At 41.9% G+C, this 144,179-nt stretch overlaps 1 protein-coding gene and 1 long non-coding RNA gene across 10 annotated transcripts; one reads left to right on the top strand and one right to left on the bottom strand.

The window, feature by feature from the left end:
• Positions 1 to 831: 831 nt before the first annotated feature.
• On the bottom strand, positions 832 to 114,121 carry LOC135546552 (galactosylgalactosylxylosylprotein 3-beta-glucuronosyltransferase 1). Of its 9 annotated transcripts, XM_064975080.1 has the most exons (9): positions 113,640 to 114,121; positions 42,388 to 42,626; positions 14,587 to 14,747; positions 10,122 to 10,264; positions 8,043 to 8,554; positions 4,680 to 4,976; positions 1,866 to 1,972; positions 1,770 to 1,792; positions 832 to 1,597 (listed from the first exon to the last, which is right to left on the bottom strand). In XM_064975080.1, the coding sequence occupies exons 4-7, from the start codon at positions 10,231 to 10,233 to the stop codon at positions 1,886 to 1,888; spliced, it is 1,008 nt and encodes a 335-aa protein (XP_064831152.1). In that variant the 5' UTR covers positions 10,234 to 10,264; positions 14,587 to 14,747; positions 42,388 to 42,626; positions 113,640 to 114,121; the 3' UTR covers positions 832 to 1,597; positions 1,770 to 1,792; positions 1,866 to 1,885. The 9 variants fall into 9 exon arrangements, with proteins under 9 accessions (XP_064831152.1, XP_064831153.1, XP_064831145.1 ...); XM_064975081.1 differs by lacking the exon at positions 1,770 to 1,792 and having other exon boundaries at positions 832 to 1,152; XM_064975073.1 differs by lacking the exon at positions 1,770 to 1,792.
• On the top strand, positions 10,109 to 12,865 carry LOC135546553 (uncharacterized). The gene is made up of 3 exons (XR_010456594.1): positions 10,109 to 10,946; positions 11,788 to 12,484; positions 12,780 to 12,865. It is a non-coding gene; the product is annotated as an uncharacterized LOC135546553 (long non-coding RNA).
• Positions 114,122 to 144,179: the final 30,058 nt, after the last annotated feature.

The following is a 144,179-nucleotide window of genomic DNA, read 5'->3' on the forward strand; positions in this document are numbered from 1 at the left end:
ACTGAGGTTAAGTATTCAGCAACATTTCTACACTGCACTGGGCTTATAGATGTAGCACAAATATCTAACTTACGTAGGCAATACGCACTGTGAACCTGGATACTTATGCAGATTTTACTGTATATCTCGACTTGTACTGTCAGTGCCTTTAGCTTGGATAATGTCAATTGCTTTATTTTGTCCTACTCTATTAGTTAGCTACTGTGGTTTTATAAACCAGCATACTATATGGCCATCTTTCAAAGTGCTCATCTTTCAAAGTGCTCAGAAGGTGAATTCACCAATTTGTAAGTCGCTCTGGATAAGAGCGTCTGCTAAATGACTTAAATGTAAAATGTAATGATGTAATCATTGGGTAATGTGAATACTGTAACATGGTTTAACCCTACTTGGTGATGTGCCGTTATACTGTCCATGTCATGTGATGGAAAAACAGGAGAGAACATGTGCTATGCCAGTTGTCATACAGTGAGATGTTATTGGCAATGCCTAAGTCAATTCTTAGTTTTGATTTTTACATTTATATAAATACAGTTGTTACATTTGATCTAAGAGGACCTTACTATGAGTCCTCTAATTGTTCCTGTGTTAAATTAGTATGTACACATGTTGCCACTTAGGAACACAGTCACTGGTGCTTTTAAGTGTTAAATTAAGTTTTGGGACGTTCACCTGTAATATTGTGTGCCTCCCAGGTATTAGGAGCCCATCGTGATGTCAGTTATTTCAAGTGAATAGCTTCAGTACACACTGAATTACATGTCTGAGAATGACACTGAAAATGGATGGTGCCACATCTTTAGCTTTCAAAATGGAGGCAAGAGTCAAGTCAATAGTATTGAACTAGCAAGAAAATGTATTTAAACACCAAAAACAAACGAATTAAATAAAAGCAGACAGTTTTAGTTATACAAAAAGGACATTCCTTCCCTTTTGAACTTTCAGTGTTTGCTGAAAGTAGAATTGATCTTCTGAGAGATGACTTGTTCGGATTCTCCAATATTGTTCGTTCTGAAGACGTGGAGGACATTTCAGTACATGTCTATTAAAGGTGTCCAGGGGCTCAGTGTTCAATCAGATCCTCCAGTCTCTTACAGACCCTACTAAGATCTCAGGATCTCATCCCCTGCCCTGTAGACTGTAGATCCACGTCTATAGAGGGAAAGACAATGGATATCTCATTAGCCTGTTCAGGCCAGTAATGTTCCATCTCATTGGCTGCCTAACTCCCTCTCTCCCTGCAATGTTTGTGTTGTGCTGTCTCGTGTTAGGACACTACAGACGCAGTATGGTACCATGCAGGTTCCGAGAGCATCGATCTCCCGTTGATCCTTAATGACTCAGCTCTCACCGTCTGCTTGATGTTGGTGCTGCTAGCAACAATTAACCTGATAAATATTGCCATCTTGAACTAATCTGTGCTTTAATATGATACATTTGTACTGTTTTAATCTCAATATTAAAAGTGTTTAGTTTCAGTCAAGGGGATTAGGATTGTGCTCCCGAGGCAGTCTTTTCTGAGATGATTAAGACATGAACACTGTTTGCACTGGGAGATCTTCTCTTTTTATTCTCAGGGTCCATATTAGACAACCACCTGGAACAGATAGTAGGGACTCACTGAGAAATTACACGCATTCATAATTAAGTCAATTTGCAGTACAGATCAATTGGATGTAATAACGCTTACAGTTATTGGTGACCTTCTTAGCCCAAAAATGTGGGTGTAAAACAATATCCCGAAATGTGCTTATCATTGGGACGCTTACCATTTTCCTGTTCGCCAGAGGTCCTAAAAAAATATTTTTTAAAATGAGTAAAATAAGTCTGAGATGTGACCTCATTTGAATAATTTCTCTCTTTACCATTTCCCGAGGAGACAACGTCAAATCTCCACGTTGGGGTCTGTAAATCCTTTTTTCCCCTCATTTACAAGGACAGGTTTTTCCGTCCTAGTGTGCCAAACGAGAATCTGTAGAGAAATATCAGAGACAAGAATCAGCATCAGGCAACACTCTCTCGATGGAACACACACCCATTCACTCATCCTCTCTCCTGATCCCATTCACTCCTTCTCTCTCCTGATCCCATTCACTCCTTCTCTCTCCTGATCCCATTCACTCCTCCTCTCTCCTCTGTCATGACGTTGGCCTGGGGGATAGGTTTATGACAGTCATAAATACCTCTTCCCCCCCTTTTTCCTCTCTCTAACCTACTGAGGTTACATTTCAAAAACCCTTGGTTAACATAGAGATTCTGGGAACATCAGTAGGTGGGGGGAAATTAACTATATTCTGGTAATCTGAACAATTGAACATATGCAGTGGTACTTAATGAATATGATGTCAGTTCGGTTGTCATCTGAGAAATTCTCATCAATGATAAGATGACAAAAAACTCTACAGTGGAAAGTCTACACATCAGAGTTATCGGATTCACATGGGATTGTTGTTCAATTTAAATGTTTGAATATGAAATGATTTGTGATGGGATGAAATGTGATTTTAGCTTCTAAAATGTGAGATGTGGGTTTTCATAAGTTAGGGCTGCTCACTCAGTGGCCCGCCCACGTTAAGAGACAGAGGTTGTAAACTATGAAACACACCCCTTTTCTCCCTTCCTATATAAGCCCTTGACGACAATAGTACTTCCTGTTCCGAAGATGCGGGGACGACGGGCCTATGTCAGAATGGTTCAGACAATAACTACAGAACAAAGCCAACATCATCATGAGCTTTGTTTGCGAATGGCATGAACTTTGAACTCTTATTCACTACAGAAGTGATACCTCCTAGCCGTTGAGTTAGCAACAGCAGATGCAACAAGGGTTAGGAAGGAACAGACGAGTATTCCGTCTATCACCCAACGATGTTACTACAACGTATCCAATTGACAACCAGAGACATTCTTCAAAGGACTCGGTTTGGCAACACGGCCTTCCATCAACCACCAACCTACTGAAGCGCAGCTCAGAGTAAATATTTATTGAATTTTCCTTTTCCAAATGGGCGGTAATTTAGAATGCATAAGATAATGTATTTACGATAGCACAGCTTTTTCCCTTTGTTCCTCAGTCTCCCACTCTTTCACTCAACCCAGCCCCCTTTCCTTTGTGGAACAAGCTATCATATCTGTTCCACCCGCCAGGGACGTTTTCCTTTATGACGTAATTTGTAATCAAGTTATGATTAATTGTGTGTATGTGAATTCTGTGTGATTAGTTAGGCATTTAGTAAATAAATCATTAAACCCAATTTTGTATTGCTGATTCAACTTATTAGCCAGGGTTCTTGCAGATAACCAAGAATTTACAACTTTCAGATTATGAGACTGAAGTAAAATGACGATTGATATTGACTGCTATTGATGTAAAATATTACTAGGTCTTTAAGAGTTTATTCGGAAGATAACAGCTCTATAAATATTATTTTGTGGTGCCCGACTCTCTAGTTAATTACATTTACATGATTAGCTCAATCAGGTTATATTAATTACGGAGAAATTATTTTATAGAATAACATGTCTTATCAATTAATCTGGCATAGCCAAAGACATGACACCTCTCTCCTCTTTGCATGGGCTGCGGTGATGTTCTTCTACTCCCATATATAGCAACAAGAGCAGTACAGATGGTACAATAGGAAACCTATCTGTAAGAATGTACTCTGGCGTGTCGGCTCAACATTATATGACAGTGAATAGAGAGTGCCCCCATTTTGTCTGTTTGTAAGTGATGCAGCTCAGTTATTTTGGGTACGTCACGTACCGGTAACTATAGCCCCAATCAAGCCTTTGGAGTGGGATGAATTGGCCCTGAAAAATGGACACACATCCAGGAGATTGATGGTGGAAAAGAATCGACGTATAGAGCTAATTTTCTTCCCCTCAGTCTCAGAGTAGCCCTGCCTTTCATCTCCTCCACTTCAGTAACAAATTATGCATGAGGTGTGTTTGAGCTGCCTCCACCAGAAGCCAACTAACTCTCCCTTTACCCAGGTGTAGATGAGGTTAATAGTCACACTGGCATCTGAAGAGGTAGATTATAAGGAGGAGAGGTGCCGGAGCACGGCTCATCCCCCATCCCTCCCTGTGCTCATCTGGGCTGAATGCATGCTAGGACGCCCCCCGCTCCACCCCCCCCCCCCCTCCCTTTTCATCTACTCCCCTCCAGGAGTCCTGAATATAATCAGGCTGAATATCCCATCCTGCGAGTGGTGGTGAGCTAAGACTCCTGTCCGACTCCTCTCTGCCCAGGGAGAGGCTTAGTGGCTGGGTCTGGGGCCAGGGCCAGACGGGGAACAGCCAGTCCGGAGATGAAGTGGGTATGAAACACCACACTGTGCCCTGAAGCCTTTTCCAATCACACCCACTATGTGAGGGGAGCCTGCCAGTGACCTAATGGATCCGCTGACGTTACAATCACACCCACTATGCGAGGGGAGCCTGCCAGTGACCTAATGGATCCGCTGACGTTTTTAGCACCTGGTTATATATAAAGTTGTTTTGGAGAGAGTGAACTTGCCACTGCAAGATCCACCAGAGGATCACCAGAGTATGGATTTCTCATTTGCCTGACATATAAAATACCAATAGATAAAATGAGGATATTCTGGTGTAAAATTACAGAGTATAACATGTAAAAAGAAAGCATCTATTTTGCTCCATCTGCTGTGCATTACCTTAGTGCAATTAGCAGCTTTGGGCTCCAGGTCATTGAGTGTGACCAGCTCTCGGAGCAGGCTGCTCTCCTGGTAGCCTCCCTTCACTCCCCGCAGCTTGAAGTAGGCCTGGTGCTTGAAGAGGATGAGCCGCAGGTTGATGGCGAAGCCTGCCATGTCGATGGCAAAGGGCCGGTGAGGGTCGAATACAGTCTTCCAGCCGTACACCTTGCCCGCTGCGTTGACCTTGGGCGACTCGTAGCGCAGACCACCAACGAAGGCCACGGGCCATACAGATACCTTCCTTGTTGACCTCATCTGGATGGAGAATAAGAGAGGACAGAGAAAGTTAAGCATCCTTGCGCTGTTTGTATTTTTAATTAACAGGATCAGTGTATCAGTGTCTATACGAGATGTGCCAACAAAGCAAAATACATTCATTATAGTTTTCATTGCAAACAATGATACAAATAGAGTCAGAGAAGCTAAAATGTACAATGTGTATGTTGCATGTATCACAGGAGCCTTGCAGGGCCACCGTGATGGACCCACCCTAAGAAGAGTAAACATGGACAGAGCTAAGTGGGTTTGAGGACCAGGGCCATTATACAGAGTGGATGGGAGTAGAAGAGCAGGTTGGTTGAGGAGATGCTTGAAAGGAGCCGAGACTCTTCCATTCCTCAGAGGCTCAGGTTTGTCCTTTAATCTTCTAGCATCAAACGATCTCCCGGCAGCCCACTCTTTGTCAACTGTGTTTCTGCACCACTGGCAGCGAGAGAGTCATGAAAGGAAGTTTTCTAATGAGGGGTGAACTGTAGAGTAATGTATCCACACTCAATGCAGTAGAAATAATAGTGGTGCTGGTGTTCTGTTGTAGAAGTGCTTTTTAAATGAGGTGTGTAGTGGAGAGAGGAGGTATGTGGTGGGTGGGACAACACTGTGGAAACAGGTCTCTCCCTGTGTGTGTCCCAGTATTCTAGCCTTATCTGTTGATAACCCATCAGTCCAGTGGATCAGAGAGGAGACGTGTCTGTGTGAAGTTTGGAAACACATCTGGGCCACCAAGAACAGGACTCGGCCAGGCTAGCCACCCAGATAATATTTAACTTAATTGTGTGTTAGGGATGACATCACCTTCTCTCAAGGGTCATGTGTGATTTCTGATAATTAGAAAACTGACCTTGATGACTAGTTTAGATCATGCATCTTTCCTATGAGTGAAATATTTGTTTTCGTCAAGGGTTTGGTTCTTGAATGAAACTGTCTCAGGCATCATCAGGGGCGTTGCCTCTCTCCCTCCATGCTACAATGTGAAAATGAATGTTTCCAAGGCTGCCACTAATGGGAATCAGTGCTAAAATGGCACCCAGTCTCTCCTCAGTTTAGAGCTGAGCTGATGGAAATGCCACAAAGTGCTTCCCATTTTTGTGGATTTGAAGTGTTTCTGCTAAGTTTCCTCTTGTCTCTCTCTCTCTGTCTTTGTGTGTGTAAACTCTTTCCTTTACTGGGGCGATGCGAGTGATGGGGAGGCCCACAGAGACAGCTTGCCTATGTTCTTGAAGTCTGAGCACAACAAAGGAAACTAATCCAAAACTTTAAAGGGAGACGGTAGACATCGAGGTGTATTAATCAATCTAGAGCACAGGAGAGGGTGACGAGATGAGGATCTGTACTGGTTCACAGAAGCTCTAAAGTGAGTTGTCATCAGAAATAGGCTGATACTGCTTGCGGGTAATTATACTGCTATAGGTTGATTATCTGTCTTTAATACATGGAATTGATGGCTTAATTCAACTCCTAAACGGTGCCCCATTATCATCAGTACACCCAATGATGCCTAAACCAGAAGCAATATCATATTTACCTTTTAGATCAAATACTTATTTTATGATCTAAAAAAACTATTCAATTTAGGTGATATATTCTATTCTAAGTGATCTGGTTCACAATGTTGAATGTGGATGCTGAAAGAGAAGGCTAGATATGATAAAAGGCAGGCGCTGCCGGTAAGTATTCCTTGTGGCTTTGGAAAGGCAACATAAGCATTTTTTATGAAAGCTTAATAATTAATGCACCCCTTTACAGTGATTTAGTTTAACTATGGCAGATGCATATTTCATGAGCTATTTTAATTTTCACAATTTACAGCAGAGTCTCTGCCCATGTCTCTCAACATGGAATGTTTCCCCATGGTCTGGTTTGCTCTGGGTAAGAGCATCTGCTTAATGTTTTGTTGGGGCGGCAGGGTAGCCTAGTGGTTAGAGCATTGGACTAGTAACCGAAAGGTTGCAAGTTCAAATCCCCAAGCTGACAAGGTACAAAATCTGTCGTTCTGCCCCTGAACAGGCAGTTAACCCACTGTTCCTAGGCCGTCATTGAAAATAAGAATTTGTTCTTAACTGACTTGCCTAGTAAAATAAATCAAATGTAATGGTGCAATACCAGAAGGTTAGGTTGGCCATTACAGTTCCTTGCTGTATGTATTTTATTCAGCTATTGTATTTGTAACCCCTGTTTCCATATTGAATTACTGGCAAGAGTTCATGACAATGAATGATTTAATTTGTAAAATGTTTCATATTTCAAATGTCAGGTCAAGCTGAACAAGCTGGCATCTTTCCAGTCAGGTTAATTCATGTCCAGATCAAAACAACATGCAATCGCTTCAATGGATGTCTACTTTAAACCCCTTCACATGTAGCTGTTTTCTGCCTTGTCTCCAAAGCCATCCCCTTCATGACTTACACCTGTTAGCAGGTCTATGAGAATGGTTCGATATTTACTGCTCTGTCAGTTGGGTCTGAGTGGTTTCTCACTGACTCTCTCTATCGGTCAGCCCAAAGGCAGCTAGCTCAAGCTCAGCCCTATAGGTCGTTACTCTCCCCTATAAAGAGTGCTGGTGCTGGGTGTAAGTGATGGAGGGCTACTAGGGAGAAGGAGAGCACTCTACCTTTCCCTGGAAATCAGGCAATGACAGGCCCATCGATACAGAGCGCATCATTTACAACCTGACCCGTTCGCACTAACAAGACCTGAGGCTAATACCCCAGGGCCCAACAGCATCCATTCAAGCCAAACCAATGTGTCCTGAGTCAAAATGGATAGCCTGAGGCACTAATTACCAAGTTCAAACTTATCCTTGGACCACTGTTGTTGGCAATGGGAATCAAAATACTTCAGGCAATAACCACAATCTATTACTACTAGGAGTAGAAGTAGCCAACATTCAATGTGCAAAAATGGTTCCAAATTAAAATAAATGTGATTAATTATTAAATTATTTGCTGTAAACTCCCCACTACCATTGTGTTCAGTGTTACTAAAGGGAATATAGTGGACCAGACGTGGCAATGAGATGCCACTGAGCCACAGGCCTGGACTGACCTCCTCAAATAGCTCCAGGCTATAGGTGTTGTCGTCATCAGCGAAGTAGACGATGCCCGCCTGGCTGCTGTTGGAATTGAAGGTCTCTCTGAGCCAGCGCAGTGCCAGGTTCCTCTGCATGGTGCCCCGGGGTATCCTGGGGTCCCGCGTGTCCCCACGCAGCTTATAGTTCCTGGGAGTCTCCACGTTCAGGTGGGTGTAGTTGAGGCCCGTTTCCCTGAGCATGCGTGTGACCAGCGGGGTCCTTCTCTGAGAGTCCTCCACCAGGATCCAGTGCAGGTTGGCCACGTGGAGGAAGGTGTTGGCCAGCCGCGTCAGCTCTGCCTTCTGGACCGGGCGGCTGTAGGTTGGGGTGATGATGTGGATGGTGGGAAGCACGTCGGACCATGGTGGCGGCCGTGTGTACACGTACTCCGTCCTCACCACCTCAACTATATCCTTATCAGAGGAGCAGTACTCCTTAGAGTCGCTGGCCTGGCCCACGTCCCTCCTTCCTCCGTCGGCTCCGTCATCTGCAGGGGAACAGGAAGACATATAAGGCATTAGCACGCCCCGGGGGAGGGGTTTCCCACTGAATAATCTCAAGTGGCACAATCCAAGAGGCAAGTACCTGAGAGTCAGTGCTGATGTACTGCAAGCCTCTCTGGTATGATAAAGATCTCTTTTACTAGGTGGTGACAGGCAGCAAAGAGTGAAAGCAGGCAGCGTGAAGTGAGCGGACAACATGGCTACAGTTTGGTTAGGGCAGCGGCTCCCCTGGCTGCCCCTACTCATTCAGCTGGAACAGCCATGGCAGGGACAGGGTCTATTCCAGTGGTGGAGCTATGATTATGTGGCCCCCATAGCCCTCTATGATGGACCTAATATCATTATTGGATCATTAAGGTAGTTCATTTCTCATTTCTCCACATTGTTCCATAGTTCATGGCAGTCTTTATCAGTGCTCAGTTAGAGAGGAGGTTCTCACCTCAGACAGAAACATGATATTTCTACATCACACAGCAGATTCACACAATCTCCTGAGGGCCAGATGTTCTGCGGTGGCTGACAAAAAGCATTCTGGCAAACCCCTGCTTCTCTTAAGACAAAACAAAGGAAAGGCTCCAGTTGATTTGTGGAGACCTGCCTATTTTACATCTTACATTTCACCTTGATGCCAAATGGAAGGAGGCAAAGAACGCTATTGATTTACGGTCACCTTAAAGGCCCAGTGAAGTCAAAAAATGTATTTTTCTGTGTTTTATGTATATTTACACACTGAGGTTGGAATAATTAGGCCCCTCACTCAGACCACTCCCAGACAGTCCTAGCAAAATTCTTGATTGAGAAATTGCTGTTTGCTAAGAAGCTATTTTTGTTTATTTTTGACCATTTTATTTGAAAACAATCACAGTGATGTGATATTGAGATAAAAACAAACAGATGCATTGGGCCTATTAATATGGGTCTGTTCACTAGACAGAGTACTGTACTTGACATATCAGACTGTTAGTTTATTAAGGTCACTTGGAGTCACATTTATGGAGAGGGGGGTTCATAATGTGAGTGTGTGATAACGTCTCAGGCTTGTGAACAGTATGTGGGAGCCACATAAACACCAACTCAGGAGATTCTATAAAGCCTGCCTGGGAGCTTTTAGGGAGCAGTGATTATTATGATTATTACTATTTCAGATGCTGATTAAAGGGCATTTGAAATTAATCTAGTCTCCTTTTGATTTGAAAAGTCTTCTACAGTTTAACTGCTAAATATATTAGCTGCATGACTGCTGAAGACCATATGCTGCGTGTAAATTAGCTTTACTCCAAGCACAAGCTGCGGATGGGACTGTGCGAATCAAAGGACACTTACCATGAAGTTCACTTTGGATAGCCTTAACTGACAATTGACCTATATTACAATCTGATGATGCACACCACCACATAGGGATCTGTAACAGACCCTGTGGAAGGCATGTGTTGTACTGTATGTACTGTACCATTATGTTCTGTGAATGGGCATGTGATTGAATTGGATTGTATACATTGGCTATTGAATGCAACAGAGGACATATGAGAAAGTGTGGGTTTGAGTATGTACCCTTGCGGATGGCGAGCAGCGGAGCGATTGCACTTTGGTGCCAAACGGTGATGAGCAGAGTCCACGGTAACACTATCAACACGATGGCAAGAATGTCTCTTCTCTTCGGCATCTCCAGGATTGGTTTTATGTCTCGTCATTACCTGCCGGGAGAGAGGAGGAGCGACAAACATGTCAACATGGGCCGCTAGCTAAATGATCCACTCTACAAGATGTGGTGGCTTGGCTGAGAGAACCACTAACTTATTTTACCATGAGGAAGGTCTTTTAGCACAGCAACAAAATACCACATCAATTCTGTTTATCTTCCAGGCGTAGAAATACTCAATTTATACACATCTTGTCAGGCAAAATACATAAACCCCATAAAAGCCTTCCCCTGATAAAGAAATGGGTCAAGAAGACCCTTTCATGCGTGAGTTTCAAATATCTCTAACGGTCGCCCCAGCGTGAGTTTTTTTTATTCACGTGATGTTAGAATGTTCTCTCCATTCCAGAATGTGATTGAAACGTAAACAGTACATTTTTACCCACGCAGCCTGTTTATATTTATAGGCTGTTTCAACTTCAATTTCAAATGATTTTGTAACAAGTTTTTATTTTCTAAAAACAGTTTGAATTTAGGTGTGTTCCGCCTCCTCATTCATTCACATAAAAATAGTAATTTTTACTTTTGCGGACAATTACATTTTTGGGACATTTCTGACACGGACAAAATTCCCCTAGCACTTCCCAATTGTTTGTGCAGTTCACGTCTGCAAACATTTCCTCATCTCCCGTCAGAACAATATTTGTGTATATTCTTTATAACCGCAGACACGTGAGGTAACGTTACTCATTTCATAACCTTTATGGTGTTAAAGTCAATCGTGCTTATGTAGCTGCATTAGTCTATTAGCTCTGTAAAACAATGCAAATTGCGTCAGAGAAGTATTATCTTGTGTTGTATTTTGAAGGCAGCGTTTCTATCAAAGTAAGTGCCTTATTACGTTATAATAGTTTCCGTTTGCCGTTTCTGCTGTAGCTCACTGCATGTATGGATCATAATATATTTCTTATAACTGCGGGCACGTGAGGTAACGTTTCAAATTTTATAACCTTTATGGTGTTCTAGTCAATCGTGCTTACGTAGCTACATTATTCTATTAGCTCTGTAAAACAATGCTAGTTGCGTCAGAGAACTATTGTGTTGTATTTTGAAGCTACCCTGGACTTATGACTCCCATGTGGCGCATCGGTCTATGGCACTGCATCTCGTTGCTAGAGGCGTCACTACAGACATCCAGTTTCAAATCCAGGCTGTAACACAACTGGTTGTGATTGGGAGTCCCATATTGCAGCGCACAATTGGCCCAGCGTTGTCCGAGTGTGTCCCTTGTAAATAATATTTTGTTCTTAAATGACTTGCCTAGTTAAATAAATAAAAATATGACCATGGTTTGTTTATTTGGTCTATTCAGCATAGCTCTGTTCTGCCCTGCCTTGCCCCCATGTGGTGCTCAAAAGTTAGTTTCTTGCTGTTATAACTCAAATCTGTGATTTTGTCAATGCAATAAACTATTTTTTATAGCAGTGTTTATTATGTTACTTCTTTGTAGTATTGTTGTATTGCGATATCCTTATATTGTATTCTAAATAATAATTCCTCTTTATTCTGTACTTTCAGAAACCACAAACATTATTTGCCAATATCATAACTGGAGCTGGACATCTTTGGAGCTGAAGAATGACAGCTTTTGTATGCTAATGTACACTCCTTAACAGTTTTACTGGATGAAAACACAGCAAGAAAACACATATGCTAATATGTAATAGTCATCTATTTTATTGCAGTATTGGTCGTTAGTTCAACAACTTGTTTTACTAGAGGACAAAAAACTGAATATGCATGCAGTGACTGAACAACAACTGCATTTCCACCCCCACCTCTAAAGGCATAGTATCATGGCAGGTCACCTGTCAGGTCAGTCAGTCACTTATTGCTGCAGATGTGCTCAATAATGCTTGAGCATGTGATACTCCTCAAAGCATGGTGAAATACATAGAGGTGTATCACAAGCTAGACACATGTATTTTGTCATCTTCCTCTGCTTACTTCTCCTGGCGCCAGACAGGCAGACTTTGCAGTGCCTCCGTGTGCGACTACCTTGAGAAGCAGTTTGAGGGACTTTGCAGGGAAAATGCCGTGCAGTGAGGCGTAGGGGATTGTCTACAGCAGGACGACCCCCAGTGGATGGGCGCCGAGGGGTGTGGTGCTCCTCCAGCAGCTCTCATGAGGTTCTCTCTGTATTTTTGGTAGGTAATTACTTTACCTATGAGGGAGTGGGGAGGACGAGGAAAGTTAGAGGATGATGAGGCAGTGGGTAAGTGGGTGAGATATTGTCACTATAATTGCATAATGGATTTGTATGTGAACTGTACATCCAATTACAAAAATACCTTGTTCAGTAATCATCTCACCTGTTAGTTGGCGGTGAACTACGCTGCCGTTGAGGATAGCAGTGTCGACCAGATGGAAAAAAATATCTTCTTATACCACTTGGTGGTTTTCCGAGTGCATTCCACAAAGCTGTTTATGATGTCTGCCTTATCCACGGCCCCCATTTTGAGGTTATAGTCAAGCACACAATCTGGTTTGATGTTTCTCTCTCCCGTCAGGTGGTCTACCTTCCCTGTGGCCGACATGGTTGCTGTATGGACAGTGGAGAGGACACGGACGTCTCGTTTGTCATGTCACTTTACTGCCAGCTGTTGACCGTTCTCCTGGAACTCCACATCCCCTCTCTGCATCTTCCTGCATCCGAATGCCGGCATCCCCTTCCTGTTCGACACGACTGTGCCACAGACCCCTGTGCTGTTGGAGAGCAGATGCTGGAAGAGTGTGGGACTGCTGTACCAACTGTCTACATACAAAGTGTGTCCCTTGCCGAGATGAGGAGCCAGCATGGTCATCACCACGGACCCGGACACCCCAAGCCCCTCATAATGTTTGATGTCAGTGGTGGACCCTGTGTAAACTATAATATCCTGGACAAATCCTGTCTTCACGTCGCACATGACAAGGAACTTGACTCCAAACCTGTGCCTTTTGGAGGGAATATATTGGCGGAACGCCAGCCTACCTTTCCATAACATCAGGGACTCATCAATGCATAGGTCCTTGTATGACACAAAGACCTGACCAAATGCTGATGTCAGGCTGATGAGAATATTTCTTATTTTGTATAACAGGTCATTTAGGATGGCAGTAGCATTGTTGACGAAATGCAGGCATCGCAGCAGAACTAGGAAGCGTCTTGGGAAAAGAGGGTGGCAAAGAAGGGAGTTGCAAACATAGGATCTGTTCTCCAGTATTCTCTTAGAGTTCTTCTTTACTATCCCCATGAGGAGGACTGTCATCAGGAAGGTATACATTTCACTAATTGTGGTTGTCACCCATTTAGCGAGTTTCCCCCTCACTCCTGGCTCTCTCATCTCTTGTAACTCCCAAGGCATAGCGATTGGTCTGTGAGGAAAAATGCATGGCTGCGAGCTGAAACTCATCAGTCGGATGACTTTTGATTTCTATAAAGTGTTTTACCTAGTTATTTCATCAATGTTGAGCTCACCTGTGATGTGATTAATTATACATAGTAATTGCTATTAGCTAATTCATATTGTAGTTTATGTCAGCCGAGAGTTAGAAAATATGACTGCTTGTGTTGGGCCAATATTTCCTCAGCTAGCGCTAGGACAAATGTAGCCTACATTTTTCCGGTTAGGATGATTGTGTTATGCTATATATACACACGTCTGTGAATATCTGAACATTGCATTCAAAAATAAACTGCTCACATTCTGGACATAACTTTGTAAGGACTGTGTTTGTGTAAATAGTTTCTGAAAAAAAGTGTGGCCAGCTCAAATGCTGATTGTTGCGTGTTTCGAAACTGGCCGTTTTAAACGAGCGTTCTAATCACACGGGGTGTGATCGTACGCTTCAGGGACCACTGTAGAACGATCACACCCGTGTGAAAGGGCAGTTTTCTCCTGCCTCAATGGAGAGTAGACAGGAAAGTGCTCAGTGGAAATTGCCATTGAGCTGCCTGAGTATCTAAAACTGTATGGAAACCATGTGTTTGATGTATTTGATACGTTCCACTAATTCTGCTGCTCCAGCAATTACCAGGAGCCCATCCTCCCCAATGAAGGTGCCACCCGACTCCTGTGGTATACAGACAGGCACTATCTGGAACAAATCATTTCATCATTTTTGCATATGCACATTTCATTGCCTTGGAATATCAGTATTTGATTAGACTGATGGATCAATGTGTTTGTGCTGTGGAAGGAATCTGCGGTGAGACTGGTATTTTGCTTTCATTAAAGCCTGTCATGAACAGACCTATGGCCAGGTAACAACAATGGCTGTAATGTATTGTGTTGAACATGTTGATGATTATGGTAAATTACTATGATTCCTCACCCACAGTTAGAGCTGGATCATGGCACCATCAGTGATGCAGTGGTGCAGCTGGAGGAGCCAGGCCCGCACAGCAGCAGCACGTCGAGCAGAGTGGTGTGATCGTCCACGACATCTCAGCAAGCCATGCCTCCTCATACAGCCAGGAAACACCACCCTGAGACCTGGATGGAAGACAACTGGCCAGGGCTTAGTCACCGCATGATGTCATCCGTCAGTCACGTTATAGGAAGACATGACATCAGTCACATTAGGATGCCATTCAGACCAACTCTAGGCATCAATAACTGTACTGAAAAGGTTGCCAATCAATCCACCTCAGCTGCATGTGCATCCACAATGTAATATCCCTGTCTCAACCATCACAGAACTACTGTTCAAGAGCAGGCGCAGCAGAGGACTATAGTACAGAACTCCAATCAACGTCATTCTCCACTTGGCAAAAATTGGTTGAATGAACGTTGTTTCCATGTCATTTCAACCCAAAAAATCGATGTGATGACATTGAGTCAACATGGTAAACGTATTGGATTTGTAAAAAGTCATCAACAAAAGGGCATTTTAACCTAAATCCAATGACATGGTGACATTTTTTTATTGATTTCATGTTGAATTCAGGTTACTTGACAACTCAATCAAATGTAAATCAAAACTAAACATTGAACTGATGTCTGTGCCCAGTGGGTCCTGTTTACAGGAGGTATATGTGGCAGTGACAGGTTGTTTCCATTTCTCCCTAAGATGTGGAGACTGGGAGAAACACATACAGCCTTGTCACTTGATAAGAGTCTGGTGCTGTGGATGGAGATGGTGATGTTATGAAACAATTAGCATCCTATCTCATCCAAAATCATCGGAATGAATGAATGACAAATGAATGAATGAATGCCATGGAACGCTAAACTGAGCCAGGTTGTCTGTGTCGGCTGCAGCTCAAATATTGGTCGGCTGCAGATGCGACTGGGTGTATATTTTTAGACGTTTGTGATGGAAGATCAAATGAACTGCAAAGATGTTTATTTTATTTTTAGAGAGAACAGCAGGGGCCCAGTCTTATTAAGGCATCGTATGAATGCAAATTGCCTCTGACCTGGTAATTTGGTAGGGAGGGTATTTGCTTGGTCGGGAGTGTATATGCTTGATAGGGCGAGTATATGGTCGGGTGTGTATATGCTTGGTAGGGAGTGTATATGCTTGATAGGGAGTGTATATGGTAGGGAGTGTCCTTGGTAGGGAGTGTATATGGTAGGGAGTGTAAATGGTAGAGTGTGTGCTTGGTAGGGGGTGTAAATGCTTGGTAGGGGGTGTGTATATGGTAGGGAGTGTATATGCTTAATAGCGAGTGTATATGGTAGGAGGTATATATGTTTGGAAGGGTTTGTATATGCTTGGTAGGGGGTGTATATGCTTGGTAGGGGGTGTATATGCTTGGTAGAGAGTGCATATGGTAGGGAATGTATATGCTTGATAGGGAGTGTATATGCTTGATAGGGAGTGTATATGGTAGGGTGTGTATATGCTTGGTAGAGGGTGTATATACTTGGTAGAGGGTATATATGCTTTGTAGAGGGTGTATGTGCTTGGTAGAGGGTGTATATACTTGGTAGAGGGTATATATGCCTTGTAGAGGGTGTATGTGCTTGGTAGAGGGTGTATGTGCTTGGTAGAGGGTGTATATGCTTGGTAGAGGGTGCATGTGCCTTGTAGGGAGTCTATGTGATTGGTTGGGCGTGTATGTGCCTGGTGGGGCGTGTATGTGCTTGGTAGGGGGTGCATGTGCTTGGTAGGTGGTGTATGTGCTTGGTGGGGCGTGTATGTGCTTGGTGGGGGGTGTATGTGCTTGGTTGGGGGTGTATATGGTAGGGAGTGTATATGCTTGATATGGAGTGTATATGGTAGGGGGTGTGTATGCATGGTAGGGTGTGTATATAATAGGGAGTGTATTTTCTTGGTAGGGTGTGTGTATGGTAGGGTGTGTATATGCTTGGTAGGGGGTGTATATGCTTGATAGGGAGTGTATAAGGTAGGGATTGTATATGGTAGGGTGTGTATATGCTTGGTAGAAGGTGTATATGGTAGGGGGTGTGTATATGGTAGGGAGTGTATTTTCTTGGTAGGGTGTGTATATGGTAGGTTGTGTATATGCTTGATAGGGAGTGTACATGCTTGATAGGGAGTGTATTTTCTTGGTAGGGTGTGTATATGCTTGGTAGTGGGTCTATATGCTTGGTAGTGGGCCTATATGCTTGACAAGGTGAAAATCTGTCGTTCTGCCCCTGAACGAGGCAGTTAACCCACCGTTCCTAGGCCGTCATTGAAAATAAGAATGTGTTCTTAACTCACTTGCCTAGTTAAATAAAGGTATAATATTTTTTATTTTTTTTATTGGCAAATCGGCTTCCAAAAATACCGATTTCCGATTGTTATGAAATCTTGAAATCGGCCCTAATTAATCGGCCATTCCGATTAATCGGTCGATCTCTAGTGTGTATATGCTTGATAGGGAGTGTTTATGGTAGGGAGTGTATATGGTAGGGTGTGTATATGCTTGGTAGGGGGTGTATATGTTTGGTAGGGAGTGTATGTGCTTGGTAGGGGTGTGTATATGCTTGGTAGGGTGTGTGTGTATTCTTGGTTGGGGGTTTATATGGTAGGGGGTGTATATGCTTAGGGGTATATATGCTCGATGTGCATAAGATTTCTAAACAATCTCTCCTCAAATTGAAGAATGTCTTCTGAGAATTCAGACAAATCAGATGGAAGGATGACAATCATGAACACTATTTTGAATGGACTGACTAGAAGTGGAACTGATGGATAATACTTCAATGTATTGAAGAAGAAAAAAAAGATCCATGCTTGCTGCTATTGTCACTGAATCCATGCTCACAAAACACAGTGATGTAGGGTATATGTTTCTCAATGGGAGAGCTGCAAGAACACCTTCCCTTTCCACAGCTCAACACATTGTGATGGACCAGAATAAGATTAACAGAATCTGGACATTGTGCAACACAACAAGTTGTCAACATTTCACTCCATTTTTTCTTTTTCAAAGACAACTAGAAAACAGATGTGTCCTTGTCAGCCTTCATCTTCTCTCTACAGTCTTATGTTATAAATCTTAATTGAATATGATGAAGCTATGGTCTTAATCATCAAGAAATCTTTAGAAAAATCATGTCAGAACATTCCCAAATTCCCATCTGTTGATATGAGAAACGTGAAAACTCTGGAGTCTAATCTCGGCATGTCTCTCAATGCAAATTTCTGAGCTCAATACCATGAAGACTAAATGGTAGTCCCAGTTTAATACCAGGTAGACTAAATGGTAGTCCCAGCTCAATACCAGGTAGACTAAATAGTAGTCCCAGCTCAATACCAGGCAGACTAAATAGTAGTCCAAGCTCAATACCAGGCAGACTAAATAGTAGTCCAAGCTCAATACCAGGCAGACTAAATAGTAGTCCCAGCTCAATACCAGGCAGACTAAATAGTATTCCCAGATCAATATCAGGCAGACTAAATAGTAGTCTTACATATCGTTCTCATCTCTCACCCCTTTTACACTCTCATATAGACCGGAGACATGGATGTCACAATATACCACAAGACTGTTATCAATCAACAATCACCACTAGCCGGCCTCTGGTCAGTACCCTGCCCTGAACCTATGTGTTGTGAAAATTGCATTGTTTGCTCTATAACCTGTTAATTCATCTGCCTTTTGACCGTGATAGATAAGCCTAAAGGCCGAGACAATGAGAAGACACAGTGGCAGAATAAATTCAACCACACCTTTGTTTAATCACAAAACCGAATATCAACCTCTGTCCAGTGAAGTCCACAAAGCATATTGCATGTACAGTAACAGACAGTTACATGACCTACAGCATGATCTACAGCATGGTCAAGCAAGGTTATGTTTCCGACATTATGTTTCGGACAAATAAGCAACTATTGATTTAGAACCACAGAGAGTTACCACAAGTCTTAAAGAAAACAGGAGCCACCTCCACTATTCCAGCACATTTCAACATCATCAAATTACCTCTACTTAGTCGTATACAGTGATAACTAAAAGATACCAAAAACGATTTAGTCCTATCAACGTAAGCTAAATATGTTGTGGCTGTCCATGGATGGTTCTGATTTCTGTGCGTGTGTGTGTGCACGTTCATGCAAGTAGAAAAAGATCTTAACTCAATATACTTGAGAAACAGCAATGCCATCCTCCTCTCTTTCATGTTGACAAAACGGTCTATCACTCTGTCATACAGTACACGCTTTTATTTTTTTGTTGTCCTTGGATACCTGGCTAAAATGCTTGCTCGCTAGCCTAACTTCCATTCATGGGCAACATTAGCTAGTTAACATTAGCCTTCTGGCTCTACATCTAGCCACATATTGAACTTCCATCCTCTCAGGCCAGGGGCACAACAATGTATGAATTAATGGTTGGATCAGAATTGCCGTTATAATCATTGGCAGGTACGGAGATTTACATAAAACCACAAGTCCAAATACCTATCTCCATCCATGGCTAATTTAGGAAAGGGACAATTTTGGCTAGCTGGCTGGCTAGCCACCAGAGGACAACAACAACAACCAGATGCAACAATTCATGTTTTTCTGTCAATGAAGTACGCTTTCAATAGGATTTGATAGGAGTGACGTCAAATCAAAACTCACTTTTTTTTGGTGTGCCAGGACCATTCACAGTTGAGCTTGCTCAGTTTTGTATTTTTTTTTTGCACATTTTTTGGGGGAAGCCTGGCTTCCCTTTGCATCCATGAATACATGCCACTGGCATCAGACTGTTAAACAGTCATCACTAGCCGGCCTCCGCCCAGTACCCTGCCCTGGACCTCAGACCCTGTCACTAGCTGACTAAAACCCGGTACTCTACCCTATACCTTGGAGACCGCTGCCCTATGTACATAGTCATGTACACCACTGGTCAATCACATTTTTTACATGCTGTTTTACCCACTTTGAATGTACAGTATATACTGTATTCTCGTCATGACTCATCCTATGTAACTACTGCTATACACACCTTTTCTATTCACATACTGTCCATACTGTCTATACAAATCATTCTCAACATGTATATTATTTATATTTTGGATTTAGGCCCGGAAGCAAATTTCATACAATTCTATCCGTTTTGTACTGTGTTATTATGTAGTGTGCTCTCAACATAGCTCATTCTAATATTTCTACTACTGTTCATTGCATTTTAGTTACACTGTTTATACACACTACATATTTATTTATATACTGGATTCTTGACATAGCTTACTAATATATCTACTGTGTACATATCATTCCTAGTATATCTTGTGTAGATTAATCCTGCGTACGTACTTATAGATTGCATTTGTATTACTGTTACAGTATTATTTGGGTTGATAATTAGATATGTTTCGACATTTCTTGTTGATCTTTCTGTGTTTTTGTTGTTTTTATTGATTATTGCGGACCTGTTTGACATTTTACTGCATTGGTAGGAGCTAATAACAAACATTACATGACCAGTAAACTTTGATTTATATCCTAAATGGAACAGCACCCTTCCCTCCCCTCCCTCAATGACTAATTCTTACGTATCTGCAAGGACAGGGTAGATGAAGCCATTATGGCAGACACTCCTGTTGCCTTTTGGAGAGTTACTGTAGACTCCTGTTGCCTATTGGAGGGTTACTATAGACTCCTGTTGCCGATTGGAGGGTTACTAAAGTGGCAACGTTCCATGTTCGTAATCGAGCCTTCCTCAGACCTTTCCCGTTGGCCCCCATCTGCTCCCATCCCATTGGCTCCCATTTGGTATTTCTGGGATACGAATAATAATACCATATTTTCCAAGTCACTTCACCAGGGCATCATTTTGATGTAGTCTCTAGTCAGTTGGAGAGCCACAGAGGAGGTATTATTATGTCCTTGTCTGTCCAATCATTCACTCCTACTTATTAATGTATTGGTCTCCTACCAAATGGCCAGGATTCGGAACAGTTTTCAATGACGTCTTAGGGACTTTCTAATAGAGGGGCTGCAATAGGTCATTATCGATGTTCCTGTCACAGACCAAAAAGTACTTCGCCTGCAGGTGTCATTAAATGTTAATTCTGGATTTGTGAAGTATTGATTCACACAGCCTTAATTGCTTTAGAAATGACCAAGAATGGACAGCCTGGCTGAGTGGTTTCTACAGTCTCTACTTTTCATTGTGTTCTCTATTGTGCTTGTATTGGATTCAGAGAAGAAGACAGAATTAATACAGCTATAGAAAACCAAGATGGGCCAGATACTGTATGAAAAATAGATTCAACTCCTGTAAATAATAGGTTCCATAATTCAAGAACGAGCATCGTTTTCTGTGTGTGTGTGTGTGTGTGTGTGTGTGTGTGTGTCCATTAATGTGCTCATGTGGGTGCACATACAGTACTAGCATGAGGGTTTGTGTTATAACGTCATCTAGGCACTCCATACAAATAAATACTGTAATATAATGAGCTACAGTAAATAGAAGGAACAGAAGCACACCAAGTTCTATTTACCTTCTGTTTACTGTACATACAGTTGAAGTCGTAAGTTTACATACACCTTAGCCAAATACATTTATACTCAGTTTTTCACAATTCCTGAAATTAAATCCTAGTAAAAAATTCCCTGTTTTAGGTCAGTTAGAATCACCTCTTTATTTTAAGAATGTGAAATGTCAGAATAATTTTAGAGAGAATGATTTATTTCAGAGTTTATTTCTTTCATCACATTCCCAGTGGGTCAGAAGTTTACGTACACTCAATTAGTATTTGGTAGCATTGCCTTTACATTTTTTAAACCTGGGTCAAACGTTTCGGGTGTCCTTCCACAAGCTTTCCACAATAAGTTGGGTGAATTTTGTCCCATTCCTCTTGACAGAGCTGGTGTAACTAAGTCAGGTTTGTAGAACTCCTTGCTCGCACACGGTTTTTCAGTTCTGCCCACACATTTTCTATAGGATTGAGGTCAAGGCTTTGTAATGGCCACTCCAATACCTTGACTTTGTTGTCCTTATGCCATTTTGCCACAACTTTGGAAGTATGCTTGGGGTCACTGTGCATTTGGAAGACCCATTTGTGACCAAGCTTTAACTTCTTGACTGATGTCTTGAGATGTTGCTTCAATATATCCACATATTTTTCATGCCTCATGATGCCATCTATTTTGTGAAGTGCACCAGTCCCTCCTGCAGCAAAGCACCCCCACAACATGATTCTGCCACTCCCTTGCTTCACGGTTGGGATGGTGTTCTTTGGCTTGCAAGCGTCCCCCTTATTCCTCCAAACATAACGATGGTCATTATGGCCAAACAGTTCTTTTTTTGTTTCATCAGACCAGAGGACATTTCTTCAAAAAGTACAACCTTTCTCCCCATGTGCAGTTGCAAACCATAATCTGGCTATTTTATAGCGGTTTTGGAGCAGTGGCTTCTTCCTTGCTGAGCTGCCTTTCAGGTTATGTCGATATAGGACTCGTTTTACTGTGAATATAGATACTTTTGTACCTGTTTCCTCCAGCATCTTCACAAGGTCCTTTGCTGTTTATACTTGCGTACTATTGTTTGTACAGATGAACTTGGTACCTTCCGGCGTTTGGAAATTGCTCCCAAGGATGAACCAGACATGTGGAAGTCTACAATTTTCTTTCTGAGGTCTTGGCTGATTTCTTTTGATTTTCCCATGATGTCAAGCAAAGAGGCACTGAGTTGTTATGTTTTTATTTCACCTTTATTTAGCCAGGTAGGCAAGTTTACAACTGCAACCTGGCCAAGAATTAAGCAAAGCAGTTCGACACATACAACAACACAGAGTAATGGAATGGAATAAACAAAACATACAGTCAGTAATACAGTTGAAGAAAATCTATATACAGTGTGTGCAAATGAGGTAAGAAAAGGGAGGTAAGGCAATAAATAGGCCATGGTGGTGAAGTAATTACAATATACCAATTAGACAGTGATTTATGTGCAGAATATGAATGTGCAAGTAGAGATACAGGGGTGCAAAGGAGCAAGATAAATAAATAAAAACAGTATGGGGATGAGGTAGTTCGATGGGCTATTTACAGATGGGCTATGTATAAGTGCAGTGATCTGTGAGCTGCTCAGACAGCTGGTGCTTTAAGCCAGTGAGGGAGGTAAGAGTCTCCAGCTTCAGTGATTTTTGCCATTCATTCCAGTCATTGGCAGCAGAGAACTGTAAGGAAAGGCGGCCAAAGGAGGAATTGGCTTTGGGGGTGACTAGAGAGATATACCTGCTTTAGCGCGTGCTACGGGTGGGTGCTGCTATGATGACCAGTGAGCTGAGATAAGGCGGGGCCTTACCTATCAGAGACTTGTAGATGACCTGAAGCCAGTGGGTTTGGCGACGAGTGTGAAGCGTGGGCCAGCCAACGAGAGCGTACAGGTAGCAGTGGTGGGTAGTATATGGGGCTTTGGTGACAAAACGGATGGCACTGTGATAGACTGCATCCAATTAGTTGAGTAGAGTGTTGGTGGCTATTTTGTAAATGACATCGCCGAAGTCGAGGATCGGTAGGTTGGTCAGTTTTACGAGGGTATGTTTGGCAGCAGGAGTGAAGGATGCTTTGTTGCAAAATAGGAAGCCGATTCTAGATTTGATGTTGGATTGGAGATGCTTAATGTGAGTCTGGAAGGAGAGTTTACAGTCTAACCAGACACCTAGGTATTTGTAGTTGTCCACATATTCTAAGTCAGAACCGACCAGAGTAATGATGCTGGGCGGGCGGGCAGGTGTGGACAGCGATCGGTTGAAGAGCATGCATTTAGTTTTACTTGCCTTTAAGAGCAATTGGAGGCCAGGGAAGGAGAGTTGTATAGCATTGCAGCTCGTCTGGAGGTTAGTTAACACAGTGTCCAAGGAAGGGCCAGAAGCATACAGAATGGTGTCATCTGCGTAGAGGTGGATCAGAGAATCACCAGCAGCAAGAGCGACATCATTGATGTATACAGAGAAGAGAGTCGGCCCGAGAATTGAACCCTGTGGCACCCCCATAGAGACTGCCAGAGGTCCGGACAACAGGCCCCCCGATTTGACACACTGAACTCCGTCAGGGAAGTAGTTGGTGAACCAGGCAAGGCAGACATTTGAGAAACCAAGGCTGTTCAGTCTGCCGATTAGAATGTGGTGATTGACAAGAGTCGAAAGCCTTGGCCAGGTCGATGAATACGGCTGCACAGTAATGTGTGAAGGTAGGCCTTGAAATACATCCACAGGTACACCCTCCAATTGACTCAAATGATGTCAATTAGCCAATCAGAAGCTTCTAAAGCCATGACATAATTTCTGGAATTTTCCAAGCTGTATAATTAAAGGCACAGTCAACTTAGTGTATGTAAACTTCAGACCCACTGGAATTGTAATACAGTGAAATAATCTGTCTGTAATTAATTGTTGGAAAAATGACTTGTGTCATGCACAAAGTAGATGTCCTAACCGACTTGCCAAAACTATAGTTTATTAACAAGAAATTTGTGGAGCGGTTGAAAAACAAGTTTTAATGACTCCAACCTAAGTGTATGTAAACTTCCAACTGTACATCTCAGATGCCTCCATTGTGTTTATATCCTTCTCTATCTCCAGAAGCCATGAAGGTAAATGGAAGAAAACAACTTGGGCCTATAGAGTACCCTTGGAGCACAGTAAAATGCCACAGCATATTGGTCCAATGGCTATAATTCACAGAGAGTGACAGATTCAAACAGGACTTTGTTTTCCAACCAAGTCTGGGCAGATGTTGTGCTGATGCTCTGAATTTCATATTACCAGGACAAAGTGACAAAATACTTCTCCCCCCAATATAGGCATTTTACAGAGAGAATTTTCAATTTATTATAAGAATGATAATTTCCCTATAGTAGGCTTATGCTGCCTAGAATATGGGCAAGTTGACATGTAATCAAAGATAATCCATCTCTAAATGTGCCTAATGGATGGGGGGATGCAAGACCTCCTCATTTCCACCTATTGTTAAGTCAGCCCATGTAGATTTACACTCTTCGCTTTGCTTAACACGAGACCAGCGCACTGTCCACTTTAATGCTGCATAATGACTTAATCACTCCAAAGAGCAGCTGGGAGTATACTTTCCCATTTGATTTAGATGAGAATGGCTGTTTAATTTTCAGGAAAAGTTAAGTAAGCCATTTTCAGCGCGCTTTGCACTTGATTGATGGCCAGCTTCCTCAGCATTGATGAAAGATTTAGGTGCCCATTCCAAGGCAGGCCCTGGCTAGCCGGTCTACCACTTTCCTCTCAAATTTATTTGCAACAGCTCAGCCAGGGACTTCTTTTGGCTGAACCCGAGATTAGGCACTCACACCTGTGGTAGGAAGAACACAGACGTCCTATAGGACCATGGGGACTGAAACCGAAACCTCGGGCAAAGGGTAAAGATCAGGTCATCACATGTCTCATGTTATAAACTGGGAGGTTCAAGCCCTGAATGCAGATGGCTGACAACCGTGGTATATCAGACCGTATACCAGCGGTATGTCAAAACATTTATTTTTACTCCTCTAATTACATTGGTACAGTTTATAATAACAATAAGGCCCCTCAGGGATTTGTGGTACATTTATAGTTGGAAGTTTACATACACCTTAGCCAAATACATTTAAACTCAGTTTTTCACAATTCCTGTCATTTAACTTCTCTAGGGTAAGGGGGCAGAATTTGAAATTTTGGATGAAAAGCATGCCCAAATTAAACTGCCTTCTACTCAGGCTCGGAAGATATGATATGCATATAATTAGTAGATTTGGATAGAAAACACTCTAAAGTTTCCAAAACTGTTAAAAATAATGTCTGTGAGTATAACAGAACTGATTTGGCAGCCGAAAACCTGAAAAAAATCCATTCAGGAAGTAGGACATTTAATTTTTTTATTTTTCTATTCAATGCCATTACAGTATCCATTGACTTAGGACTCAAATTGCAGTTCCTATGCATTCCACTAGATATCAACAGTCTTTAGAAATTGTTTCAGGCTTGTATTCTAAAAAATGAGGGAGTAAGAGCAGTCTGAATGAGTGGACGCTGCCGTTTCACATAGCTTTTTCATGCACGCGACCAGAGAGAGTCCCTTTCTTGTTTACCTTTTATATTGATGATGTTATTGTCCGGTTGAAATACTATCGATTGTTTAGGCTAAAAACAACCTGAGGATTGAAAATAAACATCGTTTGACATGTTTCTATGAACTTTACGGACACAGTTTGGATTTTTTTGTCTGCCTGTTGTGACTGCATTTGAGCCTTTGGATTACTGAAGAAAACGCGCAAACAGAGGTTTTCGGATATAAAGAGAGACTTTATTGAACAAAAGGAACATTTATTGAATAAATGAATGTCTTCTGAGTGCAAACATATGAAGATCATTAAAGGTAAGTGATTAATTTTATCTCTATTTCTGACTTGTGTAACTCTTCTAATTGGCTGGTTACTGTTTGTAATGATTTGTCAGCTGGGCTATGTTCTCAAATAATTGTAAGGTATGCTTTCGCCGTAAGGCATTTTTGAAATCTGACACCATGGTTGGATTCACAAGTAGTTAATCTTTAAACCAATGTAAAATACTTGTATCTTTTCTGAATATTTATAATGAGTATTTCTGTATTTGAATTTGGCTCTCTGCAATCTCACTGGATGTTGGCCAGAGAGGTTAATCCTAGTAAAAATTCCCTGTTTTAGGTCAATTAGGATTACCACTTTATTTTAAGAATGTGAAATGTCAGAATAATAGTAGAGAGTGATTTATTTCAGCTTCTATTTCTTTCATCACATTCGCAGTGGGTCAGAAGTTTACATGCACTCAATTAGTATTTGGTAGCATGGCCTTTAAATTGTTTAACTTGGGTCAAACGTTTCGGGTAGCCTTCCACAAGCTTTCCACAATAAATTGGGTGAATTTTGGCCCATTCCTCCTGACAGAGCTGGTGTAACTGAGTCAGATTTGTAGGCCTTCTTGCTTGTACACACTTTTTCAGTTCTTCCCACACATTTTCTATAGGATTGAGGTCAAGGCTTTGTGATTGATATGCTTGGGGTCATTTTCATTTGGAAGACCCATTTGTGAGCAAGCTTTAACTTCCTGACTGATGTCTTGAGATGTTGCTTCAATATATCCACATACTTTTCATGCCTCATGATGCCATCTATTTTCTGAAGTGCACCAGTCCCTCCTGCAGCAAAGCACCCCCACAACATGATGCTGCCACCCCCGTGCTTCACGGTTGGGATGGTGTTCTTCGGCTTGCAAGCCTCCCCCTTTTTCCTCCAAACATAACGATGGTCATTATGGTCAAACAGTTCTATTTTTGTTTCATCAGACCAGGGGACTGATGAAACCAAAAAGTACGATCTTTGTCCCCATGTGCAGTTGCAAACCATAGTCAGGCTTTTTTATGGCGGTTTTGGAGCAGTGGCTTCTTCCTCGCTGAGCGGCCTTTCAGGTTATGCCGATTTAGGACACGTTTTACTGTGGATATAGATACTTCTGTACCTGTTTCCTCCAGCATCTTCACAAGGTAATTTGCTGTTGTTCTGGGGTTTATTTGCACTTTTCGTACCAAAGTACGTTCATCTCTAGGAGTCAGAATGCATCTCCTTCCTGAGCGGTATGACGGCTGCGTGGTCCCATGGTGTTTATACTTGTGTACTATTGTTTGTACAGATGAACGTGTTACCTTCAGGCGTTTGGAAATTGCTCCCAAGGATGAACCAGACATGTGGAGGTCTACATTTTTTTCTGAGGTCTTTTCTTTTGATTTTCCATGATGTCAAGCAAAGAGGCACTGAGTTTGTAGGTAGGCCTTGAAATACATCCACAGGTACACCTCCAATTGACTGAAATGATGTGACTTAGCCTGTCAGAAGCTTCTGAAGGCTTGACATAATTTTCTGGAATTTTCCAAGCTGTTTAATAGGGTATGTGGGACGCTAGCATCCAGTGAAATTGCAGAGCAATTGGAAACTTTAGAGTGTTTTCTATATGCATATCCTATCTTCTGGGCCTGAGTAGCAGGCAGTTTAATTTGGGTACGCTTTTCATCCAAAATTCCGAATGCTGCCCCCTACCCTAGAGAAGTTACAGGCACAGTCAACTTAGTGTATGTGAACTTCTGACCCACTGGAATTGTGATACAGTGAATTATAAGTGAAATAATCTCTCTGTTATCAATTGTTGGAAAAAATACTTGTGTCATGCACAAAGTAGATGTCCTAACCGACTTGCCAAAAACTATAGTTTGTTAACAAGAAATGTGTGGAGTGGTTTGAAAAACTAGTTTTAATGACTCTATGTAAATGTATGTAAACTTCCGACTTCAACTTTATATGGCCAATATAGCACATCCTCTCGGGCCTTATTGCTTAAGGGGCCCATGTGTGGCCATTCCTTATATGATTTGCAAAACAAGTAAAAGGTTAAGTCTTCTGTCTCTTGTTGGAGATCGTAGGATAGAAAGAACATGTACATTCTATGGGGGATACTGCTTGCCATCGTTGTCCTCACAGAGCACCATAATGCAGCATGAACAGTGACGTACAACCAAGCAGAATCTTTTCACAAAAATATCCATGGGCTTTATTCACATAACACTGTATTCATTTCATCCTTCTTTATTTTTTATTGTGCACTTATTTGAGTTGTCTGATACAGTAATACACCATAAGTTACATTGCATACCAGCTCATTTTTAAAATGCTGATTCTCAGTCCTAAAATAACAGTATTGTATTTTCAAGCTCTTATTTCGCCGTGTCTAGCTGTATGCTGCTGATCCATGGCTATTCTACACCACAGGCATTGGACACGCTGAATAGCTTGTTTGGCAATAATTTGTTCCATGACGTCTACAAAATGTGAGATGAATCTCAAATAAACGTTTCATGAGCTACCAGCATTATACTGAATTATATTATGTAATGGGTATCAGAACACTGAACATTGTACACTTGTTCAGTTCATTGCCATAATCATTAACCATTTTGAAGTAAATATAGTAAGGTCCCAGTGTTCAGTGTGGAACCCAGATTTATGATGAATCTATCCATAGACCAGGCTCACTCATAAATATGGACCAAGGGTTAGCACCAAGAGCCTCCTAGATAGATTCATGAGTTCATTAAAGTTAGTACGCTGAGTGGGAGTTTAGGCCAACATTCCCCACCGTCCTCTCCTCTCAGACACCACAACATGGCCTGGTGGTAGCTAGTGCTAGCTCTACTCTAGGTTTCCCTGATGAGGGAGAGACAATGGATTGTTCACATAAAGCGTTCTCAAGAGCCAAAGTCCCCAATTACTGTATATGCCTGTGTGGAGGGGGAAAATGCATAATTATGAATCTGATCATCACTAATTAAACCAGGGGGATTTCATCCAAGGCTGAGGCAGCCAGCACATGATTTTTGTTGGGCTTTGAAAATAATTGGTAGAGGAATGATAAGGAGAGAGAATAATACCAGAACAGACTAAAACTGATAGCTGCGGCTGTGTTAATAACAACCTTTGTTAAATAGTAACACTCACATTGATGGTGTTAATTTAATGACTGTAATACCTTAAGTGCAGGGTAATCTAACATGAACATCAAATAGCACTAAGCAGCTATTGTAGATGCCTGGACAACACTATGAATGTTGCTCAGAATCTGAATATCAACTATATCGATGGCGACCATTATAAGGGGGATAAGCTTTAAATGGACATTGATTTCAATGTAGACTTGCATTAGTGTGTCACCATACACATCATTTACCAGTCTACATGGGTACCATTTCTGTACGTCCCTGTTGTTTTCTTAGTTACATAATTCGTGAGACTGTTGTTATGACATGCTGTCATTAGCTTTTAACCTGTCACTCAAAGGCAGCCCCTGAAGTAAACAATTTTGTGGTGGAATTTTATTGAATGCCTTGGCTAATTAGAGAGAGAGCTCAGTTGGTTCCTGCACACTTTTTCTTACTATATGACAGTGATTCCATTTGGTAATGCAGCCTGCAGGAATACATGTTGACCTTCATAACACCCACTGGATTGGCTACTCTGGATCTAGAGTTGTGTGTTGTATTTACACGTCTAGCTACTGATTTTAGTCTAAATGAAAAGCTAGTATAAATGAATGTATCTCTTTCAACACAGAATCGTCAAAGCAGAATGATGGGGGGCATGGGCATGGCCTATCAAGCTACTCAATAGTAAACATTACAGTCAAAGCAGAATGATGGGGGGCATGGGCATGGCCTATCAAGCTACTCAGTAGTAAACATTACAGTCAAAGCAGAATGATGGGGGGCATGGGCATGACCTATCAAGCTACTCAGTAGTAAACATTACAGTCAAAGCAGAATGATGGGGGGCATGGGCATGGCCTATCAAGCTACTCAGTAGTAAACATTACAGTCAAAGCAGAATGATGGGGGGCATGGGCATGGCCTATCAAGCTACTCAGTAGTGAACATTACAGTCAAAGCAGAATGATGGGGGCATGGGCATGGCCTATCAAGCTACTCAGTAGTGAACATTACAGTCAAAGCAGAATGATGGGGGGCATGGGCATGGCCTATCAAGCTACTCAATAGTGAACATTACAGTCAAAGCAGAATGATGGGGGCATGGGCATGACCTATCAAGCTACTCAGTAGTGAACATTACAGTCAAAGCAGAATGATGGGGGGCATGGGCATGGCCTATCAAGCTACTCAATAGTGAACATTACAGTCAAAGCAGAATGATGGGGGGCATGGGCATGGCCTATCAAGCTACTCAGTAGTGAACATTACAGTCAAAGCAGAATGATGGGGGGCATGGGCATGGCCTATCAAGCTACTCAATAGTGAACATTACAGTCAAAGCAAGGCCACCACCTATTTTGTTCAGTAAAGAAACATGTCATGTCATTGCACACAACATAAACCATCTTATTTATTTATTTATCTATGTATTTATTTATTTAAGCAGGGAGTCCCATTGAGACAAAGGTCTCTTTTGCAAAATGTCATAAATGTCACTTGACCATACTGAGTGACCTTTATATAAACCATTTTTGTATAAAGAAATGCCTCTCCATATAGCACTGCAGGATAAAGAGAGATTTTTCTTTGTATATATATATTTAAAGTTTTTAATGGTTTCTTTCAGGTAAACCTACTGTAGCCAATTCATCCAGCGTAACTGACACAGTTTCAGCAATTAATAGACAGGTTGGTTGTTTAGCAACAAAACCGACGTGTGCCTAACTATGGGGCAAAACTGACAGGGTTTGTAAACTATATTTCATCTTCGATTTTAATTGACAACAGATATACATTTACACAATGAGCGCTTGTCTCTCAAATACATTGTTACAGTTGTTGGTTAGCTGGCAAGCAATTTGTTTGCCATATTAGCATCGATGTGACGTCAGTCAAAATACCTCAAAACAAGACATGTTATCAAGAACAAGATAAAACTAGCTGAAACAAGCCACCTGCGATTCCCCACATGGCAGCTTCTTTTCATTGTTTCTAGTTATCTGGCCATCCAGAATCACAACAACACACAGCCTTCTGGCCCATTGAAACGTGCACATCGTTTTAGTGACGTTGTCAGCTATCCATAGACCATTTAGAGAATGTAGAGTTGAAGCATTTGCTCAAAAACTTCAAAGTGTACTCTGCACAGACTGGCATTTTAACATTTTGAGAAGCAATGACATTTAAAACCACTTGGTGAAATGCCAAATAAGTGTCCCACTGGATGTAAGCGTTAATTAATAAGTCCTATTTGTTTAGTTAATCCAGAGGCCTCACTGAAAATGACTTGACTTCAATTTAAAGTCACTTCTTAACGAGGGGCCTCTGACATTTCAACGCTCATCTCTCTATACTCCACTGTTTTTGCCCTCTCAAATTTCCGACTGGTTGGCATATTTTTGTCAGCCCTTTTACCTCTGCTGTCCTTGTACATCAGGGGTGCAATCTAATACACAGAGTCACATTCCAAAGCGCAGGGGGGGGGGGGGGGGACAGAAAAATGACACATGCAGAACAGTGTTGACAGAATTTCGGCATCTGCTGATGCTACAGAACAGTATAGTGTCACTGACTCGGCTGGAAGATGACTTTGCAGAGAGCTCACCATTGACTTTGATCGCATGCCCTCCTCTGGCAATTCCAACAAACTCAGAGGCTATTTTCAAGTCAGGATAATCTAGTTTTGCCAGCCATCATCAAATCTCGATATAGCTATCTAATTTGAATGTCTGTAAGTGAGACAAGGATAATCCGATGCATACAGTACAAGGACTAGAGGTAAACCATGGGATTGTTCAATAGTTTGACTAACTGGTAGTCTATAGACAACAAAGAATTATGCACCAGTGTAACCATGGCAACATTCCCCTTCACGACCAGGTGGCCCTGAAACATCTGAGAGGATTTCTTAATAAAACCCTTTGTTTCCATGGACCCTCTGTCTCCAACCCCTATCCCCTTGGAAAGACCCTTGGAAACTAGAGTATAGCGATAGGATCACACAATCAAGACACAACGGGACAATTGTTCCTTCCTCCACACTGTCTATTACAGAAGATTTATCTGGCTTGTGGGAGCAGGGAGGATGCAGTCTGTCTGGCAGGCAGGCTAAACCATGGTGCACCCAGGGGACCCAGTGGCACTAACGAGGACCCCAGGGGATGCAGAATTACCAGTGGAAATGGATTCAATTAAAACTTCCAGACGTAAATTCCAGGGGATGGAGGTAGAACATTTCACTTTCATTAAGTTAGTGAAGGTTATGGATGCGACCACGGCAACTGTAATCAGGTGCCATCAGCGCTGCATTCAATCACACAATCCTATATCTGCAGACATGGTACTTTTCCCTCCGTTAAGGCCTCCTGATTGGGCAATTAAAAGGCTCTTTTCCCCCCTCCCCTGCATGGTTTGTTTAAGTGACACAAATCCAACGATTTGGATTCTGACTTGATGTATGCCGTGCTTGAGATATGAATCCGATGTTCCACTGAAATATTGCCAATGCCACAGAGGCAATGTGTGATCATTATGCAGTCACTTGTTTTCTTCATCAGATGCCATCTATATGCTATGTCTATGCACATATCTGTCTGAGTGGGTGGGTGGTGAGTATAATAAGAGTTATATTCACTGAACATTTTCCACTGTAAATGTCCTGTAAATCCTGTTCCTGGATTGCCACAAATGATACTTGCCTCTTTTAGCTTGATGAATGAATGCATCTACTCTGAGTATATGTTTATTAACCCCATGACCTTAACCTATTATACTAGAGTAATGATTTGTGCTGTGGTATTGATGGAACTCAACTCATTGCAGACAAGTCAGCCCAAATCATTCATATAATTACAATAATATAATAATGCTGTATGTTTAAGGGGATGATGTGGACACTGACAGTATGCACTTTTTAAGGATTACAGCTGTGGATATGTTCTGTTGCCCAGCTCGTCCTTGTCTGGTGGGGAATGCAATAGTAGAATGCACACATTAGGCAGGGGAATGGCTCCTATTCTCTCGCAGGCTGACATATTGTGGTAAAGACCTTTACTCTGAGAATGAAAAGAGTCTGCTTCCGCTCAAGAATATATTGTAATTCCTTCTCCAATTCACAGGGCTCAAACTGAAGAGAACAGATTGATTTTACACATCTCAGGGCCAGAGGAGATTCAAGGTTTCTCCAGGCTCAACAATACACAGATCCCTGAGTTATGAGGGAAATCTCCACGGCTCAAATTGCTCGCATGCATATGTGTATGTAGTGTACCTTAGTCTGACTTTACATTCCATATTCTTCATCCTAACTCTGACTCATTAATAATGTTGCAGTTCTTCATCCCATCTCTGACTCATTAATCATGTCGCAGTTCTTCATCCTAACTCTGACTCATTAATAATGTTGCAGTTCTTCATCCCAACTCTGACTCATTAATAATGTTGCAGTTCTTCACCCTAACTCTGACTCATTAATAATGTTGCAGTTCTTCATCCCAACTCTGACTCATTAATAATGGTGCAGTTCTTCACCCTAACTCTGACTCATTAATAATGGTGCAGTTCTTCATCCTAACTCTGACTCATTAATAATGGTGCAGTTCTTCACCCTAACTCTGACTCATTAATAATGGTGCAGTTCTTCATCCTAACTCTGACTCATTAATAATGTTGCAGTTCTTCACCCTAACTCTGACTCATTAATAATGGTGCAGTTCTTCATCCTAACTCTGACTCATTAATAATGGTGCAGTTCTTCATCCTAACTCTGACTCATTAATAATGTTGCAGTTCTTCATCCCATCTCTGACTCATTAATAATGGTGCAGTTCTTCATCCTAACTCTGACTCATTAATAATGTTGCAGTTCTTCATCCCAACTCTGACTCATTAATAATGTTGCAGTTCTTCACCCTAACTCTGACTCATTAATAATGTTGCAGTTCTTCATCCCAACTCTGACTCATTAATAATGGTGCAGTTCTTCACCCTAACTCTGACTCATTAATAATGGTGCAGTTCTTCATCCTAACTCTGACTCATTAATAATGGTGCAGTTCTTCACCCTAACTCTGACTCATTAATAATGGTGCAGTTCTTCATCCTAACTCTGACTCATTAATAATGGTGCAGTTCTTCATCCTAACTCTGACTCATTAATAATGTTGCAGTTCTTCATCCCAACTCTGACTCATTAATAATGTTGCAGTTCTTCACCCTAACTCTGACTCATTAATAAGGTTGCAGTTCTTCATCCTAACTCTGACTCATTAATAATGGTGCAGTTCTTCATCATAACTCTGACTCATTAATAATGTTGCAGTTATTCATCCTAACTCTGACTCATTAATAATGTTGCAGTTCTTCATCCTAACTCTGACTCATTACTAATGTCACAGTTTATTTTTTATTACAACAGTTACAGTACATTACAGTCACAGTACATTGTTACAGTACATTTGACTTAGAAAAGAAGCAACGCATGCCATGTGGTAATTGGTTTTCAACCCCACTGCGTTATAGAAGTCTAGTAATCACTTGGTGCCTGAGAGCCAATCCCTTGTTTTCGAACCCCATAAACCGTAACACAGTGGCCATATGTTGAACCAGAAAATAAAGTAGCTGACATGATATTGCCTTAGCGGGGATTGTTACTGATGTATTGCTGCGGGGCACCCTGCACAGCTGCCGAAAAGTTGGGCATCCATCTCCTCCGGTCGGCCTCTATGAGATGCAGAGAATCTGGGAGTTTTGTGTTTCAGATCTGGCTGGCTGTCTCCACTACCTCCACCTTCTGACTTGCCCTGGGGTGTGATGGTTGGCTGTGAGGCTGTGATCTGCTGCAGTGAGATTAAGTCGCTTCATGCAGCTGGTCTATGGGATGTCACAGGCAGCACCTCACAGCACAACGCCTAAGCAAAGGACTCGTTATCTTATCTTCCAGGGATTACAGTGTGCAGGTACTTTAGCATACTGCCAACTAGTGCTGGGGTACATCCATGCAGCACCGCCTCACATGAATTAGACTGAACAGGTTCACTCCTTATTTGGTTCCTTCCTAACTCAGTTGCCGGAGAGAAAGGAAACCGCTCAGGGATTTCACCATAAGGCCAATTGTGACTTTAAAACAGTTACAGAGTTTAATGGCTGTGATAGGAGAAAACTGAAGATGGATCAACAACATTATAGTTGCTCCACAGTACTAACCTAATTGATAGAGTAAAGAAAGGAAGCCTGTACAAAATAAAAATATTCCAAAACATACATCCTGTTTGCAATAAGGCACTAAAGTAAAACTGCAAAATATGTGGCAAAGAAATTAATTTAATGTCCTGAATAAAAAGCATTTATGTTTGGGGCAATTCAAGTCATCACTGAGTACCACTCTACATATTTTCAAGCATGGTGGTGGCTGCATCGTGTTATGGGTATGCTTGTCCTTGGCAAGGACCATGGAGTTTTTTAGGATAAAAAAAAACGGAATAGAGCTGAGCACAAGCAAAATCCTAGAGGAAAACCTGGTTCCGTCTGCTATCCAACAGACACTGGGAGACAAATTCACCTTTCAGCAGGAAAATAACCTAAAACACAAGGCCAAATATACACTAGAGTTGCTCAACAAGACGACATTGAATGTTCCTGAGTGGTCTGGTTACAGTTTTCTGAAATATATGGATTTCACATGAATGGGAATACAGATATGCATCTGTTGGTCACAGATACCTTAAAAAAGGTAGGGGGCATGAATCATAAAACCAGTCAGTATCTTGTGAGTACACCATTTGCCTCATGCAGCTCAACACTTCTCCTTCGCATAGAGTTGATCAGGTTGTTGAAAAGTGGCCTGTGGAATGTTGTCCCACTCCTCTTCAATGGCTGTGCGAAGTTGCTGGATATTGGCGGGAACTGGAACAAGCTGTCGTACACGTCTATCCAGAACATCCCGAACATGTTCATTGGGTGAGTGTGCAGGCTATGGAAGAACTGGGACATTTTCAGCTTCCAGAAATTGTGTTCAGGTCCTTGCGACACGGGGCCGTGCATCATCATGCTTTAACATGAGGTGATGGCGGCGGGTGAATGGCACGACAATGTGACTCAGGATCTCATCACATTATCTCTGTGCATTCAAATTGCCATTTATAAAATGCAGTTGTGTTTGCTGTCTGTAACTTATGCCTGACAATACCATAAGCCCACCGCCACCATGGGGCACTCTGTTCACAATGTTGACATCAGCAAACTGCTCGCCCACACGATGCCATACACGTGGTCTGCATTTGTGAAGCCGGTTGGATGTACTGACAAATTCTATAAAACGATGTTGAAGGAGGCTTATGGTAGAGAAATTATCATTCAGTTCTCTGGCAACAGCTCTGGTGGACATTTCTGCAGTCAGCATGCCAATTGCACACTCCGTCAAAACTTGAGACATCTGTGGCATTATGTGGTGTGACAAAACTGCCCATTTTAGAGTGGCCTTTTATTGTCCCCAGCACAAGGTGCACCTGTGTAATAATCATTCTGTTTAATCAGCTTCTTGATATGATACATCTGTCCGTGGATGGATTTTCTTTGCAAAGGAGAAATCCTCACTAACAGGGATGCAAACAAATTTGTGCACAAAGCCATTTCTGGGATCTTTTTCAGCTCATGAAAATTGAACATTTTACATGTTGCATTTATATTTGTGTTCAGTAAAAAATGGTTGTCTAGCAATGATCAATGGTGATTCTAGCATGTATTGCCTCAGGGGTGTGAATGCTTACATAAATGACATAGCTCTGTATTTCATTTTCAGTAAATTTGCTAACATCGTTTTAGCTTTGTTATTATGGGGTGTTGTGTGCAGATGGGTGTTGAAAAAAATCTATGAATTCAGGCTGTAACACTACAAAATGTGGAATAAGTCAAGGGGTATGAATACTTTCTGAAGGTACTGTAACTGTAACTGCAATCCCCACATGAATCAGATTACTCCCAAGACCTGAACGGCAGCACACTAAATAATTATCCAGGTTCTAAATAATAATGTAATAATTGTTATTTGGCCACTGATGATAAATCAATGCCTATGTATTGTAGGGGTATTTACTGTATATTACAAAATGGCATGAGTGCACAATTTAGCCTTCAAACTACTGGAAACAGTTTGCTGAATGTTAAGTGCAGTCAGAGAGTGGATGGGTCATTATAAACAAACAGCACATAACTTTTGGTAGAAATGCCAAAGAAAGTGACTACCAATCCATGCGTTCCCTTTCCCTTTCAAACCAATTTGCAATGTGTGACAGACCATGTGGCACTCTTGCCATAAGAAATAGAATTCTAAAGTGTTTTAAGGGCAGCAGCCACTTACAAATGTCTAGTTCAGTTATTTGTATATGGAGCTTTAGTCTCCATCTCCTAAGCTTGAATTGACACTCGAGAAAATGACCATAATGTATTGACTATAGTGTAGGTGGCAAAACCCTCTTAATTAAAATGATGATTAAAGTACATTACTTCTCATATCATTGCTATGTGTTATTGCATGTATTCCTGCTATTATAAAGCCAGTACTAATTGAAACAATAGCAAATCGTCCACACTGCCTCTGTTTTGGTAAAATGCTGAGGGATCAGCCTGGAGAAATGTAACCACTCTCAAATTCATAGACAGAGCTATGGATGCAAGGACTGACCATCCATGAGATACAAATTATAGTTTTATCCATGTCTTGAGGCTATAAAGTGTTTGCAAACGTTTACATTGTTTACAAACATTGGAGTAAAACAATCTGCTCATGAGGCATTTATACTGTAAGGGATTTTCTTCAAGAATCAATAGGTATATGTCATAAAAAATTAATGTACAGTAGTGACTAGCTTTAAAGTAATCACATAATTGATGTGCCCTCAGCATTAATTGCTTTAACTGCTTTTATTAACTACAGTAGGAGTCAGGTAGTCATGACTTTCAAATTAAAATCAGGACCTTTTAGCTATACAGTTATGCTGTGAAGACAGCACTAATTTCAGCATGCCAAGCTGTTTTTCAATGCTGTACAAAAGCATTTGAAAATAACAAAAGGTGTGACAAGCTTTGGTTTCCCTTTCATATTCTGAGACGGTGGAGATACAAGCCTAGGAATTTATTCCCACCATTATGAATGAATCTCAGATAAGAAGTCAAGACTGCAGCTCACCGCTCCCTCTTCTTACACTTAGATGCAGTTGTGAACATTTCATGGATGTGTATGTTTCCCTGTCAGGAAGAAATACAATGAATGCTTTTGGGGGCAGAGTTCTCATTCTATAATTTATGTTCCAATTTCTTATTCTACAAACACCTCTGTCTCTGTCTGTGTCTGGGATGTTTCTCATTCAGGCCAAGGGAGAAACTGTACACAAAAACCTCTGTCTCTGGGGTGTTTCTCATTCAGGCCAAGGGAGAAACTGTACACAAAAACCTCTGTCTCTGGGGTGTTTCTCATCCAGGCCAAGGGAGAAACTCTGTACACTCCAGCAGAATGTGAAATGCAGTTGCATCTGATAGCAATTCTTCTGGGGTGGATGTGGACTAACTTAAGGAAACATCTTAGTATGTACAGTATTTGTGATAAGGGGATATTATGTAATATTGTAGACCTTAGAAGCAGCATTAGAAATGAGTGGCCCTCCAAAATCCATCTCCAGCACATTGCAGCAACCCAGCATCTTATTCCAACAACCAGCTACCAACATACAATATGAGTGGTGAGGAATTACTATGCTAGCCAGCTGTATTCTTGTCATTGTGGAGGTAATACACTTTGAGTTATATCACAATACTCAATTAGTTTGTTTTCCTTCTCTACAAACATTATTATGTATTTAACAGGATTGACCCCTACATGCTTTGGTCAGAGTGGGACAGGAGCAGAGATAGCAGGGTTCGAGGGTCTGCAGGTCTGCAGGGCAGATGTTGTATTTCTGCTGTTAATAAATAAGCAGGGTTGCTGAAGGGTTGCAGACTGGGCTGCCAGGAAGTTGCAGCCCTCTCTTTTCTACTCTCTTTCTCTCTGTATCTGCTCTAAAACAGTGGGGGCGGATGTGTCTCTGTGGTCCTCTGCAAAGCTGGAAAGGACATCCTCTCAGTTTGATTCAGCTCAACCCGGTCTCCCGGGGCTCTAGGACTCAGTGTGTGTGTGTGACAGCTCTCTCTCTCTCTCTTCATTTGAATCTGTCTGGAGCAGGAAGGATTCTTTCAACGTCTCATTTCACTGGGCCCACAGATTGGAAGAGCTAAACTAGCCCTCACAGCAGTCAATCACGGTCTGTAAATCTGACGAGAGACCACCAGATTGGTTGGTCTGAACCGGCTATTCCCAAACTGGGGTACGCAATGCCGTCGGTGGAACGCCAAAACAGTCCATTTAGATTTTCCTGAGTAGCCTCCTTTCACTGCCCCCAAATAATGAAACCATCTAGTCTTCAGCAAAATAACAACACAATGTCAAATACAGGTAGCCTAGTCAAATAATTAACATTCAATCACATTAACCATTACTCTCTCACGGGAATTCCACTAACGGTCCGAATGAAGCCAAACGTAGCTGATGCTCATTCCGTTTGCTTGAAAATGGATGAATGGTTAAAAAAAGTAAGGCCCGCGTCCATAGAGACACATACCAGCTCTACTGGTAGTACTGCTATTACCAGCACAAGCACCTGTCGACAGCACAAGTTGTTCTACTTCCACGAGCACATCCAATGCTAACATCAGTAATTCTACATTTGTTGCTATCCCAGCTAGCATGGACACTGACATCTGATTCAGCCGAAGAGCTACTGCCCCCTTACCCGGGAAAGCACCGAACAACAGACAGGGACGTTGGACCATCAAAGAGGTGCAAATATGATGAGAACTACATTGATTGGGAGTTCACTTAAATTGAGAGTAGTGCCTTTCTTCAGCCACAGTGCGTTATATGTGTAAAAGTACTATCTCACACAGTACTAAACTCTTGCGCAGACATTTAGAAACAAAACATGCCAATTAGAAAAATCAGCCACAGGTGTTTTTTGAACGAGAATTAAGATGACTTTTGAGTAGTAAGACATGTATAAAATCAACAGTTACCATTAACAAGAAGGGGCTCGAAGCGTCTTATATAGTGAGCTACCGAGTGGCTAAGACAGGCAAGACCCATACTATTGTGGAAGACTTCATTCTTCCTGCTGCTGTGGGTATGGCTGGGACAATGCTGGGGGAAAAGGCCAAAAAATACTATACAGACAATACCTTCATCAAACAACACAGTGACAATGTCATGGCAGGAGATGTTTTGAAACAATTACTGCTTTGCATACAAGCCAGTGAATTATATGTGTTACATCTGGATGAGTCAACAGACGTGCCGGGCCTGGCACAGCTCCTGGTATATGTCCGTTATGTTTATGGGGGCTAATTTAAGGAAGACGTCCTCTTCTGCAAACCAGGACAACAGGAGAATATATTTTTAAAGTACTGGGCAGCTTTGTGACATCAAATGGACTTTGGTCGTCAAGATGTGTTGGTATCTGTACTGATGGCACAAAAGTCATGACAGGGAGACAGTGGAATGGAAGCAGTTGCTCCCGACGCCACTTGGGTATACTGCAGCATCCACCGAGAGGCTCTTGCTGCCAAGGGAATGCCTGACAGCTTGAAAGACGTTTTGGACACAACAGTGAAAGTCGTTAATTTTGTTAAAGCAAGGCCCCTGTTCTCTTGTGTATTTTCTGCATTATGCAATGATATGGGCAGCGACTATGTAACGCTTTTACAACATATGTGCATTGGTTATCAAGGGGCAAGGTATTGACATCTTTTTTTATTGAGAGACGAGCTTAAAGTTTTTTTGTCTTACCGCTTGCATGATGATGAGTTTCTCACATGACTGGCCTATCTGGGTGATGTTTTTTCTCACCTGAACGATCTGAATCTAGTAGGACAGAGACTCTCCGCAACTATATTCAATGTGCGGGACAGAATTGAGGTTATGATTAAGAACTTGGAGCTCTTCTCTGTCTGCATTAACAAGGACAACATACAGATCTTTCCATCAGTGTGATTTTTTGTGTGCAAATGAACTCAAGCTTAAGAACAATGTTAAATGTCATATTGGGAAGCACTTGAGTGAGCTGGGTGCGCAATTACGCACTGGGAACAATACATCCAATATTCCTTTGTACCTTTTGTTTCTAACAATTAAGATCTCACCTAACAGGAGTAGTAGTTGTCTCCTTGGGTTCTGTAGTAAAATGATTTTATGTATGTTTTGTAGACAGCGTGCTGACCAGACTTATTTCAGCATTGTTTATTTGTATCTGGCAAGGCAGGGGGGAGAATGAGGAATGCATTCATCTGGCCCAAGGCTTTTAAGTCGAGAAGCACAATATTTCCCTCCGTACCCAGGAGACGACAGGCAGCACCCACAGGCATTTTCCATCCGCCAGCTTACTCACTCCTCTCCACCTCCTTCCACCTCTGAAGTTTATTTCTCCTGATTTTCCATGACATTCACCAACATCTTCCTTCCAGACCTCCTTCTCCTCTCAAGACAATGTCTACCTCTTCAACTCGGAGGTATCTGGCTCTAATAATATCAGGGCCGGGGGCTCACAGATGGTTGAAATAAGTGGATCTGTCAGATCATTTCGCCCCCTGTCGTTTTCCTAATCCCTCCATCCCCACATCTCCCTGTGAAAATGGAATAGTGCACAGAGAGGAGGAGGTGCGGAGGTAGCCCTGTTTGAACCTACATCTTCCCACTTATCACGTCCCCGATATAGACGTGATTGTCATAACTTTTACATTAAGCGGAGAATGCTGATAAATAATTCAGCAGTGCATTTGTTCATCTGCTATGAAACAAAACAGAGGGCAAGACGACACAGGGCAGCATGAGCCTGACTGTTTCTGCTCGGTGTGTGGATACAAAAATGGTAGTTTACGGAGGGATAAGAAACTGCACACCTATTAGCAGGCCTCTGGCCCCATAATGGCTGCCTCCTGATATACAACTCATTCCATTGCATTTTTTTCTCGGAAACTCAGTGTTGAATTAAATAGTTGTGGTCTGTTTTGGCTAGAGACAGTGCATTCCCTACGTACAGTACTTTTGCTCCTTTGGAAAATTACCAATGTGTGTGTGACTAGAATGGCAGCTTTACCACTGGTGAGAAATTAAGATTTATGTCAACAAAGAGCAATAAAGATACTCACAATCAACAGTGTTCTGCCCATCTGCAGCTAGCAAGGATCTCGCCAGTATTTTGTTCTAATGTGGTCTGTAACCCTGGCCTCTTAGTCCTCACACATCCCTTAATTGGACAAACTTGGAGAGCGGTGGGGATGGGCGCTGTGGCTGGTGACGAATTGAAGTGGAACTTTAGCTGTGTAGCATAGCAGGGCGGCTGGTGGCATCCAGACCATGTGCACTGTCACGTCGTGAGGGTAGGCTCCTACAGAAACAAGAAGGGAGAGCAGGGAGTATTAGAATGGCCCTTCTCATTGTTAAACAATGGGTTTCATTGAAGGACTGGGATGGGATGATGGCGCTTCAGTTGGCAGGGGTAGGGAACGACATAGCTGCCATTGGGTGGATGTTTTCCTCAGAGTTGTAGCCCTGATGATGTAGAGATACATTTTAGTTCACAGGCAGGAAATGAGGAGAATTTAAATAGTTTGTTATGTGGGTGTGGCAAGAGAACAGCGCACATGTATAGTTATTCAGGACACAAGTGGATATTGGCTTTGACATTTTGTTCTAATTCTAAGTGGAAGTGCTGTTTATCAACCAACTTCCATTAATTTATTATTGGATAAATCATTTATTTGTTTGTTTCTCCAAGGACACGACAACAGAATCAAGTTTACAGGACAAACCCACAGAAAAAGCCAAGCCGTCCAAACATAAATCTGACAAGTTATTCAGACTTATCTATAAATAGCACTTTCCTCTGAGTGTCCCCTCTGGGGAGCGACATTTGAACATGTCCATTTCTAAAAAACATGACAAACACGCCAGCTGCTCTTCTGGCCGATTCTCTGCAATTTCTTCACACGCAAAGGATGCTACCCATCCCTTTTCATTATTAGTGAGAGCTGGTCTGTATTTTACGCCATCCACAATATTATACCTGCTGTGTTTGTCCGATGGCAGTCACTGCCACAGAGGAAGGCTGAATGATGCCGTATATGAAAAATAAGGGTGGCTGAAACCAACACAATTAAAGCTTACTGACAAGAAAAACAACAGAGGCTGTGTAATGACATGCTGTTGTTATCATCCCTATCTGAATCCAATAAGAGGGAGATTACTTATATTAACCCAAATCATCTCAACCATGACCAAAATAGGATTTGTTTTTATCCAGCTAGCTAATTCCAAACCACGTAGCTTGACTCAAGGTCCTCCAATGGCAGGAGAACAACATACACTGTTACTACTCATTGACGTACACTATTTCTCATTCAAATTCTGATACTCATAAATACAACGTTGCTAACACAGCACTCAGCACTCAGTGAAGATGGTCATCTTTGTGCCTTTCCTAAGCTTTCAAAACTTGGTGAACAGTGACAACCTGTTGGTGGTACTTCCACTATGGTCCTCTTCATCTCGGCTGACCACCTTTTTTTGTCCCTCCAGTGTCTCTGACACCACTGTAAATAGGCTAACAGAGCCTGCTCGTGAAGGGGATGAAGAAGACTGACACCCATGGTGACCCCTGAACTTTTTGTATATAAACCTAATTCCAAACATTGATGATATCAGACTACTAAGGGAAGCACAGCCACAGGCTGCCCATTGACACAAGCCTACCAGATTAGCTAAATTACTTCTATGCTCGCTTTGAGGCAAGTAACACTGAAACATGCATGAGAGCATCAACTGTTCCGGATGACTGTGGGATCACGCTGTCCGTAGCTGATTGAGTAAGACCTTTAAAAAGGTCAACATTCACAAGGCCGCAGGGCCAGATGGATTACCAGGACGTGTACTCCGAGCATGCGCTGACTAACTAACAAATGTCTTCACTGACATTTTCAACCTGTCTCTGTCTGAGTCTGCAATACTAACATGTTTCAAGCAGACCACCCTAGTCCCTGTGCCCAAGAACACTAAGGTAACCTGCCTAAATGACTACTGACCCGTAACACGCACGTCTGCAGCCATGAAGTGTTTTAAAAGGCTGTTTATGGCTCACATCAACACCATTATTCCAGAAACCCTAGACCCACTCCAATTTGCATACCGCCACAACAGATCCACAGCTCAGTGTTCAACACCGTAGTGTCCTCAAAGCTAATCACTAAGTTAAGGACCCTAGGACTAAACACCTACCTCTGCAACTGGATCCTGGACTTCCTGACGGGCCACCCACAGGTGTTAAGGGTAGGTAATAACACATCCGCCACTCTGATCCTCAACACGGGGGCTTCTCAGGGCTGCATGCTCAGTCCCCTCCTGTTCACTTATGACTGCATGGCCAGGCACGACTCCAACACCATCATTAAGTTTGCTGATGACACAACAGTGCCTGATCACTGACAATGATGAGACAGCCTTTAGGGAGGAGGTCAGAGACCTGGCCATGTGGTGCGAGGACAACAACGTAAACAAGACAAAGGAGATGATTGTGGACTACAGGAAAAGGAGGACCAAGCATGCCCCCATTCTCATTGACCAAGCTGTAGTGGAGCAGGTTTAGAGCTTCAAGTTCCTTGGTGTTCACATCACCAACAAACTACCATGGTCCAAACACACCAAGACAGTCGTGAAGAGGGCACGACAAAGCCTATTCCCCATCAGGAGACTGAAAAGATTTGGCATTGGTCCTCAGATCCTCATAACGTTTGACAGCTGCTCCATCAAGAGCGTCCTGACTGATTGCATGGTATAGCAACTGCTCGGCCTCCAACAGCAAGGTACTACAGAGGGTAGTGCGTACGGCCCAGTACATCACTGTGGCCAAGCGTCTTGCCATCCAGGACCTCTATACCAGGTAGTGTCAGAGGAAGACCCTAAGAATTGTCAAAGACTCCAGCCACCCTAGTCATAGACTGTTCTTTCTGCTACCGCACGGCAAGCGGTACCAAATCTATGCGCCAAATCTATGTCCAAAAGACTTAACAGATTCTACCCCCAAGTTATAAGACTCCTGAACAGCTTATCAAATGGCTACCCAGACTATTTGCATTGCCACCCCCCTTCCCCTCTTTTACGCTGCTGCTAATCTCTGTTTATTATCTATGCATAGTCACTTTAACTCTACCTACATGTACATATTACCTCAATTACCTCGACTAACCTGTGCCCTCGCACATTGACTCTGTACCGTTACCCCTTATATATAGCCTCGCTATTGTTATTTTACTGCTGCTCTTTAATTATTTGTTATATTGAATGTTTTACTTATCTAGTTTTTACTAAACACATGTTTTTCTTCGAGCTGCATTGTTGGTTAAGGGCTTGTAAGTAAGCATTTCACTGTTGTATTTGGCGCTTTAGACAAATAATTTGATTGGATCAGTGGTCAACTCAGATGACAGAAAATTAATGAGACTCAATAGCCCTATATGATACAAGAACATTCTAAATAGGTTTCTTCTGCAAGATCATTGTGATTCACACGGATCTGTGAGCTTGTTTTTGTAATTTTGGAGAAAATCCATGACTTCAAACATTGTCTGGAAGTGTAGCTGGTATTAGCCCATGGGGTCTACTCCATTTTAATTCAGACTCTACCTGATGTGGATGCAGGGAGCGGTCTAGAGGACAAAGCGTTCTGGCCCTGGGAAAAATGAACACCAACTGCGCAGAACTCTAGGACGGAAGACTGTGTGATCCTGCACACAGGTCTATCTCAAATAGTCACTTCCTCTCACAATCACCATGGTAACCACTTTTAACCTTTGATGGGCATGGTCTCTGGAGGTTTGTGGACGATTTCCTCAGCCCCTGTCTTCAGAAAGTGCACACAGATAATCCTGCCCTTCTCAAAGCTGCTCATGCGGATCGAACCTCGCTCTGTATGGAACAGTCACACAAGCCTTGTAAGGCATACGGACACACTTAATATCATCGGCTTTCATAGGAGAGAGCCTATGGACCAGATTGCATATTGTAGGAGTTTATTCAGCAAGTAACAAAATGTGACGGTGAAGAATAAGAAAGGCTGACGTCTATTGAATCTCTGATGCAGGGGTAAAGTGATGTTTGATAATGATAGGGGTGGCCCATGCTGAAGACATCTGTCATTCAAGGGAATTTTAGTGGGTTTGTAATGAAAGATAATTCATTGCGCCTTTGAGCACCATCTCTATTATTAATTCAGGCATGCCAATGCTGAGTAAATGCTTCTTTACTCTCTCATAAGTGGTCGATATTAATAATGCACAAAGGGCCAAGTTCAGCATCAGTCTTTGAAAAGTTCTTGCATTGGCAAAATGTAAAGGTTTCATTAGAATATTAGCCACCTCATCTCTTTCTCCTCTCCGCTGCCCGAAAGGGAAAGCCGGCGCAGTCTGGATCTGACAGCTCTTCTGATGGAATGATCTCAACTATCAGTGGTAATTGGAGGTGCTGTGGGGTTGGGTTTCTGTGGTAAGGCGGCAGGTAGTGGCTTGATCGATCCCTAGGATGGCTGAGGGTAGGCACCAGGCAGCTTGTCTTCCACCGTTTCTATCTGACAGCTCTCTGTGGAGGTTAGGAGAGAGGCAGCAACATTGCTGTCCTCTCACACACTGGACAATCACCCAAGTTGAGGGTTGCCTCTGCTCAGAGCCTAAGCTACACACGGACCCATCCAATTAAATTAAATCATAATTAACCATTTAGTTGGATGGAAGCAGTTTCTAATTATCTCATTTAAGGATGCTTTTAATTGTTACTTGTACATTATAGGACGTAAATCACATTAGCGCCTCACTTGAAATGCCTATGGTTTATAACTAATGTCATAATTCTGATGGCATTTTAGGAAGGTTTAGTGTATGAAGCAAGATTGTTTGTACACCGTATTCTGCTCTACATGACAGTTTAAAGAGTGATCACGCTGTGTTTCCTGTCTTCATTAAGGCTGTGATAAACAGCCTCCTGTTTGTTCCTTGCCTTGTTAATGATTTACTGAAGAAAATAAGAAATCTGTGGTGAGCTCCCCGACCAGGCCAGCCGTGGTTGCCATGGTGACATGTTAACTCTCCCCGTCATCTTTACGCTGTCATTGGGAATGCTTCTCAGCCAGAGGTTTAACCACAACAACCATTTACCCTCTAACTGATTGTCTTCACCATCACCGGACCCCCCATGTTTACTTATGGCAGATAGGAAAGGCAGAGGCCAACAGGACTGTTTTCATGGGTGGAAATCCAAAAGGACAATGCCTCTAATCTCTGAGGAGTCTCTTTCCCTGGCACCTCATGAAATGCCATTTGGTTTTGAGATGTCCAGTGATTGCTTACAGGCAGAGATACTCTCACTTTATACACTCTGGATAATTGGAACAGTGAGGATCTGATTGAGGGCAGACCCATTCAGAGGACGAGCACATTCATCATTTATGGCCACTATATAAAAGAAAAACAATGTACTACCCATGTCTAGTTTCCCTACCATGCCTTGGGCTGTGTTACTCATATACCGCACATTACAGCATCTGTATAGAATACAAAATCATATCATGGAGAATTCTGAATTGGAGAAACGACGAGGTGAATACTAAAAGTCCAATGCATGCCTCTCATGCACATTCATGTTGATGCCCATATTCATACTCAAAGGACAGTGGAAGCAACTTGGTTTGTCTGATGATATTTCCTCCACTCTATCAGCACTTGTCAGTGTTGTTAGGTCCAGACCTAAGACCATTAATATGTGAAAATAAATCAATTTATCTGCCGCTCACCATGCCAGAATCTTCTAAAACTCCTGGATTAGAGAGAGGCTGCTATTAAACATCCCCGGCTGTGGGTACAGCGATAGCAGGGAGAGAGGTAGGCAGGGAGGGAGAGAGGCAGGCAGGGAGGGAGAGAGGCAGGCAGGGAGGGGGAGAGGCAAGCAGGGAGAGAGGTAGGCAAGCAGCGAGGCAGGCAGGGAGGGAGAGAGGCAGGCAGGAAGGGGGAGAGGCAGGCAGGGAGAGAGGTAGGCAAGCAGCGAGGCAGGCAGGGAGGGAGAGAGGCAGGCAGGGAGGGAGAGAGGCAGGCAGGGAGGGAGAGAGGCAGGCAGGGAGGGAGAGAGGCAGGCGGGAAGGGAGAGAGGCAGGCAGGAAGGGAGAGAGGCAGGCAGGAAAGGAGAGAGGCAGGCAGGAAGGGAGAGAGGCAGGCAGGGAGGGAGAGAGGCAGGCAGGGAGGGAGAGAGGCAGGCAGGAAGGTAGAGAGGTAGGGAGGGAGGGAGAGAGGCAGGCAGGAAGAGAGAGAGGTAGGCAGGGAGGGAGAGAGGCAGGGAGGGAGAGAGGCAGGCAGGAAGTGAGAGAGATAGGCAGGGAGGGAGAGAGGCAGGCAGGGAGGGAGAGAGGCAGGCAGGAAGGGAGAGAGGCAGGGAGGGAGAGAGGCAGGCAGGGAGGGAGAGAGGTAGGCAGGAAGGGAGAGAGGCAGGCAGGGAGGGAGAGAGGCAGGCAGGAAGGGAGAGAGGCAGGGAGGGAGAGAGGCAGGCAGGGAGGGAGAGAGGCAGGCAGGGAGGGAGAGAGGCAGGCAGGGAGGGAGAGAGGCAGGCAGGAAGGAAGAGAGGCAGGCAGGGAGGGAGAGAGGCAGGCAGGAAGGGAGAGAAGTAGGCAGGCAGGAAGGGAGAGAGGTAGGCAGGGAGGGAGAGAGGCAGGCAGGAAGGCATGCAGGGAGAGCTTGGTATTAGCTTCACCAAACCCGGTCCCTTCAGGAGGTTGGCAAGTAGTCAGGCCATGGCTCTAACCACCCCCCCTTCCCTGCTCTCCTCTCTCACCCAGTCCTCCTCAGAGTGGGCTCAGGTTGTGCCAAAGACAGAGGACAGGAGAAGGTTGTGGCATTACAGCAATTTCCTCTCACTACACACGCGTACGCACACACACACACACACCGCTTCCCTTCCTCGTCTCCTCTTCTGTAAAAAGATTTGCCGATCTGCGCATAGAAATCCAAGCCCAAGGCAGAACAATAGATCGGTACAGGAATAACACAGCCTGAAGGTGGTGTGTAAATTAGACAGGATCCTACTGCAGACCCTCCCTAGGGTGTAAATAAATACTGGCCCCTGGATGTACTGGAAACAGTGCTCACTTTAGGAAGAAGGTGCACTACTCTTGAACATTATATAAAATGAATACATTGACAGTAACGCCAACAAAATATCTGCTAAACACATAGATTGCAACAGCCTCAAGTATGCGGCACAATGACCATTCAGCCTTTCAACCTTCTGCGTGGCAGATTTGATTTCTCTATAAAAACCGTCGTCAATGTTTTCAGTGCCATTAAAGTAATAGCCCTCTCAAACCCAAAGTGAAGTAAAGCAAAGTGGTTCCTCAGGATGCCTGACTCCAGGGAGGAAGGTATTGTCATTGCCTTTACAGTAGTAGACTAGCAGTGCACTGCAGAGCCAGAGCCTGACCTTTCAGTCGATCCCTTTCATCTGCTACAGCTGTCAATCAAACTCTCAGGTTCATTCGGTAGCTGCAGGGGGTTCAATTAATCCTGGCAAAATGGGAGAGGGGTTCATTTTCACCCTTGGAGAGTAGGTTACAGCTATTCTGGTTACTTGGCTATTTTCCCTCTGCATGTTTGTCCCAAGGCGCAATGCAGCCAGAATAGCAAGAGCCTTCAGCCTTCCCTGCCAGTCGGGAATGTTTATGAGGGTACCATTATTGGCTTCAATAATAGACCTTTGGGAACAAGGGGAAATGGCATTGTGAAATATGTATCACTTTATCATCCCTAATTAGTCCTTCACAGCACAGCATTCAATTATCATTTGAGATAGCAGTTCTCTCCTGAACAATGTTTTACAATGTGTGGAGAGAGTTTGTGGTCGACAGAACATAACTTACTGTCATGCAAAATGCATGGCCATTGGCCAAAATCACATTCAGTTTGAAGCAACTGAAGACAAGTTATGTCTCTGTCTGATGTGGATTATGACTTGGGTTGTCTTAAAGTACACTTTTAGCTATATTATTCAAAACTTCATATCAGCCAATCCCACCCACAATGATCAACACCTCCACATCACTCCCTGACAATCTGAATATGTCAAGGGAGAGCTGTTTTAACTCTGTTCTTCTCCCTTTAGAATCATTACAGCCCTTATTCAATTGGATGTTTGATTTTCTTCAAGGAGCTCCTTTTTAATGTTTTATAATATTTATATAATCACACTTGTAAATTATTTCCTGATGATTTCTCTCACGTGCATAATGTGGTTTGTATGTACTGTACAGTCTAGCTAGCACATTACATTACGCCAGTGAACACATCCCACAACAATGTGATCTTTAATCACGTATCATATTACATGTTTCCTTCCACAGCTGTGAACCAACGGCAATCTGGGCACGTCTGCGGCTCCAGACACAGTCAACCACAACAATGAGAAAATCCCTTTTACATGCTCCAGCAATTGAATTCAATGTGAGTTGAAATTATATGCTGCCTCCCCGGAGGTACCCCACTGGACGCCTTAAAAGGTAATATACCTTCTGCCACAGAGTGCAATCACACGGTTCACACCCTGACTCTGGATAATAAGATGGGCTTGGGGAAATAAGAGAAGCTGCACTTGCCGTAAAACAGAGGCTTAAGTAATCTCCCTGAGATGAGACACATTAAAAAGAACACTGTGCGTCCTTGTTGGATCAGTGGTCTAGCATACCGTGAACATCCTGCCAGTGTTGGGATAAAGACGTGGTTAGCGGTTACCTCTCGGCAGTAGTTGACAAGCTGTGCTGCTTAAAAAATATTACTAAAAAAGACTCCTACACCAGCTTTAAATATAACAGAGATGCTTTATGTAAGGATGAGTAACTTGAAAGCTACTAACATCAGGGTATTTCAGGATATAGTTATACTCTTCTCTCAGACTCATGTTAAAAACAACATCCATTTGATTTACACAGCGTCTTCTTTTGGGATGGGGAGACTTGAGTGTGCTGTGTGAGTGGACATAATGCACTTTTCTCACTGCTCAGCTCTCCCCTGACAGGTCCAATCAGGTCGGAGATGAATGACAAGGCATTCACCCCTGTTTGTCTGTATGTCTGTCATCAGCAGTGTTGACTGAGAGCCTTCTACAAATTGTTCAGTCAGTGCTGTTCTGGTAGACACAGTACTTCACGTTCTCCTGGGGATCTGACGACTACTTGGTCCCTGTCATCCCCCACAGGCTACTAGTCTGCCGGCCTGGAACAGTACTGACTTGGCATGACTATAGATTCCATAGGAACTAAAGTCACGCCGGTAGTCGTCCACACACTTAATCTTGATTTGATAGAGTTGATACACAGGAACAACAAATAACAAATTAATCGACTGAGGAAATTCTAAAATTCACTTTCTGGTGGGGGGATAAATATTCAGCAGATAGCTGAATCGACAGAGAGTCTATGGACTGAACTTGTGGTTGATATCTGATCGTTTACATCACCCTGATTCCTTTAGGACCTTGTCCTCCCTGTGTCCCTCAGGCTCTATTTCTCCCATGTCTGTCTCTTCTGTTTATCTCTTGGAGCCTCTCAGCAGAAGTCAATCTATCCTAATCAGGCTCCTGCCTCGTCTCCTGTCCACCCTTCCAGGCACTTCTTATAGCATTAACATGGGTGTTACTGTCAGGGCCTGGGACTGAGCACTCATGCCATGGACACCCAGGCTCAAAGTGTTCAGGCCCAGTAGAGAAGCTCTCTTTTGGGCTCCAAATGATTATTCCTGTGCCAGCTCCCTGGAGAGCCTGGGGAAATGAATCTGTGTCTGTTTCTTGTTGCCTCTCTCTTTCCACGTTACAGCACAGCACTGATGTTTTAGTTTAGCTGTTCATGAGAAGCCTCCCTCTGACAAGACTAGCAGGTTGAGCTTTTCTGCCTTTGAGCAGACCCACAGTCTAATTGTCATCAGTTTGAGAGAAAGAGACCCTAATGAAGGAGAGACGTGCCCACGTAGCAGATCACATTACTGACACACTGAGGGAGAATGGTGGCTAATTGCCGAATGGAGGAAAAATGCCATTGCCGAGAAAGTTCCGATTTTTTTAATGAAGCAATGGACTACAGATGTTGCAAAGAGTATAATGTTACAATCATTTGGTGGGTGCTTATATTTGTCCTGTTTCATTAAAATTTCCCAACGCCCTCTGAGACAGGTCACGGTCAATTAGCGTTAAGTGCCTTGCTTAATGGTACGTCAATGGATTTTTTCACCTTCTCGGCTTGAGGATTCAAACTAGCGACCTTTACATTACTGGCCAAATGCTATAACTGCTAGGCTACCTGCCGCCCAATGCCTAGCCTACTGAACATTGATGTGGGACCACAAGATGATTATCTGACTGACCTAGCTAAACTGCACAAAATGTCACAGGAATAAATATGTGAAATGTACTGTACATGTTCACCTGTTTGTGTATTTAATAGTATATAGAGAGTGCAGGTCATTCACACTGTTTATACATATTGGGAGTGGCCCCTATTTGAAGGCTGACCTGTCACAGGGAGACGGCATGTTCACTGGAGCTCCCTGATCACACTCAACCATGTGTTGCATTCGCTCAATGCAAAAAAATAGGGACTTCCTGGAATGAGTGATGGGATGTCAGTAGATATGTGGGCTAGCACTCTCCACACGCTGTTAGAGAATGGATGCCCTTCCCGCCACTGGCGCACATTGACAGGAGGACACGGCTGCCTCCAGCGCTCTTGTTTATCAGCTCACCTAGGGATTGCAGCACACACACACACATGTACACACACACACACACACACTCCTCACCATTGTGTGCACCACCAGCCTCCCTATGCTCAGAACAGTCAATATTGTGTGCAGGGTTTCCTTCACCTCTGTATTTTTCTACAGATAAGCAGTGCACACCTCCTAATGTGTCACCGCAACACCTCCCTGCAAGACACACTCATGCCTGCCAAGCTCCCAACCTCAAGGGTAGCGAGAGGTGCGGGAACATCGCCATACAAGGCAGAGATCATGTGCTGTACTGTATCTCTCTGCTGTTTTCAAACATGCTTGTCTGCTTGATTTAGAATGTGTTCGTCTGCTTGATTTAAAATGTATTTGTCTGCTTGATTTAGAATGTGTTTTTCTGTTTGATATAGAATGTATTTGTCTGCTTGATTTACAATGTGTTTGTCTGCTTCATGTAGAATGTGTTAAAAAAAATCAAAATATATTATGAATATTTAAAACATACAATATACTTGCAGTGAAGCTGCTCAACAACTACACCACAGTAGTCATCGAACAGACTCACATCTAGAGCGACACACAGAAGCAACCAGCATCAACGCCCTGTTCAAGGGCACGTAGACAGATCTCCCACAAGATATCAAACGGGGAGCCGAACCAGTGATCTATCAGCCATCGGCCCAAGCTCCCAACCGCCAGGCCACCAGCACTACAAGAAACACCATAATATTAATCAAATTAAATTCTCTGGTACAGCCAATAACGTTTGGTTATTTGAAAAACTAAATCATCTTCAAAATATTGTGTATGTTTTCAAACACTTGTTTTTCACAAAGGCTATTTGCAGGACAATAGACACAATGTGGTCCCAAAAACACCTCTCTGACATAGGGTCCAGCATATCTCTTCCTGATGTCATTGAATGTCTCTGTTTAAGTAGTATTTTAGTATTTTGCTACTTTGTGCGAGTCAATTAATCAGCATTTTGTGCATGGGGTGCATTTTCTTAAAAAAGCCTATCAATGTGTAGGCATACTGTGTCATAAAATCAATAATTGTGTACTAAAAACATGAATGTGTTTTTGCAGAGCATACAACCATGCCGACAACCATCCGTGCAGATCAGTGGACAAAGGGCTGGAGAACGGGCCACACCCCAAAAAATGGATGGTTCCACAGAATACCAACTGGGATGGATCCCGAGGCAAATGTGCCTTCTTCATCATCTTTATGCTTTTGTTAATAAAATAATGATACAAATACTCTCACCAGCTTTGATCTATTCCTGGGCCTGCAGGACGCACATTTCTTTGTTTGTCAGACTAATCTTCGAAACTACAGAACGCTACAAACCTGATGGTTAATGTTCTGAAAATATATATATATATTGGTCGTATTGGTCATGGCTCCTGAGTGGCGCAGCGGTTTAAGGCACTGCATCTCAGTGCAAGAGGCATCACTACAGGCCCTGGTTTGAATCCAAGCTGTAACACATCCGGCAGTGATTGGGAGTCCCATAGGGCGACGCACAATTGACCCGACGTCATCTGGGTTTTGCCTGGGATTTGTTCTTAAACACTTCTTATGGATCAGTGTCTCATCAATGGGACAGTTGTTGGTCAATATGCATAATGTGATTAAACAAAAAAGAATCTGTACATATAAGTGTCTTATATGGGCAGATAGCTTAAATTATTGTTAATCTAACTGCATTATCCAATTTACAGTAGCTATTACATCGAAAAAATACCATGCTATTGTTTGAGGAGAGTGCACAACAACAAAACACTTTTTGTACTGACTTGCCTGAAAAATGGCGCCGGAGGAGATGGCCGCCGTTTTACGGTCTCCAAACCAATTGTGCTATTATGTGTTTTTTTTTGCGATATTTGTAAATGATTTTGTACATAATGTTTCTGCAACCATATTTTACGGCAGAAAATAGCTTCTACATATCAGGACAGAGATCACTCACCTCAGATTAGATGAATATTTTTTCAACAACAACAGCAGCAAGCAGGACTCACACAATATTCTCCAAACTCCCCACAGGGCAGACATCCCAATTATTCGCAAAAGGAAGCGACGCAGAGGAAGTATAGCCGGATGCCTCGTCCAGACCCGCAGAAGGCAACTAGGAAAGCTGCCGTTACCGTCAATATTACGCGCCAACATGCAATCATTGGACAATAAACTAGATGAGGTACGATCACGAATATCCTACCAACGGGACATCAAAAACTGTAATATCCTATGTTTCACGGAATCGTGGCTGAATGATGACATGGATATCCAGCTAGTGGGATACACGCTGCACCGGCAAAATAGAACAGCACACTGCGGTAAGACCAGGGGGGGAGGGGCAGTCTGTGCATATCTGTAAACAACAGTTGGTGCACGGAATCTAAGGAGTCTCTAGATTTTGCTCGCCTGAAATAGAGTATATTGTGATACATTTCAGGCCAGGCCACACTACTTGCTCAGCTATACTTTTTGTGGCTGTTTATTTACCACCACAATCAGATGCGGGCACTAAGACCGCACTCAGTCAACTGTACAAGGAAATAAACAAACAGGAAACCATTCACCCAGAGCGGCGCTCCTACTGGCCGGGGACTTTAATGCAGGGAAACTTAAATCAGTTCTACCAAATCTCTATCAACATGTTAAATGTGCAACCAGAGGGAAAACAATTCTAGATGTACTCCACACACAGAGACATGTGCATTGAGGACGTCGTCCCACGCAGTGACTGTACGTACTTACCCCAACCAGAAGCCATGGATTACAGTCAACATTCGCACTGACCTAAAGGGTAGAGCTGCCGCTTTCAGGGTGCGGGACTTTAACCCGGAAGATTACAAGAAATCCCGCTATGACCTGTGACGAACCATCATACAGGCAAAGCGTCAATACAGGGCTAAGATTGAATCATACGACACTGGCTCCGATACTTGTCGGATGTGGCAGGGCTTGCAAACTATTACAGACTACAACGGGATGCACAGCTGCGAGCTGCCCAGTGACACGAGCCTACCAGACGAGCTAAATCACTTCTATGCTCGCTTCGAGGCAAGCAACACTGAGGCATGCATGAGAGCATCAGCTGTTCCGGATGACTGTGTGATCACGCTCTCCATAGCCGACGTAAGTAAGATGTTTAACAGGTCGACATACACAAGGCTGCGGGGCCAGACGGATTACCAGGACGTGTGCTCCGGGCATGTGCTGACCAACTGGCAGATGTCTTCACTGACATTTTCAACATGTCCCTGACTGAGTCTGTAATACCAACATGCTTCAAGCAGACCACCAGAGTCCCTGTGCCCAAGAACACAAAGGCAACCTGCCTAAATGACTACAGACCCGTAGCACTCACATCTGTAGCCATGAAGTGCTTTGAAAGGCTGATAATGGCTCACATCAACACCATTACCCCAGAAACCCTAGACCCACACCAATTTGCATACCACCCAAACAGATCCACAGATGATGCAATCTCTATTGCACTCCACACTGCCCTTTCCCACCTGGACAAAAGGAACACCCATATGAGAATGCTATTCATTGACTACAGCTCAGCGTTCAACACCATAGTACCCTCAAAGCTCATCACTAAGCTAAGGAACCTGGGACTAAACACCTCCCTCTGCAACTGGATACTGAACTTCCTGACAGGTCACCCCCAGGTGGTGAGGGTAGGTAGCAACACATCTTCCACACTGATCCTCAACACTGTAGCTCCCCAGGGGTGTGTGCATGTTCCCTCCTGTACTCCCTGTTTACCCACGACTGCATGGCCAGGAACGAGTCCAACACCATCATTAAGTTTGCAGATGACACAACAGTGGTAGGCCTGATCACCGACAACGACGAGACAGCCTATAGGGAGGAGGTCAGATACCTGACCGGGTGGTTCCAGAATAACAACCTATCCCTCAACGTAACCAAGACTCAGGAAAAGGAGCACCGAGCACGTCCCCATTCTCATCGACGGGGCTGTGGTGGAGTAGGTTGAGAGCTTCAAATTCCTTGGTGTCCATATCAACAACAAACTAGAATGGTCCAAACACACCAAGACAGTTGTGAAGAGGGCACGACAAAGCCTATTTCCCCTCAGGAAACAAAAAAGATTTTTGCATGGGTCCTGAGATCCTCACAAGGTTCTACAGATGGCTAACTGGGCTATATGCATTGTGTCCCACCTCCCGCCAACCCCTCCATTGATGCTACTGCTACTCTCTGTTCATCATGTATGCATAGTCACTTTAATTATGTACACCTTAATATGACATTCCTGGGAGTGTGTAAACTTGTATTTGCTATATTTGTGTGTTTTCTATAGTTATGCTCTTGAAAATTTATCAATTTACCAATTTGGCCACTTGGAGGCCACTTGGAGGCCACTTGGAGGCCACTTGGAGGCCACTTGGAGGCCACTTGGAGGCCACTTGGGTACATTTGGGCAAATCATGAAGGACACCTAGGTGACTTCATACTAAATTTCTTGAAGCTTGCTCATTCTTGAAGTTTACAGTAAAACTTTGCCCTCTTGTGGACACCATCTAAATGACCTCCAGCATCCTAGCTGAATGTTTGTCTTTTCTCTTGCATTTCAATGATGATCGTACAAAAAAATGGTTGTCTTTTTCTTTGTATTTTCTTTTACCAGGTCTAATGTGTAATATTTTCCTACATTCGTTTCCTTTCAAATGGTATAAATAATATGCATATCCTTGCTTCAATGCCTGAGCTAAAGGCAGTTAGATTAGGTGAAAAAAGGGGCTGATCTTTACTGACTTGCCTAGTTAAATAATGGTTAAATTATTATACATGTTACAATTTTGTAATGTGTTTTGTTTGATAAATTGTTTTGTAAACATTCATTCACATTGGTGGTTCGTCTAAATAAACAATGAATTATTTAAATCAATATTGTCAATATTTTTATTATTAAAATATTGTTATATAATGGAGAGAGGATGTACAGGGTCGATTGCCACACCCCCTTAAGCCATTTAGGCACGGCCGCATAGCGCACCCCCTTTCCCCAATACGCACGGCCACATGGCACACCCCCTTTCCCCATTTGGCACGGCTGCATGGCTCACCCCCAATATCACGGTGTGTATGGGCCTATTTATATAATGAATATGAATTTTATTAAAGTATTAAATATTAAAGCATTCGAGTTTTAAGAATTGTGTTGTGTTCAATTATTTGTGACATTGTGGCATTTAAAGCATATCGAAGTTGGAAGCAATAGTATTTGAAGCAAAAGCCTACCCGCAAGTGATCATCTATTTCAGCACCGTTTCGCGCTGCTCTGAGACAAGCATTGGGACTGTTCTTGATAAATCTATGAGATATTTTTTCACTGAATCTCCGGTTGGGTATTGGTTAGACTATAATTAGGGTGTGGAAATGTTATAATCTTAGCACATGTTGTACAGCACCACACAGCGGAAACCCTGCATTTTTTTTCTTGGAATAGAAACACCATAATATGAATCAAATGAATTAAGCAACATTTGTTAAAATCAATCCCATATACTATGTTCTTACAAAAAAAGGTTTTAAATTCTCTAGTACAGACAATATTGAAGACTGTCAAATGCTTCACAAAGATGCCCTCTGGCGGTCAAACTAGCACTAACCAGTATTAATGGAAACATTGGCTGACAATTAAATAAGTTGCCATAGAATTCTGTGGCAGCCCGCAAGGTGTGCCGCAATATGACACAACTGTCACAGGACGAACCACTGTATGTGCACATGTGTGCATTTGAATGAGAGTGTGTGTATATGTACAAACATTAGCTGTAACAACATTGCCCATCAGTGTCATTCAAATGTACTTTTTGTTATGTTTTATTTTTTTAACTTTTATCTTTGACCGTCATTCTATACTCCGCCCAGCAACTCCACTCCCACTTGTCTCCAATTCCACATCTCAACCCTCAGCTTCCCTCAGCCCATCCCACCTATCTCTGCTGGCCACCCTCTTTAGATTTCTATGCATCATACTATGTATCTTTTAAATATGCTGTGATGTTTAACACACAATTTCAATCTATCTAATCGAACAGAATCCACAGATTACAAGTTGAAGATTAATGCATTTACTAAGAATATTAGTAATTGACTGATCCGGTCTCTCCAGATCTCCTAAAAGTACGATTTCTAGGGTCAATTTTAGTTCAATGTTATGCATTTCCATCCATACCTGAACCTGAGACCAGAAACAGTCTACCTGAGGGCAATACCAAAATTAATGGTCTATTGATTCTGTATCCTCACAACAAAATCTGCAGAGCTTTGATAAATGTATGCCCCAAATATTCAACATTTTGTTGGTGGCAAGAATTATATATAATAATTTTAGCTGAAAAAGCACAAAGTCTTGAATCTTGCATCGTTTTCTATATCAACTCATACACCCTGTACCACAGAATCTGTACATCAAAAATCTCTTCCCAACTATGTTACAATCTGTATGGCACAGCTGTCAACATCCTGGTCCTGAAATGAAACTGGTATACTTTCCTATTTATGGAATTTTTATTACTCTGCCAGTTTTGATCATTTATATTGGGCAGACAAACCAGTTCCCTACCTCCTCCTGCTGCCAACTGCCTCCTCCAATTTTTGGGGTAATGCTGTAATCAAGTGGTTGTAATATTTGACTGAGCAGACCTTCCCGTACAATTCTGATAACTCAATGAAAGACATAACTTACCATTGCGATTTACAATATAATTTAAAAACACTTTCCCATCAACACAGGTATTTTATTAACCAGCAAATTTGAGTTCAGCCATAATATCTGTTGTAATATTTGTTCTATCTTTTCTGGAGGATGAAATGGAAACTGAAGCCAGCTCTGCAATGCTTGTTTAAAACCTGTTGTGACTAGGGGGCAGTATTTTCATTTTTGGAAAAATAACGTTCCCAAAGTAACCGGGATATTTTGTCAGGACAATATGCTAGAATATGCATATAATTGACAGCTTGGGATAGAAAACACTCTAAAGGTTCCAAAACTGTAAAAATATTGTCTGTGAGTATAACCGAACTGACATTGCAGGCGAAAGCCTGAGAAAAATCCAATCCGGAAGTGACTCATGTTTTGAATGCCCTGCGTTCCGATGCGTCCCTATTGAGCAGTGAATGGGCTATCAACCAGATTCCTTTTCTATGTATTCCCCAAGGTGTCTACAGCATTGTGACGCAGTTTCATGCCTTTATGTTGAAGAATACCCGTAAGCGGCTACATTGTGCAAGTGGTCACCTGATGGCTCTCAGAGTGATTCTTGCGTAAAATACAGAGGTAGCCATTTTTCCACTCGCTCCTACTGAAAATGCAATTGTCCCGGTGGATATATTATCGAATTGATATTTGAAAACCCCCTTGAGGATTGATTATAAACAACGTTTGCCATGTTTCTGTCAATATTTTGGAGCTAATTTGGAATATTTTTCGGCGTTGTCGTAACCGCAATTTCCCGTCGATTTCTCAGCCAAATGTGAAGAACAAACGGAGCTATTTCGCCTACAAAAATAATATTTTTGGAAAAAAGGAACATTTGCTATCTAACTGGGAGTCTCGTGAGTGAAAACATCAGAAGCTCATCAAAGGTAAATTATTTAATTTGATTGCTTTTCTGATTTTCGTGACCAAGTTACCTGCTGCTAGCTGGACATAATGCTATGCTAGGCTATTGATAAACTTACAAAAATGCTTGTCTTGCTTTGGCTGTAAAGCATATTTTGAAAATCTGAGAAGACAGGGTGATTAACAAAAGGCTAAGCTGTGTTTCAATATATTTCACTTGTGATTTTCATGAATAGGAATATTTTCTAGTAATATTTATGTCCGTTGCGTTATGCTAATTAGTGTCAGATGATGACAATGATCCAGTTCACGGGATGGGAGTTACAACAATTTAAAAACTTGAGAAGCATGAGAAGCTATTATCTGATAGCATGCAGCCCCCAGAAACACACAAAGGGGACGTAAACAAAGAAATTAGCGTAGCCGGCGCTACCCAAAACGCAGAAATAAAATATAAAACATTCATTACCTTTGACGAGCTTCTTTGTTGGCACTCCTATATGTCCCATAAACATCACAATTTGGTATTTTTTTGATTAAATCGGTCCATATATACCCAAAATGTCAATTTATGAACACTGAGAAATCCATGGAAAAAGTCATGTTTCCGAACGCGACGTCATTTTATAAAATTCATAAAGTTGCCTATAAACTTTGACAAAACACTTCAACCTACTTCTGTAATCCAAGTTTAGGTATTAGTAAACGTTAATAAACGATCAAATTGATCACGGAGAGATCTGTATTCCGGGTTGGAGCGAGCGGTCGCATCTACACTTCGGTCCGCAGGTAGTATAACATTTCATTACATTTTCATTACATTTCATTATAATACAACGGTTTGATTTGTCTAATCTTAGCAATTTGTATCAAAGATAATTGCGTAATTATCGTATTTCGTCGTCCTAACGTAGTCTACACTGCTTTCTGCCCAGCAGCTAGCTAACGTCCACTAGCACAGCAGCTAGCTAACGTCCACTAGCACTGTAGAAACTATTACACTCAACGACTCGATTAGTGTAGTGTTAGCTAGCTACATAGTTGTCTTTGCTGTCTTCGTATCCAAGGTAATTGTGTAGTTTAGAGTGTGTAGACTTAGAGTGATTATCTTAATTTACCGAGGTTAGCTAGCCAGCTATTTGTCGTCCTTAACGTAGGAGTCACTGCTAGCTAGCTAGCCAACAGCTAGCCAACGTCTTCCGAATTGAACTTCAACAACCCGGTCAACATTCCGCCTCGCTCCACAGGTAGTATCACACTTTCATTTCACTTCACTACAGTACAACGGTTTGATTTGTTTGATCGTAGCTAGCTAGCTACATAGCCGTCTTTGTATCTAAGACAATTGTGTAGTCTGGAGCGATTTTCTAGGTTAGCTAGGCAGCTATTGTCTTTCTTTTAACGTAACGTTACGTAATCAACACTGCTAGCTAGCCAGCTAGCCCCCGAATAGCAGCACTGTAGAAACTATTACACTCGACGGAACGACTTGATTAGTGTAGTGTCAACAACGTAGCCACTGCCAGCTAGCCTACTCCAGCAGTACTGTATCATTTCAATCATTTTAGTCAATAAGATTCTTGCTACGTAAGTTTAACGTTCTGAACATTCGATAAGTGTAGTCCACTTGTCATTCCAATCTCCTTTGCATTAGCGTAGCCTCTTCTGTAGCCTGTCAACTATGTGTCTATCTATCCCTGTTCTCTCCTCTCTGCACAGACCATACAAACGCTCCACACCGCGTGGCCGCGGCCACCCTAATCTGGTGGTCCCAGCGCGCACGACCCACGTGGAGTTCAGGTCTCCGGTAGCCTCTGGAACTGCCGATCTGCGGCCAACAAGGCAGAGTTCATCTCAGCCTATGCCTCCCTCCAGTCCCTCGACTTCTTGGCACTGACGGAAACATGGATCACCACAGACAACACTGCTACTCCTACTGCTCTCTCTTCGTCCGCCCAGGTGTTCTCGCACACCCCGAGAGCTTCTGGTCAGCGGGGTGGTGGCACCGGGATCCTCATCTCTCCCAAGTGGTCATTCTCTCTTTCTCCCCTTACCCATCTGTCTATCGCCTCCTTTGAATTCCATGCTGTCACAGTTACCAGCCCTTTCAAGCTTAACATCCTTATCATTTATCGCCCTCCAGGTTCCTCGGAGAGTTCATCAATGAGCTTGATGCCTTGATAAGCTCCTTTCCTGAGGACGGCTCACCTCTCACAGTCCTGGGCGACTTTAACCTCCCCACGTCTACCTTTGACTCATTCCTCTCTGCCTCCTTCTTTCCACTCCTCTCCTCTTTTGACCTCACCCTCTCACCTTCCCCCCTACTCACAAGGCAGGCAATACGCTCGACCTCATCTTTACTAGATGCTGTTCTTCCACTAACCTCATTGCAACTCCCCTCCAAGTCTCCGACCACTACCTTGTATCCTTTTCCCTCTCGCTCTCATCCAACACTTCCCACACTGCCCCTACTCGGATGGTATCGCGCCGTCCCAACCTTCGCTCTCTCTCCCCCACTACTCTCTCCTCTTCCATCCTATCATCTCTTCCCTCTGCTCATACCTTCTCCAACCTATCTCCTGATTCTGCCTCCTCAACCCTCCTCTCTTCCCTTTCTGCATCCTTTGACTCTCTATGTCCCCTATCCTCCAGGCCGGCTCGGTCCTCCCCTCCCGCTCCATGGCTCGACGACTCATTGCGAGCTCACAGAACAGTGCTCCGCCTCCCTGCGGACCTGGCATCCTTTCACTCCCTCCTCTCTACATTTTCCTCCTCTGTCTCTGCTGCTAAAGCCACTTTCTTCCCCTCTAAATTCCAAGCATCTGCCTCTAACCCTAGGAAGCTCTTTGCCACCTTCTCCTCCCTCCTGAATCCACCTCCCCCTCCCCCCCCTCCCTCTCTGCAGATGACTTCGTCAACCATTTTGAAAAGAATGTCGACGACATCCGATCCTCGTTTGCTAAGTCAAACGACACCGCTGGTTCTGCTCACACTGCCCTACCCTGTGCTCTGACCTCTTTCTCCCCTCTCTCTCCAGATGAAATCTCGCTTCTTGTGACGGCCGGCCGCCCAACAACCTGCCCGCTTGACCCTATCCCCTCCTCTCTTCTCCAGACCATTTCCGGAGACCTTCTCCCTTACCTCACCTCGCTCATCAACTCATCCCTGACCGCTGGCTACGTCCCTTCCGTCTTCAAGAGAGCGAGAGTTGCACCCCTTCTGAAAAAACCTACACTCGATCCCTCCGATGTCAACAACTACAGACCAGTATCCCTTCTTTCTTTTCTCTCCAAAACTCTTGAACGTGCCGTCCTTGGCCAGCTCTCCCGCTATCTCTCTCAGAATGACCTTCTTGATCCAAATCAGTCAGGTTTCAAGACTAGTCATTCAACTGAGACTGCTCTTCTCTGTATCACGGAGGCGCTCCTCACTGCTAAAGCTAACTCTCTCTCCTCTGCTCTCATCCTTCTAGACCTATCGGCTGCCTTCGACACTGTGAACCATCAGATCCTCCTCTCCACCCTCTCCGAGTTGGGCATCTCCGGTGCGGCCCACGCTTGGATTGCGTCCTACCTGACAGGTCGCTCCTACCAGGTGGCGTGGCGAGAATCTGTCTCCTCGCCACGCGCTCTCACCACTGGTGTCCCCCAGGGCTCTGTTCTAGGCCCTCTCCTATTCTCGCTATACACCAAGTCACTTGGCTCTGTCATAACCTCACATGGTCTCTCCTATCATTGCTATGCAGACGACACACAATTAATCTTCTCCTTTCCCCCTTCTGATGACCAGGTGGCGAATCGCATCTCTGCATGTCTGGCAGACATATCAGTGTGGATGACGGATCACCACCTCAAGCTGAACCTCGGCAAGACGGAGCTGCTCTTCCTCCCGGGGAAGGACTGCCCGTTCCATGATCTCGCCATCACGGTTGACAACTCCATTGTTTCCTCCTCCTAGAGCGCTAAGAACCTTGGTGTGATCCTGGACAACACCCTGTCGTTCTCAACTAACATCAAGGCGGTGGCCCGTTCCTGTAGGTTCATGCTCTACAACATCCGCAGAGTACGCCCCTGCCTCACACAGGAAGCGGCGCAGGTCCTAATCCAGGCACTTGTCATCTCCCGTCTGGATTACTGCAACTCGCTGTTGGCTGGGCTCCCTGCCTGTGCCATTAAACCCCTACAACTCATCCAGAACGCCGCAGCCCGTCTGGTGTTCAACCTTCCCAAATTCTCTCACGTCACCCCGCTCCTCCGCTCTCTCCACTGGCTTCCAGTTGAAGCTCGCATCCACTACAAGACCATGGTGCTTGCCTACGGAGCTGTGAGGGGAACGGCACCGCAGTACCTCCAGGCTCTGATCAGGCCCTACACCCAAACAAGGGCACTGCGTTCATCCACCTCTGGCCTGCTCGCCTCCCTACCACTGAGGAAGTACAGTTCCCGCTCAGCCCAGTCAAAACTGTTCGCTGCTCTGGCCCCCCAATGGTGGAACAAACTCCCTCACGACGCCAGGACAGCGGAGTCAATCACCACCTTCCGGAGACACCTGAAACCCCACCTCTTCAAGGAATACCTAGGATAGGATAAAGCAATCCTTCTCACCCCCCCCTTAAATGATTTAGATGCACTATTGTAAAGTGGCTGTTCCACTGATGTCAGAAGGTGAATTCACCAATTTGTAAGTCGCTCTGGATAAGAGCGTCTGCTAAATGACTTAAATGTAAATGTAATAGCTAGAAGTTTTCAAAACGAAGTCCAGTTCCTCACGGACATTTTTTTCAGTTGCGCACCTGAAGACAGGATGTGCAATTGAATAATCTGACCAAGGATAAAGGGCCCTGGTAATCACAACACTGGCGACATCGTGTGGAAGCTGTAGGAATTGCAAGCACAGTTCCATCATTTATGGCAAGCCATAGACAATACAATAACTGGCGGATGGATTTTTCTTTGTCGATTTTGTGATCAGGTTTTCTTGGGATTTTCACCACGGAACTCGTTCTGTTATAGTCACAGACACCATTGAACCAGTTCTAGAAACTTCAGAGTGTTTTCTATGCACACATACTAATCATATGCATATACTATATTCCTGGCATGAGTAGCAGGACGTTGAAATGTTGCGCGATTTTTAACAGAATGTTGAAAAAAGTAGCTCGATCTCCAACAGGTTTTAAAGAGATTTGAAAAAAGTATTGTTTTAAATTAATCAAAAATGAGACATGGCAGTCTGCACAAAGGCAAAAAGATCATTCTTAAACAATAAATGAGCTTTTCTTAGTAATTGTCACGAATATTACCGAAGGTGACTCCCCTTCTGGTTCGGGTGGCGCTCGGCGCTCGTCGTCGCCGGTTTACTAGTTGCCACCGATCCATTGTTCTGTGTTCGTTTGGTTTTGTCTAATTGGTTTCACCTGTTTCTTGTTTGGTTGTTAGGGTGGGGTTATTTAAGTTAGTTCAGCCCACTTCTGTTTGTGCGGGCTTGTTCTTCTGTATGTGTTAGAGTGGTTTGTGTTTTGCATTTTCGGGTTTTTTCGCTGTCCTTTATTTCTTCACATGTGTTGTTCGCCTGATTTTTGTTTGTGTGATTTTCTGGACATTAAAGCGTGTTTTTCCCGTATCCTTTGCTCTCTGCGCCTGACTCCACACCTATTCACTCATTTACCGTTACAGTAATCTACTTTAGAGTAAAACCTTTGAATATGTGAAGCTTTTAGAGAAAGGTTTAGGGCTTTTATATTTAATAATCTCAACCCACCCAATTCATATTCATTATATAGATAGGCACGCCTTATCTGGTCTGGTTTAGTGTCCCAGATAAATTTCATATGATTTGAAAAACGAAGCATCAGGAATAGGCAGCGCCATAAGTAAGTGAGTAAAGATATGACTAAGGAAGAGAGCTACTTTGAAATCAGGGTAATATTTCAATAATTATGCTTGCAGGATCTTGTCTATTTTTTACACGTTTTCTATTGAAATTCATTGTGGAGAGCTCATTTATATCTTTTATGATATGAATACCAGTATGTCTACTTCACTGTCAGCCCATTTTCTAAGTAAACTGCAGGGTAATGTAAATGTTGTATTTTTTGAAAGATTCCAATACGTAAGAAAAGTTATTTAGATCTTCAATGAGACATTGCAGGGATCTAGCTTGTGGACTTAATATAAAACTTGAGTCAACGGCACACATGGACACCTTTGTTTTGAAGCCTTTGATCTGATTTTAATAGCTAGCATTTCAATGGCCATATCGAATAGATATGGTGACAGCAGACACCCTTGTTTAACTCCTCTTGACAAAACTCAAAACTCTGAGAAGTAGCTGTTATTTACTCTTTTACACCTGGGGTTGCTATAGATGACTTATACCAATTTTATAAGAGAATCACCAAATTGAAAAAATCCAGGCATTTCTAAATAAAATCCAGTCTTACTTTATCAAATGCCTTTTCAAAATCCGCTATTAATACCAGGCCTGGATTCTAAGATGTTCCATGATGTTCTATTATTTATAGTCGTTGTCATATATTAACTCCAATGTATCGTCCATGTAAAAAACTTGTCTTATCAGGATGAACAATACCTGGTAAAACAACTGTCGAATGTGTTTGTCTGCTTGATTTAGAATGTGTCTGTCTGTTTGATTTCAATGTGTTTGTCTGCTTGATGTACAATGTATTTGTTTGCTTGATTTCAATGTTTGTCTGCTTGATTTTCAAATGTGTTTGTCTGTTTGATCTACAATGAGTTTATTATTCACTTCTGCCATTTGTTTCCTGAGAGGACGTCTTCTGTTAGTAAGGTATTAGGGGAAGGTTAATTTTGCATACAGTAATGCACTCAGGTAAAATATGCTTTTCATAAACAATACTGTGATAGATTAATTATTTGTATTGATATGTCAAAGTCCAATGTGTCGTCAAACTAAAAGCCAAAGTCAAAGCAATTTAAGCATTACACTGATCTGAAGTCAAATCCAATAATATCCATAATCGGATGGCTTTGCTGTGAGTGGGTGCCACAAAATGTAATTAAAAGGTGTGTGTAAGCTATCTCTCTAAACAAAGCTGAACTTGCATTGCAGGCAATAAATCGACTGTGATTATTTATTTTCTCCTCACTACCCCGAGGACTCAGGAAAAATCAATAACATATGCAAACATCCAACCAAACAAGATTTGCAAATCGGACTCCATAAAACAAACGCAGAGCTAAATCAAACAGAGAAACTCACTTGTGCGATAAGTATTAGTCCGGGAATTTAAACATTTTTACAGATTCTGTTTCATTACAGCATGGGCGGTTTAAGCTAACGAATGAAAGTCAGAAATGAATAATTTAGCTAACATGGTGTGTGTGTGTGTGTGTGTGTGTGTGTGTGTGTGTGTGTGTGTGTGTGTGTGTGTGTGTGTGTGTGTGTGTGTGTGGGGGGTTTCTCTTAATGTGTGAAGGAATCATTTGGTCCGGCCCAGGATTGCTGTGGCAGTTAGGAACATTAACGTTTCACACTTCCTTGGCCTTTTAAAACTGAGAATAAAATCAAGAGAATCCATCTTTTACTGGGAGCACTTGACCTCAGTCATCCATCTAACGCCTTCCTTCCTACCATGAGTTAACAGAAAACTGGGGGCTTGATTAGAAGGGACATATAATGGATTTAGTTATTTATAAGGTGTGAAAATTAGCTGTCAAATAGCACTAGAGTCCAGTGCTGTCACCAATGGAAAGGATGGGGAGGAATACCAAACACCAGGAGTGGCAGGAAAAATACAGTTTACACAACCACAGCACAACTGAGGGCCTCACTTTCACCATATTTTGTAACAGAGAAAGAGAGGGAGGGCAAGAGAAAGAGGGCAAGGTCCCTGTCATGTTTGTTTTCAGCCATCTGCCCAATCACATTTTTGTTGAGGTAAAAAACATATTATTCTAAGCCCTCTTCCTCTATGGCTGCACGTAAAAGGTTTATTTTCTTATCTTTAAAGTAAGGTGAAAAGAGACAGGGGTAAATCCAGCTGAATGTCCAAAGAGATGGGAAAAAGGGCTGTTTTAACAGGGCAACAGACTACAGTTGAAGTCGGAAGTTTACATAAACTAAGGTTGGCAACATTAAAACTCGTTTTTCAACCACTCCACTAATTTCTTGTTAACAAACTATAGTTTGGCAAGTCGGTTAGGACATCTACTTTGTGCATGAAACAAATAACATATTATTTGACTTATAATTCACTGTATCACAATTCCATTGGGTCAGACGTTTACACACAATAAATTGACTGTGCCTTTAAACAGCTTGTAAAATTCAAGAAAATTATGTCATGGTTTTAGAAGCTTCCGATAGGCTAATTGACATAATTTGAGGCAATTGGAGGTGTACCTGTGGTTGCATTTCGAGGACTACCTTCACACTCAGTGCGTCTTCGCTTGATATCATGGGAAAATCAAAATAAATCAGCCAAGACCTCAAAAAAAGTCTGGTTCATCCTTGGGAGCAATTTCCAAACACCTGAAGGTACCACGTTCATCGGTACAAGCAATAGTATGCAAGAATAAACACCATGGGACCACGCAGCCATCATACTGCTCAGGAAGGAGACACGTTCTGTCTCCTAGAGATGAACGTACTTTGTTATGAAAAGTTCAAATAAATCCCAGAACAACAGCAAAGGACCTTGTTAAGATGCTGGAGGAAACAGGTACAAAAGTATCTATATCCACAGTAAAACAATTCCTATATCGACATAACCGGAAAGGCCACTCAGCAAGGAAGAAGCCATTGCTCCAAAACCACCGTAAAAAAGCCAGACTACGCTTTGCAACTGCACATGGGAAAAAATATCTTATTTTTTGGAGAAATGTCCTCTGATCTGATGAAACAAAAATAGAACTGTTTGGCCATAATGACCATCGTTATGTTTGGTGGAAAAAGGGGGAGGCTTGGAAGCCGAAGAACATCATCCCAACCATGAAGCACAGGGGTGGCAGAATCATGTTGTGGGGGTGTTTTGCTGCAGGAGGGACTGGTGCACTTCACAAAATAGATGGCATCATGAGGGAGGAAAATTGAGAAATTTAAGACATCAGTCAGGAAGTTAATGCTTGGTCGCAAATGGGTCTTCCAAATGGATAATGACCCCAAGCATACTTCCAAAGTTGTGATAAAGGACCACAAAGTCAAGGTATTGGAGTGGCCATCACAAACCCCGACCTCAATCCTATAGAGCATTTGTGGGCAGAATTGAAAAAGCGTGTGCGAGCAAGGAGGCCTACAAACCTGACTCGGTTACACCAGCTCTGTCAGGAGGAATGGGTCAAAATTCACCCAACTTATTATGGGAAGCTTGTGGAAGGCTACCCAACATTTTTGACCCAAGTTAAACAATTTAAAGGCAATGCTACCAAATACTAATTGAGTGTATGTAAACTTTTGACCCATTGGGAATGTGATGAAAGAAATAAAAGCTGAAATAAATAATTCTCTCTACTTTTATTCTGACATTTCACATTCTTAAAATAAAGTGATGATCCTAACTGACCTAAGACAGAGCATTTTTACTCTGATTAAATGTCAGGATTTGTGAAAAAATGTATTTGGCTAAGGTGTATGTAAACTTCCGACTTCACCTGTAGCTGCAAAGTGTTTAAGGGAGCTTCAGGACAGACATGGGCAGGCAGGCTGAACTTTGAGTGGGAAAGAGCCTCTCTCTTTTAGCTTGTGAGACAAAGAGCCTAACGTCCATTCACACTGTTCACTGGTAATGTGGTGGAAAGAGCTCCAGGGATGTGGTGCATTCCAGCTGTCCTGGTTACGCTGTGTACTCGTGCTAGACCTCTGTCTCCAGGCCCTGGGCTTTTGTAGTATATGGTTGAAGGGAGAGAGGGAGGCCATGCATGATAACGGGTTCGTTGTTTCTTTTTCCCTGGCTCCTTCCATAAGGTAGTTACATACAGTAAGTGTTGAGAATGGACTCTGTTACATTCCCCAGTTTCTGTGTTGTTGTGGGTTTGTATGTATGTGTGTGTATTTCAGGATGGCTTCCTGGATTCCAAGCAGCGGATTGGTCGGCCCATCACTGATTGGATCTCAGGCCCTCTCTCTCGTCAGGGGAAACAGCTGGCTTATCAAGTACAGACTCCTTCTCCAGCTTGATAAAAGCCAGTGTTCCTTTGTCAGGAGAGAGCTTCTTTGTATGTCCTGTGTTGGTCTGTGTAAGTTGTTGAACATATTTTGTAGCCGCTCCTGCAGAGGTATGTGTCTGCCATAGGACTTAGTGTTTTTGGTTTATAGAAACTGTTCACTAAGTATTGGAGACTTATTCTGTTTAATTTGTTCCAAGGGGGGGAAGGGGAACGCTCCTTGGGTGTGTTTAGGGAAGAGGCCTGCGGGCGAACAACCCGTAATATTGAATCTGTCTATGCACACTAGGTAAGACCTGGGCAGGCCACCCCTGTATTTTAATTACCTGTATACCTTTTTGCGTTGATACATTTTGCATTCTTTACAAACGCTTGAAGGTTAAACATTGGTTCTAAAAGCAGGCTCAGATTATGTCTGTCATTTCTTACCAACATAAATGATGTAGATGCTTCTGGTCTAATGTGACCTTTCATCCTCTCTGGGACCATCTATTCACATTCTAACAATCATGTTTTCCATCTATTGAAACCTCCACTTTATATGGAGTTTAGAATGAAATCAGTTCTCTCTGCTCCCTTCCTCCTTGCGGTTTGCAATGTGTAACGCAATTTGCGTTGACACGCATCTCCACAGCTTGCATCTACCTCGCTCTCACAACAAGGCATTTAAGTGGCAATTTGGACCTTATTGAACTCTGCTTAAAGCACAGAGCAATTTGTCATTAATTTAATTTCCCTAGACAAATATTTAGAGGTAATATTGGACATTTTATGAACTGTGAGCAATATGGGACTGGGAGGGAGTGTTTGGGGATCAAGTGTTAAGGTTTGCCCATTTCAGCCACACTGGGATTTCCCCGTTTGCTATCCTCCAGCCGGGCTTGGTCCTCATTTTTCACTGAGGCCACCAGGCCTGAACAGTTTGTATGGCTTTGATGAATGTAACAGGGGCCTCCCTCTTCACTCTGTGATCCATCAGGGCTGATAGGTGTACAGTACTGAACCCTACAATGAAATTAGGGACAGCAGACTTTGTCTTGGAGTCTCAGGAGACACGATGAGAACTGACCACCTGCTCTCATGTAAGCCCTCCCTGGATGGTGGTAGACACAAGCATGTTAAAAGATGGAGAACACTGTCTGTACTGCAGAGCCATTTGAGCAAGCCTAATGCAGCAGGAGCAGAATACTGTGTCCTCATGGGAGGCAAATGTGTAAACTCTGCTTTACTCCCTCTCTGAGTGATGGAGCTACATACAGCGGTCTCAGCTCAACTTGTGCCTGTGTCTCACCTTCAGGGAATTACTGCACACGCTGTAAATGTGATTTGGATTCATCCTTAGCAATCAACACAAAGCAGGAAAATCCCATAGAAAAAATTGAAAGGATCATTAATTTATTCCAGCTCGTCGTTCTTCCTGAAACGCACGCAAACTTGTGAAATAAAGGATAAAAATGGAGGGCCTTTGTTTTTTTATATCATTAAAGCCGAAATCCCAGGGAGTCAATGCACCCTCACTTTAGCTACACCTTAAACCGATCAATATATTTCCTTACCCCCTCAATTGAGACAGATAGCATCTCCATCCATCTTCCAAATGATACAGTGGAATAGGGCCTGTCTGTCAGCCTTGACATGGAACCAACTTTCACTGGCCGGCAGAGAAAGGTCAATCTCATAGAGGAGCCTAGACACAAGTTGCATTAGTCCGCCTCTCCATCCTCATCACAGCTGACCATAAGTACCGGGAACTCTCCTGTCTCCTATTTATTCAGGCCTTTCTAGCAGTTCAATTAGGTGTGATAGAAAGTACATGTATCCTCTCTCTCCTCTCTACTCATCCTGACAGATGAACGCTGGTCAGAGTCCACCCTAAACACAAGGTCATATTAATTACATCATGCCGTCCTGTGTATGAATCTCTTTATCACTATGAACCAGTAGGCAAGTTGAAGCATTATAGCTGACAGATTGTATCTGTCGATTCACCTTGGGCTTTAAAACCTCTACAGGATCGGTGGGTACCCCAAAGGATGGTTGAGCTAATGTAGGCTAATGCGATTAGCATGAGGTTGTAAGTAACAAGAACATTTCCCAGGACATAGACATATCTGACACTGGCAGAAAGATTAACAAGAATTTAAGTTAACTGCACTGTCCAATTTACAGTAGCTATTACAATAAAACAATACCATGGTATTGTTTGAGGAGAGTGCACAGTTATGAACTTGAAAAATTATTAAACTCATTGGGCAGTCTTGAAACAAAATTTTGAACAGAAATGCAATGGTTCATTGGATCAGTCTGAAATGTTGCAAATACACTGCTGCCATCTAGTGGCCAACATCTAAATTATGCCTGGACTGGAATAATACATTATGGCCTCTCTCTTGCATTTCAGAGACGAAGGTACAAAAAAATGCATGTTTTTTTCTTTGTATTATCTTTTACCAGATCTAATGTGTTATTCCCCTACATTCATTTCACATTTCCACAAACTTAAGTGTTTCCTTTCAAATGGTATCAAGAATACGCATATCCTTGCTTCAGGTCCTGAGCTACAGGCAGTAAGATTTGGGTATGTTATTTTAGGTGTAAATTGAAAAAAAAGCATCTGATCCTTTAAGGCAGAAAGAGAGCAGAGTTGTAGGTCAGGATCATGATTACGGCTGCATATGGCAAGGCTGGGTGAAGATGTAGGCTGGTACCCAGTGGATGAGGAGCTGCAGTGGTGAGCTTGCTTGACAGGCAGATCTCATGTTTTATAGGACACACATCATGTGCTGCTTTTCTCATCCTTGAGAGGTTGCTTCAGTTAGCTTTGTTTAGGTTCACAAAGCTAGTCTCAGGAGACACCATGAGGACTTACCACCTGGTGGAAATTTTCAAAGTAATTTATGCTATTTAAAACACACACACACAAACCTCTATGATCCCTCTATATGTGTGTATGTTAATCTGAGGAGAAAAATAGCTTTAATCTTTTTCTATTTTGTATTGTCAGGGTTAAGTCATGCCTTATCCTGGATCTGCTGACAGGTCTGTCAAATCAAATAAAGGTTTACTGGTTGCGTATCAGATCTGCAGATGTTATCGCAAATGCTGGTGTTTCTAGCTCCAACAGCTCAGGAATAATACCTGTCAATACAGAATAATACGAACATAACCCCCCCCCCTGAATTTAAAATCAAATACATTGAAATTTTGTGTTACTGTTCTACACACAATACCCCGTAATGTCAAAGTGGAATTATGTTTTACGAAATGTTTACAAATTAATTACAGATGAAAAGCAGAAGTGTAAATAAATATACAAACCCTTTTGATATGGCAAGCCCAAATAAGTTCAGGACTACAAATGTGCTTAACAAGTTACATAAATTGCATGGACTCAATCTGTGTGCAACAATATTGTCGATTTTTTTTTTAATGTAATTTTTTTGTATTTTACCAATTTCGTGATATCCAATTAGGATCTTCACTCATCGCTGCAAAACCCAACGGGCTTGGGAGAAGATAAGGTCGAGTCATGCGTCTTCCCGAAACATGACCTGCCAAACAGTGCTTGGGTAAAAAAAACAGACATTGAATATCCCTTTGAGCATTGTGCAGTTATCAATTTTACACTTTGGATGGTGTATAAATACACCCAGTCACTACAAGGATACAGGCCTCCTTCCTAAATCAGTTGCCGTAGAGGAAGGAAACCACTCAGGGATGTCATCATGAGGCCAATGGTGACTTTAAAACAGTTAGAGTTTGTCTGTGATAGGACATAACTGACATGACAACAACATTCTAAATGACAGAGTGAAAAGAAGAAAGCCTGTACAGAATAACAAATATTCCAAAATACATATATCCTGTTAATAAATCCTGTTTTCAACAAGAGGCACTAAAGTAATACTGCAAAAACTGTGTCAATGAAAGGAACTTTTTGTCCTGAATACAAAGTGTTATGTTTGGGGCAAATCACTGAGTACCACTCCACTGAGTCCACTCCCATATTTTAAAGAATGGTGGTGGCTGCATCATGTTAAGGGTATGCTCGTCATCAGCAAGGACTAGCACATTTTTTTTTTGCTAAAAAGAAAAGTAATAGATCTAAGCACAGGCAAAATCCTAGAGGAAACCTGGTTCAGTTTGCTTCCAAAGGACACTGGGAGACACATTCACCTTTCAGCAGGACTACAACCTTAAACACAAGGACAAATATACACTGGAGTTGCTTACCAAGACAACAGTGAATGTTCCTGAGTGGTCTAGGTTCCGGCATGAAAATCTATGGCAAGACTTGAACATGGCTATCTAGCAATGATCAAAATTCAACTTGACAGAGCTTGACAAATGTTTTAAAGAATAATGGGCAAATCTTGTCAAATCCAGGTGTGCAAAGCTCTTAGTCTTACTCAGACTCACAGCTGTAATTAATGCAAAAGGTGATTCCAACATGTACAGCACTTTCCCACCTAGACAAAAGGAACACCTATATGAGAATGCCGTTCATTGACTACAGCTCAGCATTCAACACCATAGTGCCCACAAAGCTCCTCACTAAGCTAAGGACCATGGGACTAAACACCTACCTCTGCAACTGGACCCTGGACGTCCTGACGGGCTGCTGTACTTCCTGTTCACCCACGACTGCATTTGCCAAACATGACTACAACACCATTATTATGTTTGCTGACGACACAACAGTGGTAGGCCTGGTGACCGACAATTATGAGACAGCCTATAGGGAGGAGGTCAGAGACCTGGCAGTATGGTGCCAGGACAACAATGTGAGCAAGACAAAGGAGCTGATTGTGGACTACAGGAAAAGGCTGGCCGAACAGGCCCCCATGAACATCGTCGGGGCTGTAGTGGAGCTTGTTGAGTGTTTCAAATACCTTGGCGTCCACATCACCAACAAACTATCATGGTCCAAACACACCAAGACAGTCATGAAGAGGGCACCACAACACCTTTTCCCCCTCAAGAGACTGAAAAGATATGGCATGGGTCCACAGATCTTCAAAAAGTTCTACAGCTGCACCATCGAGAGCATCCTGACCAGTTGCATTACCACTTGGTATGGCAACTGCTCGGCATCTGATCGTAAGACGCTACAGATGGTAGTGCGTACGGCTCAGTAGATCACTGGGGCCATGCTTCCTACCATCCAGGACCTATATACCAGGCGGTGTCAGAGGAAGGCCCAAAAAATTGTCAAAGACTCCAGTCACCCAAGTCATAGACTGTTCTCTCTGCTACCGCACGGCAAGCGATACTGGAGCGCCAAGTCTAGGACCAAAATGCTCATTAAAACAGTTTCTATACCCCAAGCCATAAGACTGCTGAACAATTATTCAAATGGACACCTCGACTATTTACATTGACCCTTCCCCCCCTCCCCCCTCCGCCACTGCTGCCACTCACTGTTTAATATCTATGCATAGTCACTTTACCCCTACCTATATGTACAAAATAACTCGACTAACCAGTACCCCTACACATTGACTCAGTACCGGTACCCCCTGTATATAGCCTCGTTAAGGGTTAGTTTTATTGTTACTTTTTATTTTACTATTTTTACTTGTTTATTTAGTTTTTTTTTCCTAACTGCATTGTTGGTTAAGGGCTTGTAAGTAAGCATTTCACGGTAAGGTCTACTACACCTGTTGTATTCGGGGTATATGACAAATACAATTTGATTTGATATTATGTCAAATGTCCTTTGAGTGGTGGACCATTCTTGATACACACAGGAAACTGTTCAGCATGAAAAACCCAGCAGTGCTGCAGTTCTTGACACAAACTGGCACCTACTACCATACCCTGTTCAAAGGCACTTAAATATTTTGTCTTGCCTATTCACCCTCTGAATGGCTTACATACACAATCTATGTCTCAATTGTCTGAAGACTTAAAATCCCTTCTTTATCCTGTCTCCTCCATTTCATCTACACTGATTGAAGTGGATTAAGCAAGTGATATCAATGAAAGATCATAGATTCCTGTATTCACCTGGTCAGTCCATGTCATGGAAAGAACATGTGTTCTTAATTATCTTTCCATGAATTGAGGCTGTTCTGAGGGCAAAAAGGGGGTCAACTCAATATTAGGAAGGTGTTCCTAATGTTTTATACACTCATTATATATACTGTATAATTGTGTGTATTGACAGTATACGAATAGAACAAGTGTGTACAGCAGCAGTTATATACTGTAGGATGAGCCATGACGAGAATAATGCATATACATTCAAAGTGGGTGAAACAGTATTTAAACATTATTAAAGTGACCAGTGTTACATGACTCTATGTACATAGTGCAGCAGTCTCTAAGGTGTATCGGGTGGTAGCCGGTTAGTAACAGTGGTAGCCAGCAGGTAGCAGTCTGGTCTTAGCTTTATTTGGCTAGGTAAATTACACTGTTGATGGTTTTGTTGTTCATGTTGCACATGGCCATGTCACTGCATATTTCTTGTGGTATAATTAACAACTAATGTACAACATGCGTGTAGGGATCAATGAAATACATGGTCCTCAAATTAGGAGGCTATACATATTTTGAAATCCACAGTAACCTGTAAAGTCTGAGTGACAGAAACAATCAGCTTGGGATGGGCAAATGTAAAGCAATGACTCATCAGTGTCATCAGTGTGACTCATCGTCCCTTTAAGACACACTTGATGAATGATGAAAGCTGGTTGGCTCTGTAAAGTCTAAGAAACACTGTGATGAGTCTGTATACAGACTCTAAAGAGTCATCTGTTCGGAATAGAAAAACAACTCCTCCCTAATAAGATCAATGATGCAATTAAACATGGGTCTCCTTTTCAGGATGAATGTACCAAATTAACTGCCATTATGAATGTTGGCTATATTTACTGACTGCAAGTTTTTATCGCTGTAATTATTTATAATGTATTATTTCTTGCAAATTTGAATATCCGTTTCAGAACCTTTGCTAATAACACCCTCCTTGTGCCCCTCAGTTACACAGGTACAAGAGCAACTTAATGTTAAGTGTGTTACAAAAACAGCTAATGTAACATTGTCTCCCTTCTCGCATTGGGAATATTTCAAATGAGAGTACTTCATGCCAAGCTTATTGCATGGTAATTGCCAAATGCTGGGGCTGGGTTCTACTATTTCAGTGCAAAACACTTATCAGATTTATGTGAAGCTTAGTGCAAGCCCCACTTTAAAGGTAGCCAACTATTTCCTCTATATTTAAATGGCTTTAAACTGCTTAGCCTTAGCCCATTCACTCTGGCAGGATGCAGTATCTCTAACATTTCTCATTACACCACATTTTAAAAGGACACGCAAACAAAGAGGCCGAAAGCAGTAAAGCCACCCAAAGTCCCTGGGTGGGTGGTTGTATTTCTGACATTACAGTACATACTCATGTCCATCCTGCTAGGGCCCAAATCTGCTTATACCGTAAGTGCAGATAATGTTTGCTTGCCACAACATAAGAGGGATAAAATCATCAGAGGCCAGACAACGTGTGTTGGAATGGGGATGCTACCACTCTGCTCAGTCCCACGCTCTGAGATCCAACTCGTGTTTTATAGACGGGGCAGTCCATGAAGGCTTGACTGTTAGGGGTAAATGTGTAAAGGTGAAATGACCCTTTGTATGGGAGAAAAGGTGATCCTGACTTCTATTCCCCCCTTTTAATCCTTTACCACCTAGCAACGCCTCTCATACACCTGTGACCAATCGCAAAGGGAGGTTGGATGTGCATAGAGACAACATGTTTATGAATACTACCTCACAGCAAGGAGATGGATATAGCAATTTCAACCAGCACTACAAAGAGAGAGTGACACGCTCATACACACATGAAGTGGTTAAGCTTTTAGCTATGGAAGTGGAACCACTGTGTGAAAGGTATGAATTTCAAAAGAATTGTGCATGAAATTCAGCTTGAAAAAATATGAAGCTCCTTCTTCTTTTGTAATTTTAAAGTTAAAGTTTCAGACATCCCTCAAGGCAGTAGAGGTTCCGGAATGTAACTCGTAAATCAGACTGCAGTGTCGGAGAAAGGACTGGTCTACAGAAGCAATTTATCCTGGGCTATAAGCAACACACACAACAGACCAGAATGAAGGAAGCAGATTGGTACAGCTGACACGTGCTTCAGGCACCAAGCCTCAAATAGTCTTGAAAACCCGACTCCAGCCAAGAGACGAGGGTTTGGTTTCAACGATGGATTATTTTGGAAACTTCAATAAGGTAAAAATAAGGTTTCTCAAACTAGACACTAATGTACTTGTCCTCTTGCTGAATTGTGCACCAGGGTCTCCCACTCCTCTTTCTATTCTGGTTAGAGCCAGTTTGAGCTGTTCTGTGAAGGGAGTAGTACACAGCATTGTACGAGATCTTCAGTTTCTTGGCAATTTGTTGGCTGTGAAATAGGAAGCTGAATCTAGATTTAATTTTGGATTGGAGATGCTTATTATGAGTCTGGAAGGAGAGTTTACAGTCTAGCCAGACACCTAGAATATGTGGACAACTACAAATACCTAAGTCAGTACCGTCCAGAGTAGTGATGCTAGTCGGCCGGGCAGGTGCTGGGCAGCGATCGGTTGAAGAGCATGTGTCTCGTTTTACTTGCATTAAAGAGCAATTGGAGACCACGGAAGGAGTGTTGTATGGCATTGAAGCTCGTTTGGAGATTTGTTAACATAGTGTCCAAAGAAGGGCCAGATGTATACAGAATGGTGACAGATGGATCAAATAATCGCCTGCAGCAAAAGCGACATCCCCATAGAGACTGCCAGAGGTCCGGACAACAGGCCATTAGATAAGTCATTAGATAAACCAAGGCTGTTGAGTCTGCCGATAAGAATACGGTGATTGACAGAGTCGAAAGCCTTGGCCAGGTCGATGAAGACGACTGCACAGTACTGTCTTTTATCGATGGCGGTTATGATATCGTTTAGGACCTTGAGCTTGGCTGAGGTGCACCCATGACCAGCTCGGAAACCAGATTGCATAGCGGAGAAGGTACGGTGGGATTCGAAATAGTCGGTGATCTGGTTGTTAAGAAGACTTTAAAAAGGCAGGGCAGGATGGATATAGGTCTGTAACAGTTTGAGTCTAGAGTGTCTCCCCCTTTGAAGAGGGGGATGACCACGGCAGCTTTCCAATCTTTGGGAATCTCAGACGATATGAAAAAGAAGTTGAACAGACTAGTAATAGGGGTTGCAACAATGGCGGGAGATAATTTTAGGAAGAGAGGGTCCAGATTGTCTAGCCCAGCTGATTTGTAGGGATCCAGATGTTGGGGGTGGGGGGCTTGGGCCAGTTGCTGCAGGGGGTGCAGAGCTGTTGGCAGGGGTTGGGGGAGCCAGGTAAAAGCTACGGCCAGCCATAGAGAAATGCTTAAAGAAATTCTCGATTATCGTGGATTTATCGGTGGTGACAGTGCGTCCTAGCCTCATTGCAGTGGGCAGCTGGGAGTAGGTGCTCTTATTCTCCATGGACTTTATAGTGTCCCAAAACCTTTTGGAATTAGTGCTGCAGGATGCAAATTTATGTTTGAAAAAGCTAGCCTTTGCTTTCCTAACTGACTGTGTATATTGGTTCCTGACTTCCCTGAAAAGTTGCATATTGCTGGGACTATTCGATGCTAGTGCAGTACGCCCCAGGATGTCAGTCATGTCTGGAGTGAACGAAGGGCTATATCTGTTCTTAGTTCTACATTTCTTTAAAGGGGCATGCTTATTTCATATGGTGAGAAGGGCACTTTTAAAGAACAACCAGGCATCCTCTACTGATGGGATGAGGTCAATATCCTTGCAAGATACCCGGGTCAGGTCGATTAGAAAGGCCTGCTCACTGAAGTGTTTTAGGGAGCGCTTGACAGTGATGAGGGGTGGTCGTTTGACTGTGGACGGATTTCGGCAATGAGGCAGTGATCGCTGAGATCCTGGTTGAAAACAGCAGAGGTGTATTTAGAGGGCAAGTTGGTCAGGATGATATCTATGAGGGTGCCCATGTTTATGGATTTGGAGTTGTACCTGGTAGGTTCCTGATTTGTGTGAGATTGAGGGCATCTAGCTTAGATTGTAGGATGGCCGGGGTGTTAAACTGGGATATGCTTATATCACCTAACAGTATGAACTCCTCTGGAGATAGATGGGGGGCAATCAATTCCCATATGGTATCCAGGGCACAGCTGGGAGCTGAGGGGGGTATATAGCAATCGGCAACAGTGAGGGACTTAATTCTGGAGAGATGGATTCGAACTGTTCAAACTGTTTGTGCATAGACCTGGATAGTATGAAAGAACTGCCATGTAAAGCATCGTGGTGGTCTAGGAGATGCAGAACAAATGACATCTGGCTGCTAAACCAACTCTCTTCTCCGGATTTGCATATTGTGATGCATGTTTCCTATCCCATGCTGAAACAATGCAAACAACCTAGTGATAGTGTATACTGTGATGGATCCTCAATTTCACACTGTCTCGTCTCCTGACATACGTAGATAGATAGATACATATATCTGTAGTCATGTATTGTATAGTCATGCTGGGGAAAACAATGTTAAAAATCAACCGCTAACATGTCGTTTCCCAACTATATTTTCCTGTGCTGCTACTCTCCCAAAACAACACAACCACCCAGAGATGGTCACCCTGGACACAGGATGAAGAGATCTACGGCCAGACGGCAATGCCTTGCCACGGCCAAGATTCTGCTCGGCCCCAACACCACCGACCATTCCGTTCCTCCCTCTGCCTAGACTTAGTCATGCATGATCTGCACAGTCTGCATTCACAGGCGATGCCACTCACAACTGACTCACTCCCATGTGAAGTAGCATTAGCATGCCCCCATACACACATACTGCCCCTGTTCCATCGCTCCTCCCAGCCAGCCAGCCAGCCAGATGCACCCAAGATGCCTTACAGATGAGGAATGATGTGAAATGTATCATGGTTTGTTCTACTCACAAAAGCTCCATCTCCCTCTCCCTCATTGCAGTAAATATTGTAATGTTGTTCCTTTTCTCTTTGTTCAGTGCAGTCTGTTTGCCATTCAGAGCGAGTGTCACAATTTTTAAACAGCAGTCTACATTCTCTCTCTATACTGTCTCCACCTAAGGCCCCAGATAGCTGCTAGGCATGCAACAGCAGCTGCTGCAGTGGCCAGCCTCATACAACCTGAGGTACCACCAGGCATGCAGACAAGTGTAATTGCAGGAGACCGTGAATTAAATAGTGAAAGTGTTTTCTTTGAATTCTTGTGTCTTGAATCAACATGGAAAACAATTAATGTAAGACATCCACTAGCGAGCCATAGAAGGTTTGATAAAGCATGCTGTGTCCAAGAAGGCACTATATACTCTCAGTATAATTGACAGATTCGGTACTTAATGTGTACAAAACGTACATGCTTTAAACAAAGATGACATCCTTTCTGTATTAAGTCAACAACCCCGTGGTGCTATATCACAACCAAATATAAACCCAAGCAAGGGCAGTTTTTCTCACCCCTCCACTGTTGAATAAACACCCTGGCATGGCAGCCCTAATGTGCAGAAAATGCACTTACCCTCCCCTTAGCTCATCAATCACCCTTCTGTAGTATATTCAAACCTTGGGAATAAAACATGCACATTCAGAAATTCATACCCGTTATCGTAGCCAGTATGTGTTTCATTTGCCATACTTGAATGGCTGGAACTGTATTGATTTCTTCCTTTTTCTCTCCCTTTTGTGTGAGGAGTGAAAAGCTTGTTTTCCTCCACATCTGTATGAATTCATTAGCCAGCCTTTGGAACACATCAGTGTGGTTGGTGCATGGGCAACAGGCCTTGTTCATCCATTACCATTTTGTTTTCCTTTTCCATTTGAACCCAATACCTTTCTATCACCGGCTTTGTTTTTGAACCTTGCCAGTCTCTGCCGTAATGATGGGTACTAAGAACATGTGAATGCTTTATATACACACACACACACACACACACACACACACACACACACACACACACACACACACACACACAGTAATTGCCAATTGTTGTGACAGTCGAAACGGGCTGAAATAGTCCGTGTAAATGTCAGCCTCACAGGATGATGCAGGAAGTAGGCTGGAACAAAAACAGGCCTCTTCCTGTGAAGTGCTCATTATGTGGATAAATGAAAACAACCTCAATTTGATGATCTAACGTTGGAAGACATATATTTTAAGTGATTGGAGACAAATCAAATATATTGTTGGCCTTTGGAGAAGAATATCTGCAACCCCCTTATTCATCCAGGAGCTAGCATGTAATTTACAGCTTAACTACAGTATTTCCCCAATTTTTTCTCTCTCTCTCTCTCTCTCTCTCTCTCTCTCTCTCTCTCTCTCTCTCTCTCTCTCTCTCTCTCTCTCTCTCTCTCTCTCTCTCTCTCTCTCTCTCTCTCTCTCTCTCTCTCTCTCTCTCTCTCTCTCTCTCTCTCTCTCTCTCTCTCTCTCTCTCTCTCTCTCTCTCTCTCTCTCTCTCTCTCTCTCTCTCTCTCTCTCTCTCTCTCTCTCTCTCTCTCTCTCTCTCTCTCTCTCTCTCTCTCTCTCTCTCTCTCTCTCTCTCTCTCTCTCTCTCAGCCTCTCCCGATGCCTCACCCTCTCCCGATGCCTCACCCTCTCCCGATGCCTCACCCTCTCCCGATGCCTCACCCTCTCCCGATGCCTCACCCTCTCCCGATGCCTCACCCTCTCCCGATGCCTCACCCTCTCCTGATGCCTCACCCTCTCCAGACACTCGCATCCAGAGCGACCCACAGAAACAACCAAGCACCCTGCCCAACAGCACGTCGAACAGATCTCCGACCATTTCAAATCGGGGAGCCGGACCAGAAACCTATCGGCCACCGGCCCAAGCTACCAATTGCCTCTTTGAATGTCTTTCCATTTGTCTCCCAGTCCCGGTGCTATTTGCTTCCATATGTCTTATCTAAAGTGTCCAGAAAGCCTCATCACTGATTACAATGGCCCCAAATTCCAAAGAAGTCACACAAGAATTTTAGGATTTGAGCTTATTTAGGAAAACAATTTTTTAAAGGAAAATGAAAGGACATTGCTTGAATCTAAGGAGCTGGATGTTTTTATCACTGAGCTTTTAAAACATTTCTAGTAGGAGAAGAAGGCTGCAGTTCAGTTCTCAACCAGCACCAGGCAATTTACTTTTTCATATCTGCTGCTTTCAGGTAAGTAAGGATGAGAAAGTGGCAGATACCTCAGCCTCCCGGGTTCCGCTCTTGTTCTCTCTGCATACGATAACACTAGTGAGTCAAAAGCTTAGACGGGCTTGGCCTCACGCATGGCGTCCAGGCCTGCATATCCTCTTAAAGTTATCCCACTGAAGCATGGACGCTCTAAATGGTTAAGCAGAGCGCTGGTGCATCAGTATGACTCTCAATAACCACTGGGACAGGGGACAACCACAGCGGCTCTAATTTAGTTTGTCAGTTAACGCACAACAGTGGAAGGTGCAGAAATGATCTATCACTCTTTTCTGAACCCATCAGCAGAGGCAAGGCACTCCTCCTTCTGCAGCATCTACACAGTGAGCCTTTTGCCGCAAAGTATTCACACTGTCACTGTCAAATCAGCAGTGTTCTATTAACTGTGGTTAGTCAACTAATCAACAGTCAATATGTCAGTTCCCATAGCTTGTGTTGAGTCACTATTGACCCGGACTGCAGTGAAGGGTGAAGCAACAATGTGATAGAGCAGGACACTGCACTTAGCCAAAAAAGCACAGCTTGTTTATTGGCCTTGGAATATGATATGTCGATACCACCAACGCACACCACTGCTTCCCCTCTGGCATGTTTTCTTGCCTACAGTATTGATTGGCTCTCTGTTTATCTCATTAGTTGGAAGCATGTAATCAATTACACAAGGTCATCTGACATAGCTCTCTTTCCAAATGCAGCATAATTCCACAAACCATACCTTTCATCCAACTTACCCTACGGTTAGCCTCAGCCAACATTGCTAACTGTAACTTGGCTTCCATTCGAATGATCCTGTTTCAATAATGGTAAGTAATGTTGTGTTTGTACTGGGATGGAGGGAACACACACAGTCATGGCCGACTAATATGGTCATCTTTATGACGAAGGGTTTAGAAATCACCTCTCTGGAGAGAAATTAAAGCCAGCTTTTCACGGCTCTTGTAAACATCATTTGCATTACTGATGGCTCTTAATGTGTTCTTTCCCACTATTCATTACTAGTGGAATAGCATCAGCAGGACCAGTTCCTCTCTCTCTGGCAACCTACAATCATCTATCTGCAGTCAGCTAGCCGCAAAGTCATACTAAAGCTCTCGTGGACAAATCAAACGTGAAGAAGTATTACTGAGGTGTTGATATTGTGTCACACCAATCAATGCCTAAGTGTAGAGTCTTACCTGAGTGTAAATGGCATGTGTTTCTCATGTGAGCTGGAGCCCAGAGGAGAGGAGGGTAACTACAGTACAACTGGGTTGTTCAGAGGTCAGGTGAGTGGTTAGAGTGTGTAGGTTTGTGGTGGACATCAAGCACGGTCACAGTAAGCCTAACCACTACTGCCCATGAATGTGGATGAATGTGGATTTGGGAGGTGCAGTTAGCTCTATCATGTGCATGTATGGGTGTGCAAGGCAAGAGCAAAATTGGGGATGGCATGAGAGATACTCGCTCCTTAGGCATCGTGCATATTCTGCCTCTGCAAACATACTGGATCATGTCGGAAGGTTCAGATAGTTGTATAGAAATAATCGGTCCACTGTTAAAAAAATCACCAGCTCCATCTTACAGACTTTTGAGTATTTGGTTTGATTTTCATAAATACAAGATTGTATAGGAATATGATATTTTACACTTGAAGAGAGACAAAAATTACAGGTTAAACTCAAAGCACACTATTTAATGGCAAATACACCTGGTAAACACCTCACAGCCCCCACAAAACGAATTCACACCAAACCAGTTATAATTTTAAAAGATAAGAATGCAAATTATTTAATTAGAAAGAACAACGCTATTAATTTGGCAAAGTGAGTAGGGTTATATCCTTCCTGTTTGGCCCTGTCCGGGGGTATCATCGGATGGGGCCACAGTGTCTCCTGACTCCTCCTGTCTCAGCTTCGAGTATTAATGCTGCAGTAGTTTGTGTCGGGGGGTGGGGTCAGTTTGTTATATCTGGAGTACTTCTCCTGTCTTATCCGGTGTCCTGTGCGAATTTAAGTATGCTCTCTCTAATTCTCTCTTTCTTTCTCTCTCTCGGGGGACCTGAGCCCTAGGACCATGCCTCAGGACTACCTGGCATGATGACTCCTTGCTGTTCCCAGTCCAACTGGTCGTGCTGCTACTCCAGTTTCAACTGTTCTGCCTGCGGCTATGGAATCCTGACCTGTTCACCGGACGTGCTACCTGTCCCAGACCTATTATTTGACCATGCTGGTCATTTATGAACATTTTAACATCTTGGCCATGTTCTGTTATAATCTCCACCCGGCACAGCCAGAAGAGGACTGGCCACCCCTCATAGCCTGGTTCCTCTCTAGGATTCTTCCTAGGTTTTGGCCTTTCCAGGGAGTTTTTCATAGCTAACGTGCTTCAACACCTACATTGCTTGCTGTTTGGGTCTTTTAGGCTGGGTTTCTGTACAGCACTTTGAGATATCAGCTGATGTACGAAGGGCTATATAAATACATTTGATTTGATATTAATAACAATTTAAAAATATAGCTATATACAGCTATATACATCAGAATGACATTTTCTTATATTTAACTAGGCAAGTCAGTTAAGAACAAATTATTATTTACAATGACGGCCTACACCAGCCAAATACAGACGACGCTGGGCCATTTATGTACCGCCCTACGGGACTCCCAATCACTGCCGAATATGATGCAGTCTGGATTTAAACCAGGAACTGCAGTGACTCCTCTTGCACTGAGATGCAGTGCCTTAGACCACTGTGTCACTCGGGAGCAGTTGGACTGACTCTGCAGCCTAATAGACTCAATAACCCCAAAGCAACTATCAGCAGATAAAAAAATAATCACATAAATGGAAATCACCCCAAAGTAAATATTAGACACGTGGAGAAAATGGACAGCTTTCGCATATAATTTATTTGATATTCTTGGATAAAGTAGCACCCCTATATCCTCAATTGACAACACATGTCATTAATTTCTGAGTTTCCGAGTTCCATGTATCAAACAGTTATTTAAGTTATATTAAAACCAGGAAAATCTGGAGAGTCCCCTACAGATTACCGACCCATAAAGTTTATAAATTGTGACAATAAAATAATAAAACATAAGCAGCAGAATGGCAAAAGTATTACCAGACTTGATACACATGAATCAAACAGGGTATATTAAAAATGAACAAACAAATACAAGAACATATTTTAGTATAATACAATACGTTATAAAACAAGATAGATTTATCAGTAATGGCTGTTGATGCCGAAAAGGCTTTGGACCATCTTGAGGGGGCTTTTCTATTCCAAACTTTGGAAACATTAAAATTTCCAGCTGAAATAATACATTTCATGAAAATATTATATAAATATCCTAAAGCAAAACAAAAACAAATAATATATTATCTGATTAAATTGCTTTAGAAAGGGGTACAAGACAGGGATGTTCTCATACACCCCCCCCCCCCGTTTGCACTGGCAATTGAACCGCTTACAATAAGAATTAGACAGGACCCGAACAGGTATCGGTAAACATTAATCAAAACTCTACTTATTTGCAGCTGATCTCCTGATATACCTAACTAATTTTGAAAACTCAATACCCCCCATGTTAAAAATATTTTCGGAATACAGTAAAATCTCAGGATATAAAATTAATGTGGAAAAAACAAAAATAATGATATCTTATGATCTACTGAAATCCACTAAGTGGACCACAAAAACTATTAAATACTTAGGATGCTGAATAAGTGAGAACGAACACATTTAACTAGGCAAGTCAGTTAACCTTTCTAGCGCACTCCTCGACAACATTTCGCTGAAAATGCAGCGTGCTAAATTCAAAAATATTTTTTTGAAATATGTAACCTTCACACATTAACAAGTCCAATACAGCAAATGAAAGATAAACATCGTGTTAATCTACCCACCGTGTCCGATTTAATGCTCTACAGCTGAAGCACATCATATGATTATGTTAGATCACCGCCAAGTCGAAAAAACACACAGCCATTTTTCCAGCCAAAGATAGGAGTCACAAAAATTTGAAATATAGATCAAATTAATCACTAACCTTTGATGATCTTCATCAGATGACACTCATAGGACATCATGCTACACAATACCTGTATGTTTTGTTCAATAATATGCATATTTATATTCAAAAATCTCAGTTTACATTGGCGCGTTACATGCAGTAATGTTTTGGTTCAGTAATGTTTTGGTCAAACGATGAATGGAATCAATCGTTAGGATGTTTTTAACATAAAACATCAATAATGTTCCTACCGGAGAATTCCTTTGTCTTAAAGCACTGGAACTCTGTCGGGAGTGCACGTCATGAGACCAAGGCTCTCTGCCAGACCACTGACTCAAAGAGGTCTCTTGAGCCCCTCCTTTATAGTAGAATCCTCATTCAATTTTCAAAAGAAGGTTGACATCTAGTGGAAGGTGTAGGAAGTGCAACCTCATCCATATCTCAATGTGTATTCGGTAGGCCAAGCTTTGAAAAACTACAAACCTCAGATGTCCCACTTCCTGGTTGGATTTTTCTCAGGTTTTTGCCTGCCATATGAGTTCTGTTATACTCTCAGACATCATTCAAACAGTTTTAGAAATTTCAGAGTGTTTTCTATCCAATACTAATAATAATATGCATATATTAGCATTTGGGACAGAGTAGGAGGCAGTTCACTCTGGGCACGCTATTTATCCAAAAGTGAAAATGCTGCCCCCTATCCCAAAAGGACAAATTCTTATTTACAATGACAGCCTACCGGGGAACAGTGGGTTAACTGCCTTGTTCAGGGGCAGAACGAGATTTTTTCATTGTCAGCTCGGGGATTTGATCTGGCAACTTTTTGGATACCGGACCAACGCTCTAACCACTAGTCTACCTGCCGGGATAAAGACAACTTTATCCTATTACTCAACAACATGAAAGCAGATCTAATTAAATGGCATAATATCCTCAAAAATCTTACAGATCAAATAAACCTCTTTAGAATGGCATGGATATTTATTTTCGGTAATATCAATTACCATAGACATTCTTTCGAAAAGTATACTCGGTCGTAACAGACTTCATTCATATGGGCAAAAACAAAATACTAGAAAATATATGAACGTTTTAAATATTCCTAAATCGGAGGGGAGTTTTAACCTTCCAGATTTGCAATTGTATCAACTCGCCACTGAAGGCCTTTATTTGCAACATATTGTTACATGCACTAAAGAGTACCTATTGAAGATGTGCATGCTCATCCCCAGAATATTTTCAAGTGTTATCTTTTCATGTATTTGCTTTCAAAGGATGGAGCTAAGAACATTAACAAGTTAATAGTTAAGAACTCTAAAACAACATGGAAGAAATATCACTCCATTATAACACCGCCCTATGGAACAATCCTTGGGTAGCTTTTCAGAATTCACAGATAAATTGGTTCATATGGTTAACTAAGGACATAGAAACCTTGAATTACTTGGTAATAGGAAATACACTTATTTTAATGACAATATTTTGAGAATAAAGTTGCAATGTTTCGAGAATAAACATGAAATGTAATTTCGAGAATAAAGTACCAATTTGGAGAATAGATTCATGTAGGGGTTTTGGTTAAGTGTGTGTCTCATTGGTTCCATGTTTCTCTGCGCTTCACCATTGAAATGACTGGTGAAAATATACTTTAGAAGTAGGAAAAGGTTTTGACAGATTCATTTCAGGAGGAGGAACCGTGGTTACATACTAGGTAGAGACGGGTTGGCTGTGTGTGTATGCAGGTGTGTGTGTGTGGGCGCTAAAAAATAGGGGCCAAACAAACAAATGGCCATCAATCTAATACACTCGTTCAAACAGGAGTCACTGCGCAGTCACATTTATCAATCTAATGAGCTAATAACTCGCACACGCATGCACAGGGACACACACATCAAGTTTCCCCTGGCAATTTCAGACTGTAGGCATACACTCTTCTAAACACAATGGTGCATTAAGAGCAAAAACTAAAAACGTTATTAATACAGTCACTGAATGCAAAGAGAACTGGTTTTGAGTCCCTGTCAGTCTGCCCTCCGAATTCGCTACAACGTTCTGCTGCGTAGCCAAGGCCAACACCATGGCAACTATTTGCTAACAGTAGTATTTCTCCCTTATGGCAACTATCCTTCTAACGACTATAGGCTAGTAGGTTATGTGAGCACACCCAATAAAACAAATGATCTTGGGATCCTGGAGACCGGGGGCTATGCGTGTGTATGTGTCCCATGTCAAGCTGCTCTCTAAATTCACTACAACACCACTATTTTGCAGCCCACTAGATTGAGTACCCTAACCTGTAGGCTAATCGTACCTTACAGAACAGTGGGCAAGTGGAAGTAAATGATAGGCCTATCCAACGACAGTGGGAGGAATGAACAATGAAGCAGGGGTTTTACAGGTTTGGCCTGACATGGTTCTCAATCAGAGGCAGGTGTTAGTCATTGTCTCTGATTGGGAACCATATTTAGGTAGCCTGTTTGGTGTTGGGTTTTGTGGGTGATTGTTCCTGTCTCTGTGTTTACACCAGATAGGGCTGTTTTGGGTTTTCACGTTTCTTATTTTGTTAGTTTGTTCATGTGAAGTGCTTTATTTAACATGAATCAAAATAACCACGCTGCGCTTTGGTCCGCCTCTCCTTCAACTCAAGAAAACCGTTACACTTGAAATAATCATTTTGTTAATATAGGCCTATTCGACAAATGATGATAGGCTATATAGCCTACAAATAAATAATCACTGTATAGAAATAATTAATGACTTGGTTGGTAGCCTAGCATAATGTCAACTTTCATAATCCATCTATTGGTGATGTCTTCAAGGATGGGATGAATGAAGGATGCATACTGTAGGTTATCCCAAAACAGGGGCATAGTCTCCGTTATAGGTTTACTTGTCTCTGCTAATTTAGGCTACCACTTGTTGACTTTATAGAGGCTAGTGGCTGGACCTGTTGGATGTTAGATTATAATAATGGACTGTCTCAGACGTGGCTTGCCAGCTACTTCCAGACACAAATGAGAGAACACCTCACTCTGACCATTTTACTCACCCTAGCAGAGCTGGCTAGGCAGTTTTCATGTTGTTCAGAGCCTTGGTGACTAACTGTGCTGGGTTGTCTCTTCACAGTCCGTCAAAGCACCATGGCCGTTAAAATGGTATTGCTTTGGGGATACCGTGTGTGTGTGTGTGTGTGTGAGTGTGTGGGATGCCTTTTTGAACAAGTGCATTAGACCCTCCTCCCCCACACACACCTGTATACACACAGACTTGGATGAAAGACCTCATCCGAGTCCGTGTGATTCCTCCTTCTGAAAAGAATCTGTGGCACCACTTCTTCCAGGTCCTAATAGGCCTACTTATAATAATATGGTTATTATGTGCTAAAAGATAAATAACTTCCTTGTTACTAAAGCCAATTCTAAATAATAGTTTCACCAGGTCATCTAACTGCATGCATTTAAAAGTTTATTTTCAAAATATTGCCACTTTATTCACAAAATCGACTCTATTCGCGAAATATCGGCACTTTATTCTTGAAATATTGCCACTTTGTAGAGTAATATTGTGCAAAAAAATAAAAAAATAAAATACAATCACTGTCGATTTTTTTTTTTGTGTAGGGGGGGGGACTGACCAATGTAGACATTTTCAAATATATGCAACCTGCAGGTTTTATATCACACCATTTTCGACTGAAAGCTTTTGGACATAAGAGCAATGTTGAGGGAATCCTATTTGAGTCAGATAAACATATTTTTATGATAGGCAAACCTTGCAGAAAGCCTATTCAACTGACAAAATATAAACTAATGGAACCAAGACTTTAAAATAACTGATATTGGCACAAGATGGGGACAGAGATTTGGAACATAATGAACGAAATTACAGTTAATGAAAATCTATACTTAATCCAGTATAAACTAATGTACACAATTGATTATACAAGTGACAAGTTCTACAGCAAAGTTGCATGTATTAAGTATAAAACTAATAATAGCTACTGTAGGTTTCCATCCAATTTGTGACAGATTTTCATGTGAATATTAGAACGTCTGCAAAAACTGTGCGTGATGACATAGTGCACATAAAAATAACTTTTGCCCTTAAATTCCCATGTACCGAATGAAAAATATAAGTTAAATGGGTTTCCATTGCATTTTCAACTCTACTGATGGTTTTGTCACAAACACTGTTGCTTTATATAGCAAATGTGTCCACTCTGGTCCTGGCACACGCACTTTAACCAACAGCTCGCATGTACAGTGCAGGTAGGCTACCTACATTATTACATTATTATGGATAAAAGCGACATTATTTGTATTCATCAAGCAGCCAAGAATCAATCATCATATCACCAGAATAAGACCCTCTATATTTATTGAAAAGGAGCCTCAAGCTGATCACCTTGAACTTTCACCACCCTGTGAAGTCCCTCATCATTTATTTAACCTGTAGCCTAATAAACTCTATGCTTTCCCAAGTCGTAGTGGGAGGACCACACAACATATCATTACTTATGATGGTTAGAATATCAATATTTGTGCATAAAGGCATTTCTACCGCAATTTCTCACATCATTGATTTTACAAAGTAAATGTACTTTTAATCTGTCTATCTGCATATTCAAAGACATGGCATATGGGGTGTGGTGAGATACCCAATGGACTGGACAATATTCTTTGTCCCTTATAGAAGCTATTACTTAAATACTGGAAGTAAAATGATACTCCAACATTAAGAGAACAGAAAAAGCTAATGTTTTATTACTTAACTTACTTAACTACAGAAAAAACATAAAACTATTTGAAATCATATGGGGTTGAGTCTTACAAGTATAAGGAAACAGATCTGACTCAGATTGGGGACTGAAATATGACAGTTTAATTTGTGACATTATTTACATTGACTGAGAGTGAGTGGGAGTCAATTTCATTTCAAGGACACTCACAACAGATTAAAACACACACCTACACATTTATTTAATCAAGAAAAGTGCTGCCAACTTTGAAATTTGCATTGCTCACTCGCTCACACAGTAATATAGATTTGTTATTTATTCCTTCAGCTAATGCCATTTTGTTAATACATCGCCTCCTTGTAAATTATTCTCCACTGTGAACCCTGTCCTCAGAATGATAGTTAGTGCCTTCTATTCCTTCATAATTACCACAGTCAGAATATTTTACTCATGACTGAACTCTGCTTGTGCTCAATATATTCTCACATATACTTACATCAGTTGTCAGCAGGATAGGCTGTTTGAGAAACAAGGTTTAAAAACCACTTGCCAGTGCAGTCATGCATACAGTACTGTCACATTTGACATTACTTGATTTGAATCAAACACTTACATGATGTAAGTGACTCAACTTTTATAGCTATGTGTTTCTATGCTGCTATTGGATACACTACTGTTCAAAAGTTTGGGGTCACTTAGAAATGTTCTTGTTTTTGAAAGAAAAACAACTTTTTTGGTCCATTAAAATAACATCAAATTGATCAGAAATACAGTGTAGACATTGATAATGTTGTAAATAACTATTGTAGCTGGAAACTGTTGATTTTCTTTATGGAATATCTACATAGGCGTACAGAGGCCCATTATCAGCAACCATCACTCCTGTGTCCCAATGGCACATTGTGTTAGCTAATCTAAGTTTATAATTTTAAAAGGCTAATTGATTATTAGAAAACCCTTTTGCAATTATGTTAGTACAGCTGAAAACTGTCGTCCTGATTAGAGAAGCAATAAAACTCTCATTCAGACTAGTTGAGTATCTGGAGCATCAGCATTTGTGGGTTTGATTACAGGCTCAAAATGGCCAGAAACAAAATACTTTCTTCTGAAACTCATCAGTCTATTCTTGTTATGAGAAATTAAGGCTATTCCATGTGAGAAATTGATCATACAACGCTATGTACTACTCCCTTCACAGAACAGCGCAAACTGGCTCTAACCAGATTAGGAAGAGGAGTGGGAGGCCCCTGGTGCCCAACTGAGCAAGAGGACAAGTACATTAGAGTGTCTAGTTAGAGAAACAGACGCCTCACAAGTCCTCAACTGGCAGCTTCATTAAATAGTACCCACAAAACACCAGTCTCAACGTCAACACTGAAGAGGTGACTCTGGAATGCTGGCCTTCTAGGCACAGTTCCTCTGTCCAGTGTCTGTGTTCTTTTGCCCATCTTAATCTTCAATTTTTATTGGCCAGTCTGAGATATGTCTTTTTCTTTGCAATTCTGCCTATATTCTCTCAGTTGGTAGTGGATGTAAATGCCAATTGATTATTTTAGCATATTGGACAAAACGCTTGTGGGTTGTAATTTGCAATGAGCATTTCTGAATCCCAGTTTTGTTTCTGTCATTCTGAATGAGAAAGTACCACACCGAGCAGTGGAAGTTATTTTCTGCCTCATCTACTGGGTACAAAATGACTATAATCTTTTTCAATCATCCCTCTCTTCCGTATGCACCTTTGGGAGGAAGCGCAATGGTTCCCTAATTACATTGTGGGATACGTTAAGCATGGAGGAACAAGTTTGAGATGAGACCAAGCGAAATCTTGTAAGTCAATGACTTGTAAACATCTGTAAGCATCGCTAAACTGTTCACATTATGCTCGACAATACTTTCAAACGAGACAACTGAACCAACCTGTATTTTCTTCTGAAAATAACAGCCAAAAAGAAGAACAGAGTACCCGTGTTGCCAATGTGACAGCAGATGTAGGTACTCGCTTACCATAATGAAACCCCCTAGTGGTTAGAGCGTTGGGCCAGTAACCGAAAGGTTGCTCGATCGAATCCCAGAGTTGACAAGATAAAAATCTGGTGTTCTGCCCTTGAGCAAGGCAGTTAACCCATTGTTCCCCGGGTGCCAAATACGTGGATGCCGATTCAGGCAGCCCCCGCACCTCTCTGATTCAGAGGGGTTGGGTTAAATGCGGAAGATACATTTCAATTGAATGCATTCAGTTGGAACTGACTCTCCTCTTCCAGTGGACAGTGTGAAATTGTCCTTAAGGCCATTTCTCCAGATCAGCCTAATGGATTTAGCTAGGCAGAGGAGGACCTGATGCCCAATTGATGACTATGGACTGCAGACATCTATCCAGGGCCCCTCCAATGAATGCACAAGTCACTGCTAAACTTCTGGCCCAATTATTCCAATATATTCACACTTGCCTTAAAATAATGAGCTGGCAACACATCTGCAGGGCGAGGGCATTGAGAAATAGAGCATAAACAACTACAGGACAGACTGTGTAGCAGTGTATCTGTCTAGACTGAAGAAATATATACTGAAAACTTAAGCTCATGGTTAGCTGTAAGAGGGAGGACGAAAAGGGGTGATTTTCAGGCCTGGATCAAATACCATACATATGTCAAATTCTTGAGCTGTGCTTGATTTACATTGCCTGTTACATTGCCTGTTGCAATGTAATCAAAGTGATAGTCTCCCAAGTGGAAACGTCAAGCTAATGAGTTTATTTTTCATTTTTGTTTCATACATGAGCACATGATTTGGAACTGTTGGGAGTCCACAAGAGAATTATGGCATGGTACAATATCACATTACAGGGAATTTGTGTGACATATTATTCATTCTGAACATATTTAACTGTGAACATTAGACTGTTTTACAAATGATAATTCTCTCTCACATCCTAAAAGTGGAAGAGCTTAGTGATTTGATTCTGGGACCAGTGGGTTCAGGTTAGCTGCACAATTCTCCTATAGAGCTGTTAATTATAGGCTGGGGCAGGAGACACTGAAGGCACAGTGGACGCCAACAGGTCTGACTCTTTTTAAAACCATATCTAACCCTATCACTCCAGTATCCCTGCACATTGTATGGTATTGGCACTGAACCTGGAACTGACCCTGTATATAACTTACTTACTTTCCCATCTTCTTCTTATTTCTATTTTTTTGTGCGCTTTTGTTCTAATTTATTTCATATCATAATATCTTTACTAGTGATATTGATTACTGCATCGTTGGGAAAGCGCTCACAAGAAATACATTTTACTGTACTTGACATGTGACAATAAAACTTGAAACTTTTGACATTTATTCAATGTTACAAATATTTTGGAGTTTCCTCAGCAGTCCGGCAGACTTGATCACGCCCACAGTATGACCAGATTCTCTTTGATCTGTGCTTGGGAGAGGTCAAGCGGGTGCTTTAGCAATGCCTGTCTGGTTAAATAGAGTCTTGTCAAAGCTGGATTGACAAGGCCGGTTGGGTTTGAAGATTTAATGGTGCATTAGTCGCACAGGTCTGCGTGAGGAGAAGGGGCCTTCGTCCTCAGTTTCTGTGCTGGTGTGAGACGAGCCAGTGTGAGCCACCAGACCCGGCACAGCTCAGCACAGCGTTGAAAGTAATTGGGGCCTACTTAAAATGCATCTGAACAACAACATCAACAGAGCTGTTCTCTGACCTGTCATTTCTCACTCTCCCTGCTCCTGACACTGTTTGACAGGTTGAACCGGCTCTGATGCTGATGCACAAGCCTCTCTGCTCTTCCACACCAAATCACATTTTGTGTGACCAATTGGAGAGTTTACGCAGAAGCATTATTTTCTCTTCACAGCGACTAAACGTCAAACTACAATTGAATCAATAACCAGGCGTAGCGAGAGGTGGAAGTTTAGGATTGATTAAACAGAGCTCCTGCTATGAGGCGAGGGAGTGCACGTATTGACATTATGCAATGTACAGTTGAAGTCTGAAGTTTGCATACACCTTAGCCAAATACATTTAAACTGAGTTTTTCACAATTCCTGTCTTTTAATCCTAGTAGAAATTTCTGTCTTAGGTCAGTTAGGATCACCACTTTATTATAAGAATGTGAAATGTCAGAATAATAGTTGAGAGAATTATTTATTTCAGCTTTTATTTCTTTCATCACATTCCCAGTGGGCCAGATGTTTACATACACTCAATTAGTATTTGGTAATTGAGCGGTTTTGGTGAGGTGGCTTCTTCCTTGCTGAGCGGCCTTTCTGTTTATGTCGATATAGGACTTGTTTTACTGTGGATACAGATACTTTTGTTCTGACTGATTTCTTTTGATTTTCCCATGATGTCAAGCAAAGAGGCACAGAGTTTGAAGGTAGGCCTTGAAATACATCTCCAGGTAAACCTCCAATTGAGTCAAATTATGTAAATTATCCTATAAGAAGCTTCTAAAGCCATGACATAATTTTCTGGAATTTTCCAAGCTATTTAAAACAGTCAATGTATGTAAACAGTTAATGTACGTAAACTTCCGACCTACTGGAATTGTGATAAAGTGATTTATAAATTAAATAATCTGTCGCTATACAATTTTGGGAAAAACTTCTGACTTCAACTGTATCAATGCGTGGGTTTGGTTTTTGTGGATGCCATGGTCGAATACTGGCTTTGTGAGTCCAGTGCTGCACTGAGAGAAAACACTATCTTATCAATAATTCAAATGGACTATATATCTCTGCTGTAAATACAGTATGTGTATCACTGCTATTCAGCACAGCAAAAGATGCTGTCTACATTAACCTCAAGTAAAATGCGAAAGTCAGATGGCATTCTGTGCCAATCCTGTTTCATACTGTGTAACATGGATGATTGAGCCGCTGAAGCAGAAAAGGAGTTAGCATTCAGGGCCCGTGGCGAAAATGGTCATGGTCTTAGTAATGTGTTTGTGGGGGATTAGTAAATCTGATTGGTCTCAGATTGAAAAAAAAATGTCAATTGATGTCGTAATGGACTAACCCTGTTTATTGCTGCTGCTGCCTTGTCAGCTTTTTAAAGGGAGAGACCCTGTAAACTGTGGATTGAGCAACACAGGTGGAAGTGAGAGTGCAATGGTATCTGTATGCAGTGGGGAACCAACTGTGAGGACCTTCTAATGAGGGCCTTCTACGCCTTCAGAGAAAGCCTAAGGATTAACAAAATAATTGCTGTAGTTTAAAATATTTCCTTTTAATTAATATTTCATATTTTAAATGATATTTAAATGATAGTCTAATCATATTTTATTATCATTATTTTATTATTCTGATTTAAAGGGATAATTTGGTATTTTAAATTCAGGCTGTAACAACAAAACGTGAAAATAGTCAAATACCTTCTGAAGGCACTGTAGATAGAAGGCATCTGCCATTCAACTGTATAGACGGGTGGGTTGTTTAGCAACAAAACCGATTTTTGCCCAATCATGTAGAAAAACAGGGGATGTCTTAGCATTAAATGATTGTTGACAACATGTAAACTAAATTTCCTCTCCAAATCCTTACTGAAAAACACAAGTACATTTGCACAATGAGCACTTGTTGTCTCTCAAATACATCATTACAGTTGTTGGTTAGTGAATTTTAGCCATATTAGCACAGATGTGACAAGAGTCAAAACACTGCAAAACAAGACATGGCATCAATAACAAGGTACAAGAAGCTGAAACGAGCCACCAAGGATTTCCCACATTTCAGCTTCTTGCCATTGTTGCGTGCTATCTGACCATCCAGAATCAGCACACGGACTTCTTCCCCATCGGCGCATCGTTTTTGTGGTGTTGTCAGCTAACTCATCTATTAAAACCTGTTAGAGCTAGGGCTACTTTTTTCAACATTTTGTTAAAAATCGCGCAACATTTCAACGTCCTGCTACTCATGCCAGGAATATAGTATATGCATATGATTAGTATGTGTGGATAGAAAACACTCTGAAGTTTCTAAAACTGGTTAAAGGATGTCTGTGACTATAACGGAACGTGTTTCGTGGTCAAAATCCCAAGGAAACCTGATCACAAAATCGACAAAGAAAAAATCAATCGGCCAGTCTCTGCATTGTCTATTGCAAGGTATAATAGATAGCGACCGGCTTACAGTTCCTACAGCTTCCACACGATGTCGCCAGTGTTGTGAATTCTATGCAGGTAAATCCTTGGTCATATGAGTAATAGGCACATCCTGTGGTATAGTCTCCCGGAGGAAGTGATGAAAGGGGGAAACTGGAGTATGATTTCCAAACTTTCTCCTATTGAATACAGATTGCTCCGTGATCAATTTGATCGTTTATTAACGTTTACTAATACCTAAAGTTGGATTACAGAAGTAGTTTGAAGTGTTTTGTCAAAGTTCATAGGCAACTTTTTTAATTTAAAAAAATAACGTTGCGTTTAGAAACAGTTTTTTTCCCTGGATCACACAATCTTCATAAATGGACATTTTGGGTATACAAGGACCGATTTAATCGAAAAAGACCCAATTGTGATGTTTATGGGACATATAGGAGTGCCAACAAAGAAGCTCGTCAAAGGTAATGAATGTTTTATATTTTATTTCTGCGTTTTGTGTACCTTCAGGTATTTCAGGGTGTTGCATGCTATCAGACAATAGCTTCTCATGCTTTCGCCGAAAAGCATTTTAAAAATCTGACTTGTTGGCTAGATTCACAACGAGTGTAGCTTCAATTGAGTACCCTGCATGTGTGTTTTAATGAACGTTTGAGTTTTAACAAGTGCGATTAGCATTTGGCATAGTGCATTTGCATTTATTGTTGGCAAGGTGGGACGCTAGCGTGTCGGGTGGGCCAGAGAGGTTAAGGCAGAATTTTGGAGTGACAGTGGAATCAACCAATTACATTTTGACTTTGACAAAAATGAATGTGAGCAGTAGTGTTCCTGCGGTCTAGCTAGCGAGGATGTTGTTTCTAATTTGTTAGCTTTGCCCATTTCAAGATTCATTTTAAGTTTAAAATTGTCATCATCTGTTGAGTGGCCAGTCGGCCTTGTCTCAGGTCGGCCTTGTCTCAGGATGGTAAGTTGGTGGTTGAAGATATCCCTCTTGTGGTGTGGGGGCTGTGCTTTGGCAAAATGGGTGGGGTTATATCCTTCCTGTTTGGTCCTGTCCGGGGGTGTCCTCGGATGGGGCCACAGTGTCTCCTGACCCCTCCTGTCTCAGCCTCCAGTATTTATGCTGCAGTAGTTTATGTGTCGGGGGCTAGGGTCAGTTTGTTATATCTGGAGTACTTCTCCTGTCCTATTCGGTGTCCTGTGTGAATTTAAGTGTGCTCTCTCTAATTCTCTCTTTCTCTCTTTCTTTCTCTCTCCTAGGACCATGCCTCAGGACTACCTGACATGATGACTCCTTGCTGTCCCCAGTCCACCTGGTCGTGCTGCTGCTCCAGTTTCAACTGTTCTGCCTTATTATTATTGGACTATGCTGGTCATTTATGAACATTTGAACATCTTGGCCATGTTCTGTTGGAATCTCCACCCGGCACAGCCAGAAGAGGACTGGCCACCCCACATAGCCTGGTTCCTCTCTAGGTTTCTTCCTAGGTTTTGGCCTTTCTAGGGAGTTTTTCCTAGCCACCGTGCTTCTACACCTGCATTGCTTGCTGTTTGGGGTTTCAGGCTGGGTTTCTGTACAGCACTTTGAGATATCAGCTGATGTACGAAGGGCTATATAAATAAATTTGATTTGATTTGAGTGGAACTGTGTTTTCTATTGCAGTTCACTTGCTATTATTAACTATCGCTTTGAAAAGAACTTGTGTGCGAATCCTTGTTGCATTTAAACTTTAGGTCACCAGTTACTTTGTGTGCTGATTGCTGAAAGGGAAAAAGATGTTTGCAACGGGAAATAATCGTTGTACATTTCGATTAGGAAATGCTTAGCCTAATGGTTGTGTTTTTGTATCCTTATGACTGAGACCTACTGGTTTATTACTTCTGAGTGAATGGACTGCTTATCATTAACGTCATGCTGTGTGTGACTGCTGTCTTTTTGTCAGCCCTATGCGTTTTCCAAAAAGCGAGCTCTCATACTACGATCGCTGTCCTTTCAGCATTAAGGAGCCTGTAACATTCACATCATTTGTGTCAAATGTTGTTGCTTTTGGTGATAATGATCGTATTGTGTAAGGAGTGTGGTTGTTGTTGTTGGCAGCATTATCCGTGCGGGTGCTGCCTCTGTGAGAGTGGCAGCCCAAACCGTTACTCAGCCTCAGGCCTATTTGATTCAGTTAGGCGCTTTAAGTGATGCTATGTTTCTGTTATTTTTCTTTGTTGATATTTGAGTTCGGTGCAATGTGTTAAAAGACCCCCCCCCCCCATTGAAGGCCTAGAGGTCCAATAGCCATGGTTCACCACTGTCTGTATGTATCCTGTCACTGGGGCATTTCTGTGTGGCTCTGGCTCTCTCTCTATAGGGGTGGAGGTTTCTGCACGAGGCCATTATAGAGTGTGATTTGTTTTCCCTCTTTATTGTCTTGAAAGGTCATTGGCTTTTTCTCCCTCCATCCATTTAGTCAGAAAATGGCGCCTAATTCTTTGTCAAATCTAATGGATTTATAGCATGGCCCTTGGCTTTTGTCCCCAGTGTTATTGAGGGATGTGTGTGTATTCCAGGGCTTATTGTGGTCCGCTGTTGACATTATTACGGTTTAATCTGAGTTATCACAGCAAGGATGTTTTAAAATGACATGATGTGTGTTAATGATCTTACAAGCCTCCTAGGCACTCATAGTGCTCCTTCTTTACACAATATCTGCCTGCAAAGCGTATTCGAATTCAGCGCAGAATGCAAAGCTTTCTGTACAATGGTATGGGACAGAGACAATGTAAGCTGCCCATGTTGGACAACGACATCAATACCATAGAACAGAACCGGCTGTCTTTGTCGATACATTAAGGGATCCTCGCAGCTAGCCTCCACACTAACCTACTGTACCATACTGTCAGCCTGTCAGCAATCTAGTCCTGCACGTTGCAGCCTATATTCTTCTCTAAGCTCCCCGTTGAGAGGAGCACTCTACAGCCTGCGACACAAGCTGTGAGACTAAATTATAGGTTGAGGTCATTCTGTAAGAAGGAAAGATGGGTGCAACATAAACACTTCTGTTATGTCAGTGTTGGAGAAACACTTAGGCAGTAGACTGCTGTGGATAGAGGAGAAAACACAGCCATGCTACTGCGCCATCCTCTCCTCTCCCATGTAGGCAGAATACAGTGTGACAGTAACAGACAGTGGTGCAGTGGGGCAGGTGCTGGAGTCAGGGGTCAGGGGCTGCACTTTATTACTCTGCCCATAGCTACTCAGCTATTACTCATGTGTTTGTGATGGGGATATGCCTCTGACTCAATGTTGTGTGTGTGTGTGTGTGTGTGTGTGTGTGTGTGTGTGTGTGTGTGTGTGTGTGTGTGTGTGTGTGTGTGTGTGTGTGTGTGTGACACGTGTGTCAGTGATTGTGTGTGTCTGCATGTGCCTCTCATGTGGAGCTGCTGCTAATCTCCAACAGACAGGCAGACAGGCCTGGTAGATGTGAACATGACGGATACTACATTGCCAGCTGTCTCTAATACCCCCTATCCGTCCTCTCCTCTGCTAACACAGCCCCAAGGGGAGATCCAAGTGCGAACACAAAATCAGCATAATGAGATTTATGCATAAAATACCTGGCTGCCAAAATCCATTAAGAAAAAGGTGAGACATGTACAAATGGATCAGCCTCATTGGCTGCAGTGGTAAACAATATCCAGCGAGCTTGGCTACCGTTAGTGGGGAGTGAATCACACCTGAGACAGAAGCGTGAGTGATCATACCATACAGTACACAGGTCCTACATGGAGGGGTAAGATTTGGAACTCAAGCTGAAAATGCTCTGGTCTGCCCCCCAGCAACAATAACAGCAGCAATAACAACAGCAATAACAACAGCAATAACAACAGCAATAACAGCAGCAATAACAGCCAGAATAACAACATCAATAACAACAGCAATAACAACAGCAATAATAGCATCAAAACAACAGCAATAACAGCAGCAATAACAGCAGCAATAACAACAGCAATAAAAACAGCAGTAACAACAGCAGTAACAACAGCAATAACAACAGCAATAACAACAGCAGTAACAGCAGCAATAACAACAGCAATAACAACAGCCGTAACAGCAGCAATAACAACAGCAATAACAACAGCAATAACAAAAGCAGTAACAGCAGCAATAACAACAGCAATAACAGCAGCAATAACAGCAGGGGCACAGCTGCTATCTATGGAGGTAAATGGCTTTCTGGAGGGGGAGAGGTAGAGAGGGGAGGGAGAGAAGGGAGATAGGAAGGGAGAGAAGGGGAAAGAGAGAGAGGGAGAGACGGGAGTAGGAGAAGGGGAAGGAGAGAGTGAGAGAGGGGAGGAGGAGGAGATAGAAGGGTACGATAGAGCAGAGTACAGATTCTCTTCTCTTGGTGGGCAGCCAGCAGACAAACACAAGCAGCAAGCACAATGCCCCATGGAGCCACAACATCCTCCTACAGCTCTAGGCCTGACAGCTTGTTTGCAGAGTACATTTTATTCTAAGTTTGCTTTTCAGCTGTTTATTAAAAGGCCAGTGGAGACTGGTGGCCAGATAAGAAGTGGAGAGTGGAGTAAAGTAATCCCTCCGTGCCTTGGTCCATCCCTCCCTGAGGTCGGCATGTAACTGGTGGTGGCAGCTCTGAGTGAATGAATAATGAAGCACAAAGGGGTCTGGCCACGCTGACGTCACTCTGGGAACAATCGCTGTGGTTAATATTCATTGCATGGAGATTTGCAGGGTAAAGGGAGAGCCCCTGTGAATCACTTTACACTCGGTTTCTGTACAGCAAAATTCCTCTAGCTCTGTAATCTGAATGGGAAGGTGGCAGACGCCATGCCACTGGTGGCAAGTCTGCCCTGGTTTTACTGTTGCCCAGACTGGAAGAGGATGAATGCAGACTGAGGGGAGAGTTTCTCTCTTAGAAATGGTGCAGGTGTGTGTGAAGAGTACAACATTATGCTTTCCTTGCTCCTGTGCCCTTTCCACACGTTGTCTTAAGATGGTAAAGCTCCCCGAATCTGCGGAAACCACGACTGCGCTCAAATAGCAAAACAACATGTTTTGAGCTGATATCAAAAGAGTTGTGAACTGCACCCAGTGGAACAAGGTTGAAGACTCATATCAGTGCAGTCAGAATGAAAGTAGATGGTCTTTACAAGCAGCCACATGCTGGTCTTACTTTTCCGTAGCTCTAGAACTCGGACAATCTCTTTTAAAACTATCTTGCAACGTTTTGGCTCCAGTGGCAAAGTCTTTTCTCCTCTAACTCTGGCCTGGCGGTGATATAAATGTTAACCCATGAGTTAGGGCTGACCGTTTTATGTGTATTTCTTACCATCAGCATTCTACACTATGTACTGTTGGTCCCAAAGGGTACTGTATGACACATGATCCAATGACAGGCTCTGCTCAATAAATTAGATCTAGATGCTATTTGCTGACATAGTTGGACTGGAGCAGGGGCTAAATATGTCGAGGCTCACACAGACAAGCAAGCAGACACAGAGATAGTCAGAGAGAGAGAGAATGGTATAAGCACACTGTTACACAGGTGAGAGAACAGCTAGGTGTTGGGCTGCCTCATGCCAGGAAACAACATAATACCCCAGGAAACAACATATATACAGTTGAAGTCGGAGGTTTACATACACTTAGGTTGGAGTCATTAAAACTCATTTTTCAACCACTCCACTAATTTCTTGTTAACAAATTATAGTTTCGGCAAGTCGGTTAGGATATCTACTTTGTGCATGACACAAGTCATTTTTCCAACAATTGTTTACAGACATATTATTTCACTTATAATTCCCAGTATCACAGTTGCAGTGGGTCAGAAGTTTACATACACTAAGGTGACTGAGCCTTTAAACAGCTTGGAAAATTCCAGAAAATTATGTAATGGATTTAGAAGCTTCTGATAGGCTAATTGATATCATTTGAGTCAATTGGAGGTTTACCTGTAGATGTATTTCAAGGCCTACCTTCAAACTCAGTGCCTCTTTGCTTGATATGTGCAAATCAAAAGAAATTAGCCAAGACCAAAGAAAAAAAATTGTAGACCTCCACAAATCTGGTTTATCGCCTGAAGGTATCACATTCATCGGTACAAACAATAGTATGAAAGTATAAACACCATGGGACCACGCAGCCGTCATACCGCTCAGGAAGGAGACGCGTTCTGTCTCCTAGAGCTGAACATACTTTGGTACGAAAGTGCAAATCAATCCCAGAACAACAGCAAAGGACCTTGTGAAGATGCTGGCGGAAACAGGTACAAAATAATCTGTATCCACAGTAAAATGAGTCTCATATCGACATAACCCGAAAGGCTGGTCAGCAAGGAAGAAGCCACTGCTCCAAAACCGCCATAAAAAAAGACTATGGTTTGCAACTGCACATGAGGACAAAGATCGTACTTTTTGGAGAAATGTCCTCTGGTCTGATAAAATACAAATAGAACTGTTTGGCCATAATGACCATCATTATGTTTGGAGGACAAAGGGGGAGGCTTGCAAGCCGAAGAACAACATCCCAACCATGAAGCACAGAGGTGGCAGCATCATGTTGTGGGGGTGCTTTGCGGCAGGAGGGACTGGTGCACTTCACAAAACAGATGGAATCATGAGGCAGGAAAAGTATGTTGTTATTCTGGCAACATCTCAAGACATCAGTCAGGAAGTTAAAGCTTGGTCGAAAATGGGTCTTCCAAATGGACAATGACCCCAAGCACACTTCCAAAGTTGTGGTAACATGGCTTTACTTGCGTCAAACATTTCGGGTAGCCTTCCACAAGATTCCCACAATAAGTTGGGTAAAGTGTGGCCCATTCCTCCTGACAGAACTGGTGTAACTGAGTCAGGATTGTATGCCTTCTTGATAACACATGCTTTTTCAGTTCATGCCAACAAATATTCAATAGGATTTAGGTCAGGGCTTTGTGATGGCCACTCCTTAAAACCTGTTTGGTATAGGGGGCAGTATTTTCATCTTTGGATGAAAAGTTTGCCCAGGGTGAACTGCCTGCTACTCAGTCCCAGTTGCTAATATATGCATATTATTAGTAGATTTGGATAGGACACACTCTGAATTTTCTATAACTGTTTGAATGATGTCTGTGAGTATAACAGAACTCATATGGCAGGCGAAAACCTGAGAAAAATCCAACCAGGAAGTGGGAAATCTGAGGATTGTAGTTTTTCAACTCTTGGCCTATCGAATACACAGTGTGTATGGGGTCATATTGTACTTCCTAAGGCTTCCACTAGATGTCAACAGTCTTTATAACCTTGTTTGATGCTTCTACTGTGAAGGAGGGGGGAACGAGGGCTCTTTTAGTCAGTGGTCTGGCAGGGTGCCACGAGCTGGTGACGGGCGTTCACGTGAGAGATAGATTGAGTTCCATTGCATTTCTGAAGACAAAATAATTCTCCGGTTGGAACATTATTGAAGATTTATGTTTTTTTTATTGTTTTTTGTTACCCCGTTTTCTCCCCAATTTCGTGGTATCCAATTGTTTTAGTAGCTACAATCTTGTTTCATCGCTACAACTCCCGTACGGGCTCGGGAGAGACGAAGGTTGAAAGTCATGCGTCCTCCGATACACAACCCAACCAAGCCGCACTGCTTCTTACACAGCGTGCATTCAACCTGGAAGCTAGCCGCATCAATGCGTCGGAGGAAACACCGTGCACTTGGCAACCTTGGTTAGCGCGCACTGCGCCCGGCCCGCCACAATGCGCAATGAGACAAGGATATCCCTACCAGCCAACCCCTCCCTAACCCGGACGACGCTAGGACAATTGTGCGTTGCTTCACGGACCCCTTGGTCGCGGCCGGTTACTTCATTTGACATGTTTCTACGGACTGTAATGGAACGTTTTGACTTTGACTGCTCGCGCATCGTGAGTTTGGATTTGTTTACTAAACGCGCTAACAAAAAGGAGGTATTTGGACATAAAGATGAACTTTATCGAACAAATCAAACAGTTATTGTGGAACTGGGGTTCCTGGGTGCATTCTGATGAAGATCATCAAAGGTAAGTGAATATTTATAATGCTATTTCTGACTTCTGTTGACTCCAACATGGCGGATATCTGTTTGGCTTGATTTGTTGTCTGAGTGCCGTACTCAGATTATTGGCAGGTGTCATTAGTTGTCTCTGATTGAGAATCATACTTAGGTAGCCTGGGTTTCACTGTGTGTTTGTGGGTGATTGTTCCTGTCTCTGTGTCTGCACCAGATAGGACTGTTTTTTTTAACATTTCTTGTTTTTGTAGTCAGTTGTTCATGTGTACATGTACATATTAAAAAGAACCATGGACACTTACCACACCACATATTGGTCCTCTGATCCTTTTCGCCTCTCCTCTTCGGAAGAAGAGGAGGAAAACCCTTACAGATGGGTAGATTAACAAGAAGTTTCTTTCATTTGGTGTATTGCCCTTGTTAATGTATGAAAGTTACATATTTCTAAAAAATATTTTTGAAATTCTCGCACTGCCTTTTCAGCGGAATGTTGTCAAGGGGTGCCGCTAGCGGAATCCCTAGCCATAAGACGTTTTTAAACAATTTAAAGGCAATGCTACCAAATAATAATTGAGTGCATGTAAACTTCTGACCCAGTGGGAATGTGATGAAAGAAATAAAAGCTGAAATAAATCATTCTCTTTACTATTATTCTGACATTTCACATTCTTAAAATAAAGTGGTGATCCTAACTGACCTAAGGCAGGGGATTTTTACTAGGATTAAATGTCAGGAATTGTGAAAAACTGAGTTTAAATGTATTTGGTAAAGGTGTATGTAAACGACCGACTTCAACTGTATGCAAGGTAACAACATGGATATGCCAGGAAACAACATGCATATGCCAGAAAACAACATGGATGCGGCAGAAAACAACATGATATGCCAGGAAACAACATGATATGCCAAAAAACAACATGGATATGCCAAAAAACAACATGGATATGCCAGGAAACAACATGGATACGCCAGGAAACAACATGATATGCCAGGAAACAACATGATATGCCAGCAAACAACATGATATGCCAGGAAACAACATGATATGCCAGGAAACAACATGGATATGACTGGAAACAACATGGGTATGCCAGGAAACAACATGGATATGACTGGAAACATCATGGGTATGCCAGGAAACAACATGGATATACCAGGAAACAACATGGGTATTCCAGGAAACAATATGGATATGCCAGGAAACAACATGGGTATTCCAGGAAACAATATGGATATGCCAGGAAACAACATGGGTATGCCAGGAAACAACATGGATATACCAGGAAACAACATGGGTATGCCAGGAAACAATATGGATATGCCAGGAATCAACATGGACATACCAGGAAACAACATGGATATACCAGGAAACAACATGGATATGCCAGGAAACAACATGGATATGCCAGGAAACAACATGGATAAGCCAGGAAACAACATGGATATGCCAGGAAACAACATGGATACGCCAGGAAACAACATGATATGCCAGGAAACAACATGATATGCCAGGAAACACATGGATATGACTGGAAACAACATGGGTATGCCAGGAAACAACATGGATATGACTGGAAACAACATGGGTATGACTGGAAACAACATGGGTATGCCAGGAAACAACATGGATATACCAGGAAACAACATGGGTACGCCAGGAAACAACATGGATATGCCAGGAAACAACATGGATATGCCAGGAAACAACATGGATATGCCAGGAAACAACATGGATATGCCAGGAAACAACATGGATATGACTGGAAACAACATGGATACGTCAGGATACAACATGGATATACCAGGAAACAACATGATATGCCAGGAAACAACATGGATATACCAGAAAACAACATGATATGCCAGGAAACAACATGATACGCCAGGAAACAACATGATATGCCAGGAAACAACATGGATATACCAGGAAACGGCATAGATATACCAGGAAACAACATGGATATACCAGGAAACAACACAAATATACCAGGAAACAACATGAATATACCAGTAAACAACATGAATATACTAGTAAACAACATGGATATGCCAGGAAACAACATGAATATACAAGTAAACAACATGAATATACCAGGAAACAACATGAATATACCAGTAAACAACATGAATATACTAGTAAACAACATGGATATGCCAGGAAACAACATGAATATACCAGTAAACAACATGAATATACCAGGAAACAACATGAATATACCAGTAAACAACATGAATATACTAGTAAACAACATGGATATGCCAGGAAACCACATGAATATACCAGTAAACAACATGAATATACCAGGAAACAACATTAATATACCAGTAAACAACATGAATATACCAGGAAACAACATGAATATACCAGTAAACAACATGAATATACTAGTAAACAACATGGATATGCCAGGAAACAACATGAATATACCAGTAAACAACATGAATATTCCAGGAAACAACATGAATATACCAGTAAACAACATGAATATACTAGTAAACAACATGGATATGCCAGGAAACCACATGAATATACCAGTAAACAACATGAATATACCAGGAAACCACATTAATATACCAGTAAACAACATGGATATGCCAGGTGCTGACACCAAATAATGTGTCATGTAGTGTAGTTTGGATTAAATGTAAATAATATGTCCAAGTATGGAGTAAGAACACTGACAAAATACAATTTTACCATAATCATTCTAATGATTACATTAACCAACAGTGGCTTGTTTATGCCAACATGACAGCTACAAAAACATGTTTGTCCAGAGTGCATGAATTTATGATGGGTGTCAACATATTTGGACAGGATGAGTCAGAGCTTCCAAGGAATCTTGGCTGATCCAGCTTGACACATGCATATGGACTTGGGACAGTGTCCCAGACTGGGCTAATTGCAGCTACATTGAGCTGTATTTTCTATGAGAGCACTGGGAGCCTTGTTATTACCTTTAGAATACTACCCTGCGGAACAATTTTCACTCTAATTGAATGATTTATACATGTATCTATTGCACCCAGCAAGATTACTACTGCTTGCCTTCTGTCCAGACGATCCCGAACATCCTAGTGCTGCCAGTGAAAATGGGGAGTAGTCAGAGTCCATCTCATCAACTTAGGCAACATTTTTTATTTAACGAGGCAAGTCAGTTAAGAACAAATTCTTATTTTCAATGACAGCCTAGGAACGGTGGGTTAACTGCCTGTTCAGGGGCAGAATGACAGATTTTTACCTTGTCAGCTCAGGGGTTTGAACTTGCAACCTTCCAGTTACTAGTCCAATGCTCTAACCACTAGGCTACCCTGCCACCCCAACATCTTCTTATTAGTATAACAGGCTAAACATGCTGCCGGTTGTCCTGATTATGTCTGGAATGTAGGAAAGAACATTAGACAATGGTTTTCTCTTTACAGATCGGGGAGGTGCTGGATGTGTTGTAGGGGAAACCGGCGCACAAAGTAACTACATAACTCAAATTAGAAACCACAATGTGCTAATGCTTGATTAGTGTATCTACTTGCCTAGGAAGGTTTGAGTCAATAATTGTTAGTTTTATTGACAAAAATGTTTCATTCCGGCCGAATTCTACTTTTTCTTGACACCTCGCTTTAAAAAAAAATGATTGACCTGTGGAACATTCCCTATGCATCTAATCATATATAATTTTTTATCAGTAAGACATGGTCTTTTGATTGGCATAGTCGTTGACAATAATTATTGTATTTTCTCACAAGAATCAGATTAGACTCAGACTTGGAATGGCTGTACATTGTAACATTTGTTAAAATGAACCCATTACATAAATTCCATGATATTTTTTATGAAATTTAGGCACATTCACACAATGATATAAAATGTCACTTTTTTACATACATTTTACCAGTACTACTAATATACTACCTTAGAATTTTTTTAAAGTAATATTCATGCTTTTAAATGCTAAAAGTATCTTATGTAAAATATATTAATTTGACTACTCTGTTTTAGGTCAATATATATACAGTACCAGTCAAAAGTTTGGACACACCTTCTCATTGAAGGGGTTGTCTTATTTTTACTATTTTATACATTGTAGAATAATGGTGAAGACGTCAAAACTATGAAATAACACACATGGAATCATTTAGTAACCCCAAAAGTGTTCAACAAATCAAAATGTATTTTATATTTGAGATTCTTCAAAGTAGCCACCCTTTTCCTTGATGACAGCTTTGCACACTCTTTGCATTCTCTCAACCAGTTTCACCTGGAATGCTTTTCCAACAGCCTTGAAGGAGTTCCCACACATGCTGAGCACTTGTTGGCTGCTTTGCCTTCACTCTGCGGTCCAACCCAAACCATCTCAATTGGGTTGAGGTTGTGTGATTTTGGAGGACAGGTCATCTGATGCAGCACTCCATCACTCTCCTTCTTGGTCAAATTGACCTTACACAGCCTGGAGGTGTGTTGGGTAATTGTCCTGTTGAAAAACCAATGATAGTTCCACTAAGCGCAAACCAGATGGGAATGCGTATAACTGCAGAATGCTATGGTAACCATGCTGGTTAAGTGTGCCTTGAATTCTAAACAAATCACCAACAAAAGCACCCCCACACCATCACACCTCCTCCTCCATGCTTCATGGTGGGATCCACACAGGCAAAAATCATCTGTTCACCTACTCCGTGTCTCACAAAGACACGGCTGAAAAAATAAACTCTCACAAAGGACAGATTTACACCAGTCTAATGTCCATTGCTTGTGTTTCTTGGCCCAAGCAAGTATCTTCTTATTATTGATGTCCTTTAGCAGTGGTTTCTTAACAGCAATTCGACCACGAAGGCCTGATTCATGCAGACTCCTCTGAACAGTTGATGTTGAGATGTGTCTGTTACTTGAACTCTATGAAGAATTTATTTGGGCAGCAATTTCTGAGGCTGGTAACTCTAATGATCTTATCCTCTTATTACTCTGGGTCCTCATGAGAGCTTCATCATAGCGCTTGATGGTTTTTGGGACTGCACTTGAAGAAACTATAAAAGTTCTTTACATTTTCCGGATTGACTATCTTCTGAATACCACCCATACCCTACCTGTCACAACAAAACTGATTGGCTCGAATACATTAAGGAAAGAAATTCCACAAATTAACTTTTTAACAAGGCACACCTGTTAATTAAAATGAATTCCAGATGACAACCTTATGAAGCTGGTTGAGAGAATGCCAAGAGTGTGCAAAGCTGTCATCATGGCAAAGGGTAGTTACTTGGAAGAATCTCAAATATAAAATAATTTTTGATTTGTTTTACGCTTTTTTGTTTACTAAATGATTCCATATGTGTTATTTCATAGTTTGATGTCTATAATTCTACAATGTATAAAATTGTGAAATAAAGAAACATTTTTGAATGAGAAGTTGGATCCAAATTTTTGACTGGTACTGTACATCCCTAACAGATTAAATGAAAATATTTTTTGTCCATACTGTATAGTGTATTTTTGATCCAAATATCAGTTTTAATTCAGAGAGTTTTCAATTACCCCTTATTTTTTTACCAATGAAGACTGTTACAATTAATACAGCAGTCTGTTACAATTAGCCCCATAAGAACTACAGGGGGGGGGGGGGTAATAGAACTGTTGTTGCTGTGTGTTATGGTAGCTAAGATATGTGCATTGTTTGGATAAAAATATTATGAAACTAAAGTACCTCAAATAATATTTTCAAAATAAGAAAAAGCCTAAATGTGTTACATTGTGCCCTGGTCTCCCCTACACATCCACTGTGTTAGTACATAATCAACTGTGTTAGTATATAAGCGACTGGTAGTACAGTGTTAGTACACCGACATCTGTGTCTGACAAGGAAACAAACACAGAAACTGCATCAAAGCCCAAGGAGTTGCAAAGGTAGCGTACCTGTCGAAAATGACAAAATACAACTCTCTCTCCAGAAATAACCTATAAGTTTGCCTTGTTTTTCTAAGCCAATGCCCTTTTTGTTTCTTTGGACACACTTGTTATTTCTTGTTAGAGGTGGTGAAGGGTTCCCCTGAGTCGCCAGGGAAACTGTGTTTCCTGATGGTTGAGGGTACAGAAAACAAGCAGTGCATTCTTCCTCTTAATGTGTTTGTACACTCACTGTGTAATTGCATTCTGTACTGTGATACTGCACACAGTCCTCATTGGGAAATACATGTAACAAAAAATAATACATCATTTTGGACATGCCAGATCACCAATTCAAAGACACACTATAACAAGACCCTCAGAAACAAACAAAGCTTTTTAGTCAAATTGTCAGTTTGATTGACGGTAGCTGATTAAAGCTCTCCATGTGCTCTTGCTGTCTCCTGTTATTTGAGCAGGAAGGAACATGATGATGGGGATTATCAGTGATTCCTCATGTCAGTCAGTCACTCAGTCAGGCCACCATCAGGGTCCTGCTCCTTCAGATGACCCTCATGGCTCTGTAGTCTACTGCATACAATATGGATGGCTTAAATCTCCAACACTTCCACAATGCTGCTACAGCTACATGCATACAGGGAGGGACTCAGGACAAAGATGGCAATCTTCCTTCATGTTAGGATCTTTATCAGCATGAAACATTTTTAATCTTTCATTATTATGCCTCTGTTTGTGCTCCTGCTGCAAGCACCTCTTTGCATTTCTATTGAAGGGTGTAATCAAGCATGGAGAGAGAGAGAGAGAGAGAGAGAGAGAGACATAAATATTATTTACCGTGGGCTTCAGTGATGGACTGCTATTCCTAACACATGCTGTGGAAGGACTCCTGTTCATTATCAAAATCCTGGTTTTGTCCCTGCTTGTTTTGCTTCTTTCTGCTTCGCTGTGTGACTTGTCATATACAGAGACAACATTCAAAGCATCCCTTCATTTGATCCCTCTGTGGCAGATGACACCGGTATTCAATCCTTGGATGATGGATGGAGAAAGAGGGAAAATAAAAGAGAGAGGGAGAATTTCCCCGGCTTCAATTTCTGTCCTCTCCTCAGCTCAGGCTCACACACAGATACACGCAAGCAAGGGGGGATGTCAGAGAGAGACGGTGATGTGTTTTGCTCCGTGGTCGTCCTTCTCCCCTCTCTATCTGTCCCTCCCTCTTTCTTCCTCTCTCTCTGTCTATCTCTGTCTCTGTTGCCGCGACTCGGCGGTTGTCTTAGAGGTACACTGTGCTGTGCTGTTGTAACGGGGGAGATGGCTCTTCGCGTGTAGAGACATCTGTGAATGTGTTTATGTGGGACAAAAGTAGCCTCTTTACGGAGGCAGAGACCCCCCTCCCTTAGTAGAGATGGTCTCGCTAATGGCATGTACCATTAAGGCTCAGAGCAGGGTGGGCTGCAGCAGATAGAGAGAGGGAACAGGGAGGGGGGATAGTGAGAGGCAGGCAGAGAAAGGAAGGAAACATGGTGAGCTGAGCGTATTCCTCATCTATTCTCACCTCACTCCTTTCTGGAAGCTTTCTCCTTTTCCTCTAATTTATTTTTACCTTTTACATGAGAGTATCCTTGTTGTGCACACTGTTTCCCTGTCAATGATCCAGCCAGTTAACCATACTGTATGTAAATCTCCCTACCACTACCGAGGCTGTTTTATCACAAAGTCCCCAACCCCATTTTCACCCTGCTACATGTATGACTTCCCTTTCAGAATTCCCCATCCCCAGTTAAATCTGTGGATTTTTTCAGGGAAATGCTCTGAATTATTGCATATCAGAGCGTATGTTGGACAAACCCAAGATTTTGGCATAAATCTATGTATTATTTCTGGAAGAACTGTAATTGTGTCGCAAAAGCATACATACACACGACTGACTGCACATTTAAACACGTGTGCGCACACACAAACATGCGGGCGCCAGCACCCGACTATGCACATGGGCATCATTGGATGGAAAAATATTGTGGATGCACAGTGAATTGTAAGACTCTCATCTGAAACGTTATGACAAGCTGTCAGTACGTACACGCTAAAATCAGATTTAAATAGCTAAGGTAATAGCAATAATTGTCCAGGATTATCCTTGTCGTCATCATTCATAACATCATTTTTCCATGAACATGTCAAGCAGTTTGTTTACAGAGAGACCCAGAAAGAAGGGAAGTGTGTGTCTGCTTCAGAGATGAGACAGCGTCTGTTGTGAAGATTAAAACCCAGCACCACCACCTCGGCTCGGCCTCCCTCCTCAGAGCAGTGTGAGCAGCCTGGCACTCTGAGGAGCTCAACTAGGTCACCCAGCCCAGGGGAGGATACTGCTGTCAGGCCAGAGCAACACAAGGAGGCCCCTGCCCATGGTTAGTTTGGGTCTCAGACTAACATGTCAGCACCTGTAGGGGCAGGACCATAGAGACGCAGCCTACAGCGCCAAGAGCTAACAATGGCCCCAGGTATCCCCTAAAACCCTCCTCTAAGGACCCTTCAGTTCACACAGATCTACAGATCCTTGAGAGCTGACAAAGTGCACAGGAAAATGGACGCTCTGGGATGAAGAATATCATAGAGAATGTGATTACAGATTAAGATTACAGTAACTCCTCATCAAACAAAGTCTGGGCCAAGGTGTCACTGACATTATTTTAGGTAAGCCAACAATCACAATATTACTGAAAGGGTGGTCACTGGAAGATATATTTGTTACAGGGATTACATGTTTTGATTATTAAATGTGTATTGTTAGTGTATGGTTTAAATACACAAGATTCATTTTGAATTCATTGCCTGAGATAGAAAATGGTCAAGGTTGAGAGAACAATAGGGATTTTTGACTTGAGTCACTCCATGTTTCACATGGTGGGGGAGAAACATTTATTTGATAGATGCACACTTTGGGGATCTACTGATGCCACAGGAATGGGAAAATATTATATGAAACTTAAAGGGGCTGTTTTATGTGAGAGACTCATTTTCAGTAAACATTTTAAAGCAGTTGTTGTTTGAGAGGTAATAGAGGATCCTTTGGAGCAGCTTTTGTCCTCTCTTATCCCAACTGAAATAATGGGGCCACATACATAAACCCAGATATTTAGAGTGATGTATTATGTGACAATCTGAAGCAGTTTCCAATCAGACTCAAATTGAGATGGCTACATACTCTGTTTTTTGAACTATCACACATATTTTTCCACACCAGATTTTTCTGTCTTAAACATTCAAAGGATCAATGATCCTACTTGTTGTTTATTCACAGGGCATGTCTACACACGGTGCCTCTGAGCTTCGGTAGATATGAAGGTCATGTGCGAGGTAAATATATTAGTACTTCCATCTGAGTCTGATCCGCAGGTTGGCATTTATTGTAATGAATCTTGCCCTGGAGGCATCTCTGCAGAGTGGTAACTAGTTGGATTTTTCACTGGACTTTTCATCAGGGCTCTTAAATCTTTCAGCGCCCATTATTGCTTTGGGGGTGCCTTTCCACTTTTTGTAGAAGTGTGAGTTCCCACAAGCCATCTGTTGTGTTCTTTTGGCCTAATGTGAGAGGGACATGAAGACATTGGAGCACCACAGGCAATACGGGTGGTGTTCACATGAGGAGGGCAGGAGCAACAGATGGAGAAGGCTCTGATATGGTGTCGCATACATTCTGAAAGTGGTCCCGGCATCCTTGACCCATTGATTTTTAATGTTTTCCTTTGAAGAATAAGCACTCAAATAATGAACTACTGTAGAAGGCATGCTTTGTAGTATTTTAATCAGTTTTATTCTTCATCTATCTTAGTCTTATAAAAACTATACCAAACACCTCTATTACAAAAATGTGTCTTTACAATAGGCTACAAAGGTGATCTATTGAATTCAGGGGTTGGAATTATTTTACAATCGTTTAGTTCGGTACAGACCCCCCCCTCCAAAAAAAATAAAAAATAAAATAAAATAATAATGTTCCGTTCCACTGTTCTGACCAGCAAAACAAGGTTCTGAACCAGTTCAAACCCAATTGTTTTTACCGGTTCATATCTTTCCATTCGGTTCCTTTTTAAACCTGTGAAATCAACAGGTTTATTTTTTATATTTAGCTCATTAAATTACTTCACCAATCAGTGCGGATTTTGTTTGTTTCACTCTTGTTTCACTCTTTAATGAAATGTGGAACTATAATTTCCTTCATTGTGACAAGCAGCAATAGCCAAGTAATTTTTGTTCACTACACAAAGAGCCACTAGTAAGATGGTGCGGACAGACATGGCATCTCTGCTTCTAGCTCCTAAGCAACTTTGCAGTATATTTTTATTTCCTATTTCCTTTTATTTCCTGAGTGGTGCAGTAGTCTAAGACACTGCATCTCAGTGCAAGAGACACCACTGCAGTACCTCGTTCGAATCCAGGCTGCATCACATCCGGCTGTGATTGGGAGTCCCATAGGGTGGCGCACAATTTGCCCAGCGTCATCCGGGTTTGGCCGGGGTAAGCCGTCGTTGTAAATAAGAATTTGTTATTAACTGACTTGCCTAGTTAAATAAAGGTAAATAATAATAGTAATAATTAGCTCAGAAAGTTTTTGGTGTTATTACATACAGCCAAAGTAACTTTTGGATACCAGAGTGGCGGTAACTCACCAGCATTCCAACTAGAATTATGACTTTGTCAAATTGGTTCCTTTGTTCGTACCCCCCAAGGCAATTGAACTTATCCCAGATGCTGCTTCAAGACGGCATCCTCAGAGAAGAGGTATTCGGAGGGGACTTGTAGTCCGACCAGGAGGCGTGCACACCATCCACCGCTTCTGAGTATATTACTTGCTATAGTTCTGTCCCTAGGCAATAAAGCAGACGAGCTCAGGGCGAGGATCTTCTTCCAGAGAGAGATCAGGGATTGTATCATACTCTGTTTCACGGAATCATGGCTTTTTCCAGATGTACTGTTCCCATTCATTTAGCCAGCTGGATTGTACATCGCGCAGACAGGAATAAAGAACTCTCCTGGAACTAAAAGCGCATACCACCTCATTTAACCACGGCAAGGTGACTGGAAGTATGGTCAAATACAAACAGTGCAGTTATGCCTCAACGGCTCAGAATTCAACGGCTCAGAAACAAGATGTATATGGCAGGGTCTACAGACAATCACGGATTACAAAGGGTTACAAGCCACGTCGCAGCATCGACGTCTTGCTCCTGGACAAGCCAAACACCTTCTTCAACCACTTTGAGGAAAACACAGTGCAAACGAAGCGGGCCACTCCCAATGACTGTGGGCTCTCATTCTGATGAAGACATTTAAGCGTGTTAACCCTCGCAAGGCTGACGGTCCAGACAGCATCCCTAGCTATGTCTTCAGATCATGCGCAGACCAGCTGGCTGGAGTGTTTACGGATATATTCAATCTCTCTGTATCCCAGTCTGCTGTCCCCACTTGGTTCAAGATGTCCAACAGATACGCAACAGCCTTCACCAGAAGAAATTCAACTTGGCCCCTACGACCCTCACAAACTTTTACAGATGCACCATTGAGAGCATCCTCTCGGGCTGTATCACTGCCTGGTATGGCAATTGCACCGCCCTCAAGCGCAGGACTCTCTAGAGAGTGGTGAGGTCTGCCCAACGCATTACCTGAGGCACACTGCCTTCCCTCCAGGACACCGACAGTACCCGATGCCACAGGAAGGCCAAAAAGATCATCAAGGACATCAACCACTCGAGCCACGGCCTGTTCACCTCGCTATCATTCAGAAGGCGAGGTCAGTACAGGTACATCAAAGCTGGGCCCGAGAGACTGAAAAAGAGCCTCTATTTCAAGGCCATCAGACTGTTAAATAGCCATCACTATCTGGCCTCCACCCCATACCCTACCCTGAACTTAGTCACTGTCACTAGATGGCTAATAATCAGTTACTCAACCCTGCACCTTAGAGGCTGCTGCTCTATCTATATAGACATGGAATCACCGGTCACTTTAATAATGTTTACAGGCTGTTTTGCTAATTCCATATGTACAGTAAATACTGTATTCTAGTCAATGCCATCCTATTCAACTATTGCCTTATGTATACTATTCTATTCTACATATTTTACAGATATACTAAATATTCTATTCACATACTATCCATAATGTCTATAATGTCTATACATTTATAATTCTGACTATATTTATTTATACTTCAGACTCTGACATTGCTCTTCCTAATATTTATTTTACTTTTAGATCAGTGTGTGTTGTTGTGAATTGCTACATGTTATTGCACTGCTGGAGCTATGAACACAAGCATTTCACTACACCCACAATAACATCTGCTAAATATGTGTATGCGACCAATAACATTTGATTTGAGCTGTTGTGTCAAATGTGTCAGAGTTCAGACAATACAGAAATGCTCCACTATTTAACACAATCGTTAGTCTTCAAATGTTATGGTAGTGTATGAGCACAGCCTGGACTCAGGGGTAGACATAACATAGGAAAGACAAATCCAGTACACTCCATTTAGTATCATATGTTTTATATGGTATGTATTAATTGCAATTTTGGATGATTTGTTGCGAATTGCAATTCATACAATATGTTATGAACTTGCTAAATGTATGATGTGTCACAAATTTCAATTTGAAAAAAAAAATTAAAATTAAATTGTTTTGTGGCCAATGTTAGCTAAGAGTTAGCGGTTAATGTTAAGGTTAGGTTTAGAGGAAGGGTTAGCTATCATGCTAAATAATTGTAAAGTAGCTAAAAAGTTGTAAGTAGTAGCAAAGTTGCTAATTAGTTGAAATGTTAAAGTTGTCCGTGATGACATTCGAACACGTAACCTTTGGGTTGCTAGACATTCCAGTTATATGCCTATCCTTCCAACCCGACCAACCAACCAGTTTTCGTTTTTGGACTTATGTAACCTGTCATATTTAACCATACCAAACTTTTATGTTACTATGTGATATCTAGTCTATGAGACCAGGCTGATGAACATAATGTATATTATTGCGAATAGAAAAGCAAAGGGACATTTTAATAAAATGGTATCAGCGTTTGTCAAATGCAGAGAGAATGTGGAGGGTTGTGTCCAGTATGCTATACACCAGTCATTGCATAGTTTAAAAACTATAGGGCTGAGCTCTATAAAGGACACAGCGCTTAAGATTGGGCTAAAAGGAGCTGGAGTACATTCAGCACTATTCACAGTATTCCAGAGGAAGTCCAACCGATAACTGATGGTCTGGTCTAGAGAACATGTCTGTAACCCTCACATGTATTGGGATGAATGAGGCTATATATGGGTGCTACACTTCTGTGTAGTGGACGAGCCACTAACCTTTGATGATCTTCATCAGATGGCACTCATAGGACGTCATGTTACACAATACATGTATGTTTTGGTCAATAAAGTTCATACTTATGTCCAAAAATCTCAGTTTACATTGGCGCTTTATGTTCAGTAATGTTGTGCTTCGAAAACATCTGGGGAATTTGCAGAGAACCACATCAATTTACAGAAATACTCATCATACACTTTGATAAAAGATAATGTTATGCAATGAATTAAAGATATACTTCTCCTTAATGCAACCGCTGTGTCAGATTTCAAAAAAGCTTTATGGAAAAAGAACACCATGCAATAATCTGAGTACAGCACTAAGCCACCATGTTGTGGAGTCAGTAAAAGTCAGAAATAGCGCTATAAATATTCACTTAACTTTGATGATCTTCAACAAAATGCACTCCCAGAAATCCCAGTTCCACAATAAATGTTTGTTTTGGTCGATTAAGTTCATCTTTATGTCCAAATACCTCCTTTTTGTTAGCGCGTTTAGTTCACCAATCGAAATTCACAAGGCGCGGGCAAGTCCAGACGAAAGTCCAGACGAAAACTCAAAACAGTTCTATTACAGTTCGTAGAAACATGTCAAACAATGTATAGAATCAATCTTTAGAATCAGACCTCAGATTTCCCACTTCCTGGTTGGATTTTTTCTCAGGTTTTCGCCTACCATATGTGTTCTGTTATACTCACAGACATCATTCAAACAGTTTTAGAAACTTCTGAGTGTTCTCATCAAATCTACTAATAATATGCATATATTAGCTTCTGGGCCTGAGTAGCAGGCAGTTTACTCTGGACACTAAAGATAATTTAAGATAGAATTTGATGTACCATCAATAAAATAATTTAGATTAATGTAAATGAAATAATATAATATCTCTCAAATGTAATGGGAAAAGCAGTTATATGTATTATTGAGAGATGGTTAGGGCAGTTGATTCAAGGACCGCACATTAGTGTGATTACATCTGATTGTCAAGGTATTATGAGTTCCAGTGCATTCCCAAGATAGCCTAAATCATCCCTCTACCCCTAATGTAGAACCATATAATGAGTATCATCATTAGATACTGTATATACATCTCAATGACTATATTTTAGCTTCCCCAGAGGACTAGTTTGTCTGCAAAGCTAGGGCTTGATATATACTATGTCTGAAGTAGGTGACTCTTCGCTGTGATCAAGCTGGGTTTCAGACAAGCAGAAAATAGGTGACGTAAAATCACTGATTGCCTCCTCAGTCCTCTCAAACGATCAGAGATTCATTTTATGACAGTACTGTCTCCTTTGAAAAGAAAGGCTGTTATGTATATATCCAAGTGAGGTATTTGAAAACCATTCTCATCACTGTGACTATTTCCCTTCCGTTTGAATACATTCATTATTTTTATTTTTTTCTTCATTTGAGGGCATTGACTTTGCCAAGATATCTACAGATGATTATTCTCGGGTTTTGTTGACAGGAAAAGAGAAAGAAAGCTCAGATTGTCAGGTTGTAGCAACGCCTCAGGGGGTGGTTTGAAGTGCCATTTATTTTCTTGAGGTTTCCATAGCATCATGGCAAAATATCATGGGACTCTTTTCTGTTACATCTGAGAATCTCTTAGCTTTACAGTACCATACTGTAGGTGTTGAACAAAGCAACTTTTCCACTGGAAAGTTAATGTCTTCAACAGAAGCAGATGTACTTGGTCTGAGTGAAGTGGCATTTTGTAACAATATCAGCTAAGATATCAGCGATAAGAGAATGGAGCGAAAATTTGATAAATGTTATTTATTCCAGGATGCATTTTTATTTTTTAAATGTATTTAACCTTTATTTAACTAGGCAAGTCAGTTAAGAACAAATTCTTATTTACAATGACGGCCTACCAAAAGGCCTCCTGTGGGGACAGGGCCTGGGATTTAAAAAATACAATAAAACATAGGACAAAACACACATCACAACAAGAGAGATAACACAACACAACACAAAGAGAGACCAAAGACAACAACATATTATGGAAGCAACACTTGGTAACACAGCATAGTATCAACACAACATGACAACAACTTGGTAGTAACATAACAATAGCAACAACACAACATGGTAGCAGCACAAAACATGGTATACACATTATTGGGCACAAACAACAGCACAAAGGGCAAGAAGGTAGAGACAACAATACATCCCACAAAGCAGCCACAAATGTCAGTAAGAGTGTCCATGATTGAGTCTTTAAATGTAGAGATTGAGATAAAACCTTCCAGTTTGAGTGTTTATTGAACCTCGTTCCAGTCGATAGCTGCAGCAAACTGAAATAAGGAGCGACCCAGGAATGTGCGAGCTTTGGGGACCTTTAACAGAATGTGACTGGCAGAATGGGTGTTGTATGTGGAGGATGAGGGCTGCAGTAGATAGCTCAGATAGGGGGGGGTGAGGCCTAAGAGGGTTTTATTAATAAGCATCAACCAGTGGGTATACAGAGATGACCAGTTTACAGAGAAGTACAGAGTGCAGTGATGTGTCCTATAAGGAGCATTGGTGGCACACCTGATGGCCGAATGGTAAAGAACATCTAGCCGCTCGAGATCACCCTTACCTGCCAATCTATAAAGTATGTCTCCGTAATTTAGCATGGGTAGGATGGTCATTTGAATCAGGGTTAGTTTGGCAGCTGGGGTGAAAGAGGAACGATTACGATAGAGGAAACCAAGTCTAGATTTAACTAGACTGCAGTTTTGATATGAGCTGAGAGAATACTCCCAAGTACTTGTATGAGGTGACTACCTCAACTCTTCACCATCAGAGGTAGTAATCACACCTGTGGGCAAAGGGACATTCTTCTTACCCAAACACATGGCCTTTGTTTTGGAAGTGTTCAGAACAAGGTTAAGGGTAGAGAAAGCTTGTTGGACACTAAGAAAGCTTTGTTGTAGAGCGTTTAACACAAATTCCGGGGAGGGGCCAGCTGAGTAAAAGACTGTATAATCTACTTATAAATGGATGAGAGAGCTTCCTTCTGCCTGAGCTATGTTGTTGATGTAAATTGAGAAGAGTGGGGGGTCTAGGATCGAGTCTTGGGGTACTCACTGGCAGTGGCTGAAACAACAGATGTTCTGACTTTATACACTGCACTCTTTGAGAGAGGTAGTTAGCAAACCAGGCCAAAGCTGTACTACAGACACCTGTCGTTGTCGTGTGAAAGACTCATTGTTATCTTTTTGTGAAACAACTGGGTGCAGTAAAGAGCCAACCTGGATACTTAGGAGATCCTGAGGGAAAAATCGCAGTGTACCAACAGCTTTATGCTATGGAGGAACAACATACTCCGTCATGGAAAGATCTGACAACCTCACAAAAGAACTTTACCCTGACAAAAAAAGAAAAACAGATTAATCTACAGACACGGACGATTTACTTACCATTGAAGTAGAGGCTAGTGCTCTGGCTGGAATACATGCAACACTGGAAAGGTTGTGTGAGGAGATAGCAGGGCTGAGGGGGAGTTTGGAGTTTAGCCAGAGTGAAAATCTCATGCTCCAAGCAGAGAACAAGGCATTCACAGCTAAGGTAAAAATCCATGATTCCAACATGGATTGTCTACTCAGGGAAAACAGGGTGTTGAAGGAGTCGCTACTAGACATACAAAGTCGTAGCATGTTTTTTTCTGGGATTCCTGAGGATAAATCCAACAACCTAGAGGGCTCGATCAGAGAATTAATACAATCCGCCTTGAAACTTCCTATAGAGACTGTAAACTAGGTGGCTTTCCAACGAGTACACAGAATTGGAGCTCGGAGCGACAAGACCAAGGGTCTCCAACCGATCATCGCAAAATTTGAACACTACCAACAAAAGGAGCTGATCAAAAGCAGGGGAATGGAGCTAAAGGGACCAAATTCGGTCTCAATTACCAATTTACAAGGGAGATAAACTAATGTCGTAAGAGACTGTATCCGGTACAAAGGCAACAGAGGGAGAAGGGTTAGCGTGCCATTCTCATTATGGACAAACTCTTTATAGATGGACAACTATTCCGAGACAGCCTCATAACACCATGGCTGTACTAAATTCTACAGGGACTTCAGGTATCGAAAAAAGAAAGTATGGGAACTGTAAAAATATCTGAACATTATGAAGAGTATATGAACACAGACGTACGCAATTACATGCTCGCTTACATATACGGACTTATACATATACATACACACACACCTGATCTCACTCTTCTCTCATTCGCTTTTTCTCTTCTCTCTTCTCTCTCTATTGTCGAGAACTGTTTTACAATTTAATATTTTTCTTGTTTGTCATCCTTTTTTAAAAATGTATTTATCTACAAGTTTATATATGTTTACAACAAGCAAGGGTAAGAAGATATTAGTATAGGGGCATTGGGGAATAATAACATATTGCACGGAATGTACTGTAGTGAAGCCGTCTCTAGAGAAATGCGAGGTCTCTCATGATCATGTGAAATGTCAATTGCTATGGAAATGCTTGGATGTGTTTTTCTAGGATGTTAAAGGTAATTATGATGCAACTATGACGGCAATACGATATGGATTACAATTATCATCATGAATAATAAGGCTATACTCACTTCATGTTAGACACAGAGACACTCAACCATGCAAACTGGCAGAGTTATTATTTATTTGAACAGCACACATTATAGTCTAATTCTTACACAGACATTGTACACTCTCAATAAATCACATCCACATCAACCTACTCAGATTTACTACACACAAAATATATTGTCTCAATTTTCTAACATCTGTTGCATTGGCTCACAGGCAAACAGGCTAGGGAATAAATAAAACATTGCTAGAAACTATTTCTTGAATTCTACAGTTGAAGTCGGAAGTTTACATACACCTTAGCCAAATACATTTAAACTCAGTTTTTCATTCCTGACATTTAATCCTAGTAAACAGTCCCTGTCTTAGGTCAGTTAGGATCACCACTTTATTTTAAGAATGTGAAATGTCAGAATAATAGTAGAGGATGATGATTTATTTCAGCTTTTATTTCTTTCATCACATTTCCAGTGGGTCAGAAGTTTACGTGCTCTCAATTAGTATTTGGTAGCACTGCCTTTAAATTGTTTAACTTGTGTCAAACCTTTTGGGTAGCTTTCCACAAGCTTCCCAATATAAGTTGTGTGAATTTTGGCCCATTCCTCCTTACAGAGCTGGTTTAACTGAATCAGGTTTGTAGGCCTCACTGCTCGCGCACACTTTTTCGGTTCTGCCCACTGTAACGGTTTTCTTGTGGTGAAGGAGAGGCGGACCAAAACGCAGCCTGGTGGTTATTCATGGTACTTTAATATAGACACTCTACATGAATAAACTAACACAACAAGAAATGTGAAAAAAACAAAAACAGCCCTATCTGGTACAAACTAACACAGAGACAGGAACAATCACCCACAAAACCCAACAACAAACAGGCTACCTAAATATGGTTCCCAATCAGAGACAATGACTAACACCTGCCTCTGATTGAGAACCATATCAGGCCAGACATAGAAATAGACAAAAAAGACACCCAACATAGAATGCCCACTCAGATCACACCCTGACCAAACAAAACATAGAAACATACAAAGCAAACTATGGTCAGGGTGTGACACCCACACATTTTCTATAGGATTGAGGTCAGGGCTTTGTGATGGCCACTCCAATACCTTGACTTTGTTTTCCTTTAGCCATTTTGCCAGAACTTTGGAAGTATGCTTGGGGTCACTGTTCATTTGGAAGACCCATTTGAGACCAAGCTTTAACTTCCTGACATGTCTTGAGATGTTGTTTCAATATATCTACATAATTTTCATGCCTCATAATGCCATCTATTTTGTGAAGTGCCCCAGTCTCTCCTACAGCAAAGCACCCCCACTACATGATGCTGCCACTCCCTTGCTTCACGGTTGGGATGGTGTTCTACGGCTTTTCCTCCAAACATAATGATGGTCATTACGGCCAAAGAGTTCTATTTTTGTTTCATCAGACCAGAGGACATTTCTCCAAAAAGTACGATCTTTGTCCCCATGTGCAGTTGCAAACCGTAGTCTGTTTTTTTTATGGCGGTTTTGGAGCAGTGGCTTCTCCCTTGCTGCGCGGCCTCTCAGGTTATGTCAATATAAGACTCGTTTTACTGTGGATATAGATACTTTTGTACCTGTTTCCTCAAGCATCTTCACAAGGTCCTTTGCTGTTGTTCTGTGATCGATTTGCAGTTTTCACATCAAAGTATGCTCATCTCTAGAAGACAGAACGCCTCTCTTTCCTGAGTGGTATGACGACTGTGTGTTCTCATGGTGTCTATACCTGCGTACTTTTGTTTGTATAGATGAACGTGGTACCTTCAGGGATTTGGAAATTGCTCCCAAGGATGAATCAGACTTGTGGAGGTCTACAAGTTATTTTCGGAGGTCTTGGCTGATTTCTTTTGATTTTCCCATCATAAGGCAAAGAGGCACTGAGTTTGAAGATGGGCCTTGAAATACATCCACAGGTATACCTCCAATTGACTCAAATGATGTCAATTAGCCTATCAGAAGCTTCTAAAGCCATGACATCATCTTCTGGAATTTTCCAAGCTGTTTAATAATTATCATTTTTGGGAAAGGGGGCAGCATTTTCACTTTGGATGAATAGCGTGCCCAGAGTGAACTGCCTCCTACTGATGTCTGTGAGTATAACAGAACTCATATGGCTGGCGAAAACCTGAGAAAAATCCAACCAGGAAGTGGGACATCTGAGGTTTGTAGTTTTTCAAAGTTTGGCCTACCGAATACACATTGAGATATGGATGAGGTTGCACTTCCTACAGCTACCACTAGATGTCAACCGTCTTTAGAAACTTGAATGAGGATTCTACTATAAAGGAGGGGCTCATGAGACCTCTTTGAGTCAGTGGTCTGGCAGAGAGCCTTGGTCTCATGATGCACGCTCCCAACAGAGTTACCTCGCGTCCCAGTGCTTTTTCCGAAGACAAAGGAATTCTCCGGTTGGAACATTATTGATGCTTTATGTTAAAAACATCCTAATGATTGATTCATCATTTGACATGTTTCTTAAGGACGATAACGGAACTTTTTGAGTTTTTGTCTGGATCAAGTGCCTGCGTCTCATGAAGATGGATTACTGGGCTGAACACGCTAACAACAAGTGGCTATTTGGACATAAATGATTTAACTTTATGGAACAAATCAGTCATTTATTGTTGAACTGGGAATCCCGGGAGTGCCTTCTGATGAAGATCATCAAAGGTAAGTGAATATTTATGGTGTTGTTTCTAACATTTACATTTACATTTAAGTCATTTAGCAGACGCTCTTATCCAGAGCGACTTCTAACTTTGTTGACTACAAAATGGAGGATATTCCTCTGGCTGTTCTGGAATCTGAGCGCCCGTTCTCAGATTATGTTTTTTCCGTAATGTTTAAAAAAAAATCTGACACAGCGGTTGAATAAAGGAGAAATCTATCTTTAGATCTGTGAATAACACTTGTATCTTTTATCAATGTTTATTATGAGTATTTCTGCAAAATCCCTGGATGTTTTGGAATCAAACCATTACTGCACGTAACACACCAATGTAAACTGAGATTTTTGGATATAAATATGCACATTATCGAACAAAACATACATGTATTGTGTAACATGATGTCCTATGAGTGTCATCTGATGAAGATCATCAAAGGTTAGTGATTAATTTGATCTATATTTCTGCCTTTTGTGACTTTATCTTTGGCTGGAAAAATGGTTGTGTTTTTTCGACTTGGCGGTGATCTAACATAATCATATGTTGTGCTTTAGCTGTAAAGCATTTTTGAAATCGGACACGATGGGTAGATTAACAAGATGTTTATATTTAATTTGCTGTATTGGACTTGTTAATGCAACCGCTGTGTCAAATTTAAAAAAAACTTTTCGGAAAAAGCAAACCATGCAATAATCTGAGACGGCGCTCAGAAAAGAAATGTATCCACCATGTTGGAGTCAACAGAAATCAGAAATTACATTATAAATATTCCCTTACCTTTGACGATCTTCATCAGAATGCACTCCCAGGAATTCTAGTTCCACAATAAATGCACTCCCATCCTGCATTGTGAATGTTGAAACAGTTTGTTCATTAAAGACATGAAAATGTATAATTGTTTGTGTAATTTAGTTTAAGCAGACTATGTTTGTCTATTGTTGTGACCTAGATGAGGATCAGATTACATTTTATGATACATTTATGCAGAAATTCAGGTATTTCCAAAGGGTTCACATACTTTTTCTTGCCACTGTAAATAACAACACGGAATACACATACACACTTACATGAGACAAAAGTCCCTAGTGGACTGACAAGATATTACAGCTTGTTACATCATAGATGGGAATGGGGAAAATAAGAGAGAGAGACACTTCGTACATTTGGAAACTACGCTCACAGTAACCATTTACTTTTCACACGAACTACCGGCAGTTTTGGAATAAGAAGTAATGAATGTATTTACATGTGGATGTCTTTGTCCATCGTCTATCTCTGTTGAAATCAATCAATCCTTCTATCGGAAGGGTTTGATTGGTTTAAGGCTCTGGTTGTCCACCAGAGGTTACAATGTCCTTCTTATTAATTGTCCTGGCTTCAATGGGCTGTTTCATCAGAGCAGCTACTTAGACGCACCAATGATTGTCTAAGATGGGATTTTCTCCTTCCCACATCGTGTTTTTAGTCAGACTTTGAAGCACTTTACACGCTCAGCTGCAGACTGGCGGTATCCTGGTCTGGTGGGTGAGGTTATTTTCTTGGTTCAACATTTCAACCATTTCCCACATGTAGCTCATGCTCCATGCTTTTTGGTCTGGTAGGTGAGGTTGTCTTCTCATCTAGTGTTTAGGTTGAGAGTTTCAGAGTTTCCAACCATTTCAAAGTTTGGACCACAGTCTCAGGTCTTCTGGTATGATATGTTAATTCTTAGTCAGTCCTTTTAAGCACTCTGGTCGAAAAGGACGGTTCTATCATATTGACAAGCTCCCTGACCTCATTCGTGGCGTGGCTACCTAATGGGATTTTATTAAAAGTGTTCTCGTGTGACTCCTAAAATCATATTCCCATCTTAACAGAAATAGTTTCATCCATTTTCATATCACATAGACAACATACTGGATGGAAACTTAACAGCTAGAAGGGGTTTCTTTCCTAAATTACAGTATTCGGTTCATACAGTTTTAAATTTAAATTAATAAAACCTCTTAAGGAGCGTGTGGATTTTTTCAGCTTTTTGTTAAAAATCGCACAACATTTCAACGTCCTGCTAGTCATGCCAGGAATATAGTATATGCATATAACAGAACGTGTGTAGGAGGCAAAATCCCAAGGAAAACTGTTCACAAAAAACACGAAAAAAATATAAATCCGCCAGTCTCTGTATTGTCTATGGCAAGGGAAAATAGATAGCGACCGGTTTACAGTTCCTACAGCTTCCGCACGATGTCGCCAGTGTTGGGAATTGTATTGAAGTTCATCCTTGGTCAAATGAGTAATAGGCACTTCCTGTCGTCGGGTATACCAGAGGAAGTTATGAATGGTAGAATATGGACAATGATTTCAAGACTTGCTGCTATTGAATACAGATCGCCCCGTGATCAATTTGATTGTTTATTAACGTTTACTAATACCTAAAGTTGGATTACAAAAGTAGTTTGAAGTGTTATGTCAAAGTTTATAGGCAACTTTTTTAATTTAAAAAAATGACGTTGCGTTTTGAAACAGAGTTTTTTCCTGGATCTGACTGTGTTCATAAATGGACATTTTGGGTATACATGGACCGATGTAATCAAAAAAAGACCCAATTGTGATGTTTATGGGACATATAGGAGTGCCAACAAAGAAGCTCGGCAAGGGTAATGAATGTTTTATATTTTATTTCTGCGTTTTGTGTAGCGCCAGCTATGCTACTTATTTTGTTCACGTCCCCTCCGTGTATTTCTGGGGGTTGCATGCTATCAGATAATAGCTTCTCATGCTTTCGCCGAAAAGCATTTAAAAAATCTGACATGTTGGCTAGATTCACAACGAGTGTAGCTTTAATTGAGTATCCTGCATGTGTGTTTTAATGAAAGTTTGAGTTGTATCGAGTACTATTAGTTGGCGCTCTGGAATTTCCGCTGATTTTGATACCAGTACAGGGGCCGCAGCCATAGGAGGTTTAATAGCAGCACAAAATGAAAATCAACATGACATTGTTATAATTTTGGTCCCCACCGACCATTTCCCACATTCGGATGTTAGAAATATTGTTCCAAAGTTTACTCTTTGGACATTAGAGTTTTTTGGGGGGGAAAATGTCTCTGTAACAAAGAACATTCCAATCTTGATACCAAAAAGCAAGCGAGGGTCCTCTGCTGCGTAACATTTACATTTGACGTGAGGTATCATAAACCCCCACTTCCTCTTCCTTTTCTCTGGGGTTGAGAGGCGTCTGGTCATCGTCAGCCATTTGCCAAGCTGATCTGAGGCCTTGTATCCTCAGCCAGGAGAGTCATGACACCTGTGTCCACTACAACATAGCTCTGCCTGATCAAGGTAATAGAGGGAGATTATCATTGAATGTCCTTTGGATCAGAGAGCAGTCCATTCTTGAAAATGACCAGTCTTGTCTCCTGTAGTTATGCCTGTTCCTGTGGTTTCTCTGTGGTTTCTCTGTCTGTACGGTCTCTACACCCCGTGGTGGTGTCCCTCAGATGACAGTGTCCCATCACAAGTCCCCTGCCGTTGCCGTTAGCCGTCCCCTCCCTCTCAGCCCAGGGGGTGTTTTCACTGTCCCCGCCTCCGCCTCGCCTCTCCCTCAACTCTCTCAGCAGCGGGCGCCTTGACAGCAGGAAACTCACCGGCATTTTCCCCCCGAGTGAGCAATTTCCCAGCCCTTTGCCAGTGCTGGCAGTTAAACCCCACAGGGCCTCAGCCTTTATCTTTGTTCAAGGCATCAAATGAGTGTGTGTGTGTGTGTGATTGTGAGTGTGTCTCAGAACTCACTATACAGTGCAGAGATATTGCCACAGTCTACCTTAGCAATTCAAAAAGAAGGCCATTTGAGTTTGTCAGGAACCTTTGTGTTGCTAAGTTAGGCAACCATTTTCATTTTATTTAACCTTTATTTAACTAGGCAAGTCAGTTAAGAACAAATTCTTATTTACAATGACGGCCTACCAAAAGGCAAAATGCCTTCTGCAGGGGAAGGGGATTAAAAAAAATAAAATAAATCAAGTATAAATATAGGACAAAACACATGTTACGACTTCCACCGAAGGTGGCTCCTCTCCCTGTTCGTGCGGCGCTCGGCGGTCATTGTCACCCGTCTACTAGCTGCCACCGATTCCTTTTTCTTTTCTGTTGTTTTTGTCTTGATTGTTTTCACCTGTACCTTATTTGTTGTTAATTCGGGGCTATTTAAACTTCCAGGGCCTGCCTGCTTTTGTACGGGCTTATTCCTCTTTGTCAGTGGTAGATTTTTGTTTTGCTTATACATATTTTTGCTGTTAGTTATTTTCCCTGGTTTTGGGGGAATTAACTGTTTATTGGTCATTGTGCCTGTATGTTGGCTAGACCCAGCTGAATAAATATGTCTACATTGGAAGCTTTGCTGTCTGCGTCTGACTCCATACCCACCACTCCTAGCTTTCGTGACAACACATATCACGACAAGAGAGACAACACTACATAAAAAGAGACCTAAGACAACAAAATAGCCATGCAGCAACACATGACAACAGAGCATGGTAGCAACAGAACATTACAACAACATGGGAGCAACACAACATGGTTGCAGTGCAATACATGGTACAACCATTATTGGGCACAGACAACAGCACAAATGGCAAGAAGTTAGAGACAACAATACATCACACAAAGCAGCCACAACTGTCAGTAAGAGTGTTCATGACTGAGTCTTTGAATGAAGAGATTGAGTTAAAACTGTCCAGTTTGAGTGTTTATTGTTTGTTGCAGCTCGTTCCAGTCGCTACCTGCAGCGAACTGAAAAGATTAGCGACCCAGGGATATGTGTGCTTTGGGGACCTTTAACAGAATGTGACTGGCTAAACGGCTGTTGTATGAGGAGGATGAGGGCTGCAGTAGATATCTCAGATAGGGGGGGTGTGAGTCCTAAAAGGGTTTTATAAATAAGCATCAACCAGTGGGTCTTGCGACGGATATACAGAGATGACCAGTTAACAGAGGAGTGTAGAGTGCAGTGACCATAAACAATTCAGCTGATTACATTTTTATGCACCGGAGAACATAGTTCTCATTAATTATATTTTTGCTATAGGCTATGATGAAATTATGATTGTGTATTCTTGTCTTCAAATCAATATGTCAATTCAAATCAAATGAAATTTATTTATATAGCCCTTCGTACATCAGCTGATATCTCAAAATGCTGTACAGAAACCCAGCCTAAAACCCCAAACAGCAAGCAATGCAGGTGTAGAAGCACGGTGGTTAGGAAAAACTCCCTAGAAAGGCCAAAACCTAGGAAGAAACCTAGAGAGGAACCAGGCTATGTGGGGTGGCCAGTCCTCTTCTGGCTGTGCCGGGTAGAGATTATAACAGAACATGGCCAAGATGTTCAAATGTTCATAAATGACCAGCATGGTCAAATAATAAAAAGGCAGAACAGTTGAAACTGGAGCAGCAGCACGGCCAGGTGGACTGGGGACAGCAAGGAGTCATCATGTCAGGTTGTCCTGGGGCATGGCCCCAATTCACAACAATAAATCCCCCCAGTCAATAGGCCTAACATGCAATAGGTACCTAGAATGGGTCTACTTTTCAATAACTAATAAGTAGGATGTCCAATCAAAAACGCATATGTTGACCAATGGGTTGTGCAGATTATCCTCTAAGAAAACCAATGGTCCAAACCTCATGTCTCTACCATAATCCGTTCAAATGTTATTGCAAGTTTTTACCCTTCTGGGTTGGCCAAAATTAGGATGACTAAATCAATTGAGGGCACAGAAAAAAAGTGTTCAAAAATAAGGAAAATTACACAACATCGCGTCAGCTCGGCTGGATGATGTGCGAGAATGAAGGCTTCTTGACTGGATTACTTTCCCGCTGAACTCGTCATGTTTCTTCTCGAATCTGCCGGACAGAAAAACAATATAGAGTTGAGATAGATATCGATTTTGACATGTAGTTTTTTCACATTTTAGTATATGCTTTTGTCACACCCTGATCTGTTTCACCTGTCTTTGTGCTTGTCTCCAGCCCCCTCCAGGTTTCTCCAATTTTTCCCATTATCCTCAGTGTATTTTGGGGTGGCATGTAGCCTAGTGGTTAGAGCGTTGGGCCAGTAACCAAAAGGTTTCTAGATTGAATCTCTGAGCTGACAAGGTAAAAATCTGTTTTTAAGGCAGTTAACTCACTGTTCCTAGGCCATCATCGTAAATAAGAATTTGTTCTTAACTGACTTGCCTAGTTAAATAAATATGTTAAAAACATATACCTGTTTGTCTGTTGCCAGTTTGTTTTGTTTCGTGAAACCAACCAGCGTTCTCCCCTTGCTCCTGTCTAATTCTAGTTTTTCCCGTTTTTGACCATTCTGCCTGCCTTGATCCTGCCTGCCGTTCTGTACCATTGCCACATCACACTGGATTACTGACCTGTGCCTGCCTTTGACCTTTCATTTTGTCTGCCCCTGTTATAGTAATAAACTTTTGTTACTTCGACACTGTCTACATCTGGGTCTTAACTAAAACATGACAGCTTTTCACATTTATTTCCCACAAAAACAAGCGTATCTTTGTGAAATGACAACGGAGCACAGAGGACTGCAAGCTTTTTATTTTCAATGCCTTTTACATTTTACTCAGCTCATGTCATAATAATTTAGCTTTTTGCGACCTACGGGAACAACTTTGAAGACGACTACCACAACATGTAAAATCCTCCGAAGTTGTGATGAGAACGCTGGGTGCTTAATATCACATGTATTAGGTTCCGAAATCTTTTTGGATATACTGTTAAACATTTTTTTTTGAGAAAGACCCCACTGAACAATTCAGAGCATGAAAAATTGTATTTGTCTTTGTAAAATGTATTTTATAACATAAGGAAGTTACATTTCATCACCAAAGTGTGTTTTCACCCACGCTGGAAACCCTACAACATGCCATATTTTCCATTGCTTCCTATATGCATTGCTTCCTATACTGACGAGAGGCAGATGTGCAGATATGGCTAACCTAGGCCTCATATCTTACTTTCCCCCAATCTGAAAATAGCTCAGTCAGACCTGACCTCTCTCCCCCTTTCCACCCGTGCCCTCCTTCATTAGTGTAATGAGCTCTCTCTGCTGCCATCTAGATAGTCAATGTCAGCTAGACTGACCTGCAGTCACATCCCACTGGGCACAGTCTAGTTGAATTTTCAACTAACGTGAATGCAATTTGAAATCAACAAAAAAGGTCACTATGTCAATGGATTTAGGTTAAAAGTTGGGTGAAAAAAAATACAAAATGCACTTATGTTGATGACTTTTTGCAAATCCAATCAGTTTTCCATGTTTTTTGTTGTTGAAATAACATTGAAACAATGTTATTCAACCCGTTTTTGCCCAGTGGGATTCTACCTTTATCACAAGCAGTTCATCTTCCTCTTTCTCTAATGTGATTTGAAACTCTTTGTCTCAATTGATGGTCCAGGAGCAAAATCAGATTTACACCCTCACGATGAGGTCTCCACCTTTAGGTGAAGATATTATGTAGTCATGCAGGAAACACCATCATGGAAAAAGGTCATTGTAACCACCCTGGTTTTTGGATGGTATTTTTTGTGAGTTTGTGGTTGTTTTCGGTAGACAGTGTTATACATCAGGGAGCAAATCAGTGCGCTTCCCACTTCATCTCTAGAAGAGCGAGATTGTGGGCCGCCTCTGTTGGGACTTTATGTTCGTGGACCGCCCTCGGAGACACGCTGTCTGCAAAGTATCTCGCCTTTTCTCTCCAGGCCCTACCGATTGTATCTGGGGCAGATTATTTAGCTAATTAAAATGTAAAACAGTCTTTTAATTGCACCATAGGACCTGGTGCCATAATGAGTGCGTTTTTCAAAGACACCAAAAGAGAGCAGATTGTGAGTATGGAGCACTATCGGACTCTTGATTTCCATTTTTAACACAAACCTATCTCCTCCTCATTACTTCTGTAATTTCCTGCTGAAATTGCATTCTGGGGGCCTTTTTCAATAGAGGTGGTTGTTTATCAGATTTTTTGAAACACGGTGACCTCATGTATCAGACGAGTTAGCTCTTTCATTCAGCACTTCAATACATCCATCTGAAAAGGCAGGCAGAGAAGCATGTGATTATGTGATTTCGACTATCCCTCTTCCTCAAACGGCTCCAAATATTCACATTTCAAAAGTCAAGTTCAAGACATTGTGTCTCTACACCCCACAAAATCTAACCAGCTGTGCAAATGAGATTCAGAAATCTCAAAAGCACATCCAGATAGTGCTAATTGAGCTAAGTTAGCGTTGTCTTGCTGATGCTGCGTAATGCTACAGCTCCTCTGACGATAAAGGCCCTGGCGTGAACACCAATGACCAAACAAAGGCTGCAGCGCCAAATAATGAAATCCAAATGAAAAGCAGTCAAGGCTCTTATCAGTCCCAAAAAAACACATGATTTTCATCGCTCAAGGAGCCTCTAACATTTTTAAGAGCAAATCAAAGTGAGATCTGCTGCAGCCTCCAGAGCACAGTGTGCACCCGAGTCACGATGAGCAAGACAAAGAGCCAGTGAGATCAGTAGGAGCATGGCTCAAAGGGAATCCAGAATGAGACACTGTTATCTCTCTATTATTATTCAAAAGGAGCTGCTTCCTCTCTCCTCTTCATCCCTCCCAAAAACTGTATAGCTCTAATGATGGCAGAGAGAAGACAGGGATAGGATTGAGTTTTCAAAATAAGCCGAATTACCACAACATCCGTCTGGCTGGGGTGCAGTCAATAGAAGACAAAGTGGTGCAACTGTACACCTAAGCACATCCTGTTCCTTCATCACTGTGTTTTTTACCAGATAATTTATTATTTGTAATTTGGTTTGATGTTGCTATGGTCAAATGATTTGTTGAGAGAAAACGACAAATCAGAGAGGGGAGTGGGCACAGGACAAGGTTCTCTAAGACCTGTCTGTTCTGAAGGATGTAGTTCCCCCTAAGATCAGGGCCCATATCCACAAAACATTTCACAGTAGGAGTGCTGATCTAGTGTCAGTTTTGCCTTCGAATAAGACTACATTGACATATCGTAGATCAGCATCCCTACTCTGGGATGCTTTGTACAGTAGATACAGGCCCTGACCTGGGAGTGTCCTCTCAGGACCAAGATGCTGGATCATGGGAGCCTACAAGCCAGCATGATTGTTGTTGGAGAGAATACAATGCTATTCAAAATCAGCTATCATCTAATTTAGTCTTACATACAGTAAGAGCTTTGTGTGTGTAACCCTAATTATTTGACTTAATTCACTATCACATTCTCCGAAGTACCAGTGAGTTCGATGATAGAGTCGGGTTACAATCAAGTTATATTTTATAGTTAGATGCACATTGCGTATTTCTGATTTAAAAATATATTTCTTAATCAAAAACCATAGTAACATTTATGTGCTCTCTTAAAAAAAGGTTTCACAATGGGTTCTACCTGGAACCATAAAGATTTCTCCTATGGGGACAGTCGAAGAACCCTTTTGGAACCCTTTTTTATAAGAGTGTACTGTATATATTTACCCAGCTATGTATACAACGGGTTATACAGTATACATGTTGACCATTAACATTGTCAGAAAACACTCTTCAAAATGAATGATGCAGATCACCCTGGCCCACTTCGCCCTGTCCCTGACTTCCTTGCTCTGGCTGGGTAATGGGTAAAGCGATGAGTGAAGGGGCCTTCATCTGCTGGGAAAAAAAACATCTCATTTTCTGCTCAGCTGCCTCTGCCCCATCCTGTATCCATGGAGAATGGCCATTTCCAGTGCTAATACACTTTGGAAACACCTATGTCAGCATCTAAATTGCTAAAGGATCTCACCCTATCCTTTCCATCAGTGGTTTGAGGATAGAAATGAAAAAAGGGATTCATCACTCAAGACTGATTGAGGAAATGGGCTTTACCTATACAGTAGAACCAATGCATCTAGGACCTAGCACCACAGAAAAGTAGGCAGAGCTTCCAAAGAGACTGCATCAGTTACGCAGCACCACCTACTTTCATTTAGTCCTACTTTATTAGCTGGATCTATAAAGTTGCTCAGTAAATTCAGAGAACATATCAAAAAAGTCAGCAAGTCCAGATACTTACTGCATGCAGTCAACTAACAATGTGTTGTAGTCTCTACCTTCTTGACCTTTGTTCTGTTGACTTTGCCCAATAATGTTTGTACCATGTTTTTGTGCTGCTACCATGTTGTGTTGCTACCATGCTGTGTTGTCATGTATTGCTGACTTATTATGTTGTTGTCTTAGGTCTCTCTTTATGTAGTGTTGTGTCTCTCTTGCATTGATGTGTGTTTTGTCATATATTTGTATTGTATTTATTTTTTAAATCCCAGGCCCCGACCCCACAGGAGGCCTTTTGCCTTTTGGTAGGCCGTCATTGTCAATAAGAATATGTTCTTAACTGACTTGCCAAGTTAAATAAAGGTTATATAAAAAAAACTACTAAAAAACAAGTACCAACACCGTTACACTTGGAGAAGCAGACACAGACGTATTACCAGATTTTAAGAGAGTGTTCAAATCAAATAAACTCTTATTGGTCACTGTCACGCCTTGACCTTAGAGAGCCTTTTTATTTCTCTATTTGGTTAGGTCGGGGTGTGATTTGGGTGGGAATTCTAGTTTTTCTATTTCTTTGTTGGCCGGGTATGGTTCCCAATCAGAGGCAGCTGTCTATCGTTGTCTCTGATTGGGGATCATACTTTGGCAGATTCTTTTCCATCTGCAGTTCGTGGGATCTTGTTTTCATGTAGTGCCTGTGAGCACTCCAGTCGTTACGTCTCGTTTATTGTTTTTGTTGGTGAGTTAAATTTTAATAAACATGTGGAACTCTATATACACTGTGCCTTGGTCTACTCCTTCCATTGACGAACGTGACAGTCACATACACATGGTTAGCAGATATTAATGCAAGTGTACGAAATGCTTCTGCTTTTATTTCTGACAGTGCAGCAATATCTAACATGTAATCGAACAATTCCACAACTACCCAACACACATCTAAGTAAAGGAATGGAATAAGAATATATAAATATATTGATGAGCAATGAAAGAGCAGAATAGGCAAGATGCAATAGATGGTATAAAAAAACAATATATACTGTACATATGAGATGAGTGATGAAAGATATGTAAACATTATTAGAGTGGCATTATGAAAGTGACTAGTGATCCATTTATTAAAGTGGCCAATGATTTCAAGTCTGTATGTAGGCAACAGCCTCACTGTGTTAGAGATGGCTGTTGATCAGTGTGATGGCCTTGAGATAGAAACTTGGTCCCAGTTTTGATGCACCTGTACTGACCTCACCTTCTGGATGGTAATGGGGTGAAGAGGCAGTGGCTCAGGTGGTTGTTGTCCTTTATGATATTTATGTCCTTCCTGTGACATCGGGTGCTGTTGGTGTCCTGGATGGCAGGTAGTTTGCCCCCGGTGATGCGTTGTGCAGACAGCACCACCCTCTGGAGAACCTTGCGGTTGTGGGTGGAACAGTTGGTGTACTAGGCAGTGATACAACCCGACAGGATGCTCTCCATTGTGCATCTGTAAAAGTTTGTGAAGGTTTTAGGTGACAAGCAAAATTTCTTCAGCCTCCTGAGGTTGAAGAGGCGCCACACTGTCTGTGTGGGTGGACCATTTCAGTTTGTCTGTGTACGCCGAGGGACATAAAACATTCCACCTTCTCCACTGCTGTCCCGTCGATGTGGATAGGGGGGTGCTCCCTCTGCTGTTTCCTGAAGTCCACAATCATCTATTTTGATTTGTTGATGTTGAGTGAGAGGTTGTTTTCCTGAATCCACACTCCGAGTGCCCTCACCTCCTCCCTGTAGGCTGTCTCCTCATTGTTGGTAATCAAGCCCACTACTGTTGTGTTGTCTGCAAACTTCATGATTGAGTTGGAGGCGTGCATGGCCAAACTGTCATGGGTTAACAGGGAGTACAAGAGGGGGCTGAGCATGCAAACCTTGTGGGGCCCCATTGATCAGCGAAGTGGAGGTGTTGTTTCCTACCTCCACCACCTGGGGATGGCCCGTCAGGAAATCCAGGACCGGATTGCACAGGGCGGGGTTGAGACCAAGGGCCTCAAGCTTAATGATGAGCTTGGAAAGTACTATGGTGTTGAATGTTGAGCTATAGTCATTGAACAGCGTTCTTACATAGGTATTCCTCTTGTCCATATGGGATAGAGCAGTGAAATGGCGATTGCATCGTCTGTGGACCTGTTGGGGCGGTAAGCAAATTGAAGTGGGTCTAGGATGACAGGTAAGATGAAGGTGATATGATCCTTGACTAGTCTCTCAAATCACTTCATGATGACAGAAGTGAATGCCACGGGTCTATAGTCACTTAGTTCAGTTACCTTTGCCTTCTTGGGTACAGGAACAATGGTGGCCACCATGAAGCATGTGGGGACAGCAGACTGGGATAGGGAAAGATTGAATATGTCCGTACACAAACCAGCCAGCTGGTCTGCGGATGTTCTAGGGATGCCGTCTGTGCACAGAGAAGGAGAGCCCACAGTCCTTGGTAGTCTGCCGTGTAGGTGGCACTGTATTATCCTCAAAGCGGGCAAAGAAGGTGTTAAGTTTGTCTTGAAGCAAGACGACGGTGTCCGTGACATGGCTGGTTTTCCTTTTATAGTCCACATGCATCTCATGTCTGAGCCGTTGAATTGCGACTCCACTTTGTCTCTATACTGACATTTCACTTGTTTGATTGCCTTGTGGAGGGAATAACTACACTGTTTGTATTTGGCCATATTCCCCATTCACCTTTCCATTTCCACCTTTCCATTCACCTTTCCATGGTTGAATGCGGTGTTTCGCGCTTTCAGTTTTTCGCGAATGTCGCCATTTATCCACGGTTTCTGGTTAGGGGAAGTTTTAATAGTCCCAGTAGGTACGGTTTCTGGTTAGGGTAAGTTTTAATAGTCCCAGTAGGTACATCTCCCATACACTTCCATAGAAACTCACCGAATCAGCGTATACGTCGATATTATTCACTGAGGCTACCCGGAACATGTCCCAGTCAGCGTGATCAAAACAATCTTGAATTGTGGATTCTGATTGGTCAGACCATATGCAGACAAATATACAGTAATCTAATAAAACACTCTATAATGTACACTACCGTTCAAAAGTTTGGGCTCAATTAGAAATGTCCTTGTTTTTGAAAGAAAAGCAGATTTATTGTCCATTAAAATAACATAAAATTGATCAGAAACATAGTGTAGACATTGTTAATGTTGTAAATGACCATTGTAGCTGGAAACGACTGGTTTTTAATGGAATATCTACATACTGTAGGCGTACAGAGGCCCATTATCAGCAACCATCACTGGTGCATTGGCATGTTGTGTTAGCTAATCCAAGTTTATCATTTTAAAAGGCTAATTGATCATTATAAAACATTAAGCCTCTCAACGTCAACAGTGAAGAGGCAACTCCGGAAAGCTGGCCTTCTAGGCAGAGTTCCTCTGTCCTGTGTCTGTGTTCTTTTGCCCATCTTAATCTTTTATTTTTATTGGCCAGTCTGAGATATGGCTTTTTCTTTGCAACTCTGCCTAGAAGGCCAGTATCCTGGAGTCGCCTCTTCACTGTTGACGTTGAGACTGGTGTTTTGCGGGAACTATTTAATGAAGCTGCCAGTTGAGGACTTGTGAGGCGTCTGTTTCTCAAACTAGACACTCTAATCTACATGTCCTCTTGCTTAGTTGTGCACCGGGCCCTCCCACTCCTCTTTCTATTCTGGTTAGAGCTAGTTTGCACTGTTCTGTGAAGTGAGTAGTACACAGCATTGTACGACATCTTCATTTTCTTGGCAATTTCTCGCATGGAACAGCCTTCATTTCTCAGAACTGGAATAGACTGATGAGTTTAAGAAGAAAGTGCCTTATTTCTTGACATATTGAGCCTTTAATCGAACCCACAAATGCTGATGCTCCAGATACTCAACTAGTCTAAAGGCCAGTTTTATTGCTTCTTTAATCAGCATAAACAGTTTTCAGCTGTGCTTACACAATTGCAAAAGGATTTTCTAATGATCAATTAGCCTTTTAAAATGACATGGATTAGCTAACACAACGTGCCATTGGAACACAGGAGTGATGGTTGCTGATAATGGGCCTCTGTACGCTTATGTAGATATTCCATAAAAAATCTGCCGTTTCCAGCTACAATAGTCATTTACAACATTAACAATGTCTACACTGTATTTATGATCAATTTGATGTTATTTGAATGGACAAAAATATGATTTTCTTTCAAAAACAAGGACATTTCTAAGTTACCCCAAACTTTTGAACAGTAGTGTATATCTGTCATCACCTTAAATGTTACACTGGCCATGCATGTGTCCTCATTTTTCTGCTCTCATTTTAGATTTGGATTTACCATAAAAGCAAAAGAACCGTAGGACTTTTCCCAGCCAATCCTTTCTGATAAATCAAGGATGGCACTTTTTTGGAGCTTAAAGGGCTGGACTGTCACCTCGTCTTATGAATACAATTTATATTATTTCACCAATGCATATCACAGTGGTGGGTTGTGTACATTATAATACTGTCTCTCTTTCTTTCCATGGATCATATGGAATGGCCCTGATGGAATTTATAAATTCATTGAGAGAATCTTCAAAAGCATTCATATGCTGTGCTCCACCCAATACACTACCATATGACATTAAACAATGTGCTTCAAACTGGATTTGTTTAATCCCTACATTATAAGGATTTGTATAATCCTTAAAACTACCAACATACAATGCATTGCTAAAAATGTGGGACAAAGGAATAGCACTGACACATCACTTTAAAGTTCATCTACAAAGTGAATGTGGAAAGGGAATAAATAAATGTCTTGGCCAGTAACGTTGCCAGTAATGTTGCCAGTAACGTTGCCAGTAACGTTGCCAGTAACGTTGCCAGTAACGCCAATTAATGTTGACAACGTCGGCCGTGACAAGATCAACAAGTACACTAGGGGGGAAAAACAAGTATTTGTCTGCATATGTCCAGTCAAATAATATGTTATACTTGCACAATTTCTAAGCAGCAAAATGGAAGAAACAAAACAATGCAAGGAGTCACATTGACATTCTGGCATTGGCCACGTCTTATACTTCCGTTCAAGCTTGTCCTGTGCCAAGGAGATTTATGAGATTTATGACAATACCTCTGTGAAAGAACAGAAATAATAATGTTTCCAAAGGGACAAGTACATGAGTTATAAAATGCATGCCAAGGAAACTGACAAGCATACTAAATGAATGACATGTCATGCCTCTGAGTGTATTGCATTGGAGGACGTTTCAAGGGCCTTTTTGTATTAACAAGCATTGCTTATTTTGGAGGCGAGCCAGACAGTGGATCTAACAGAATGGATAAATATTTAATCAACATTACCTTACTGGCATTGACTTTTCCACTTTGAGAAAGAAGTTGCAGATTGCAGACAACGCAGGATGAAATTTTAACATTGAGGAGATAAAGTGTGCTGGTCATCTGTTCACATACAGCATAGTGTGGTGTGTTCTCTTGTGTGTCAGGATGAGGAAGGTAACTGTTCGGTCCATGTGTCTAAAAATACTCTGTTGAGTCCTTAGGATTTTCCTTCTGAGAGAGGTCAATGACACAAGCACATTCAATGATGACAACGTTCTAAAGAGCGTATATTGTGAGATCATCCAGTCATGCACTGAATCTGTGAGAGGATTGAAGTCAACACGCAGAACATATGAATCTCAGTCACTCAGGCTAAATACTGTGCAAAACATGAGCCAAGGTTTCACAAGCATGTTGAAAATCTCTGCATGTCTGCCTAATAATCCGAAGCTGCAGCGCTGCATAGAATGTAATGTAAGGTGATTATTATACTTCCAATTGCATTACCCGTCATTGGATGAAAAGCTGGCTTTGACGCTGTGATTTCTGTGCTCCAATGTACCCAGCTAGCACATAACGTTCTGAGAACCATACTGTTTATTTCTTAGAGCTTGGAGAGCGTGTGGTGTCCTATGGTTATTTTGCCCTATGGTTACCTTCCCACAATGTTCTGTGAAGTGTGCAGGAAAGTGACTTTTCTTTGGAACATTCTCATCACTTTTAACTTATTTGGGACTGGGGGGCAGTATTGAATAGCTTGGATAAAAGGTGCCCAGAGTAAACTGCCTGCTACTCAGGCCCAAAAGCTAGAATATGCATATAGATATGGATAGAAAACACTCTGAAGTTTCGAAAACTGTGTGAATGATGTCTGTGAGAATAACAGAACTCATATGGCAAGCAAAAACCTGAGAAAAAATCCAACCAGGAAGTGGGAAATCTGAGGTTTGTAGTTTTTCAAGTCATTGCCTATCGAATGTACAGTGTCTATGGGGACATATTGCACTTCCTAAGGCTTCCACTAGATGTCAACCATCTTTAGAACCTTGTTTGAGGCTTCTACTGTGAAGGAGGAGAGAATGAGCAAGTCGACGGCCTTGGCCTTGGTTTCTCAAATGATTGCCTCGCCTGGTTCACCAACTACTTCTCTGATAGAGTTCAGTGTGTCAAATCGGAGGGTCTGCTGTCCGGACCTCTGGCAGTCTCTATGGGGGTGCCACAGGGTTCAATTCTTGGACCGAGTCTCTTCTCTGTATACATCAATGAGGTCGCTCTTGCTGCTGGTGAGTCTCTGATCCACCTCTATGCAGACGACACCATTCTGTATACTTCTGGCCCTTCTTTGGACACTGTGTT

Source organism: Oncorhynchus masou, chromosome 9, assembly GCF_036934945.1.
Source record: "Oncorhynchus masou masou isolate Uvic2021 chromosome 9, UVic_Omas_1.1, whole genome shotgun sequence".
Lineage (NCBI taxonomy): Eukaryota > Metazoa > Chordata > Actinopteri > Salmoniformes > Salmonidae > Oncorhynchus > Oncorhynchus masou.

Coding starts and splice junctions, on each gene's coding strand:
- LOC135546552 (XM_064975079.1), bottom strand. CDS start 10,233: ATGCCGAAGAGAAGAGACATTCTTGCCATCGTGTTGATAGTGTTACCG. Junction 8,555..10,121: donor GCTGCTCGCCATCCGCAAGG/GTACATACTCAA, acceptor GTTCCCCTGCAG/ATGACGGAGCCGACGGAGGA. Junction 1,973..4,679: donor AAGCTGCTAATTGCACTAAG/GTAATGCACAGC, acceptor ATTTCTCTACAG/ATTCTCGTTTGGCACACTAG.